Source organism: Oncorhynchus nerka, linkage group LG9b, assembly GCF_034236695.1.
Source record: "Oncorhynchus nerka isolate Pitt River linkage group LG9b, Oner_Uvic_2.0, whole genome shotgun sequence".
NCBI lineage: Eukaryota > Metazoa > Chordata > Actinopteri > Salmoniformes > Salmonidae > Oncorhynchus > Oncorhynchus nerka.
Genome location: NC_088424.1, coordinates 28158647 through 28302825, shown reverse-complemented (window position 1 = coordinate 28302825; position 144179 = coordinate 28158647). Strand labels below are relative to the sequence as shown.

At 42.2% G+C, this 144179-nt stretch overlaps 4 protein-coding genes across 4 annotated transcripts; 3 read left to right on the top strand and 1 right to left on the bottom strand.

The window, feature by feature from the left end:
• Positions 1 to 8860: 8860 nt before the first annotated feature.
• LOC115113972 (kelch-like protein 14) lies at positions 8861 to 21043 on the top strand. Its single transcript, XM_029641905.2, has 8 exons — positions 8861 to 9753; positions 11850 to 11971; positions 16959 to 17048; positions 17208 to 17286; positions 17767 to 17957; positions 18490 to 18648; positions 18917 to 19074; positions 19405 to 21043. The coding sequence occupies exons 1-8, from the start codon at positions 8873 to 8875 to the stop codon at positions 19543 to 19545; spliced, it is 1821 nt and encodes a 606-aa protein (XP_029497765.1). The 5' UTR covers positions 8861 to 8872; the 3' UTR covers positions 19546 to 21043.
• A 26585-nt stretch (positions 21044 to 47628) lies between these two features.
• Positions 47629 to 118603, top strand: LOC115114545 (voltage-dependent R-type calcium channel subunit alpha-1E-like). Its single transcript, XM_065013610.1, has 47 exons — positions 47629 to 47891; positions 49650 to 49755; positions 56702 to 56841; positions 74193 to 74296; positions 74439 to 74584; positions 80709 to 80891; positions 81190 to 81293; positions 81516 to 81631; positions 82438 to 82491; positions 83361 to 83432; positions 83665 to 83868; positions 84172 to 84284; positions 84570 to 84682; positions 85551 to 85682; positions 86094 to 86163; positions 86652 to 86769; positions 87626 to 87693; positions 90925 to 90992; positions 92783 to 93583; positions 93694 to 94037; positions 94210 to 94363; positions 94662 to 94791; positions 94882 to 94941; positions 95258 to 95364; positions 100450 to 100461; positions 100923 to 101019; positions 101429 to 101589; positions 101925 to 102062; positions 102296 to 102497; positions 105225 to 105389; positions 105635 to 105745; positions 105887 to 105967; positions 106571 to 106690; positions 106898 to 106963; positions 107063 to 107154; positions 107310 to 107484; positions 107708 to 107835; positions 108046 to 108142; positions 108344 to 108461; positions 108723 to 108830; positions 108926 to 109026; positions 111413 to 111522; positions 113245 to 113347; positions 114382 to 114492; positions 114985 to 115114; positions 116827 to 116996; positions 117198 to 118603. Exons 1-47 carry the CDS (start codon positions 47629 to 47631, stop codon positions 117741 to 117743), a joined length of 6912 nt encoding a protein of 2303 aa, XP_064869682.1. The 3' UTR covers positions 117744 to 118603.
• A 1336-nt stretch (positions 118604 to 119939) lies between these two features.
• On the top strand, positions 119940 to 127646 carry LOC115113971 (RING finger protein 11-like). The gene is made up of 3 exons (XM_029641904.2): positions 119940 to 120544; positions 123862 to 124031; positions 124279 to 127646. The coding sequence occupies exons 1-3, from the start codon at positions 120425 to 120427 to the stop codon at positions 124448 to 124450; spliced, it is 462 nt and encodes a 153-aa protein (XP_029497764.1). The 5' UTR covers positions 119940 to 120424; the 3' UTR covers positions 124451 to 127646.
• Positions 127647 to 130357: 2711 nt separating this feature from the next.
• On the bottom strand, positions 130358 to 139559 carry LOC115114543 (retinoid isomerohydrolase). Its single transcript, XM_029642869.2, has 13 exons — positions 139435 to 139559; positions 138920 to 139002; positions 137040 to 137190; positions 136829 to 136936; positions 135103 to 135244; positions 134721 to 134868; positions 134447 to 134528; positions 134154 to 134286; positions 133814 to 133965; positions 133448 to 133577; positions 131708 to 131917; positions 131414 to 131525; positions 130358 to 130984 (listed from the first exon to the last, which is right to left on the bottom strand). The coding sequence occupies exons 1-13, from the start codon at positions 139443 to 139445 to the stop codon at positions 130839 to 130841; spliced, it is 1608 nt and encodes a 535-aa protein (XP_029498729.2). The 5' UTR covers positions 139446 to 139559; the 3' UTR covers positions 130358 to 130838.
• Positions 139560 to 144179: the final 4620 nt, after the last annotated feature.

Sequence of the window (144179 nt, the reverse complement as noted above, 5' to 3'; positions counted from 1 at the left end):
GTGCTGAGGATTTCTGGTTTGTGAGCACATTTGGGCTGAATCTTTCACACATCACAAATTGCAGATGGGAAGCAGTGATCTTGAACAGCCGATCACATTTCCGTGACCATCTGACACCTTCCATTTAGGAAAATAATACTTTCTATCTTAGCATACCCTCTGCTGCTGTTGCAGCTAGCAAAAGGAATTATGCCTGGTAGACTTTGTTATGCTGTAACTTCCAGATAGATTCTCCATGTTTTGTTTCATTGATTAGATTAAATGCTCTAATCTTTTATCTGTTTATTCTAGGCTGTAATCATCTGAGCTGTGCATATTATTGACTTTTTCCCCTGTATTGTTGTTGATATGCCTGTCAATGCAATGCTATTTCAATTATTGACACTGTAAGAGCATCAATATACAGTATGTAGTGATGATTGTGTATTTTAACAAAAATGAATAGACTATTTAACATTTTGTAGATCTGCACAAAGCATATAGTATTCACGTTTCTTAACTATTCCTACATTCCCACACTATTTCACATTATTTAGCATTTTCTTTCTCTGCATATCCTCTTTGTAGTAGGGCAGTGGGCACCAACCCTGGTCTTTGATAGCTACAGGGTGTGTCAGCTTTTCTTTCAGTCTAGAACTAACAGAATTGATTCTGCAAATCAAGGTCCTGATAATTAGTTGATTATTTCAATCAGGTGAGCCTTGCTGGAATAAAAACCTGTAAACCCTGTGGTTCTCAATGACCAGGACTGGAAAACCCTACTGTGGTTAGTCCTAACCTTAACCCTAGTCATAGATCGAATACTAAACTCAAAACAAATTCATAGTCCATGCCTAGCGCATTCATAAGCAGTTCATACTGTAAGCAAGTCAACTCAGGTCAAAATAAGCACACCTGGTTTTTGTTTGATAAAAGAGTGGATGTAATGTTCAATCATATTTTTCAGAACATTCAATTGCGTTCCATAAAAGAAATACAGAATGGTGCATGTAATGTGAATGTGACAGATACATATGAGCTGGGTTAACTGGTATGGAGAGAGTTGTAAATCACTGTACAGTGATTCTCTGTCTCAAGGGGTTTAATTAGTCCAGAATCTCTTCTCTTATCTGATGACCAACCCCCCTCCCCCCCTCCCTGCAACAACCTACCACCATATAAATGCCCTGAAATTTGAAGACCAGTGGCCTCGGGAGACTGAGTTGCTACAAAGAGCTGAAAGAGTTGGAAATGGTCATTTCATAGCACTAGGGTGGCTCTCTGGAGACTTGGTTAATGTCATCCTAATTGACTGTGGTATTATCTTTGGCAAACATTACAGTCCCAGACAAACTCCAAAAGAGGTTATAGCTAGGTACTAGAATATGATTATACTGTATGTTGAGTCGTTTAAGGTTGGAGTACTGTATAATCAAAATTATTATGTTTAACTTGATAAACACAAATTCATTGAGCAGTATCCAGTGATGGACATTGCTTGAAACATGTATAGAGTACCACAATATGAGCCATAATACCCGTAAATCATAGCGGTCAATTGTTTTTCCATTTATTTTAACATAGGGGATTTTAGAATGATTTAAAATAATGTCTGTGTTTCGTGTAGGCTTACCCTACCAAGATGTTTTGATAATCGTGTAAATCTCTCTAGGACAAGGTGACTTTTATCAATATATTCACCCGTATTTACCCCCATCAAAATGAAATGCTAATTAGCTGCTAATGTGGCTATCATAAAGAACTACAAATACCATGATGACCTGGACGAGACTGCCGACTCGAGGCAAAGGTGAGATTCTCTGGATTAACTTTCTAATGTTAGCTACATTTGGTCAGGAATAAATTGCGTATATTTATTTAAATGAACAATTCCGTGAACTGTCTTGTGCAAGTTTTAAATTGACACAATAACTGTAAGCAAAGAGATGATGTGCAAGAGCTTGCAGGGATCTGTAGTCTTGCATGATGTCTACTTTGATGCGAATGATCTTTTTTGAATCTGAGAGTAAATAGTGCCAAATATATTGATAAAAGTCAACTTGTCCGAGAGAGGTTTATATGGCTATCAAAACGTCATGCCAGGGCAAGCCTTTCCCTATGGGAAAAATTGTATGGTGGAAAAGTGATTGGAACCATTTCCCTGTTTGACCGCTAGGTTTTATGGGAATTATGAAACCTCCACTGTGGGGCTCTATAGCCAAACCACTAAATGAGTACACAAGATGCTTAGATGGTCTGGTTATATTTTACAAGACTCCGGTAGTAGCTGTATGATCTATAAACCACACTGGGTTGAGAGGTGGTACTGTCCTGTTGTCAAACATTCAACCATCAAAAGGCATCAAGAAAGATTCTTTTATTAATGTTAAAACCCACTGTTTGTGTGGCCTACTATTATCGGATGGTGTTGCTCTATTTCATAGTACATGAACAAGCTCATTTATCCTTATCCGTCATTTTATAACTTGTGAGGAGGTATCTGTCAGTTTTGGTCCCGGGGGACCCTTGGATGTGCACGTTTTTGCTCCAATTGCGCTCTTTATTTAATTGACAGTTCAGTCCAACCTAATAAGTGCTATAACAGATTTAAAATTGATTTGCTTGAATGTTTTGTTTTCATGGTTTGCTTTGTGGGAAAGACATGTTTCATCAACTTGCTTTGTTATTTAGCCCCTCAATATGACAATTGTGATGATACGTCAACCTAAATGCAGCATATAGTCAATTAAGAATGACAATTTAATTGTATGTGATGAAATAGTATAGGTAATTGTATGTGATAAGATATAGTGACACTAAAACCACATAGTTGTAGCACCAAACAGTTGGATCAAACAGTTCTGAACATAAGATGTTACCTCCCACGATACTGTGTAAAGTGTTATAACAATGCTTTCATAACAGCATTATGTATGGGGTGGCAGGTAGCCTAGTGGTTAGAGCATTGGACTAGTAACCGAAAGGTAGCAAGATTGAATCCCCGAGCTGACAAGGTACAAATCTGGAACCCACTGTTCCTAGGCCATCATTGAAAATAAGAATTTGTTCTTATCTGACTTACATAGTTAAATAAAGGATTTTTAAAAATGGCTTTCTGACATATTTACAGTGTATTCTGAAAGTATTCAGACGCCTTGACTTTTTCCACATTTTGTTACGTTACGGCCTTATTCTAAAATTCATTGAATTGTTTTTTCTCCTCATCACACTACATACTATACACCATAATGACAAAGCAAAAAATGTTTTTTAGAAATGTTTGCAAACTTATAAAAGATAAAAACAGATTAAATATAATATTTACTTAAGTATTCAGACCCTTTAATCAGTACTTTGTTGATGCACCTTTGGCAACAATTACAGCCTTGAGTCTTCTTAGGGTATGATGCTACAAGCTTGGCACACCTGTATTTGCTGTGTTTCTCCCATTCTTCTCTGCAGATCCTCTCAAGCTCTGTCAGGTTGGATGGGGAGCGTCGCTACACAGCTATTTTCAGGTCCCTCCAGAGATGTTTGATTTTGTTCAAGTCCGGGCTCTGGCTGGGCCACTCAAGGACATTCAGAGACTTGTTCTGAAGCCACTCCTGCATTGTCTTGGCTGTGTACTTAGGGTCGTTGTCCTGTTGGAAGGTGAACCTTCGCCCCAGTCTGAGGTCCTAGGCGCTCTGGAACAGGTTTTCATAAAGAATCTCTCTGTACTTTCCTTTGTTCATCTTTCCCTCGATCCAGACTAGTTTCCCAGTCCCTGCAGATGAAAAACATCCCCACAGCATGATGCTGCAACCACCATACTCCACTGTATGGAGACGTGCCGCTTGGCATTCAGGCCAAAGAGTTCAACCTTGGTTTCAAGGTTGAACTCAGACCAGATAATCTTGTTTCTCATTGTTTGAGAGTCCTTTAGGTGCCTTTTGGCAAACTCCAAGTTGGCTGGCATGTGCCTTTAACTGAGGAGTGGCTTCCGTCTGGCCACTCTATCATAAAAGCATGATTGTTAGAGTGCTGCAGAGATGGTTGTCCTTCTGAAAGTTTCTCCCATCTCCACAGAGGAACTCTGGACTCTGTCAGAGTGACCATCGGGCCCTACTCCCCGATTGCTCAGTTTGGCTAGGCAGCCAGCTCTTGGTGGTTCCAAACTTCTTCAATTTAAGAATGATGGAAGCCACTGTGGTTTTGGGGACATTCAATGCTGCAGAAATGTTTTGATACTCTTCCCCAGATCTGTGCCTAGACACAATTCTTTCTCGGAGCTCTACAGACAATTCCTCTGATCTCATGGCTCGGTTTTTGCTCTGACATGCATTGTCAACTGTGGGACCTTATATAGACAGGTGTGGGCCTTTCCAAACAATGTCCAATCAATTGAATTTACCACAGGTGGACTCCAATCAAGTTGTAGAAACACCTCAAGGATGATCAATGGAAACAGGATGCACCTGAGCTCAATTTTAAGTCTCATAGCAAATGGTCTGAATACTTATGAAAATAAGGTATTTCTGTTGTTTATTTTTAATACATTTGCAAAATTGTCTAATTATGGGGTATTGTGTGTAGATTGATGATGAAAACAATTAATTTAATCAATAAGGCTTAGATTAATTTAGAATAAGGCTGAAACGTAACAAAATGTGGAAAAGAGTAGGTGTCTGAATGCACTGTATATACAGTGGGGCATAAAAGTATTTAGTCAGCCACCAATTGTGCAAGTTCTCCCACTTAAAAAGATGAGAGAGGCCTGTAATTTTCATCATAGGTACACTTCAACTATGACAGACATAATGAGATTTTTTTTTTTAAATCACATTGTAGGATTTTTAATGAATTTATTTGCAAATTATGGTGGAAAATAATTATTGGTCAATAACAGAAGTTTATCTCAATTTTGTTATATATCCTTTGTTGGCAATGACAGAGGTGAAATGTTTTCTGTAAGTCTTCACAAGGTTTTCACACACTGTTGCTGGTATTTTGGCCCATTCCTCCATGCAGATCTCCTCTCGAGCAGTGATGTTTTGGGGCTGTTGCTGGGCAACACAGACTTTCAACTCCCTCCAAAGATTTTTTATGGAGTTGAGATCTGGAGACTGGCTAGGCCACTCCAGGACCTTGAAATGCTTCTTACGAAGCCACTCCTTCGTTGCCCGGGCGGTGTGTTTGGGATCATTGTCATGCTGAAAGACCCAACCACGTTTCATCTTCAATGCCCTTGCTGATGGAAGGAGGTTATCACTCAAAGTCCCACACACATGGCCCCATTCATTCTTTCCTTTACATGGATCAGTCGTCCTCGTCCCTTTGCAGAAAAACAGCCCCAAAGCATGATGTTTCCACCCCCATGCTTCACAGTAGGTATGGTGTTCTTTGGATGCAACTCAGCATTCTTTGTCCTCCAAACACGACGAGTTGAGTTTTTACCAAAAAGTTATATTTTGGTTTCATCTGACCATATGACATTCTCCCAATCTTCTTCTGGATCATCCAAATGCTCTCTAGCAAACTTCAGACGGGCCTGGATATGTACTGGCTTAAGCAGGGGGACACGTCTGGCACGGCAGGATTTGAGTCCCTGGCGGCGTAGTGTGTTACTGATGGTAGGCTTTGTTACTTTGGTCCCAGCTCTCTGCAGGTCATTCACTAGGTCCCCCCATGTGGTTCTGGGATTTTTGCTCACCGTTCTTGTGATCATTTTGACCCCACGGGGTGAGATCTTGCGTGAAGCCCCAGATCGAGGGAGATTATCAGTGGTCTTGTATGTCTTCCATTTCCTAATAATTGCTCCCACAGTTGATTTCTTCAAACCAAGCTGCTTACCTATTTCAGATCCAGTCTTCCCAGCCTGGTGCAGGTCTACAATTTTGTTTCTGGTGTCCTTTGATAGCTCTTTGGTCTTGGACATAGTGGAGTTTGGAGTGTGACTGTTTGAGGTTGTGGACAGGTGTCTTTTATACTTATAACAAGTTCAAACAGGTGCCATTAATACAGGTAACGAGTGGAGGACAGAGGCGCTTCTTAAAGAAGAAGTTACAGGTCTGTGAGAGACAGAAATCTTGCTTGTTTGTAGGTGACCAAATACTTATTTTCCACCATAATTTGCAAATAAATTCATTAAAAATCCTACAATGTTTTTCTCATTTTGTCTGTCATAGTTGAAGTGTACCTATGATGAAAATTATAGGCCTCTTTCATCATTTTAAGTGGGAGAACTTGCACAATTGGTGGCTGACTAAATACTTTTTTGCCCCAATGTATATGTAACATGTTGATAACATGGGTAGAAATTGTTTGACTCATGAAACCATCATATGAGTTACGAGACAACAAATATCAGATATGTGGTGTGTCTTTATTGGAGTTGACAGTGCATCTGTACACCTACTATAAGGTGAAATTACTTAGAAATGACGTCACAATGGGTTGTGAGGCCTATCCTGTATGGGCTCATTTGTAGGGACAGGCCACCAGAGGTCTCTTCACAGTCCCCAAGTCCAGAACAGACTACTGGAGGCTTACAGTACTACATATATCCATGACTACATGGAACTCTATTCCACATCAAGTAACTCATGCAAGCAGTAACATCTGATTTAAAAAACAGATACAAATACACCTTATGGAACAGGACTGTGAAGAGACACATACAGGCACAGACACACGCATACACACACACGATAACATACGCACTATACACACACACGTACACATCGATTTTGTGATGCAGATATGTGGTAGTAGAGTAGTGGCCTGAGGGCACACACTTAATGTGTTGTGAAATCTGTTGTGAAATGTAATGCAATGTTTTTAATTGTATATAACTGCCTTAATGTTGCTGGACCCCAGGAAGAGTAGCTGCTGCCTTGGGGATCCATAATAAATATAAATACACTCATTCCTTTCTATTGTGTAGGCCTACAGTAGACCTATGTCCATGTCACAATAACTATTCTATCAAGCTACAAATATCTGATAACTTCTGCTTTTAGATACTAAAATAGCTATATAATGGATGTTTATATGCATGGCAATTTAACTTGCTACAATGTGGCTGGTTATTGGAATGAGGATGAATTTATGCTCCCAGAACACAATTTTGTCAAACATACACAAATATGTTTTAGAATTAAAATTATAAAACTATTATTGGTAATATCATACTCTATGTCCAAATGTGAGGCATATAATCCACTAAAATTGGACTAGCAGGAGCAGAATGAGATGAGAGGTTATTTTGGCGATGGAGATTAAGGCAGGGGCTTTTTGTCATTTGTGCGAGACAAGCCATTCATTCATCCATCCAGTTCACAGCCAAAAAAAGGCTGGTCCCAGAAATTAGCAGTTTCAGCTCAGCAGCAAAGTCGTCGGGCTGTGAAGGCAGAGAGAAATTGACTAATTAGCAATGCGCACTAAAACTTGACGGTTCTCTCTATAACAGCGAGGGAAGACTCGGGTTTTCTCCCCCTTTCTCTTTTCTTTCTTCCATAGATGTTTGAAATCGCAGTCATTTACGCTCGACAGTTTTTACAATAGCCTTGAGCCATAATTTTGCGAGTCTCTCCAGCATCCATACCCCTGCATGGTCTCTCTCCACTGGCCATGCACGACCGTTTCTCTCCCCAACCGTGGATTTCCTATTACTCTCGTTACGACTCACTGAGCCCCAGGCCCAAGGATAATGATGTGTTGTTTCTTGGTAGCATAATTTGTCACACGTATATTTCTTCTTCTTCTTCTCTTGCAGAAAGCACAGCTCCCTCTCACACACTCACACACTTCTTGTTAATTCAGAAGAACAAATGATCAACGCCAACAAATAACCTGAAATAGTGACTTTATGAGTGAGAATCAATAATTATTCTGTGGCTCCGACCATAGACTTTTAAAGGAAAGGAACACATCTAAAGAAAAAGGAGAACAAAGAAAAATCAAGTGAGATTATTGGGAACCTGAAGCTTTTTACAAGCTCGTAATCAGGTAAGTTTGGCTTGATCTGAAGCAAACTGCTCACATCATTTAGTTGTGACAGGCGCTTTACAGAATGTGGCGACTACGAAACAAGGTAGTACAGGACGCTTATATCAAGTTTACAAACATTTTTCATGTAGTAAATGCATTTTTAGCGTTGTTTAACTACATACACATGTGCATGTTTCATTTATATTGTTGAATTGCTGCACTGAATGAATCATTTCCGATACTCATGTCTGAATAGTCGTAACTCAGGTAAAAGGGGAAAAAGCTTCCGCACCGAGCACAGTGATGTCGGCTGTGTGAGGGGACAAACTAATTGCTTTTGTATCACTCCGTGCGTGCATTTGTGGATGTGTAAATTTGATCATTGTGAGAGTGCAGCAAGATAAGAGGAGAACGATAAGTGTTAGCTGAATGCTGCATATTATCTTTGCATAGGGGTTGCCTTTCCCTTATTCAACAACTTAAATTGCGTTATCAAAGAGAAGGCGCTGCAGCATCTCCTCTCATAGTTTGTTTTGGCAATGCGCGTCAAACCGCAGCGTCAATTGAAATGATCTTGTCTTGAAATAATGCAAATAGCAATTGAATGGCACATTCTTGGGACAATAGGTTTTTATTTTCTCTTGTCTTCCGACATGAGCCAAAGCAACGTTGAAATGATAGCCAACCGGACCGAACTATATTGTTCATTGTAGAATAGTATCGGTGGGAGCAGCATGGTGGTTTACCGGTTCGATCGGATGCATATTCATTTAACTAACCATTATGATCGGTATAACGTGAAGGTATTAGAGACAATTCCCTCCTGACTGTGATGATGATATCATGTTATTTTATTCATAGATAAATGGTCTAGATGTAGGCTAAATGGCTTGCATGGTGTATTTGTTGCCTAGGTGAAGTCATGTCCAGATCGGGTGATAGAACATCCACCTTTGACCCTACACACAGTGACACCCTGCTGCACGGGCTCAACCTGCTATGGAGGAAACAGCTTTTCTGTGATGTGACTCTCACTGCCCAAGGACAGCAGTTCCACTGCCACAAAGCAGTGCTGGCGTCCTGCTCTCAGTATTTCAGGTGTCTCTTTTCCAGCAGTCATATGCTCAACAACGAGGGGACCAACAACAACAAGGACCAGGGGAGCAGTGGTACCCCGTCTTCCTCCCCCGATGACAAGCTGATGGCAAGCACCCGGTCCATCAACAACCTGGTCCTCCAAGGCTGCTCCTCCATCGGACTACGGCTAGTGCTGGAGTACCTGTACACTGCCAACGTCACTCTCTCTCTGGACACTGTGGAAGAGGTGCTCTCGGTCAGCAAGATCCTTAATGTCCCCCAGATCACCAAGCTCAGCGTGCAGTTCCTCAATGACCAGATCTCTGTACAAAACTACAAGCAGATCTGCAAGATCGCAGCACTGCACGGCTTGGACGAGACCAAGAAGCTGGCCAACAAGTACCTGGTGGAGGATGTGCTGCTTCTGAACTTTGAGGAGATGTGCGCCATGCTGGACGCTCTGCCGCCCCCGGTGGAGTCAGAGCTGGCCCTCTTCCAGATGTCTGTGCTGTGGCTGGAGCATGACCGGGAGACTCGCATGCACTACGCCCCGGACCTGATGAAGAGGCTGCGCTTCGCCCTCATTCCGGCCCCGGAGCTGGTGGAGAGGGTGCAGTCGGTTGACTTCATGAGGAGTGACCCAGTGTGCCAGAAACTGCTGATGGATGCCATGAACTACCACCTGATGCCCTTCAGACAGCACTGCAGGCAGACCACAGCCAGCAAGTGAGGATGTACACACACACACACACACACACACACACACACACACACACACACACACACACACACACACACACACACACACACACATAATGTTGGTAAAGATACTACCTTGTACACTTGGATATGGTTAGGGTTAGTGAGGATGCTTTAGAATGGTCTAATCTACCTTATTTTCCGTACCATCTCACACTATAAATGTGTTAACTCTCAGTACATTTTTTTAAAGTGCTGAAAAGATGGAGAAACATAACTTCAGTCAATAGGAAGATAGTTGAACAGTACATTCAGGCATTTCTTCCAAAATACGAGTTATCACATTATTCCCAAAAATATATAGGTCACTTATAATTAAACATAGACACACTTGTCAAACATATTACAGAAGAGCACATGAAAACTGCTATTGACATAACCTGGGTAGATATAACCTATAAATACATAACCGATACATTTTTGAATAGCTTGACAAGAGCAAGGAAACAATTAATGGATTATAGAGTTGTAGATCTGGGTGATCCATACCGAGAATGGCTGCTTTGTCTGCCTTACCTACAGTACAACCATGGCTTGTCATGGTGTGTTCGTCATGATCAGCATTTTCGAGACAGTTAATGGACAGGAGTTGCCAGGAAGATGATTGATTGTTGGTGCTTGAAGCTGCTGTTGTTGACAGCAAACACCTTAGTTAAAAACCTCTTGAAACACCGGAGTTTGTATTATAACTCTGAAATATTATGGAGCAATTTTGACTGTTACATTTGTTGAACATTATCTTCTTAATTCAGAAACAGTAGGCTTTATGATTGGAAAACTAATCTCACAGTATTGGAGAAAATAGAAATAAACAATTATCTTGCACTTGTGGTGTATAATGTATTTACCAGAGTAATTTATAATTTATAGCATGGTTCATTTCCTTATTTATTTCTCTCTATCTTTATGGAGCACACTACTGTTTCCCTATCTAATGGAAATCAAAGAAAAAGTTATGAGCAATGGAGAGGACCTGCATGTCCTGTAGCATGTTGCCATGCCTAGTAGTCTCCTTAGTGAGATGTCCATACATGGGTCCAAATGCAGCACGGATCTAGGATCTAAACTTCTCATATTAATATCACATGTCACTGTTTCTCTCCCCTCAATTCATCAGCATTATCTATGTCCAGTGGTCATTTGCATATGAGAATAACCCCAAAAAACACACGAGTGGGCCATTATCCAAATGGATGCACTGAGACGGTGGTCATTTAGTCATCAAAAATAGCAATGCAAATGTCTGGAATTAATGGCCAATGTTGTTAAAACGACTGTTACTTTGTGGTTAGTTGTTTAATTGCATTGAACTTCAATCAAAACAAGATGACTGAACTCAATGCACAGTAAAGTTTGTGGCTCGGCTATTTCACGAACAAATCCCCAGAACTCCGGAATATGTTGAACAATTGGTTCAGAACTGCCACATGGAGAGTCTTCACCAATGGAATAGCCATATTGATCTACTCTACTGTATATTGCCCAGTCATATCTGCGTCCCTGTATGACACCCTTTAGAAAAGTCTGATGACTTCACACCTAATTGAACAGATATCTTTAGGGGTTAAACCCCCTTTGGACAGAAAGCATATGAAAAGCAGGCAGGTTCATTTTTTCACATCAATTCAGAGACAAACAGTTGTGATGTTACAAAGTCTAGTTACTCTGTTATTACCATGTTATTAAATAGATACAGTGTTCTGGTTAATACACAATGCTGTTAAGATGTTACTACTGTGATCTACATAGCTCATATAGTGTTGGCCAATAAGGAAGTGTCTACATGATGGGGAACATTATTTTGTTATCTAAATCTTTCATATAGGATATGCTACAGTTCAATGACTTCCAACACAATGAAGTTGTAGTGATCAGTTGCAGTTGGCTTGGTGCTATAATGGAAAATCTTGTATTTTTGTTTGATGTTGGTGGTTGTTTTATTTAATCTATATCAGTTATGTAATCTTTGTGTTTCCTACCTCTTATCCCCACACTTCAAACCCCCTCCACCCCAACCCCAACCCCATCCAAACCCCAACCCCTCCACACCCACTTTACTCCAGGATTCGTTCCAATAAGAGGATGCTGTTGCTGGTGGGTGGCTTGCCTCCTGGACCTGATCGACTCCCCAGTAATCTGGTCCAGTACTATGATGACGAGAAGAAGACATGGAAGATCCTCACTAGTGAGTAGTAGCGCCGTCTTTTACCTGAAGCTTCTTCTGTTATAAGCGTCAAATTAATCAACATTCTATCAACGTCATATTTTACATTTTGTTGAACATCAATCGTTTTTTTTGGGATGATTTCACAAAAGGTCATACACAGTTTATGTCTCATTTTAACCAGATTTCAACCCACGAATCAACAATTTCAAGGGTTGGTTTATTTCAAGTTTAATGTTACGAGGCTTTACCTTTAGCACAAGTACATTTTCTGGTCAAATGAGGGAAGAAGGAAGAAGTTCCTCAAATTCCTAGAGGTAATGGTGTATTACTAGCACTTTTAGTACGTTTTTAATCAGAGCGTGACTTTACAGGCACACCACCATGGCATGGAGTTTTCCTTGTTTTTGCTGAAAGACGCATGGCCAGATTTATAGTCATCTAACGACATAGTGGCGTGTAGATTAACATTATAGAATGACATGTTACTGTCCAATATATTAAGATACAATATATTATTATTGAATATTGAGTATGCCAGACAGATAGTAGAGAGATAAAGAGAAAAGAAACATCCCTCCAAGCTAATAAAACCATTTTGGTTTTTGGACATGCATCGACAACTTGAAAAACCTTGCAAAGCTAAAAGCACATTTTGTGGATATTCTTTGCCCAATAACTTACAGATGTAGGATCTTAATTTGAGCCAGTTTGCTACAGCTTGAAAATAATCCTGCAGAAACAGGAAATATGAATTATTATGTGGATTATAATTAATGGACATTTTTGTAGGGGTTGACACGTTTCGTTAGGGAAGTGGAAATGAGGAACTTTAGAAGTCTTTTTAAACCTTGAATACACTGCAAGTTTGCATTTCCTGATGTGCAACAAAATAGTCAACAAAGTAGCCCTTTACACTCATACCCGTATACAGATTGAAAATGGAAGATTTGGGCACTGATAAAACGGCTCAATTGGAACGCAGTGGCTGTACAGTAACATACTATACATGATGTCAGAGCTCTGTCCTTGTGCTTCACAGCACTGTTTTGACTGACAGCTATTCTGAACTTGAGCACCTAGAGCGACAAGAAGTTGCCCCCATTGGGCAACTTTTCCTCATTATTTGATATCTGAGTGAGGGAAATGCTGTAAATTAAGAGGATTCAATGTATTTTGGAAGATGACTCATTGAGGATTATAATAAATACTGCTTTGATGTCACACATGCAAGCCAAACACCTGTGAGTCCAAATGTGCACTTGTCATACACAGTGTCAACGTTTATGATCATTATGTTCGATGTACAGTTATAAGATGACATGATGTTATACCCTGGGTTGTTCTGAACAGAATTAGCCTATTTTTGTTTATTGTGAAGAACATGTGTCGGGCCACACACACCTGAATGCACACGACTCCTTTCTATGCGCACCAAAATTACAATATGTTTCTCTGAAATGCCTTGTGGAGGCCTAACACTGTAATATCGTATTTTATAACTTAACTAGTCATATTGGCATTAGAAGAGGCTTTCAAATGATGTCCACCTGAACCAGCTAGAGATTTATAATGGACCGTTTTTGGATTGCGTGAACAAGAACAGTAGTTGTGTGATGGTGGAGATGCAGGGTTGTGTTCCAAACAAAACAACTACAAGTGTGCTTGCTCTAGTTCCTCAATGGCACAGCTAGGAGAGCTCAAAAAGCACCTCATAGTTGAAGACTGTTCTTTGAGTCATAAAAATGCATTGAAATGTCTTAGGAACTGTGAAAACTTTGGAGGGGTGTGTGTCCACTTTGGAGGGGTGTGGTGTAATAATTTCCCCATAATCTGCAAACTGTTCCCTTTCAATTGCTACCATAGTTATACATTTTCATATTTCTTCTATAAGAAACATTTCAATGTAGCCCTGTCCATATAGGCCAATTCCCACGAGTGTAAAGGGTTACGATCCTACATCTGTAATGCTTCTGCAAATACAAAGAACAAGCTTTCTATTACACTACTTGCCTCAAGATATAGTGTCCTATGCTCTCTCTCCCACCTGTCTATGTTGACCTTTTGAGAAACACCACTATATTCTTGCCAATTTCCAAAGGTCAAACAAGTGCTAATGGAAAACCTTATCTGTCCTTTGCATCATCATCATCTGTGTCCATATTGAGTTGTTGTCCTCTGGCCTGGCAGGGAGCATCTCTCACTAATGTGGCTCCATTCATACATATTACCCACTGGTCTACCTCCCTACTGTCATCTCCTAGACCCTGTACACTCTATTCTCCCAATACAATACAACTTTATTGTCCATTTGTCAGAACTGCTTTCAATCACTCCCATTCAACACACGAACAACACTTGTCTCACACATGCCCATAGTTATTTCTGGTCCTGGTCTGATATTGCCAGTGTCATGTACCATGATACCATTTCAACACATACCATCTGTAGCTAGACAGAATTGTAGCAGTGGTTCCAAATACTATGCACCTGTCTGCTGTCTGTCAACACTCAACAAGCTACATTTCTGCTCTGTTATCATCAGTGTTACATTAATGGTATTTTAACATTTCCTCTTGATTTTGTCAGCCATGTTACCAGAACAGGCATGCATACACAACGACTTTCAGCCTCATTGATATTTCAGTATTGACATTTTTCTCATTAAAGCTCATTGGTATAAAGTGTAACAACCAAAAGGTCAATGGGGATTTCCATTATTCAAAACTAAAAGTTAACACTCAAATGGTCCGTGTCCGTGTGGAAGGACAAAACTGCAAAATCATCCCCTTAACGTAACACATCGATAACCACCTGATGTAGCTGCTACACAATGGATGTGGAATAGAGGATGATTAACATTCAATCATAACTTTTCAATGAGGCGAAGCCTGAGAGGGATAGCGTTTGATTAAGACATTTATCAACACAATTTAGGGAGAGTCTGATCCCTCTTGTCGCGTCAGATCACTGCAGCTCGTCTGTTCTAGAAACTAGAGGAACTCTTGCTTGCCATCTAGTGTAACTATCGCACCGTGAAGAAGCAGGGAAGGGAAGGAAGACAAAGACATTGGCTCAGTTAAAGTAGTGACTCTGTCCACCGCTGCCTGATCCTACAGTACCTGAGCCAACCTGGCATTAACACCTCATGGCTTCAAAAATCCATCTTGATCTAAGCACAGTACTGAACAAAAGGATGCAATGTGGTGGGATGCAACACTAGCGATGTTAGATGGCTGTAGTAACGCAACGGTTGATTGGTGCAGATGCCGTGGAGTCGTTCAGTCGACCCCAACCAAGTGTGTTTCTATGCTGAGGTGTCTGACTCCCTCTAGTGAACCTGAGAGCTTACTGTAAAGCCAAGGCAAGGCCAATTCTAAGGGATTGGGTTTCTGCCACGTAGGGGTTTTACAGTTTCGGCTCCAGTGGTAAATATGGAACAGTTTAAATTTATTTTGATATCAACATCTATGAACATCATGATCCCTGATTCAGATACATCTTATCTCTTTTCAGGCTGTAATGTACAAGACTATCAGAATAGGAGTAAAACAAATAAATGAGCAAACTTGAACATAAGTTATGGACAGTAAATCCATCGTTCTGAGTCTATTTATCCTCAATACCATCTCATTTACCCTCAGTGGAGTGCAATGTTTTTTTTTACAGTATCAGATGTTGTTTACTAAGAGCAGAAATCACAACACAACAAAAATAACCACTCGTTCAAATCTCTTAACATCGACTAAATGATAACATTAAGGCATGTGAACGAAATCTACCACCTATACACCCTTTTGCCAGTGTGGTGCACTGAAGTCAGGGAGTAGAATCCACTGTTAGTCCTCCTATCTACCGTATCTGAGGCTCTCCACCTTCAATGGAAGACCTCTGCATGTCACACACCCTTATTGAAGATTAAGCTGTGTAAGTCAGTATCTGTCTGAGATAGACTCCCCTCTATGAGAGGAAGACCCCTGCATGTCAGCCAGCCACAGCTTTTGAAATTGCAGAGCTGAGGAGAGGAGAGGCCAATCGGAAAGAAATGAGATTCAAGGCTGTCTAATTTTACAGCAACTGCAATCCATCAGACTAGCGTGGAGGTGACGGTGGAAATGACGGATGGAGACAGACAGGTGGGCTTTACCATGCCACTGATTTACGCTCATAAGCCCACGCACGGTGCGGGCCTCTAGATTTATTGAGTGAACATGATCATGTTCATTATGACTGTCGCCTAAGACCGTTTCTCTCCGTCTCAACGGGGGTCACTTTAGCAGGGGAAGATGGAGTGGAGAGAGGGAGAGGGATAAGGAGGTTCACCTAGACACACAGTAAACAGGCAGGCAGACTTCACCACCACCGGGTGGTTGGGAGTGTTTGGCCTTCATGCAGTGTGTTGTCGAATGTGAAACAACACCAATTGTCTGAATACTGGATTAAAATAAATAGTTTTGATTCTTTTGGTTGATTTTGTGCTAGAGTTTGGAGTGCAAGTATCTTTGTTTGGAGTGCAAGTATCTTTGTTTGGAGTGCAAGTATCTTTGTTTGGAGTGCAAGTATCTTTGTTTGGAGTGCAAGTATCTTTGTTTGGAGTGCAAGTATCTTTGTTTGGAGTGTCTGGATGTCAAGTTGTGACATGGTGAGATGGTGACATGGTGAGGTAGAACCCAGGAGCAGAGAAGAGAACCAGACAAGGAACCCGTGCTTTAGGAAAAAATGTCAATACTTTACTGGAAAACGTTCAACAGAAGGTACAAAGTAAAACTGGGAAAACAACCAACACTAAGAGTGGAACTCACTCAGGAGACAACACACACAGCAAACAAATCAAGCTTCTGCAAAGGGTGACAGAAAACATACCTCTCTTAAAGTAAATAATAATTAGTAACAAAAACACCTGTGTCATTATAGTCTCTAGGGCGGCCTCTGGTGACAGGTGGAACCATGACTGTGTCCTGCCTCAGCCAGTTTCTGACATCCTCCACTGTTGTGTTGTGTCTTCCAGTAATGCCTTACAACAGTGCCCATCACTGTGTGGTGGAGGTGGAGAACTTCATACTACTGCTGGGTGGAGAGGACCAGTGGAACCCCAATGGTAACATCACTACTGATACTACTACTAATGCCAATACTTATACTAATACAAAAAAAAGTATTCATGTATATATAGTATTTAAATTCATAATTCACATTTTAGAAAGGAAGTGGCCATATGAACTGTTTATGGATCTTGATTCTGACATGTATTTTGCAGGAAAGCACAGCACTAATCATGTCAGCCGGTATGATCCACGATTTAACAGTTGGATACAACTTCCGCCTATGCAGGAAAGGTAAGTCAATGCAAACAAAATTGACAAAATAATGCAATACAAATAGATGTGGGAATTATTGTACTGATTATTAACACTGAATTATTGCAGGTTCTGAATGTTCTAACCATTCCATACAAATAGCTTAGTGGTTAGAGCAGTTATGGTCAGTAACTAAAGGTTGCTGATTCTAATACCTGAGCCGACAAGGTAAAGAAATCTACCAATGTGCCCTTGTGCAAGGCACTTAACCATCATTTGCTCCAGGGGCGCCTTACTACTATGGCTGATACTGTAAAACATCACATTTCACAGCACCTATCCTGTGTATGTGACAATAAAACATCTTTGTTTATTTTTATTTTTTTACATACAGAGGTTATACCTGAGTTGTAACTTTGTCCAACAAGGCATCCACCACCCACCCACACACACACACACACACTCACACACTATCCTGGTTGTTTTAATGATGTTGTCTGGTTGACACATCCTCCTCAGGAGAGCCAGTTTCTTTGCCTGCTGCCTGGATAAGCACCTGTATGTGATTGGTGGAAGGAACGAGTCAGGCTACCTCTCCAGTGTGGAATCCTACAACCTGGAGACTAACGAGTGGAACTACGTGTCCTCCCTGCCCCAGCCCCTAGCCGCACACGCTGGAGCAGTGCACAATGGGAAAATATATATCTCAGGTCAGACCTCACTCATTTTATTTAACCTTCATTTTAATAGGTTGTCCCATTGAGGTCAAAATACCTATTTTACAAGGGAGATCTCACAGATCATCTCAATGGAAATAAGTTCATATTGAAAATGCAAAGCTGAAAAATGACTAACTCAGACACAGTAAAAATGAACTGAAAAAATCTATTGATCTGGAGTATCGTGATTAGTGCAGGACCGCTAAATATCACCTATCAATGCATACATAGACTTGTTGATTTCCCTGCACACTTAGTCAGGATGTGTAAGAACCGACGCTGGAGATGAGAAGCAGGTACAGAGAGAGAACATTTAATATAGCACAGACATGGAACAGGGCAGGAACAGCATCAGAACTGGGGAACACAACGACATACGACAATCTATGCTGAAGCGGGGAACAGAGCTGGGGAACAGACAGATATAGGGGAGGTAAGCAGAGTGATGGGTCAATTGATCCTGATGTGTCCATTCATAGCTAATAATAACATATTTATGTGTGTGTCTGCTATACCACTACAGGTGGAGTCCATAATGGAGAATATGTTTCCTGGCTGTATTGCTACGACTCCATCATGGATGTGTGGGCCAGGAAACAGGATATGAACACAAAGAGAGCCATTCATGCCCTGGCTGGGATGAATGACCGCCTCTACACTATTGGGGGCAACCATCTGAAAGGTAAAGACTGGCATGTCTCAGCTACTCCATTTTTTGCACTTAGCCACATGAATGAATGTGGAGTAGAAGATGGAACCTCTGAATACTAGTATATTCTCTATATTCTCAGGGATGCTGTCCACTAATGCTCAATTGGATTCAATAGCTTGACCCATAAAACCATATGACCCCTCTAGCTTGTCCTCAGTTGAGCATTATTCTAGGAATATTGCAGTGTGGGAAATCACAATGAGGGTTCCTCATTGTGTTTCCTTTCTGCTGTGCTCAGGTTTCTCTCACCTGGACGTAATGCTGGTGGAGTGTTACGACCCCAAAGCGGACCAGTGGAACATCCTCCAGACACCAATCCTGGAGGGACGCAGTGGCCCCGGCTGTTGCATCCTAGACAACAGCATCTTCCTAGTGGGAGGATACAGCTGGAGCATGGTAAAGGCTAATCTCACTATCTTTATCCTACGTTAACGCTTATCCTAGGTTTAGTTGAATTGCTATACAGTATGTATGATTGTGTGTGAGTATAAAGTTGTATTTTCTTGTTTTAAAAGCACAATAGCTTAGGGTATGTAGGCCTACAGTATGGGTTTAGAAATACCAACAACCTGGTGGCTAGATTAGTTTCAGTCCTGATAGAGACGGCCATAGGCTGGACACCGTGAAATACCTTTAAATTACCTTGAAACACCTTTGAAAAACCTCATAGACACATGCCCATGTATGAATTAATATAATAACGATGTCTCAACTGCTGTGTTGCAGGGAGCCTACAAGTCTTCCACCATCTGCTTTAACCCAGAGAAGGGGACCTGGACAGAGCTGGAGGGAGAGGTGGCAGAGCCCTTAGCAGGCCCATCCTGCTCCACTGTCACATTGCCTGCCTGTCTGCCCTTCAACAAATAACACATCACTAGGTACGACAGAGTAGCAGGAGAAGTAGGTGAGGAAGAGAATGGGGAGATGGAGTGATGGTGGAAAGGACCATCGATAAACGAACAGTTGTTAACACATTTTGTCTTGAAGTACTCCAATCAGCCGATGGGATGTGTAGAAATTATTTTTTTACTGGTTTGACAAAAGAGCACTTTCGTTATTATTGCCTACTGAAGGTTCGAAAAAATAAGTTATCATGTATTTCCTGTATTTAAAACCCCATCTGTGTTGAACTTCTTCCAGACAATGGACACATTTCATATCAGATTTTTCTTTAATCGATAGTAAGTGTTTTTGGCTTATCTTGATATAACTAGCACGCATAGTGTTGAACTGAATTGTTATAGCTTTCAAAAATCCATTTGTATCTTGTTATTAGTAGGAGACATCAATCAAAAACAGAATGCAGTGCTGTTAAAAATAATTGCCACTGGAAACTGTCTGTCAACCAAATCACACTGAAACGGAACTCTGGTTAATACCCACTGGGCACAGAGGTCAGTTCAACGTCTACTTTTGATTTACATTTGGTTGAGTTGTCAACTAACTTTAATTCAACGTGAAATCAACACAAAATTTCACAATGTCATTGGATTTAGGGTTAAAAAAGTACGAAATAACCTTACGTTGATGACTTTTTGCTAATCTAATTCGTTTTCCACGTTAATTCAAAGTCATCACATTGATTTTTGGGGTTGAAATTACATGGAAACAACTTTGATTCGACCAGTTTGCCCAGTGGGTATGCTCATCTTTTAACAACCAAAATCATGATTCTGTGTACAGTATATTGTAAAGCAGATATACTAACAGTTGATCTGCTTGTTAGATCGTTGCCATACTGTACACGTGGCAAAGGAATCCTTCTCCCTTCAAGCTGCAAACAAGAACAATTTTTACATTCAAAATCTACTCTGATCTTTGTAAAAACGGCACTAATAACGGATATGATTATTTAAGGGTGGTACAATCAAATGATTATTATTTATTGCTAGCAATTGGTATACATAGGTACCAATGTTAACTGAGTGATAAGGTGGGTTTTCTGTTGTTTTGCGTTCAATGTTACCTGTTAATGTTTAACAGAGCCTATTTCCAGAGATCACAATTCCCCTCAAAAAGAGTATATCCCATTTAAGATAAGGATAAAGAAAACAGTGGTCCTTAATGCACTAATAGTGAACTTTAAAAACACTGTGTACAAGAATGGTTCACAAAACTAAAAGTTTGCTGAATTGTTGTTACCTTCAGTTATACTAAGTTCAGAAACATGATGAAAAGTGAATTCAACTGTCATGTATACATCCTACTCTTTTGTCTAAGTAAGTGTGCAAGGTCCACACTGAATATTGGGAACCTGTTGAAATACATATAGATAGGGTATGTTGATTTTCATTTTTGTAAATAATCGCTTGCAGTGGAAACATTTTTGTGCACTCAACCTGGGATTTATTCTCAAATCCTGTTATGTCCTTTGCATTTTAGAATATGAAAATAAAAAGGAAACTTGATGATTACAACAGTCTCTGAAGCTTGTTGCAGGTACTGCAAATACATCCAGTCAACAAACCCTCACTTTACATAGAACTTCCAGTATACAGTGCCTTGCAAAAGTATTCATCCTTGTCATACGGTGGGTGTAGCTGGTGCATGGAAGTCAGGCGCAGGAGAGCAGAGATGAGTGAACAAAGAAGCACTTTACTGAGGCAATAGTAAGAACAGAACGCAACCGCGTCACAAAAAGAGATGCCCAAAGAACAAGTGAGGCAGCACAAAGTACAACAACCAAGTACAAAGTACCGGCTGCCACAAATCCCCGGCACAACCCAGCCGGAAGCGTGCCAACCTAGACAATAAACAATACTCCACACAGACATGGAGGGAACAGAGGACTAAATACACATAATAATCATGAGGAGATGTAAACCAGGTGTGTGGAAAACAAGACAAAACAAATGGAAAAATGAAAGGTGGAGTGGCGATGGCTAGAAGACAGGTGACGTCGACCGCCGAACGCCGCCTGAACAAGGAGAGCGACCAACTTCGGCGGAAGTCGTGAAATTCCCCTTTGGCATTTTTCCTATTTTGTTGCAGTACAACCTGTAATTTAAATAGATTTTTATTTGGATTTCATGTAATGGACATACACAAAATAGTCCAAATTGGTGGAGTGAAATGGAAAAAATTACTTAAAATTACTACTATACTTAAAAAATAAATTAAAAATTCACCCCCCTTTGCTATGAAGCCCCTAAATAAGATCTGGTGCAACCAATTACCTTCAAAAGTCACATAATTAGTCAAATAAAGTCTAATTGTCACATGATCTGTCACATGATCTCAGTATATATACACCTGTTCTTAAAGGCCCCAGTCTGCAACACCACTAAGCAAGGGGCACCACCAAGCAAGCGGCACCATAAAGACCAAGGAGTTTTCCAAACAGGTCAGGGACAAAGTTGTGGAGATGCACAGATCAGGGTTGGGTTGTAAAAAAATATCAGAAACTTTGAACATCCCACGGAGCACCATTAAATCAATTATAAAAAAATGGATGAATATGGCACCACAACACCATCCCGAAAAATATGATGCTGCCACCACCATGCTGTGGGCATATTTTTCGTCAGGGACTGGGAAACTTGTCAGAATTGAAGGAATGATGGGTGGCACTAAATACAGGGAAATTCTTGAGGGAAACATGTTTCAATCTTCCAGAGATTTGAGACTAGGACAGAGGTTCACCTTCCAGCAGGACAATGACTCTAAGCATTTTACTAAAGCAACACTCGAGTGGTTTACGGGGAAACATTTAAATGTCTTGGAATGGCCTAGTCAAAGCCCAGACCTCAATCCAATTGAGAATCTGTGGTATGACTTAAAGATTGCTGTACACCAGCGGAACCCGTCCAACTTGAAGGAGCTGGAGCAGTTTAGCCTTGAAGAATGGGCAAAAATCCCAGTGGCTAGATGTACTAAGAGACATACCTCAAGAGACTTGCAGTAAATACTGTAAATACAGTGGGATTGTTTCACAATAAGAAATATTTTTTAAAGTCTTCAAAGTGGTAGGCATGTTGTGTAAATCAAATGACACAACCCCCCCAATAATCCTTTTTAATTCCAGGTTGTAAGGCAACAAAATAGGAAAAGTACCAAGGGGGTGAATACTTTCTCAAGCCGCTGTACAAGGGTGTTACCAGATCCATTTAAATCTATAGACAAGAAAGCTATTGAGACATTTCAATGTAACAACTCTCAAGTAGATTCAGTACTTCTCTCTCAGATCTATATATCTACAGGGGTGAAATATGCTATGAAAGTGACGCAGCATTTTTCAGGAAGTAGCCTTGTATTTTTTTTGTTGCCTTTGTAGGCTTTTAGAATGGTCTTCAATGGGCAAAAACGTAGCACAATGGTCTTCAGTGCAAAAATGTAATAAAAGGCATCTGGCCAAAGTAAATTCATCCACAAAAACAAATATAATTATGTATATATATTTCACACAATTTTGATAATATATTCGTCAAGCCCATTCAAAATATTAGGGGACAGGACCTGGAAGTATGAAGTACGAAACAGTTCGGAAGATCCAGATTGAAAGTTTAAATAATAATAATTTGGTGGGTGCTTGTACATATTTGTCCTATTTCACACATGTGAAGTGGAAATGTGTTTTATGCATATCCCAACTCACCCCGAGACACCTCAGAGAGGGGTCACAGTCAGTGTTGGCCATTATTAATGGCGACCATGGAACAATTAGTGTAGATAGTTTTGTGTATGCTTAACTAGCTGGCTAGCAGATTTTTCATCTTGTCAGCTCAGGGATTACAACTAGCAACCTTCAGTTGCTGGCCCAACATTCTAACCGTTAAGCTACCTGCCGCCCCAGTATAATTGTAAACACTATAAAGGTGGAAAACTGCAGAAAGTCATGCTGAAAGACTACTTTGTGATAACCTTCAGACTCAAGGTATACACAAACAAACACAAGCAGCAAAAATATGTGCATCTGCTGGTTGTCATTCCTCTCTTTATCTGGTAAAGGACACCAACAGTTTCCATTTTCAAAGAAGCTGTTGGTCATCTACATTTTGACCGCAAACTCCTGCTGCTAGCTAGTCATTTTTATGTTTTTATGTTTTCAATATAGGTTTTCAACTTTTAATTATTTGGGGAGCTTGGCACACCTGTATCTGAGGAGTTTCTCCCATTCTTCTCTGCAGATCCTCTCAAGCTCTGACAGGTTGGATAGGGAGCGTCGATGTACAACTATGTTCAGGCCTCTCCAGAGATATTTGATCTGGTTCAAGTCCGGGTTCTGGCTGGGCCACTCAAGGACTTTCAGAGACTTGTTATGAAGCCACTCCTGCGTTGTCTTAGCTGTGTGCTTAGGGTCATTATCCTGTTGGAAGGTGAACCTTTTCCCCAGTCTGAGGTCCTAGGCGCTCTGGAGCAGGTTTTTCATCAAGGTTCTCTCTCTACTTTGCTCCGTTCATCTTTCCCTCGATCCTGACTAGTCTCTAAGTCCCTGCCACTGAAAAACATCCCCACCGCATGATGCAGCCACCACCATGCTTCACCGTAGGGTATGGTGCAAAGTTTCCTCCATACGTGACGCTTGGCTTTCAGGCCAAAGAGTTCAATCTTGGTTTCATCAGACCAGAGAATCTTGTTTCATTGTCTGAGAGTCCTTTAGGGGCCTTTTGGCAAACTCCAAGTGGGCTGTCATGTGCCTTTTACTGTCTGGCCACAAAGGGCTGATTGGTGAAGTGCTGCAGAGATGGTTGTCCTTCTGGAAGGTTCTCCCATCTCCACAGAGGAACTCTGGAGGTCTGACAGAGTGACCATCGGGTTCTTGGTCGCCTCCCTCACCAAGGCCCTCCTCCCCCGATTGCTCAATTTGGCTGGGCGGCCAGCTCTAAGAAGAGTCTTGATGGTTCCAAACTTCTTTCATTTAAGATTGATGGAGGCCACTGTGTTCTTGGGGACCTTCAATGCTGCAGAAATGTACCCTTTCCCAGATCTGTGCCTTGACACAATCCTGTCTCGGAGCTCTGCGGACAATTCATTCGACCTCATGGCTTGTGGCTTTCCAAATGATTCATTTTTTACCCCTTTTTCTCCCTAATTTCGTGTATCCAAATGTTAGTAACGGTCTTGTCTCATCAAGTTCGAGAGCCGCGTGTCCTACGAAACACAACCCAACCAAGCCGCACTGCTTCTTGACACAATACCCACTTAACACGGAAGCCAGCCGCACTAACGTGTCGGAGGAAACCGTGTCAGCCCGCCACAGGAGTCTCTAGTGCGCGATGGGACAAGGACATCCCTGCCCGCCAAACCCTCCCCTAACCAGGATGACGCTGGGCTAATTGTGCACCGCCCCATGGGTCTCCCAGTCGCGGCCGGCTGCGACAGAGCCTGGACTCGAGCCTTTCCAAATGATGTCCAATCAATTGAATGTACCACAGGTGGACTCCAATCAAGTTGCAGAAACATGGATGATCAATGGAAACACCTGAGCTCAATTTCGAGTCTCATAGCAAAAGGTCTGAATACTAACGTAAATAAGGTATTTCTGTTTTTTATTCTTAATGAATTAGCAAAAATAAAACATAAACTGTTTTTGCTTTGTCATTATTGGGTATTGTGTGTAGATTAATGAGGAAAAAAACAAATTTAATCAATTTTAGAATAAGGCTGAAACGTAACAAATTGTGGAAAAAGTCAAGTGGTCTGAATACTTTCCGAATGCACTGTATCATACCCCCCAAAAAATGCTAACCTCCCCTGTTATTGTAATGGTGAGAGGTTAGCATGTCTTGGGGGTATGATCTTCATTCATGATTATCCGTAATCATTGTAGCATCCACATTAATGTAGAAGATTAATGTAGAAGAAATATATTCTATTCTTATTTAAAATAAAAGTGTCTCCAAAATGACAATACATTATTTACCATTCATTTCTATTGGGCACAACATAATCTGAAACACAACCAAAACAAACTGCAAATGCTTCCAACATGTTTGTAGAGCCACAAGCTTGATGTAGTCATTGCGTGCTAGGAATATGGTACAAAATACTAAATGTTTGACTACATTAACACACATATAAGTGAATTTGTCAAAATACTTATGAAACCTTGGGGGTACTAGATAGATAAAGTGCTTTCATTTATAAAAAGAGAAACAGATAAGTATGAAAATACCCTCAAATAAAAGGTGACATTCTGATATGTCGCCCCATATGAAACATTTTTATCTCAAATCCAAAATGTTGGAGTATAGAGACAAATATAATTTGTTTTATTATTTCATTTTTTATTTTAAAAGATTTACCCACCTGCTAGTGACAGCCTTGTCTCATCTTGGCAACTCGTCAATGGGCCGGGAGAGGCGAAGTTTGAGACATGCGTCCTCCAAAACATGACCCGTATAGCCGCCTACCTAACACACCGCTCACTTAACCCAGAAGTCAGCCGCACTAGACCACTTCCACACTCCATCTCCCAGGGCAGCAACAGCCAGGTCCAGGGGCTGGCAAGGTCTGATTATGCATCGGTGCTGCCAATTAAGGTTATCATCAGTCAGTCTGCAAGCTTGCAAAGCCTTGAGGCTGCAAGTTTTCTTGGTGTCCATGAGGCCTTTCATTTTTGGTTTGAATCCTTAGTTTGGGCTTGACTGTTTCCAGTTTCCTTTCTGTATATATTTATGTTCATCACCCCGAACTGAACAACAATAATCTGTTTGTGCTGGCCAACCAAGAAGTATTTGGTATTTTATTAGGATCTCCATTAGCTGTGAAAGCAGCAGCTTCTCCTCCTGGGGTCCATAGAGAACATGAAACATAATACAGAACATCAATAGACAAGAACAGTTCAAGGACAGAACTACATACATTTAAAATGTCACACATAGCCTACATATCAGTACATACACACAATATATAGGTCAAATAGGGGAGAGGAATTGTGCCGTGAGGTGATGCTTTATCTGTTTTTTTAAACAAGGTTTGCTGTTCACTTGAGCAATCTGAGATGAAAGGGAGTTTTATGAAATCATGGCTCTATATAATATTGACATTTTCTTTAATTTGTTCTGTATTTGGCGATTGTGAAAAGACTGGTAGCAGTATTGTGACTGTGTCACATCTGTGTGTAAGCTGACTATGCAAACAATTAGGAATATTCAACACATGAATGTTTCTTAGAAAAAGAAGTGCTGTAGTCAGTCTCTCCTCTACCTTTAGCCAAGAGAGACAAGCATGCATAGTATTGATATTAGCCCTCTGATTACAGTGAAGAGCAAGATGTGCTGCTCTGTTCTGGGCCAGCTGCAGTTCTTCTAGTTCCTTATTTGCAGCACCTGACCACATGACTAGGCAATAATTAAGATACAACTGTGGTCTAGAACAGGGAATGATTTGTACCAAAGATAATGCTCTTAGTTTTAAAGATGTTCAGGACTTAATATATCACTAGCCACTTTAAACAATGCTACTTAATATAATGTTTACATACCCTACATTACTCATCTCATATGTATACAGTATGTACAGTGGGGAGAACAAGTATTTGATACACTGCCAATGTTGCATGTTTTCCTACTTACAAAGCATGTAGGAGGTCTGTAATTTTTATCATAGGTACACTTCAACTGTGAGAGACGGAATCTAAAACAAAAATCCAGAAAATCACATTGTATGATTTTCTACTGCATCTTTATGTAATACATGTATCACTAGCCACTTTAAACTATGCCACTTTGTTTACATACCCTACATTACTCATCTCATATGTACAGTGGGGCAAAAAAGTATTTAGTCAGCCACCAATTGTGCAAGTTCTCCCACTTAAAAAGATGAGAGAGGCCTGTAATTTTCATCATAGGTACACTTCAACTATGACAGACAAAATGAAAAAAAAATCCAGAAAATCACATTGTAGTATTTTTTATGAATTTATTTGCAAATTATGGTGGAAAATACTGCATCTTGCCTATGCCGTTCTGTACCATCACTCATTCATATATCTTTATGTACATATTCTTTATCCCTTTACACTTGTGTGTATAAGGTAGTCGTTTTTGGAATCGTTAGATTAGATTACTCGTTGGTTATTGCTGCATTGTCTTAACTAGAAGCACAAGCATTCCGCTACACTCGCATTAACATCTGCTAACCATGGTGTATGTGACAAATACATTTGATTTAATTTGATTTGACTAGTTATTCACCATTGTTGCCCTTTCAGAAACATGGTTGACTGAAGAACCATGCTTTATCACGTCTCCTTATAATGCTATTCACCACTGTAGGACATCAAGAGTGAGGAGGAGTGTCCATTTTTGTTCATAGACATTTTCAATTATTTGTAAAAGTGGACCTCACACTTACATCTGTGCGAGATCCACTGATGTTGAATCTCTTTTCATTTTCATTTTTTGGTAGTAAAAAAGTGGTAATTGGATGCATCTATTGGGCACCTGATTCTGACATTGGTAGAAAAATTGGTAAAAAAATTGATAAAATTTTCTCATAAATCCCGCTCCCCTGAATACTGCAAATTACAAAAAGTAATTCCAAGAATCTTTAAATAATATAAAGTAAACTTGGAAAATCATCAATCAGCTATTGAATAAAAAAAAGCATCTACAACTATCCCATCTCAACGTATTGTTGTATATTAGCCCTGTAGTGATCCTGATGTTATTTCATGTGAATTTAATAACTTTTTTGTGAATGTGGGTTCCTCTCTGTCAAATAAGATTTAGAAAATTGATGGAAATCCCTTGGATTACATTAAGGGACATTTCCTTTCTCTGCTTCAGTTTGATAACAAGCTAAGCGTCAGTACAGAGACAAAGTGGAATCTCAATTCAATGGCTCAGACACAAGAGGCATGTGGCAGGGTCTACAGTCAATCACGGACTACAAGAAGAAACCCAGCCCAGTCACGGACCAGGATGTCTTGCTCCCAGGCAGACTAAATAACTTTTTTGCCCGCTTTGAGGACAATACAGTGCCACTGACACGGCCTGCAACGAAAACATGTGGTCTCTCCTTCACTGCAGCCGAGGTGAGTAAGACATTTAAACGTGTTAACCCTCGCAAGGCTGCAGGCCCAGACGGCATCCCCAGCCGCGCCCTCAGAGCATGCGCAGACCAGCTGGCCGGTGTGTTTACGGACATATTCAATCAATCCCTATACCAGTCTGCTGTTCCCACATGCTTCAAGAGGGCCACCATTGTTCCTGTTCCCAAGAAAGCTAAGGTAACTGAGCTAAACGACTACCGCCCCGTAGCACTCACTTCCGTCATCATGAAGTGCTTTGAGAGACTAGTCAAGGACCATATCACCTCCACCCTACCTGACACCCTAGACCCACTCCAATTTGCTTACCGCCCAAATAGGTCCACAGACGATGCAATCTCAACCACACTGCACACTGCCCTAACCCACCTGGACAAGAGGAATACCTATGTGAGAATGCTGTTCATCGACTACAGCTCGGCATTCAACACCATAGTACCCTCCAAGCTCGTCATCAAGCTCGAGACCCTGGGTCTCGACCCCGCCCTGTGCAACTGGGTACTGGACTTCCTGACGGGCCACCCCAGGTGGTGAGGGTAGGCAACAACATCTCCTCCCCGCTGATCCTCAACACGGGGCCCCACAAGGGAGTGCGTTCTGAGCCCTCTCCTGTACTCCCTGTTCACCCACGACTGCGTGGCCACGCACGCCTCCAACTCAATCATCAAGTTTGCGGACGACACAACAGTGGTAGGCTTGATTACCAACAACGACGAGACGGCCTACAGGGAGGAGGTGAGGGCCCTCGGAGTGTGGTGTCAGGAAAATAACCTCACACTCAACGTCAACAAAACTAAGGAGATGATTGTGGACTTCAGGAAACAGCAGAGGGAACACCCCCCTATCCACATCGATGGAACAGTAGTGGAGAGGGTAGCAAGTTTTAAGTTCCTCGGCATACACATCACAGACAAACTGAATTGGTCCACTCACACTGACAGCGTCGTGAAGAACCTCAGGAGGCTGAAGAAATTCGGCTTGTCACCAAAAGCACTCACAAACTTCTACAGATGCACAATCGAGAGCATCCTGGCGGGCTGTATCACCGCCTGGTACGGCAACTGCTCCGCCCTCAACCGTAAGGCTCTCCAGAGGGTAGTGAGGTCTGCACAACGCATCACCGGGGGCAAACTACCTGCCCTCCAGGACACCTACACCACCCGATGTTACAGGAAGGCCATAAAGATCATCAAGGACATCAACCACCCGAACCACTGCCTGTTCACCCCGCTATCATCCAGAAGGCAAGGTCAGTACAGGTGCATCAAAGCTGGGACTGAGAGACTGAAAAACAGCTTCTATCTCAAGGCTATCAGACTGTTAAACAGCCACCATTGAGTGGCTGCTGCCAACACACTGTCATTGACACTGACCCAACTCCAGCCACTTTAATAATGGGAATTGATGGGAAATGATGTAAATATATCACTAGCCACTTTAAACAATGCTACCTTATATAATGTTACTTACCCTACATTATTCATCTCATATGCATACGTATATACTGTACTCTACATCATCGACTGCATCCTTATGTAATACATGTATCACTAGCCACTTTAACTATGCCACTTTGTTTACTTTGTCTACATACTCATCTCATATGTATATACTGTACTCGATACCATCTACTGTTTGCTGCTCTGTACCATCACTCACTCATATATCCTTATGTACATATTCTTTATCTTCTTACACTGTGTATAAGACAGTAGTTTTAGAATTGTTAGTTAGATTACTTGTTGGTTATCACTGCATTGTCGGAACTAGAAGTACAAGCATTTCGCTACACTCGCATTAACATCTGCTAACCATGTGTATGTGACAAATAAAATTGGATTTGATTATGATTTGATTTGATTTGATACCCCTGATGTAATGGAGGTGATGGAGGTAATTGGTCATTTAAAGAAATCAGCAGCAGGTCATGATGAGATTGGTGCCTCTTTGGTGAAATCAGTATCTTCCTCGATTACTGAGCCTCAGTCTCACACTACCATTCAAAAGTTTGGGGTCACCTAGAAATGTCCTTGTTTTAGAAAGAAAAGCATATTTTCTGTCCATTAAAATAACATAAAATTGATCAGAAATACAGTGTCGACATTGTTAATGTTGTAAATTACTATTGTAGCTGGAAACGGATGGTTTTGTTTTTGGAATATCTATAGTCGTGGCCAAATTTTTAGAGAATGACACAAATATTAATTTTCACAAAGTTTGCTGCTTCAGGCCATTTTGGATTGAGCTGTGAATGCATTGTTTTTAGCTGTCCCATAAGGTATATGTTTCATGGCAGTACTGTTGTTTTTGTTCTGGAATCACTTTGTAAATAAACACCTTTGCACAGAAGAACATTTGCGGCTCTGCCATCTTTTTATTTTGATAGAGGTTAGGGTTTCCAGTATAGCCTTCTGGCCTACTCTACGTGACAGTTCCAATGGCACGTTGTGTTAGCTAATCCAAGTTTAACATTTTAAAAGGCTAATTGATCATTCGAAAACCCTTTTGCAATTAGGTTATGTTAGGGTTCCGTCAATCGAATCTGGTATCAGGATAAATATGACATTGAGTCACCGATTGTATACTATGTTTTTTTAATTAGCTAAACAATAAGTGGTAAATAAAATATTTGTATATACGGGCTCTCTGTCCCACCTCGCAGGGCAAACAGAGAACTGACTTTTTCCTGACAAAGATATTATAATACACTCTGAACAGAGGTAGTTCCTGCTTCCAAGCCGGCCAGTCAGAGTAGAGACTGGGCGGGGTTTAGACTCACTCAGCCTATCGTTGATTGTTGGCACAGAGCTGGTCCCGGCCCCCGGGACCTCCAGCGGTCAGTAATTGTGTAGAATATACAGTTATCAGGCACCTGGCTCCTGCTATCTAACAAAATACCATTTGTTCTCGCAACACTACGTTCTGAATGTGCCACCCCAACTCATTAAACAGTTCCTGCCTTCATGTTCATCTGTATTTATCCATCACGAGAAAGGCCCATGGCCCTGAAACTGTTAACAATGTCTCAAGTCAGCTGTGTTGCATAACACATACATCCACACAAGCCAACAGCAGATAATATTCAATCACATATATGGTAACGGGCTATAGTGCATAACACAGAATCCTCATAGTTATCACAGCTAAAAACTGTTGTTCTGATTAAAGAAGCAATAAGTGGGAGGCCCCAGTGCACAACTGAGCAAGGGGAAAAGTACATTAAAGCGTCTAGTTTGAGAAACTTACACCTCAAAAGTTCACAACTGGCAGCTTCATTAAATAGTACCCGCAAAACACCAGTCTCAATATTAACAGTGAAGAGGCGACTCCGGGATGCTGACCTTCTAGGCAGAGTTGCAAAGAAAAAGCTAAATCTCAGACTCACCAATAAAAATAAAAGATTAAGATGGGCATAAGAACACAGACATTGGACAGAGGGACTCTGCCTAGAAGGCATTTTTGTCCCCACCATTTTTGTCCCCACCAGTTTTATTATTGCAGCTAAGGTGTGCTTTAGGACCGTATGGACGCCTCCGAGTGGTCGGGTAGGCTGTTTGAGGTGTTCAGCCGGCTGGTTTTAGGCCCATGCAGACACCACAGAGCAGGCTGATAGGCTGAGTGAAGGCAAAGCTTCGGGAAGGCTGGCTGGATCAGCACAGAAGAATTGAGCATAGTTCAGTGTCTCCTGACCCCTCCTGTCTCAGCCTCCAGTATTTATGCTGCAGTAGTTTATGTGTCGGGGGGCTAGGGTCAGTTTGTTATATCTGGAGTACTTCTCCTGTCCTATTCGGTGTCCTGTGTGAATCTAAGTGTGCGTTCTCTAATTCTCTCCTTCTCTCTTTCTTTCTCTCTCTCGGAGGACCTGAGCCCTAGGACCATGTCCCAGGACTACCTGACATGATGACTCCTTGCTGTCCCCAGTCCACCTGGCCATGCTGCTGCTCCAGTTTCAACTGTTCTGCCTTACTATTATTCAACCATGCTGGTCATTTATGAACATTTGAACATCTTGGCCACGTTCTGTTATAATCTCCACCCGGCACAGCCAGAAGAGGACTGGCCACCCCACATATGCTCTCTCTAATTCTCTCTTTCTTTCTCTCTCTCGGAGGACCTGAGCCCTAGGACCGTGCCCCAGGACTACCTGACATGATGACTCCTTGCTGTCCCCAGTCCACCTGACTGTGCTGCTGCTCCAGTTTCAACTGTTCTGCCTTATTATTATTCGACCATGCTGGTCATTTATGAACATTTGAACATCTTGGTCATGTTCTGTTATAATCTCTACCCGGCACAGCCAGAAGAGGACTGGCCACCCCACATAGCCTGGTTCCTCTCTAGGTTTCTTCCTAGGTTTTGGCCTTTCTAGGGAGTTTTTCCTAGCCACCGTGCTTTTACACCTGCATTGTTTGCTGTTTGGGGTTTTAGGCTGGGTTTCTGTACAGCACTTTGAGATATCAGCTGATGTACGAAGGGCTATATAAATAAATTTGATTTGATTTGATTTGATTCAGTGTGTATGTGTTGCGCTCTTTCACCAAGTTGTAAAAGCAAGCAGAGCAGAAACTGCAGAAAACCTAACTAGTGAAAGCTGAAAACCTAACTAGTGTTTATTAGTTTCTATTCATTTTTATTCTGTTTTTTTTGCTTCAATCAAACTAGACCTACAGTACCAGTCAAAAGTTTGGACACACCTACTTAATCAATTCTTTTTTTCTTAAAGAAAAAACTATTTTCTACATTGTAGAATAATAGTGAAGACATCAAAACTATGAAATACCACATATGGAAAGTCCTGCACTAATGTTCCAACATCTAGAGGAAAGCCTTCCCAGAAAAATGGAGGCTGTTATATCGGCACAGGAGGGACCAACTCCATATTAATACCCATGATTTTGCAATGAGGTGTTCGAGCAGGTGTCCAAATACTTTTGGTCATGTAGTGTATTTATAAAATGCTTGCTGGCATCAATCAATCAAGAGGCAACAGGTCATACTATTTTGTTCCAGACAACATCAGATACATGGGCTACACAGACTGAGACGAGGGGTGCTTTTTCACTCGCTCTGATGATTTCTCCAGTGAGATTCAGCCACTTGCAAATTGATGGAGAGACAAAACAGAATAGTTCTTTTTTGGCGGGGTTGGTTGGTTGGTTGGTCAAATAGCATGGCTTACCTTGGCATCCATGAATATACACCACTGCTAGTAAGGTTACAGAACAGTAGACAAGCCTAGGACCTCTAGACTTACAGAGTACAGTGAAACAGTAGGTTTGTCTAATCGGTTCTGTAACAATATATATTCATATATTTGAGGCTTTCCTCTCGTGGATCTTGTTGAGGACATCAACAGTGTCCTCCAGCAGGTATTCAAAGAGGCTGTCGACCATCCTCATCTTGATGGCCAACTCCTCGTGCTGCCAATTCTGCATCTGGAGCTGTTCTCCAGGCAGCTCTTGATGCTGAAAGAGACCAACAGGATACATTAGTGTGTGTGCGTGTGTCAATTATGGACAATGACAAGACACTTGTAAAAGGTTTACCAGAATGTGGTCCACCCTGTCCACCTTCTTCCGCTTGAGGCTTGTTGCGAAGGTATGGCCAAACTTCTTGGTCAGGTCCACCTCTACCTTCTTGAGGCCATATGCCTTTAAAACCTCATGTGTTATGAATGCCTGTGACAGACACAAACAGTATTAACACAATAACGCATAACACTCACACACACACAATCAATCACACACACACACAATCTCTCTCACACACACACAGCGCAAGACTTGACTCCACAAATCCTGCTTTTGTCTCACCTGAACCTCTGCCATATTATCGAAGCTGAGTTTACACTTGTAGGTGCAGTGTCTGACCTCAGGCTTCTCCCATGGCAGCCTCTTAACTTTTCCTTCTGGGAAGATGTCCTTCAGGATCTCCCAGCTGAGGTCAAAAACAGCCTTTAGGAAAATTAGAGACATACTGTAGGAGGGTCACTCAAAACTACACAAACAATGAGCCACCACTTCGATAAATCCTGTAAAAAAGGTCAGGACGGTTTTGTTCCCTACTATTCCACCATGTTAACTAATTCACACTAATGGGGTGAATTAGCTGATTGTGTGAATCAATATATGAATAGTGTGAATCTATGATTTTACACCAAGGCTTACCATCCTGTAGCTACGCTTGCTACGGGTCTCCAGATCATCTCCCTCTGCATATATCCCCAGGGGGATGCTTGGCTTGTCTTCGTCAGCCAGGATGTGTGGCCCCTGGGCCAGCTTGCTTTGGGTCCAAATGTGTCCAGTGGCCAGGTGCACCAGCCTGGTCACCGCAGGCACTGTGTGGGGCACCACCATGGGGATCTTAGCCTTTTGTGGCTTAAGCTTGGCTGGTTCTTTGGGAGGCTCTTTGTCACCTGCTTTAGCCTGGGGCTGCTGGTTTCCACCTGCCTTGGCATGGGACTGCTGGTTTCCACCTGCCTTGGCATGGGGCTGCTGGTTTCCACCTGCCTTGGCATGGGGCTGCTGAAGCTTACAGAGTTGCTTCCTCTTTGCCCCACTGTGGCCCAAATCATTGTTGAACCACTCATCCCCGAGCTCGTCCAGCAGCTCATCGAGCTCATCGCTAGATTTTGTATTTTTCCCCTCTTTGGCTGGACCAATGGCTTTGGCGACGGTGGTACGGCTGGCCTTTGTCTGGACCGAGTGTGGAACAGAGAATAGTTATACTAGAGAATGTACTGGAGACAACAAAAAGGAACTTCTCAAGACATGGACAGTACAAAAGCATCCAAAAACATCCACCTGGCTGTTGCTCTGCTCAGGAGGGTAGGGTGAGCACCTGCCGGTGCTGCTGCCTCGGCCACTGCTGGAGCTGTGGCTGGAACTGGAGCTCGAGTTGCTCTCCTCAATCTCACTCTCCCCAGAAGACTCAAAGTCCTCCTCATAGTCAGCCTCAGCCTAAGGGTGAAAGACTCATTCAGTGACCCACAGTAGAACATTACCTATGGCCAATGACTTTGAACTACATGTATATTAAAAATAAATAACAAAAGTTACTCCCTTACCTCTTCCTCTTTCTCCGCATCTGAGGACACCTTCTCCTCCTTCTCCTCAGTGTCAGGGCTGAACTGGAACAAATTGCCATCGGAGGCCTTGGAGGGTTCTTGTTCCCCCTGGGAGGCTTGGACGATCCACACGGCCAGAACCTCCTTCTCCAGGCAGAGCACGGCTGCCTCCACGGCATCCAGCTGGCGTTTCCATTCTAGCAGCTTCTCTGCCTGGCAGCAACGCTGCCAGAGCACATGCTCACGCTTGGTAAGGTACCTAGCAGATGAGACATATCAATTATTTCCCCCACAGATGAACCTGTGAGATTACATAAATCCATATCAGATGACAAAGTGTGTAGTAGGAGTACAGTATTAACTAGATATAAGGCCATTAAAACAGAGTTACTTTGAAACCTTGTTGGCCTCCTTACGACTCCTTCTTCCCAATAACTGAACCTCCTCCTATGGGGACCATACATTACAGTACATGTAGTTAGTTACTTATACACAACCATGGTTATGCTATTAAGTACAGTACATACAAAGTAAAAGTGGTGTTACTAAGTACATACAATAATGGTGTTACTAAGTACATAATACCATAATGGTGTTACAAAGTACACATAAAATCATAGCAGTGTTGCTAAAGTACCCCAAAACTTCAATTAAACGCTTAGTCTCAAATAGCTGCCTGTCCCTTTTAAAACATAGGTAGCATAAACGTAACCACATGTATATGGATTTGCATTAGTATACAGTACCAGTCAAAAGTTTGGACACACCAAATACTCATTAAATTGTCTTTCTTTATTTTTACTATTTTCTACATTGCATAATAATAGTGAAGACATCAAAACTATGAAATAACACGGAATCATGTAGTAAACAAAATAGTGTTAAACAAATCAAAAAATATGTAATATTGTCAAATGGTGGGTGTAGGTGGTGCAGTGAAGTCAGGCGCAGGAGAGCAGAGATGAGTGAACAAAGAAGCACTTTACTGAGGCAATATAATTAGAACAGAACGCAACAAGTGAGGCAGCACAAAGTACAACAACCCAATACAAAGTACCGGCTGCCACAAAGCACGGGTACAAAACAAAAGCCAGCACAAACCAGCCGGAAACATGCTAACCTAGACAATAAACAATACCCCACACAGACATGGAGGGAACAGAGGGCTAAATACACATAGTAATTATGAGGAGATGTAAACCAGGTGTGCAGGAAAACAAGACAAAACAAATGGAAAATGAAAGGTGGAGCGGTGATGGCTAGAAGACCGGTGACATCGACCGCGGAACGCCGCCCGAACAAGGAGAGGGACCAACTTCGGCGGAAGTCGTGACAAATATTTGAGGTTCTTCAAAGTAGCCACCCTTTGCCCTTTGGGAATTTGAGTGGTGCAGCGGTCTAAGGCACTGCATCTCAGTGCAAGAGGCATTACTACAGTCCATGTTTCAAATCCACGCTGAGTTATAGTCAGTGTCAGAATGGGTAATTGACAATAAATGGGTCTTACATACATCCAAAATCATTGTATTTGGTTCAAAGCAGCTGAAGTCCTAGGAGTAACATTGGATGGTCAGTTAACAGGGGGCAAAGCCCAAGTGGATCGGTTGTCTAAAGCACAGCATCTCAGTACAAGATGTGTCACTGCAGTCCCTGGTTCAAATCCAGACTGTATCACATCCGGCCATGATTGGGAGTCCCATAGGGTGGTGCACAATTGGCCCAACGTTGGCCAGGGTAGGCCATCATTGTAAATAAGAATTTGTTCTTAACTGACTTGCCTAGTTAAATAAATAAAAATAATTGATGACAGCTTGGCACACTCTTGGCATTCTCTCAACCAACTTCAAGAGGTAGTCACCTGGAATGCGTTTGAGCCAATCAGTTGTGTAGTGACAAGGGTGGTATACAGAAGATAGCCCAAGTTGGTAAAAGACCAAGTAAATATCATGGCAAGAACAGCTCAAATAAGTCCATGAAGGTCAAGAACTTTGAATGTTTCTTCAAGTGCAGTTGCAAAAACCATCAAGCGAAATGATGAAACTGGCTCTCAGGAGGATCGCAACAGGAAAGGAAGACCCAGAGTTACCTCTGCTGCAGAGGATAAGTTCATTAGAGTTACCAGCCTCAGAAATTGCAGCCCAAATAAATGCTTCACATAGTTAAAGTAACAGACACATCTCAACATCAACTGTTCAGAGGAGTCTGAGTGAATCAGGCCTTCATTGTTGAATTGCTACAAAGAAACCACTACTAAAGGACACCAATAATAAGAAGAGACTTGCTTGTGCTAAGAAACTGGTGAATTCGACTGGTGAAATCTGTCTTTTGGTCTGATTTTTGGTTCCAACTGCGGTGTCTTTATGAGACGCAGAGTAGGTGAGCGGATTATCTCCGCATGTGTGATTCCCAACCTTGAAGCATGTCAGATCATGTCTATTGCATATATAAGCCAGTGGGGACAATAGAGTGTAATGAATTAATCAGCACATTTACCATGCAAGGGGTCTCCATTCTGAAATAGATCCACTTGTTTCACCAGCCAGTCAAAGCGACCACTCTGTTCAGAGATTGAACAGAGACTGACAAACTGCTAGTGATACTCTAAAACAGAATGCTGCCTTCATGATGTAATAATACACTGCATGGTACATGTAATAAGGAACACTGAGGATGAAGTAATCCATATTAACATTCTTCAAGAGCAGTCAATGTGGTCAAATGAGTGATGTGTGTTAATTCACGTGTATTAAACTTTTTTTAAAAACTTTTTCATACAACTATAGCTTAAAATCAAATGTTCAGTGTCACTTTCCTTGCTACTCTTTTATTTCAAAATAAAAGTTGATAAAGCTGAAGATTAAACAAATTGAGCAGTCCATCTCTGTCTCTGACTGACATTGAGTGATATGTTCTATAAATGTAATACTAGGCCACCAACTAGTGTAAAATGTATGATATACTTCACCATAGCATTTGGCCCTTTCAACAATTGCATTGATATTTATAGTGTAATGTTCATATTCAGTTCCTTAGGCCTAGAGCAGTTTTGACTCAAGTTATTATTGATGGGTTAGTAACTTCCACTCCAGAAGGATGTCCAAGCCATTCATTTCATGATGCTTAAAAAAAAAAAAGTATTTACCAAATAAATTAAATCAGGTGTGACATCAGGCATTTTCAATGGTGCATGGTTCACAATAAAAAATGAATTAAGATTATCAATTAATACATATACTAGTTTGTATAGAACATGGGCATACGGTACTTGATCTAACACTGACTGATTCCCTGCACAGAGTAATGATTATTGGGATAATTTCCATGCATAACCAACCCCTTTCCCTCCCTTCCTTCTCCAGGCAGCCTGTGTAGCCTACATTCATCTCAGCTAGACTCCTTGGCTCCCAGCCTCTCTCCTGGATTTAGCTGCACAGCACTAATCATCATCACTCAAGGAATTCACGCGAATTCGTTTTTAATCATAATCTCAGACAATTTGAGGAATACAAGGAGAATAAGACGAATTTCTTGTCATTTTGATGGCAGGTGCCCTGGTAACTGATAGTATGAAGAAGGGGACGTCACTTCAAGGTAAATGTTGTTTTTACAGATGAATATTTTACAGATGAGTTAATTGGTGTTTTCCCCAACGATCCATTACAGTATTCCCTAGAGCCCATAGTAACATGTTTCTAGTCGTTTATTTGGTGCTGTGATTATACTGTAATGCGCTTAATTGTTTGTGTCTGTGTTCATGAAAACATCCTATTATTCCACATATACCTGTTGGAAGCTCGGTTTTTTATAATATTTTATTTCATCGATTCGCCGGCGACCAATGTTTGACACGCACAAATTAGTCGAAAGGTGGTATAACTTGGCAGATCTTGTTGCAAACAATTCCAGTACGCAATAAGTGTTGCGCAAGGTAACAACCATGGACATATTTGCAAATTAAAAAGGACACAGAATCTCAATGGAGTGGTTAACTTTATAATGAAGATTGAAAAGCATGTGAACGTTCTGATATTATATTATATATCACGAATTTGATTATGTGTTAGGCTGTGTTTTATTCATTCGCAGCTACAAATGTAATAACAGTACAAACAAAAAAAGAAACAAGGAAATAACAGTTAGCTAGCTGAAGGAAAACCTCTATTCTATTCTAGCTACCCCATGCCCTTACAGTTTTTGCAAAGGGAGATACTCATGGCCTATGCGGTCCTAATAAGTTGTTTTGTTATTGCTACTATGACATATTTCATATGGCATAATTAAAAGTAATACTAATGACGAGTTCATCTATATCTTCAACATAATAAAAGTCCAGACTGATATGATTTACATCATGTTGGTTCAAGTGTGTTGCTTATATGATGCTATGTACTATGAGGCCAAGGTCCAGTTTCAGTTATGGCAACACACAAAGCACAATAGAATACAATGCATTGGTCTTTCTCAGTGTACTGCCTGTCACTGGCTGTCCCTCTACAGTAACCTAGGTTAGGGCAGAGGCAGCTCTGCAGTCATGTCTCCTGTGGCTGTACAGGTCTGAAGAGCTGCCGATGAGTGACTCACTCTCTCTCCTCTCTCTGTGCCTCAGCTCTCCCACACTCCAGAATGCTCCTTTCAGCTTCTGCTCAGTGGAAACGGCCTTGTCTCTTCTCTGTCTCAGATAGTGTCGCAGCTAACCACTGTTCTGTTCTGCCATTGCTAATATACAGTAGTTGAATAGCCCCATAGAACAACAGCAGCCAGGGTTCTCATGTGGGGTCCATTGGAGCAATGGGTTTGATAATGGTGTGATGAACCCCTGGCATTTACGTTATCATCTAATTCTTTAGTCATATTCAGGGCATTTTAATATAGTGCGTTGGGTAGATTTGTTCATGTAATCAAATTGCAACCTGGGAAGGTGAGGTTAGAGAGGATCAGATCATTATTTACTCAATACAAATAAATGTTGTCCTACTGGTACTTTGTAACTAAGGCAGTCAGTTTTCAGCATCCCCATTTTGGAGATTGTATTGTGTTTCCAAGAAACAAAAGTCTAAAGAGAAAGCTTGGTTTTCCATCTATCATTCTCCTTATTTCCCACTGCAAGTGCTTGGTTCGTTTGGTACATATGAGTTATTAGTGGTTCACGTTCACGCAAACAGCTGTTAAAGCTAAAAGAAAATGGCACTGCTTCAGGGAAGGTCACTTTGCTTTTCTTTTCATCCATTTGTGTGAAATGGCAAGATACACCCAATTACTCAGCAGTAAAATATCAATAGAGCCGTACGCCTTCACAAGGACCAGATGTTTAACCCCTTTTATTTGGCAACATCATCATCACTAAAAGGAACAGACCTACGGTCAGATAGAGATGACTCTGGTATGTGCCTACATCGGACGAAAGGTTAAAGGTTAAAAGAGGGAGGCTTGAGGCAGGTGGACTTACTGCCTGAGAGAAGCAAATATTTTTTCAAAAACTGTAGTCTGCACAAGATAAGACTGAACAGTGGATTAATCAGATTGTTATTAGCTTCAGGTTATCAGATTGACTTACAGAAAACAAATATTTTTTCTAGGACTTGGCACAGAAAAATATTATCAGTATACATATTTGCAACTCATCGGTAGCTGCAGTCCAATTACTAAAATACCCTCATGGGTGGAATGTTATTAATATGTTTCATAATTTCATAATTAATATATATTAAAAAATAAAAAATCACGCAGAAAATCCAGTGTTTCTATGTTAAATGGTTATAAAGTCTAATATTGGGATGCAAACTCAAAAGGTAATACATTAAAACTCCATAACTGACATGGTACAGGTGTCTTCTTTGTTTTAAGACCATAACCATGTGTGTGAGGTGTACACTTGTGTTTCAAAGTATATTTGTTTAAGGCAACCAAGAAACACTCTGTGTGACCCTGACTTAGCCCACTGCAGTAAAAGGTTAGATGGAATCCACAGTAGGGAGAAACAGCGCCACTGGCTGCCCCACCACCATTGTTATTGTTTTTGTTGCTGAGCTGAGCAACAGTACATATTGCGCTCTTCTATGGTGCGTGCAATGATGTCAGAGGGAAAAAAATTGTGTTTGTTGTTTGCAATAACTTCTATGCTGTTGTAATCACATGGAAGTGGCTGTTTCACCATTAGCGATTTGAGATTGAATCTATTCTCTCTCTCTATTTATCTTTCCCTAGCGCTATGTTGATCCCAGCAGCCCTCCTATCCAGAGATGCTCACCAGCTCAGACAAATCTCTATCTCTGATGCCCGACCACTGTGCCCCAGCAGGTTTGGCTTCCGGGCCCAAAGGCAGCACATCCAGTAGGGGGATGCACGGCACTCGCTCCTCCCTCTCTCTCCCTGAGCCAGAGCCATGGCGCCGGACCCCCAGCCCAGGCACCACCCGTCAAGGGGGCCTTGTCCAGGAGTCCCGCTCCTGCTCCTTGCAGGTTCCCCACTCCGGCCTGGAGACCCTGGATCTACCCCCGCGTGCGGCCAGCTTCGATGTCCCTTACAGGGTGGAAGAGGCAGGGTCGGACACAGGCTCAGGGTCTGTGAGCCCCTGTAGTATGCAGAGGAGACGAGGTGGCATCGTGGATCAGAGAGATGTGATCAGGGCCCACGAGTCGCACAAGATGCAGAGCACACCACAGGCCCGCAGGAAAGACTGGGAGTAAGTACACAGGATGGAGGGGTTCTCTCTTCACATCTCTGTCCTGTGTCAAGATTAAAAGAAGCAGGGGGAAAGAAATGTACAGAATGTATCCAGGGATAGAATGTATACAATAACTTACAGGAATTCACAGAATAATCAGCCTACACTACGTTGGTTGAAGTGTGGCAGATTCTCATGTTATGCTGTGATAACAAGACAGAATTGCCAAAGTGGTCAATGTGCTCACCTCATCTGGCTGCAGGTTTATTGGGCGGCACAGTGTCCCTGTCTGACTGGCTGTACAAATCTCTAGGTTGAATCTGATGCTGTGTTACAATATTATTGGTGGTTGGGTTCTATCTACTGTATGTGTTGCTTGCTTGTGGAACTTTGAGCTCTGGAGCTCTGATTACCTCCTTAGCATCACTCAACTGTGGAGTGCCACTCCATCACGGTAACCCCACCCCCACTCTCCCCCCACATCCCCCAGCACATCTTCTTTATCATACAGTACATACAGCACATTCTGGTATATACTGTGTTCTCTGGTTGTAATTCTCTCTTTGTCTCTGTCTCTCTAATGCTTTCTCTCTCTCTCTCTCATGCTTCCTCTCTCTCAATTTCTCTCATTCTCTCTCATTCTCTCTTTTCCACACTCTCTCTCTCACTCTGTCATACACACTTACGTAATTACTCTTTTGTATCCCTACTACACTCGCACACTCTCTCTCGCTTCGCATCCCCCCCACCGCCCCCTCACTCATTCATCATATACAGCCAAACATAATTGGGAGACTTGTTTATTTCTGGTTGCAACCCAATGTTCCAATGTGCAACATTCAACGGAATGGGTCAACTCAGTCTTGCATTATGGTATCTATCAGGTTTGGAATCATTTTAAAAAATCAGTCTGGGAATCACTGTGAATTCACCTCAACAACAGTTTTTACATGTCAATATTATATTCACTTTTGAACTCATACAGTTATTCCCACGCATTCCACCTCTAGTGTCTGTGCAGTAGAATGTCTGTCAGGAAGGCCAGACATTAGGGTTTATCTTAGTGTAGTGTGCATATCTGACCATTAGAGGATGCCACAGAATCAAACAAAGCATACCGTGGAAAATCAACTAGATAGTGGCGATGATAATGGAAAGAGAAGTTCTTGTTCTTCCCAGATGTACATAAAAGAGTTTGGGTATTTGCTAAATATGAATGGTGGCTGTTGTAAATATTCACAATTAACATCCAAAGAGCAGTAGAGATGATTCATTCAAAGTATAAAATATACAAAAAAGTATCTTATAAAAGGCAACAAATAATTTTTAATGAAATAAGAGCGTGTGTCTGAAGATGACACATTTTTGAAGTGACATCTATTATCTATACTGTACAGGATAAGGATTACTGTAGGAGACATAAACAATATTTAACATGATCAGAATGCAACGTTGATTGAGAGGATGGGGTGTGGTGTACAGTTAGGTTATTAATAATATGTCTGTTTATATAAGCTTCAGTTATTGGAAGGACCAGATCGACATAACTCAGGAATAGAGAGTGTCTGTTGCTAGGTAACGGAGATAAAGAAAAATGCTAAAGCCACTCCAATCAGCGTTGGTCGGGGTGAAATCCTCTGTCGACAATTACATAAACGCTCTTCTGAGTTCTGCCGATAAGTACACCCATTAATGTTTTAACTCGTGGTGCATGTCAGCTGCATACATTTCTCCCCCTTCCAAAGGAATATGTTTCAAAAGGACTGTGCTTATTTATGAGAATAAATACATCATGAGTTTTTCCTCCATGTCTAGAGACACAAGAGATGGCACCGGAAATGCTCTTCTCCTCTTTGTATCTCCAACACAGAAAGTCCTTCTGAAACACATAATAGTGGAGATGTAGTGCAGATTTGGACCACACATACTATATCCCGTTACCCCACCAGTACATCCTGATGATGTCAACCATGCTAACCCTTCTGATGCTTTGTATTATGAAGTGACATCTGAAGGCATGAGGATGATGATGATGAGCTGAACTAATGATGAATGCATGATTAAGCTATCAATACTGGGTAGTAATCACTTCCAAGTGGACTCAATCTGGAAACAAACTGTGTGAATCAATGTGTTTCTTTGTGCAACTTTGATGGTTAGATATTGGAATAGTTGTTGAATTCAACCGTATGTATCCTATTAAATTACTAGATGGGCTATTTCATAAATCTTCAAAGTTCCAGAATGGGCTGAAAATGGCAGCTACGTATATTGGTCAGGGAGAAATCGAAACCAATCTAATTGGAATGAATGGCAGTAGAGGTATAATCCTTATTTTACTTATGCAGGAAAATAAAAGTAAGATGTGATATATATCAGACATTGTCTAATATAATTATTGCCAACCTAAAATATTGTTATATAATTATAAATACAGTTTATATGGCTTTTTTCAAATTTTCTGTAAAATTGCCTCTAAAATATATGTAAACAGACCATAATTGTCTTAATGTTTGTTTTCTTGAAAAAATGTGAGTGCTATTATATGATACAATATCAGTACTTGTTGCGTTTACAACTTGTCTAAGTTCTATCATCAGCTGATTTCAGCCAGTGTATGGCTGTGTATTGACTGCATTGTTTGAATGGGATGTTGGCATATTGGCAGTTACTTAAAACAATCATTCCTCTAAGACTGTCTGGCTAGCTAGCTAACAAACATACAGTGCAGATACATTCTTCAAATTCATTACTTTGCACAATAATCTTATCACAGCACTGGCAAACCATGGTTTACCAGCTCCCTGACCAAAATGGCTGACCTTTAGCCCATCATAAGAAGGTTAATAGCCATTCTAGTATTCTAATTCTATGCTATCAACATATGAGCAGCGCTCATAGTCATTCATTTAACCTATTTTACCAGAGTGAATTATTATTTGAAGGCGGTATTGACCCCTCGGTTTATCCAGAGGGACTGAAACCTTGACATGGTTGAGTTGAGCTGAGTTGCCCTGAGCTGAGTTGCCCTGGGGGAGAAACCGATTTCTGTAGGAAGTGGTTGCTCTATTGTGCAATATGGCTTTTGTTGGCTAAATGAAAAGAACATAGCAGAAATTCAAGAGAGCTGTGTCGCTATGGAAACAACTGCTAAGAGAGAGAAAAACGAATTTCATGTTCATAGAAATGGACAAATATTTTAGGCCCACCTCTTAGGGTCTTTTCTGGTGCTTTATGTAATGGATGTTTAAGCAAAAATGTCTACATATGACTTTATGTACTGTAGTACTATTGTCACTCTCTTTCTATTTTCTATTTCTCTGTTTCTCTCTCACTCCCCCACCTCCCCCTCCTTCTAGAGTATCTACACATATACCCATAGAGATAGAGGGAGGGATGGGGATTTGGGATGAAGTGGTGGTCATTTTTAAGACCCATTACCACATCTCCCTCCATCCCCATTGGGAAGGGAAGAACAGCGGCAGATGGAATGAGAGAGCCCCGTGTTGCCAAATTAGGTCTCCATCACACTCTGAATTAGTGTGAAAGCCCCTGCTTTCTTCTCCTCTCTCTCCCACATAAAGGGGGGCAGCTCCTCAAGATCTATTTCACGATCTATTTTTATTTCAGACATTATATTCCAATATTAGCACAATGACCTGGATTGGTTAAATGTTTTTAATATTAGCCTACAAGTCTGTCTTCATTAATAAACATACTGTATCTCAATGCTCTCACTGTGTAGCTTAAAGCTAATATATAACATTTAAGGTGGACACATGGAAATCTGTTCATAACACCAGAGGAAACTTAAATTGGCCAATAATGTATTATCAGACTTCTTTGTGTGATAAGGTTTACCTTTCAATTGGGTAGGTTTTCAGTAGTTTTCTTGGTTCCAATAAGTTCTCTTTGTCTCAAGTCTTTGTTTTAGTGTTATGATGGTGGCTCTACATAAACACAGTGCTGATAGTGTGTTCACTAATGCAAGGACTGTGACCTAGTGGTACCAAGGACACAGGTCATGCTTTGCAAGACATGTTTGTTTAAATGCATTGCAGAGAAATGGGCCTATTTGTGTGGGCAGATTGTTTGTCACCTTATTTTCTAGCTGTATTTTACTATAACATAATGCTAACATGTAGGATCACTAATGTGTTCCTTTACTTTCAAAGGTGATTTTACCCCCTCTAACCCCACCCCCTTAGGAATTCTGGTTCTTGTTTTAAATGTAGAACTTACAAGGGAATGTGAATGGTGTGGATAATGGAGATAGAATGCATAGATAGTGTCCATATGTATTTTTGGAAACGGGCAATTTTGACAAAATGTCAGTGTTCAACACTGAAATATATATTGCCATGGAAACGGAAATATGATTTTTCTATCTCATGACAATTCTCATTCAGATGTACAGTATGTTGAAAATTGCTATAGGCTACTGAAAGACGTGGGAGGGGTTGCGCAAGTGTGCGGGAGCTCGCGCTCACTCTGCTTCGTGGTCATTTGGAGGCAGGTAAACACATTGAAAGATAATCGTTCGTGGATCAAACCAGTATTCTAGCGCCAAATGTTTCTCTCTGCAGAAACAATTACATGTGTCATTGTTAAACGGATAAAAGATTTCGAAAATGTTTTAGACGATACAAATTGGTCGCTTCGGAAAGTTACCAAGATCTATTTTGACTGGATGAGAGGAGATGCTTAAAGTTTTTGGAGACGAGGATACATGTCCCGTGGACTCCATTGTCTAACGAAGATCAACTGGGTTTAGGCTAAATATGCATTCTATAGTGTACGTTACTGAATGTATATGTTTTTAGAAAGTTTTAAGTGAAAAGTCGGTGAATGTTGTTCATGTTCCAAGTTTATCCAGTGATGCGTTTTATGTTGAAACTTACCTGGAGCGTGACTGACCATCACCGTTCACTCGCACGGACAGATGGGTTGATCTAGATGGAAATATTTTACAATCCGTGTAATCGAATCGTTATACATTATTAGTATGAAAACTCAACAGGAAATGTACATTTTGTAGTTCACTTCAGCATGGAATGACATTGCATGTAACTTTTTTTTTTGGGGGGGGGGCTCTTTGCGCCTCATCAGGTCGGCTGTCAGTGGATATTTTATTACTCTACCAACAAATTTTATTTTTAATTTGTTTTGATATCCAAGGCAACAGCATATAGCAAGTTTTATCCTCGTTTTTCCCTCCATAGAATGGCTCGGTTTGGAGATGAGGTTCAGATGACGATGGATTCCCGAGACTCCGGGGACCCGGAGCGCGGGGAGGACGGCGGGGACACGGCTTCAGGTACAGGGTCAGGGACGCTAAAACAAACCAAAGCGGCGAGGGCGCGCACCATGGCTCTCTACAACCCTATACCCCACCGGCAGAACTGCCTCACTGTCAACAGGTCGCTCTTCATATTCGCCGAGGACAATTTAATTCGGAAAACCGCCAAGAGGATCATAGAATGGCCATATCCTTCCTTATACTATACATACTCACTCACACGTTATCACAGCACTCAAGATTTGTTTAGTGTTGTCCGTCCATTGTTAAAAAGTATTGCTAACTGCTACTTTGACTGTAGTGCATATCAGCACAATGGACAGCGCCCGTATCTATATTATAATGGCTGTCCTCAGTCGTCACTTTTAATTGAGTTCTTTAGATTTGATTGGACTGTTATAGTAGGCCTTCAGTTTGTTCTTCTTTTTTATTTTCTTCATTTTTTTGAGGTACATTTGTCTATTAGTCAGTCTATTAGTCAGAAATACACGTTTTTGTTGTTGCCCTTTTCTATGCTAAGTCTATCAATATCCACCAAAGACCACAGAGAGCTGAGTTTTGTCATGCTTATACTTACGGTATAATGCTTATACTAATACTTTATTGTGCTCTACAGATAATGCATTGATTCCATAATGCAATAGACTGCTCGTTAGAGATGTATCATCATACTCAAACATTGTGCCACTCTGCTGCTTCCTGTTATTTAACCACCATCCCAGTTGTTGTGTGGGTGTACAACCAGAGTGGTCAAGACAAGCTGAACACAGTTGGTTGGAGGTATTTTTTGTATATTTTATAAATATATATATATTTTTACCTTTATTTTTACAGGTTTACAGGGAGTCATGCCGAGTGTGAGTGTGAGACTGTCTTTAGTTTTCTGCACTTGTTTGAGCTTGTGTGTAACTAATAGAAAAGTCCCAAAAGTGCAAGTCCCGACCTGGCACTTCCAGGCAGGTTCAATCAAACTTATTTGAAAGAAAACAATACTTTTTGAACCCAGGTCTAGTTGTTGGTGGTGAATATTAATTCAAGTGGCTGTGAATGACTAATGGGAGTCAAGGCTCTGGAGGGTATTCTTTATTGAGGAGTATCATTTTGTTGAGGAGTATTATTTTGTTGTGGAGTATTATTTTGTTGAAGAATATTATTTTGTTGTGGAGTATTATTTTCTTATTTAGATGGGCTATTTTTAACTAGTTTGAGTCGTGCCGACATGATGTAGACTCATCAATGTGATTCACAGTAGCTCCCAGAGGCCCCCGTCACAGCCCTCCTCAGTGAGTTAATGACACCATTTTCACTCAAGGCTAGAAATTAATAATGAAGGAGAAAGTGTCTCATGTGGAGCCTCTTACGATAGCCAAGACAAACACAGTCTCTCACGCACACACACACACACACACACACACACACACACACACACACACACACACACACACACACACACACACACACACACACACTAACAGAGTGATGCAGCAGCAAAGCTGTGGGTATCACAGTTTACATAAAACAGGTCCCTCGAAGTGTTGCCCTGTGGGAAAGAGGCTCTCAGGCCAAAGTGACTTTTGAACACACTCAGATAAATGTTACTGTAAAAGGTTGTTGCCATGGATACTACATTAGCTCTGACTGCTTTGATGCCAGTCTCTATTTGAACCATTCCATTGTCCATCCATCCGTCATCTGATAATCCATCCATACAATTCTAATTTAACTGTAACTACCAACATCCACAGCCATTCTGTATAACATGAGTATAGCAAACATTAGGAACACCTTCCCAATATTGAGTTGCAATGTTTTGTATACTCAGTGTATATATAATAGTTTCCATTCCAATATAATCAGCATTGTCATTATCATTGGTTTGTCACGATTGTCTTGAACTGTATATAATAATGTAAAAAAGCTCTGTCCTTAACCTTGTGGCCCTTACACCGTTTGAGTGGGTGATCCTGGCGACCATCACGGCCAACTGCATCGTCCTGGCCCTGGAGCAACATCTTCCTGGGGAGGACAAGACCCCCATGGCCAAAAGACTGGTGAGACCACAGGCCTTGATCGTTTAATATTAGGCATTTAGGCTCCATCTCAAATAGTACCCTACTCACTATATAGTGTTGTAACTTAAATGGGTTACAGCATTTACAGTTTATTCATAGCCAGACAGAATAATTTATTATTACAGTTTACAAGTGAGGTCTATGTATTTTATTGCAATACATATGACAGAACTATTTACACCTTTCTGTTGTATTGGTTGAAAACTGCAAGTACCATAATGTCTTGAGGCAGAAAGTGAGAACAAGATGTTTTGTACAGTCTGAAGTGGTCAAATGTAACATGGACGATTCAATTCACTCAAAGAACCTTTCATCGCATAACTAAAAAGGTACAGTTGAAGTTGCAAGTTTACATACACTTTTGTTGGAGTCATTATTGTTTTTCAACCACTCCACAAATTTCTTATTAACTAACTATAGTTTTGACAAGTCGGTTAGGAAAATTACTTTGTGTATGTCACGCGTAATTTTTCCAACAATTGTTTACAGACGGATTATTTCACTTATAATTCACTGTATCACAATTCCAGTGGGTCAGTTTACATACACTAAGTTGTCTGTGCCTTTAAACAGCTTGGAACATTCCAGAAAATTATGTCATGGCTTTAGAAGCTTCTGATAGGCTAATTGACATAATTTGAGTCAATTGGAGGTGTACCTGTGGATGTATTTCAAGGCCTACCTTCAAACTCAGTGCCTCTGCTTAACATCATGGGAAAATCAAAAGAAATCAGCCAAGACCTGAAAAAAGACACATTTTTTGTAGACCTCCACAAGTCTGGTTCATCCTTGGGAGCAATTTCCAAATGCCTGAAGGTACCACGTTCATCTGTACAAACAATAGTACACAAGTATAAACACCAGGGGACCACGCAGCCGTCATACCGCTCAGGAAGTCTCCTAGAGCTGAATGTACTTTGGTGCGAAAAGTGCAAATCAATCCCAGAACAACAGCAAAGGACCTTGTGAAGATGCTGGAGGAAACGGGTATAAAAGTATCCATATCCACAGTAAAAACAAGTCCTATATCGACATAACCTGAAAGGCCGCTCAGCAAGGAAGAAGCCACTGCTCCAAAAACCCCATAAAAAATGCCAGACTACGGTTTGCATCTGCACATGGGGTCAAAGATCGTACTTTTTGGAGAAATATCCTCTGGTTTATGAAACAAAAATAGAACTGTTTGGCCAGAATGACCATCATTATGTTTGGAGGAAAAAGGGGAAGGCTTGCAAGCCGAAGAACACCATCCCAACCGTGAATCATGGGGGTGGCAGCATCATGTTGTGGGGGTGCTTTGCGGCATGAGGGACTGGTTCACTTCACAAAATAGATGGCATCAGGAAAATTATGTGGATATATTGAAGCCACATCTCAAGACATCAGTCAGGAAGTTAAAGCTTGGTCGCAAATGGGTCTTCCAAATGGACAATGACCCCAAGCATACAGTCGTGGCCAAAGATTTTGAGAATGACACAAATATTAATTTTCACAAAGTCTGCTGCCTCAGTTTGTATGGTGGCAGTTTGCATATATTCCAGAATGTTATGAAGAGTGATCAGATGAATTGCAATTAATTGCAAAGTCCCTCTTTGCCATGCAAATGAACTGAATCCCCAAAAAACAATCCCCCAAAAATTATCTCCAGCCCTGCCACAAAAGGACCAGCTGACATCATGTCAGTGATTCTCTCGTTAACACAAGTGTGAGTGTTGACGAGGACAAGGCTGGAGATCACTCTGTCATGCTGATTGAGTTCAAATAACAGACTGGAAGCTTCAAAAGGAGGGTGGTGCTTGGAATCATTGTTCTTCCTCTGTCAATCATGGTTACTTGCAAGGAAACACGTGCCGTCATCATTGCTTTGCACAAAATGGGCTTCATAGGCAAGGATATTGCTGCCAGTAAGATTGCACCTAAATCAACCATTTATCGGATCATCAAGAACATCAAGGAGAACGGTTCAATTGTTGTGAAGAAGGCTTCAGGGCGCCCAAGAAAGTCCAGCAAGCGCCAGGACCGTCTCCTGAAGTTGATTCAGCTGTAGGATCGGGGGGACACCACTACAGAGCTTGCTCGGAAATGGCAGCAAGCAGGTGTGAGTGCATCTGCACGCACAGTTAGGCGAAGACTTTTGGAGGATAGCCTGGTATCGAGAAGGGCAGCAAATAAACCACTTCTCTCCAGGAAAAACATTGGGGACAGACTGATATTCTGCAAAAGGTACAGGGATTGGACTGCTGAGGACTGGGGTTTCTCTAATTGTTTGGGGCATACGGAAAAATACTTGTCCGGAGAAGACAAGGTGAGCGCTACCATCAGTCCTTTGCAGAGTCCACAGTAAAGCATCCTGAGACCATTCATGTGTGGGGTTGCTTCTCAGCCAAGGGAGTGGGCTCACTCACAATTTTGCCTAAGAACACAGCCATGAATAAAGAATGGTACCAACACATCCTCCGAGAGCAACTTCTCCCAACCATCCAGGAACAGTTTGGTGATGAACAATGCCTTTTCCAGTATGATGGAGCACCTCGCCGTAAGGCAGAAGTGATAACTAAGTGGCTCGGGGAACTAAACATTGATATTTTGGGTCCATGGACAGGAAACTCCCCAGACCTTAATCCCATTGAGAACTTGTGGTCAATCCTCAAGAGGTGGGTGGACAAACAAAACCCCACAAATTCTGACAAAATCCAAGCATTGATTATGCAAGAATGGGCTGCCATCAGTCAGGATGTGGCCCAGAAGTTAATTGACAGCATGCCAGGGCGGATTGCAGAGGTCTTGAAAAAGAAGGGTCAACACTGCAAATATTGACTCTTTGCATCAACTTCATGTAATTGTCAATAAAAGCCTTTGACACTTCTGAAATGCTTGTAATTATACATCAGTATTCCATAGTAACTTCCATAGTAATCTGACAAAAATATCTAAAGACACTGAAGCAGCAAACTTTGTGAAAATTCATATTCGTGTCATTCTCAAAACTTTTGGCCACGACTGTACTTCCAAAGTTGTGGCAAATTGGCTTAAGGATATCAAAGTCAAGATATTAGAGTGGCCATCACAAAGCCCTGACCTCAATCCTATAGAAAATGTGTGGGAAGAACTGAAAAAGCGTGTGCGAGCAAGGAGGCTGTCACGCTCGCTAACCTCAAACTCCCTGTCATAAATCAACCAAGTTGCAGCGTGCATGTAGTTCCATATCTTTTAATGAAAGTGAAACCGAAACAATCAAAAAAACAAACAGGTAAACAGCAAAGACCGTGACCCAACCTGGGTGCCCACAAACACACACAGAGAAATAATTACCCACAAAACACAGGTGGGAAAAGGCTACCTAAGTATGGTTCTCAATCAGAGACAACGATTGACAGCTGCCTCTGATTGAGAACCACACCCGGCCAAACACATAGAAATAGAAAATCATAGAACATGGAACATAGACTGCCCACCCAAATCACACCCTGACCAAACCAAAATAGAGACATAAAACACTCTCTACGGTCAGGGCGTGACTGAGACCTAACAACCTGACTCAGTTACACCAGCTCTGTAAGGAGGAATGGGCCAAAATTTACCCAACTTATTGTGGGAAGCTTGTAGAAGGCTACCCGAAATGTTTGACCCAAGTTAAACAATTTAAAGGCAATGCTTCCAAATACTAATTGAGTGTAATGTAAACTTCTGACCCACTGGGAATGTGATGAAGGAAATTAAAGCTGAAATGAATAATTCTCTCTACTATTATTCTGACATTTCACCTTCTTAAAATAAAGTGGTGATCCTAACTGACCTAAGACAGGGAATTTTTACTAGGATTAAATGTCAGGAATTGTGAAAAACTGAGTTTAAATGTACTTGGCTAAGGTGTACATATATATATATATATATATATATATATATATATATATATATATATATTGGGAATAGGGTGCCATTTGGGATGCACATTACTTGCACATAGTAAACAATATCCATCCATTGCACTATTGGTTAGAGCCTGTAAGTAAGCATTTCACTGTTGCATTCGGCACACGTGACAAATACACTTTGATTTGATTTGAACAATATACCTAGCGGCCCATTTCCAGGTTAACAAGTCTAATTGCCATTCGGACCTATGGTTTCTGTTGGCTGTGATATGCCGCGTTCACTTGCTATCAGAAACTCGGAACCTAACTTACAGTTTTTTTTGATGGCTTTGGTATTTTCACAAGTATGTGGTACATTTTCACAACTCTTAGTACAAAAACTCCAAACTAGTCACACAGCCAGTCTTTCACTCAAAACCTGCCATTTTTGGTTAACCAGGCAAGTCAGTTAAAAACAAATTCTTATTTACAATGACAGCCTACACCGGCCAAACCCGGACGACACTGGGCCAATTGTGCACCGCCCTATGGGACTCCCAATCACGGCCAGATGTGATACAGTCTGGATTCAAAACCAGGGACTGTAGTGACGCCTCTTGCACTAAGATGCAGTGCCTTAGACCGCTGTGCCACTCTGGATCCTTTTAGATTGTAAAAATCTCTCACCACACAACCATTGATTGAAAATATCTTTAATGTGAAATGTAATGAGAACATTCGTTTAATCACCAAAACACAACATAATGATCTTTTACAGTTTTTAGTACTTTTAACTACAAGTTAATCCAATAGCAAACAATGCAAGATATATGTTTCAAATCACCCTTAGAAGTATAAATGACAGTAGATTACACAGATTTCACATTAGGCAATACACTTACATTAGCCAACAAAATTGACAGAAAATTGTCAGAAGAGGTTCCACCCACGGCACCGAGTTCTGGCCAGGTTGAAGCCCGCTTCATCAACAAAGATTTACCTGTGATGGTTCACAGCAGGATCAAGCACTAACACCCTCGAAAAATATATTTTGGCAAGTTATTTTTACAGAATAGTTCCAATATGATATTGTGAAGTAGCATGTGCATCAAATAGTAACAGTAATACAGTATATAGTGCTGTACCAGAACATACTCGGCCTGCAGTTTTTTCACCAGGTCGTTGTTTCTCTCGAAAGGCACCCGGTAAATATGTTTTATAGATACCTGGTGCCTCTTCTAAAGGAGGGAGATTGTTGGTAGGCTGATGAATGCCACATTGGCAAAGGTGTCATCGTTTCTCCTCAATGTTCTGCTTTTTTTCGGACAGCAGTGTGTCATTGTCATTCCTGGCCCTCACCATTTCCACCACTGTCCACTCCTGCTGGTCGGTCAGTACACTGCCACGGCCACCACCACGGGCTCTTCTGTCAATTCTGAGGGTAGAACAGAGTATACTGTCAATAGATCATACCTTAAGAATACCAATATGTTTTGGTAATTTACATGCATTACTATATTTAATTTACTGTACATGTAAAGGTAAAGCATAGTGAATATCCTGCAGACTTGCCAGTTTTCTTGGCGAAATGTTCTCTTGATCAAATTGACAGTTGATCTTTTCAGATTGAGGTGAACTAATCTGTCAGCCTCTGCCATGGTAAAGCCTCTGTTTACCACATCGTCGACGACGATGGCCATGACTTCATTAGACACAGCAGTTCCCTGCCGCCTGCCTCCCTCTCTCTGATGCCCACCTCTCTGACGGGCCCCTTGTCCACCTCTCTGACGGGCCCCTTGTCCACCTCTCTGATGTCCACCTCTTTGATGTGGCCCATGCCCACCTCTCTGACGGGCCCCTTGTCCACCTCTCTGACGGGCCCCTTGTCCACCTCTCTGACGGGCCCCATGTCCACCTCTCTGACGGGCCCCATGCCCACCTCTCTGACGGGCCCCATGCCCACCTCTCTGACGGGCCCCTTGTCCACCTCTCTGACGGGCCCCATGTCCACCTCTCTGACGGGCCCCTTGTCCACCTCTCTGATGTCCACCTCTTTGATGTGGCCCATGCCCACCTCTCTGACGGGCCCCTTGTCCACCTCTCTGACGGGCCCCTTGTCCACCTCTCTGACGGGCCCCTTGTCCACCTCTCTGACGGGCCCCTTGTCCACCTCTCTGACGGGCTCCTTGTCCACCTCTCTGACGGGCCCCTTGTCCACCTCTCTGACGGGCCCCTTGTCCACGAGCTCTTTGATTTCTTCCTCCCCCTTTCTGTCTATCCTGCTCCATGTTTACACACACCCTTTTGCATGGTGACCAAGGTGGTGACCACTATGTAAAGTCAATAAAAAATAACGAGTAGTCATTGTGTGTGGTTATCATGTATCATACATGTCATTTAGATGTTTCTACTTTACAAACAAACACATATTATTTCTGTAGTTCTCAAAATCCATATATAGTAGACAAACCAGTTTAAAATCTATAGGTTTACCAAACGGTTAAATGATTAACCACAGTTGGATTAAGTGATGGTCAAATGTATTTTAACAAATGAGAGGAGAATCATATGAAAAGTATTGTGACCATTGCATTGTGAAAGGCAATTACTTTATATGAAAGGTATTTCTAGATGAAACACTAATTTGTTTAGGTGAAAAAGTTACTGTGGGATGTTGTGTGTTGTACTTCGTTAATTGAAAATGTGCTTAAAGTTTTGAAAAAAACCCGCCTTTTTGATGATCTGTTTTGAGTTTTGTACTAAGAGTTGTGAAATTGTACCACATACTTGTGCAAATAGTACCAAAGCGATAAATAAACCTGTATTTGCGTAGAGCTTCCGATTGGTTTATTCGGATACTTCCCAAGTGGGTAACTCAGGATCATCTTTTTACAACGAGTTAGCCAGTCGGAAATGTCAGAGTTCCCTAGTTCAGACTAGCACTTGAACACTGCATTAAGCTACACATTCTCATGGGTGCAAACCCTCACAAACATACCTGTGTAAATGTACAATATGGTTTGTGTCCCTCTGATGTTCTAATGCATCCATACTGTATCTTCACCCTACAGGAGTGTACTGAGCCTTACTTCATTGGGATCTTCTGTTTTGAGTTTGGCATCAAGCTTGTGGCCCTGGGCTTTGTGTTCCATAAAGGCTCCTACCTGAGGAATGGATGGAATATCATGGACTTCATCGTGGTGGTCAGCGGGTGAGTTACAACTAGTGAAAGGTAGATTGCTATGCATTTATGTGGGACTTTTGGACTAGAAGCTCTGGCACACTTACGATGGACAAATATCACTTGTTTATTTTGTGCCAATGTGTTGGCCTCAAGGCCTTAGTCGGAACATTTTCTTGGAGCTCAGCTGGTGAGGGACAGCACGGGCCTCTTACGTCTCCTCTGCGTGACCTTCAAACCTGTGGCCATTTGTCCACAGTGGTTTTTCCTTGTGGACCCTTTTGCAAACACATCCATATGGATCTTATCTTCTGCAGTCAGGCAGTTACTATTAATGATTGGTTAGATAGCTGTTCATCATTACAAAAAGGTGCTTATACATAACAAGGTGAAGTGTGTGCTTCCCCTGCACAGTGTGGCTATGCAGCCAGCAGATAGGTGGGTGGATAAGTGGATTGGCTGTCGTGTCGAAAACCTGTTTAGTTTTGCCCCCCAGGGCCTCTGTGAATTACATGTAAATGTAGTGAGAAAGAGAGAGAGAGAGCATAGAGAGAGAGAGAGATTGGGTTCATTTCTGCTTTATGTTTATCTAACACTTTACTTCTTCCTAATGCTCTAAGTAAAAAATTTTGGCATCCATATTTGGTATTTTCTGTTGTATGTCGGGAAGCAGCATACAGCATACAGTATACAGGGAAGATGGCTGTTGGCATGTTGACGTCACAGCTCACCCTAACGCCCACGTCTCTCTCTCTTTCTCTCCACTTTCTCTCGCTGAATGCACTTACATAAAAGGACCTGCATCACGTTGACACACCGTTTAGGACCCAAACTCAACAGCTGTTCTATCACCATTTAGTAGATACCCATCGCAAACTGTCTACAAAACATGGAAGAATCTGAAACAGCCTCGGTGCAAAATATTACAGTTACTCAATCACGATAATCAGTGGGGGGTCTCGGCAGGTCAGAGAGGCCACTCTATGTCTGTACTGTCCCTGGATTCAAGTGTTACGAGGACAGACAAACTGTCTGGCATGGTCACATACTGTAGTTTATAGAGGGGTTCGTATAGTGCATCCTTTTGTCTGAGCCAGTAATGAGTCAAAGAGAAAACATCCACGCTGTACTCTTATTGTGTCATGAGTAGTCATCTGTGTGTGTCTGTGTGTGTATGAGAGAGAGAGAGTTTTTAATACGCTGTGCCTGTGGGGACCTCTAGCTCAGGTCAGGACCTGGGTGAATCAGAGCTGTTTCAGTTCCATGCGTCATCCCCTGACAAGTGTCACTATTTCAAATGAGAGATGTGTCATGCTTTTTCCTGCTACTCAGTGCTACTCATGTTCAGTATATTGCATGCTGCGCACTGCATATTATTGTGAGCGTGGTGGATAAAATACTGAATTGTTATACTTGAGAAAAAGTAAAGATACCTTAATAGAAAAGGACTCAGCTACACAAGCAGTTAAGAGCAATGAGCCAGTAACTGAAAGGTTGGTGGTTTCAGCTACTGAGCTGTGAATAATCTGACGATGTGCCCTTGAGCAAGGCACTTAACCCTAATTGCTCCTGTAAATCGCTCTGGATTTGATCATCTGCTACAGTGCATTCAGAAAGTATTCAGATCCCTTCTCCTTTTCCACATTTTGTTACATTACAGTCTTATTCTAAAATGCATTCAATAAAAAACATCCTCATCAATCTACACACAATACCCCCTAATAACAAAGCGAAAACAGTTTTTGGGACATTTTTGCACATTGATCTCAGCCTGTTTCCACTGATCATCCTTGAAATGTTTCTACAACTTGATTGGAGTCCACCTGTGTTAAATTCTGTTGATTGGACATGATTTGGAAAGGCACACACCTGTCTATATAAGGTCCCACAGTTGACAGTGCATGTCAGAGCAAAAACCAAGCCATGAGGTTGAAGGAATTATCCGTAGAGCTCCGAGACAGGATTGTGTCGAGGCACAGATCTGGGGAAGGGTAACAAAACATTTCTGCAGCATTGAAGGTCCTCAAGAACAGTGACCTCCATCATTCTTAAATGGAAGAAGTTTGGAACCACCAAGTCTGTTGCTAGAGCTAGCTGCCCAGAGAAACTCTGACAGAGCTCCAGAGTTCTTCTGTGGAGATGGGAGAACCTGCCAGAAGGACAACCATCTCTGTAGCACTCCACCAATCATGCCTTTATTCTAGAGTGTCCAGACGGAAGCCACTCCTCAGTAAAAGGCACATGACTGCCCACTTGGAGTTTGCCAAATAGCACCTAAAGGTCTCAGACCATGACAAACAAGATTCTCTGGTCTGATGAAACCAAGATTGAACTCTTTGGCCTGAATGCCAAGCATCACGTCTGGAGGAAACCTGGCACCATCCCTATGGTGAAGCAAGGTGGTGGCAGCATCATGCTGTGGGGATGTTTTTCAGCAGCAGGGACTGGAGACTAAGTCAGGATTAAGGGAAAGATGAACGGAGAAAAGTACAGAGAGATCCTTGATGAAAACCTGCTCCAGAGTGCTCAGGACCTCAGACTGGGGCTAAGGTTCACCTTCCAACAGGACAATGACCCTAAACACACAGCTAAGACAACGCAGGAGTGGCTTCGGGACACGTCTCTGAATGCCAGACCCCGGACTTGAACCTAATCGAACATCTCTGTAGAGACCTGAAAATAGGTGTGCAGCGACGCTCCCCATCCAACCTGACAGAACTTGAGAGGATCTGCAGAGAAGAATGAGAGAAACTTCCCAAATACAGCTGTGCCAAGCTTGTAGAGTCATACCCAAGAAGACTCGAGGCTGTAATCACTGCCAAAGGTGCTTCAACAAATTACTGAGTAAAGGGTCCGAATACTTATGTAAATGTGGTATTTCAGTTTGAGATTTTTTATAAATTTGCTTAAATTTCTAAAAAACAGTTTTTGCTCTGTCATTATGGGGTATTGTGTTTAGATTGATGAGAAACAATTAACAATTAATTTAATCAATGTTGGAATAAGGCTGTAACGTAACAAAATGTGGAAAAGGTCAAGCGGTCTGAATACTTTCCAAGTGCACGCTAAATGACTAAAATATGAAAGTCACCCAGTAAAATACTACTTGACTAAAATGATATGGTTTTAAATGTACTTAAGTACAGTGGTAGAAAAGTCACTCAATTGTCATACTTGACTAAAATTAAATACTATTCATAAAATTCCTTATAGGAAACCAGACAGTCAGTTGTTAGTTTGTTTACTGTGAAATATGTATATGGTCAAACACATATTTTTCCCAATAATCTTTCTCCAAAAGTTCCAAAAGAACTTATGTGACATACTTTCTGGTGGAAGGCATGTCCCCCCCCCCCTTTCTCCCCTCCCCTCCGCCATCTAGGAAGTAAGTCAGACATAAGAGGAACAGCACACATGTCACGGCGGTGGCCGATGGGAAATGAAACAAGGCCAGTGGGCCAGTAGCTGGCGGCTTTTCATTCCGTCTGAAATTAATGAAATTGTTGGAGCCTCATCTACAGGGACTCAAGAGCTCAATTAAGAATTCTTCATTTTTATGAGGAGAGTGTGTAGAAAAACCCAGATTTACTAGGATTCTGAACATGTTCAATTACAGTAACTCCCCCGGCAACAAGTTTGGTACCGGTGGATTGGATGTGGTTTATTAGGGTAGACTTGTATGCCAGGTCAATTGTATTGCATATGTCGGTACTCCAATTATGTATTAGTAGAACTGGATAGCTACAGTATATTATGCACTTATACAGTACTATGTATGTTTAGGCGTTTTCTGTTTCATGGATTTGAACATGCAACCCTTTAGTCACAAGTCCATTTCTCTCCATGTCTCTACCCTCTTTGCCACACTGCATCCTATTGTACTACTCACCAATCAATGTAGTACTCATCAATCAATCAATCAATCAATGGTGCATCATTGAGTTATGTTCTCACGCTCTTTTGCTTCTGACCCCTCTCTCTCTACAGTATGTGTCAGACCAGCTCATCGTCCCTGCTCCCCTCACCCCTCTCTCTCTCTCTCTCTACTGTATCTGTCAGACCAGCTCATCGTCCCTGCTCCCCTCACCCCTCTCTCTCTCTCTCTCTACTGTATGTGTCAGACCAGCTCATCATCCCTGCTCCCCTCACCCCTCTCTCTCTCCCTCTCTATGTGTCAGACCAGCTCATCGTCCCTGCTCCCCTCACCCCTCTCTCTCTCTCTACTCTACTGTATGTGTCAGACCAGCTCATCATCCCTGCTCCCCTCACCCCTCATCACCCTCTCTCTCTCTCTACTGTATGTGTCAGACCAGCTCATCATCCCTGCTCCCCTCAGCAGCTCCCTCTCTCTCTCTCTCTCTACTGTATGTGTCAGACCAGCTCATCGTTCCTGCTCCCCTCACCCCTCTCTCTCTACTGTATGTGTCAGAGCAGCTCATCGTCCCTGCTCCTCTCACCCCTCTCTCTCTCTCCTGTATGTGTCAGACCAGCTCATCATCCCTGCTCCCCTCAACCCTCTCTCTCTCTCTCTACTGTATGTGTCAGAGCAGCTCATCATCCCTGCTCCCCTCACCCCTCTCTCTCTACTCTGTGTCAGAGCAGCTCATCATCCCTGCTCCCCTCACCCCTCTCTCTCTACTCTATGTGTCAGAGCAGCTCATCATCCCTGCTCCCCTCACCCCTCTCTCTCTACTGTATGTGTCAGAGCAGCTCATCATACCTGCTCCCCTCACCCCTCTCTCTCTACTCTATGTGTCAGACCAGCTCATCATCCCTGCTCCCCTCAACCCTCTCTCTCTCTCTACTGTATGTCAGACCAGCTCATCATCCCTGCTCCCCTCACCCCTCTCTCTCTCTACTGTATGTGTCAGAGCAGCTCATTATCCCTGCTCCCCTCACCCCTCTCTCTCTACTGTATGTGTCAGAGCAGCTCATCATCCCTGCTCCCCTCACCCCTCTCTCTCTACTCTATGTGTCAGAGCAGCTCATCATCCCTGCTCCACTCACCCCTCTCTCTCTCTACTGTATGTGTCAGAGCAGCTCATCATCCCTGCTCCACTCACCCCTCTCTCTCTCTCTCTACTGTATGTGTCAGAGCAGCTCATCGTCCCTGCTCCTCTCACCCCTCTCTCTCTCTCTACTGTATGTGTCAGACCAGCTCATCATCCCTGCTCCCCTCAACCCTCTCTCTCTCTCTACTGTATGTGTCAGAGCAGCTCATCATCCTTGCTCCACTCACCCCTCTCTCTCTACTCTATGTGTCAGAGCAGCTCATCGTCCCTGCTCCCCTCACCCCTCTCTCTCTACTCTGTGTCAGAGCAGCTCATCATCCCTGCTCCCCTCACCTCTCTCTCTCTACTCTATGTGTCAGAGCAGCTCATCATCCCTGCTCCACTCACCCCTCTCTCTCTCTACTGTATGTGTCAGAGCAGCTCATCATCCCTGCTCCACTCACCCCTCTCTCTCTCTCTCTACTGTATGTGTCAGAGCAGCTCATCGTCCCTGCTCCTCTCACCCCTCTCTCTCTCTCTACTGTATGTGTCAGACCAGCTCATCATCCCTGCTCCCCTCACCCCTCTCTCTCTCTACTGTATGTGTCAGAGCAGCTCATCATCCTTGCTCCACTCACCCCTCTCTCTCTACTCTATGTGTCAGAGCAGCTCATCGTCCCTGCTCCCCTCACCCCTCTCTCTCTACTCTGTGTCAGAGCAGCTCATCATCCCTGCTCCCCTCACCTCTCTCTCTCTACTCTATGTGTCAGAGCAGCTCATCACCCCTGCTCCCCTCACCCCCTCTCTCTACTGTCTGTGTCAGAGCAGCTCATCATCCCTGCTCCCCTCACCCCTCTCTCTCTACTCTATGTGTCAGAGCAGCTCATCATCCCTGCTCCCCTCACCCCTCTCTCTCTACTCTATGTGTCAGAGCAGCTCATCGTCCCTGCTCCCCTCAACCCTCTCTCTCTCTCTACTCTGTGTCAGAGCAGCTCATCATCCCTGCTCCCCTCACCTCTCTCTCTCTACGCTATGTGTCAGAGCAGCTCATCGTCCCTGCTCCCCTCACCCCTCTCTCTCTACTCTGTGTCAGAGCAGCTCATCATCCCTGCTCCCCTCACCCCTCTCTCTCTCTCTACTCTATGTGTCAGAGCAGCTCATCGTCCCTGCTCCCCTCACCCCTCTCTCTCTACTCTATGTGTCAGAGCAGCTCATCATCCCTGCTCCCCTCACCCCTCTCTCTCTCTCTACTCTATGTGTCAGAGCAGCTCATCATCCCTGCTCCCCTCACCCCTCTCTCTCTACTGTATGTGTCAGAGCAGCTCATCATCCCTGCTCCCCTCACCCCCTCTCTCTCTCTACTGTATGTGTCAGAGCAGCTCATCATCCCTGCTCCCCTCACCCCTCTCTCTCTCTCTACTGTATGTGTCAGAGCAGCTCATCATCCCTGCTCCCCTCACCCCTCTCTCTCCTACTGTATGTGTCAGAGCAGCTCATCATCCCTGCTCCCCTCACCCCTCTCTCTCTCTCTACTGTATGTGTCAGAGCAGCTCATCATCCCTGCTCCCCTCACCCCTCTCTCTCTACTGTATGTGTCAGAGCAGCTCATCATCCCTGCTCCCCTCACCCCTCTCTCTCTACTGTATGTGTCAGAGCAGCTTATCATCCCTGCTCCCCTCACCCCTCTCTCTCTCTCTACTGTATGTGTCAGAGCAGCTAATCATCCCTGCTCCCCTCACCCCTCTCTCTCTACTGTATGTGTCAGAGCAGCTCATCATCCCTGCTCCCCTCACCCCTCTCTCTCTACTGTATGTGTCAGAGCAGCTCATCATCCCTGCTCCCCTCACCCCTCTCTCTCTACTCTATGTGTCAGAGCAGCTCATCATCCCTGCTCCCCTCACCCCTCTCTCTCTACTCTATGTGTCAGACCAGCTCATCATCCCTGCTCCCCTCAACCCTCTCTCTCTCTCTCTACTGTGTGTCAGAGCAGCTCATCGTCCCTGATCCCCTCACCCCTCTCTCTCTACTGTATGTGTCAGACCAGCTCATCATCCCTGCTCCCCTCAACCCTCTCTCTCTCTCTACTGTATGTGTCAGACCTGCTCATCATCCCTGCTCCCCTCACCCCTCTCTCTCTCTCTCTACTGTATGTGTCAGACCAGCTCATCATCCCTGCTCCCCTCACCCCTCTCTACTGTATGTGTCAGACCAGCTCATCACCCCTGCTCCCCTCACCCCTCTCTCTCTCTACTGTATGTGTCAGAGCAGCTCATCATCCCTGCTCCCCTCACCCCTCTCTCTCTCTCTCTACTGTATGTGTCAGAGCAGCTCATCATCCCTGCTCCCCTCACCCCTCTCTCTCTACTGTATGTGTCAGAGCAGCTCATCACCCCTGCTCCCCTCACCCCTCTCTCTCTCTACTCTATGTGTCAGACCAGCTCATCATCCCTGCTCCCCTCACCCCTCTCTCTCTCTACTGTATGTGTCAGAGCAGCTCATCGTCCCTGCTCCCCTCACCCGCCAGCCTGTCCTCCACCCTTCGCCCCCTGCCCCTTGTGCCCCTCTCTGCTGTCCCTGTTGGAGAGTGTGTGTGACACTTAGCTGTAATACATAATATATTTGGGTGGGTGTTCTGAATGATTCATTAGCCATCTGGCACAGAGACAGCTACTCCATACTTTGCGTGTGTTTGTGTGTGCGTGTGTGCGTGTGTGCGTGTGTGTGTGTGTGTGTGTGTGTGTGTGTGTGTGTGTGTGTGTGTGTGTGTGTGTGTGTGCTCCTCAGCATATATTCAGTCCAGCTCTTAGTTCCCCTTCATTTTCCTTCTCAGTCTGTATACAGAAATGCCTTTTTTTCTACAGCAGTTATCACCTAAATCAATCAATTAACAAGTTAATCACTCAACCAATTAATAAATTAACCAAATAATCACTCAACCAATCAATCGTGCATCATTCAGTCACATAATCCTATTGTGCCCTTGATAGTGAACTCAAGAAATGAATTGACATGTTATATTGCATTAGAAGTACTTGTACTCACCATGGGTGTTAACCTTGAGTTTTAAAAGAGAGAGTGTGTAGGGGTCTCATTTCCAATCATGCAATCATACAGCTAATTGAACTGTATAAACAATGGTTTATAGTCCCATGTGGGTAGTCGTTGTGAAAACACAGGCCCAGCTATTTATTCGGTAACTAATAATGGATAAATTCTATTCTAATCCCAATGGAAGCATTCGGAATGTTTTATAAAACGTTATGTTTATGACATTAAATGGAAGATAATGCACTTAAAACTAGTACTGGCATCTATAGGCGTACACACAGGACTCCTCTGTATGTTTTGTCATTCGCTGTAAGCAGTCTTCTTAAAATGGCAGCAACATGATGTTCAAATAGTTTCTCTTTTTTTTCTTCTTATATTTCCCTCCCTTTGTTCAGTGGTTGTTCTCTGTGTAGGTGGAGGTGTGTGGGAGAGGCCGGCAGGCCACATTCTGTTCATGTAATGAATTCAACCACTTAAAAGTCAGTTTCAGTACAATACAGTGTAACACTATGAGGAGACCGGGAAGGTAGAGCAGCCACTCAGTGTAACACTATGAGGAGACCGGGAAGGTAGAGCAGCCACTCAGTGTAACACTATGAGGAGACCGGGAAGGTAGAGCAGCCACTCAGTGTTACACTATGAGGAGACCGGGAAGGTAGAGCAGCCACTCAGTGTTACACTATGAGGAGACCGGGAAGGTAGAGTAGCCACTCAGTGTTACACTATGAGGAGACCGGGAAGGTAGAGTAGCCACTCAGTGTTACACTATGAGGAGACCGGGAAGGTAGAGTAGCCACTCAGTGTTACACTATGAGGAGACCGGGAAGGTAGAGTAGCCACTCAGTGTTACACTATGAGGAGACCGGGAAGTTAGAGCAGCCACTCAGTGTTACACTATGAGGAGACCGGGAAGGTAGAGCAGCCACCAGTGTAACACTATGAGGAGACCGGGAAGGTAGAGCAGCCACTCAGTGTTACACTATGAGGAGACCGGGAAGGTAGAGAGCAGCCACTATGAGGAGACCGGGAAGGTAGCTTGTTACACTATGAGGAGACCGGGAAGGTAGAGTAGCCACTCAGTGTTACACTATGAGGAGACCGGGAAGGTAGAGTAGCCACTCAGTGTTACACTATGAGGAGACCGGGAAGTTAGAGCAGCCACTCAGTGTTACACTATGAGGAGACCGGGAAGGTAGAGCAGCCACTCAGTGTAACACTATGAGGAGACCGGGAAGGTAGAGCAGCCACTCAGTGTAACACTATGAGGAGACCGGGAAGGTAGAGCAGCCACTCAGTGTAACACTATGAGGCGACCGGGAAGGTAGAGCAGCCACTCAGTGTAACACTATGAGGAGACCGGGAAGGTAGAGCAGCCACTCAGTGTAACACTATGAGGAGACCGGGAAGGTAGAGCAGCCACCAGTGAAGGAGACCGGGAAGGTAGAGCAGCCACTCAGTGTAACACTATGAGGAGACCGGGAAGGTAGAGCAGCCACTCAGTGTAACACTATGAGGCGACCGGGAAGGTAGAGCAGCCAATCAGTATTACACTATGAGGAGACCGGGAAGGTAGAGCAGCCACTCAGTGTAACACTATGAGGCGACCGGGAAGGTAGAGCAGCCACTCAGTATTACACTATGAGGCGACCGGGAAGGTAGAGCAGCCACTCAGTATTACACTATGAGGCGACCGGGAAGGTAGAGCAGCCACTCAGTGTTACACTATGAGGCGACCGGGAAGGTAGAGCAGCCACTCAGTATTACACTGTGAGGCGACCGGGAAGGTAGAGCAGCCACTCAGTGTTACACTATGAGGCGACCGGGAAGGTAGAGCAGCCACTCAGTATAACACTATGAGGCGACCGGGAAGGTAGAGCAGCCACTCAGTGTTACACTATGAGGCGCCCGGGAAGGTAGAGCAGCCACTCAGTGTTACACTATGAGGTGACCGGGAAGGTAGAGCAGCCACTCAGTATTACACGATGAGGCGACCGGGAAGGTAGAGCAGCCACTCAGTATTACACTATGAGGCGACCGGGAAGGTAGAGCAGCCACTCAGTGTTACACTATGAGGCGACCGGGAAGGTAGAGCAGCCACTCAGTGTAACACTATGAGGCGACCGGGAAGGTAGAGCAGCCACTCAGTGTTAACACAGGGAAGGTGAGGCCACTCAGTGTTACCGGGAAGGTAGAGCAGCCACTCAGTGTAACACTATGAGGTGACCGGGAAGGTAGAGCAGCCACTCAGTGTTACACTATGAGGCGCCCGGGAAGGTAGAGCAGCCACTCAGTGTTACACTATGAGGTGACCGGGAAGGTAGAGCAGCCACTCAGTATTACACGATGAGGCGACCGGGAAGGTAGAGCAGCCACTCAGTGAGGCGACCGGGAAGGTAGAGCAGCCACTCAGTGTTACACTATGAGGCGACCGGGAAGGTAGAGCAGCCACTCAGTGTAACACTATGAGCGACCAGTGGAAGGTAGAGCAGCCACTCAGTGTTACACTGAGGCGACAGGGAATGAGGCGACCGGGAAGGTAGAGCAGCCACTCAGTGTTACACTATGAGGCGACCGGGAAGGTAGAGCAGCCACTCAGTGTTACACTATGAGGCGACCGGGAAGGTAGAGCAGCCACTCAGTGTAACACTATGAGGCGACCGGGAAGGTAGAGCAGCCAATCAGTATTACACTATGAGGAGACCAGCCACTCAGTGTTACACTATGAGGAGAGAGACCGGGAAGGTAGAGCAGCCACTCAGTGTAACACTATGAGGAGACCGGGAAGGTAGAGCAGCCACATCAGCAGCCACTCAGTGTAACACTATGAGGAGACCGGGAAGGTAGAGCAGCCACTCAGTGTAACACTATGAGGCGACCGGGAAGGTAGAGCAGCCACTCAGTGTAACACTATGAGGCGACCGGGAAGGTAGAGCAGCCACTCAGTGTAACACTATGAGGAGACCGGGAAGGTAGAGCAGCCACTCAGTGTAACACTATGAGGAGACCGGGAAGGTAGAGCAGCCACTCAGTGTAACACTATGAGGAGACCGGGAAGGTAGAGCAGCCACTCAGTGTAACACTATGAGGAGACCGGGAAGGTAGAGCAGCCACTCAGTGTAACACTATGAGGAGACCGGGAAGGTAGAGCAGCCACTCAGTGTAACACTATGAGGCGACCGGGAAGGTAGAGCAGCCACTCAGTATTACACTATGAGGCGACCGGGAAGGTAGAGCAGCCACTCAGTATTACACTATGAGGCGACCGGGAAGGTAGAGCAGCCACTCAGTATTACACTATGAGGCGACCGGGAAGGTAGAGCAGCCACTCAGTATTACACTATGAGGCGACCGGGAAGGTAGAGCAGCCACTCAGTGTTACACTATGAGGCGACCGGGGGAAGGTAGAGGCAGCCACTCAGTATTACACTATGAGGCGACCGGGAAGGTAGAGCAGCCACTCAGTGTTACACTATGAGGCGACCGGGAAGGTAGAGCAGCCACTCAGTATTACACTATGAGGCGCCCGGGAAGGTAGAGCAGCCACTCAGTGTTACACTATGAGGTGACCGGGAAGGTAGAGCAGCCACTCAGTATTACACGATGAGGCGACCGGGAAGGTAGAGCAGCCACTCAGTATTACACTATGAGGCGACCGGGAAGGTAGAGCAGCCACTCAGTGTTACACTATGAGGCGACCGGGAAGGTAGAGCAGCCACTCAGTGTAACACTATGAGGCGACCGGGAAGGTAGAGCAGCCACTCAGTGTTACACTATGAGGCGACAGGGAAGGTAGAGCAGCCACTCAGTGTTACACTATGAGGCGACCGGGAAGGTAGAGCAGCCACTCAGTGTAACACTATGAGGTGACCGGGAAGGTAGAGCAGCCACTCAGTGTAACAAGAACAAACAACGACAAACCATCACAGAAACAGCATAAAAAAAATCCTGAAATCTGGCCCTGCTATTCATATCTATCCATTACATTAACAACTACACTCTTAGAAAAAAAGATGCTATCTAGAACCTTAAAGGGTTCTTCGGCTGTCCCCATAGAAGAACACTTTGAAGAACCTTTTTGGTTCCAAGTAGAACCCTTTTGGGTTTCTTGTAGAACCCTCTATGGAAAGGGTTCTACATAGTATCCAAAAGGGTTCTACCTGGAACCAAAAAAGGGTCCTTCCTGTAACCAAAAACGTTTCTCCAATGGGGCTAGCCGAATAACTTTTTTGGAACCCTTTGTTCTAAGAGTGTTCTGAACATTCTCTCTAATAGCTAGTGTATTTCTCCAGTTCAGGTCATGGTGGATTTGGACTGTGTAGATGCGACAGACGGGTCTGCCAGTCTGTTTGTGCTATCATGTCAACTGGCACTCATTATCGTGTTTTGCTTGACAATGACAGCAATGGATCTGGGACCAGGCTTTTGGTCTTGTGGCTCTAAACGAAACTTGGACAAAACATTTTATGTAGGTTTTCCCTTGCATTGATTGTATTTTTAATGTTGTTCTGGTGATTTGTTTGGACAGAAGGGATTCAGCTGCATAAAACTAGTGATCTGTGGTCAGAAGAAATTCTCTGCCCAATCAGCCATGAAGGAGCAGCAGTGCTACAGCTTTTGTTCAATGTGTTTGATGGCTGTAGACTCCCACACCTCTCCACACTCACTCTCTGCTCTCCCTCTTTCTCTTTCTCTCTCTCTTTCGGTCTCCCTCTCTCTAGCACCTTCTCTCTCTCTCCCTCTCTCTCCCCATCCCTCTCTCTATTGCGTGGGCCCACACTTGAGTTTCTGCCATGTGCTTTCTGCCCCCCCTCCACACAACCCCTCCCCCACAATCCGCAGCACTTACTATCAGAAGTTAATCGATTCATCTATACATAGAATAGAATGAATGCCTGTTCAAAGTCATACATGTATGGCGTTAGCAATGTAGTGTACAGTACAATGTACAGGAAGTACAGTTAATACAGAGACTGATTTGCCTTTCTTTACTTCCTGTTGGTTGCTGTAAATGTTTTCAATGTTTGTGTGCGTGGGTGGAGGGATGTCAATATGTACGTGGGTGGAGGGATGTGAATAGGGTTATTCCATGTCATTTCAGCAAGCCATGACACCCACCATCTCAGATTGTTCTGAACTCATTTCTGTAGTTAGAAACAGATAAGATTAGCATTCTTGAAACGTTATTTTGGTGAAATTGTATTTGATCAAATTGATTGCACCCAAATTGGCTATTTTTATTTATAGGGTTCATATAATCTTCAATAGATATAGTACCTAACATCCGATTTGGATCATATTTATTTTTATCAATGACTAAGACATGAGGAATCCAATAACATTTCAAAAGCCACCACGGCACCCCCCCACACAACCCACGCCAATCCCACCCCAACAGCCAGTGTACAGTATCAGTTCTCTATGTTTGAGAAGTAGTATAAAGATGTGGTTTGGAGTTTTTTCATCCTTTGTAATGTATTTCCTGTGACTCTGGTGATGGTCCCTCCCCCCCAATGAATTTGCTTACATTATTTACCATAAATGAGTATGAAAGTAGCAGGTTTTCCCAACTAGGTGCTGCTGTTCCTGCTACTGACACCACGCCCTTTTATCCATTTCGCTGGTCTCTTGTGTTTATTAAATAGATCACAGCATTTCTTTACATCTTCGAGCAGAAAACCAATCGTTTTTGCTGATGATGAAAATACATTGTGTGGTCAAGCCAGTCCTCCATGAAAGCAATTCAGTTTGGCCTTCTCTTAGCAACCTAATGCTTCAACACAACTATCCTTGAGTAGTCCAACAAATGGAGGCTCTCTGAGAGGGCTATCCATATGGTGCAATTCTCATAAGAAGACTTTTCCTACAAGCCCAGCATTTTGATAGACATATGGACTTGTGACTAAATGTGACAACCCTAATAAAATAATACAAATATTAACCATTGCATGGCAGTCGTATGTTTATAAAACATTTATTATTAGAAAACATCTTATTGTTAAACCCAGCCCAATACCTTCACCCTTGCAAAAAACACTATACAGTGTGTGTTTGAGACTAGTACCATTGAAAACCATTAGAGGACATAACGTTGAAACCATTAGAGGACATAACGTTGAAACCATTAGAGGACATAACGTTGAAACCATTAGAGGACATAACATTGAAAACCATTAGAGGACATAATGTTGAAACCATTAGAGGACATAACGTTGAAACCATTAGAGGACATAACGTTGAAACCATTAGAGGACATAACGTTGAAACCATTAGAGGACATAACGTTGAAACCATTAGAGGACATAACATTGAAACCATTAGAGGACATAATGAAACCATTAGTTGAACGTTGAAACCATTAACGTTGAAACATTAGGACATAACGTTGAAACCATTAGAGGACATAACGTTGAAACCATTAGAGGACATAACGTTGAAACCATTAGAGGACATAACGTTGAAACCATTAGAGGACATGAAACCATTAGAGGACATAACGTTGAAACCATTAGAGTTGAAACATTAACGTTGAAACCATTAGAGGACATAACGTTGAAACCATTAGAGGACATAACGTTGAAACCATTAGAGGACATAACGTTGAAACCATTAGAGGACATAACGTTGAAACCATTAGAGGACATAACGTTGAAACCATTAGAGGACATAACGTTGAAACCATTAGAGGACATAACGTTGAAACCATTAGAGGACATAACGTTGAAACCATTAGAGGACATAACGTTGAAACCATTAGAGGACATATGAAACCATTAGAGGACATAAATTGAAACCATTAGAGGACATAACGTTGAAACCATTAGAGGACATAACGTTGAAACCATTAGAGGACATAACGTTGAAACCATTAGAGGACATAACGTTGAAACCATTAGAGGACATAACGTTGAAACCATTAGAGGACATAACGTTGAAACCATTAGAGGACATAACGTTGAAACCATTAGAGGACATAACGTTGAAACCATTAGAGGACATAACATTGAAAACCATTAGAGGACATAACGTTGAAACCATTAGAGGACATAACGTTGAAACCATTAGAGGACATAACGTTGAAACCATTAGAGGACATAACGTTGAAACCATTAGAGGACATAACGTTGAAACCATTAGAGGACATAACGTTGAAACCGACATAACGTTGAAACCATTAGAGGACATAACGTTGAAACCATTAGAAACCATTAGAGACATAACGTTGAAACCATTAGAGGACATAACGTTGAAACCATTAGAGGACATAACGTTGAAACCATTTAACGTTGAAACCATTAGAGGACATAACGTTGAAACCATTAGAGGACATAACGTTGAAACCATTAGAGGACATAACGTTGAAACCATTAGAGGACATAACGTTGAAACCATTAGAGGACATAACGTTGAAACCATTAGGACATAACGTTGAAACCATTAGAGGACAGTAACCATTAGAGGACATTTGAAACCATTAGAGGACATAACGTTGAAACCATTAGAGGACATAACGTTGAAACCATTAGAGGACATAATAAAAACCATTAGAGGACATAACGTTGAAACCATTAGAGGACATAACGTTGAAACCATTAGAGGACATAACGTTGAAACCATTAGAGGACATAACGTTGAAACCATTAGAGGACATAACGTTGAAACCATTAGAGGACACGTTGAAACCATTAGAGGACATAACGTTGAAACCATTAGAGGACATAACGTTGAAACCATTAGAGGACATAACGTTGAAACCATTAGAGGACATAACGTTGAAACCATTAGAGGACATAACGTTGAAACCATTAGAGGACATTACGTTGAAACCATTAGAGGACATAACGTTGAAACCATTAGAGGACATAACGTTGAAACCATTAGAGGACATAACGTTGAAAACCATTAGAGGACATAACGTTGAAACCATTAGAGGACATAACGTTGAAACCATTAGGAGAAACCATTAGAGGACATAACGTTGAAACCATTAGAGGACATTACATTGAAACCATTAGAGGACATAACGTTGAAAACCATTAGAGGACATAACGTTGAAACCATTAGAGGACATGAAACCATTAGAGGACATAACCATTAGAGGACATAACGTTGAAACCATTAGAGGACATAACGTTGAAACCATTAGAGGACATAACGTTGAAACCATTAGAGGACATAACGTTGAAACCATTAGACATAACGTTGAAACCATTAGAAGTTGAAACCATTAGAGGACATAACGTTGAAACCATTAGAAGACATAACGTTGAAACCATTAGAGGACATAACGTTGAAACCATTAGAAGACATAATGTTGAAACCATTAGAGACATAATGTTGAAACCATTAGAGCCTCTGACATAACGTTGAAACCATTAGAAGACATAACGTTGAAACCATTAGAGGACATAATTAGAAGACATTGTTGAAACCATTAGAGGACATAACGTTGAAACCATTAGAGGACATAACGTTGAAACCATTAGAGGACATAACGTTGAAACCATTTAACGTTGAAACCATTAGAGGACATAACGTTGAAACCATTAGAGGACATAACGTTGAAACCATTAGAGGACATAACATTGAAAACCATTAGAGGACATAATGTTGAAACCATTAGAGGACATAACGTTGAAACCATTAGAGGACATAACGTTGAAACCATTAGAGGACATAACGTTGAAACCATTAGAAGACATAACGTTGAAACCATTAGAAGAGATAATGTTGAAACCATTAGAAGACATAACGTTGAAACCATTAGAAGACATAACGTTGAAACCATTAGAGGACATAACGTTGAAACCATTAGAAGACATAATGTTGAAACCATTAGAGGACATAACGTTGAAACCATTAGAAGACATAACGTTGAAACCATTAGAGGACATAACGTTGAAACCATTAGAAGACATAACGTTGAAACCATTAGAACTGCAGTAACCAAAAGGTTTGCTGTTCGTCAGGAAAGGTCTAACTAATCCATTTTTTAAATGGAATAAACCACACACAGAGGGACCGTTTCCTAGACACAAATTAAGAATAAGAATAAGACATACTGAATTGCTTTCATGGAAGATTGGCTTGAATTGTGAGCATGACAGCACAATTTATTTCAATCATCAACAAAAGCTATTGGCTTTCTACCCAAATCCATACTGAATGATGGAAATATTCTGTTAAGCTGATAGTGTCGCTCTGAATGTGATAAGTTATCAGATGATGATAATTGTGGGTTAATTTGATTTCCTCAACGTAGACCGCTTCTGTCACTCAAAGTTCCTTATCCATAAGCCACACTACCTATTAACCATTTATTACATTGAAAACATGTGTCGGCAGAATCCTGGCTACAGCAGGGGCCCACATGAACATCCCCGTGGACCTGCGGACTCTGAGGGCGGTGCGAGTCCTGAGGCCTCTCAAACTGGTCTCTGGGATCCCTAGTAAGTACTCTGCATATCAATCACCAGCTGAAATATTAATCAGTTACAGTATCATAATACCTCTGTCTGTACTCTACTACAATGTCTTATTCCCAGAGGCAATCGGGCATTAACTATTCATACACGTGTGTGGTGTCACCAGGCTTGCAGATCGTGCTGAAGTCCATCATGAAGGCCATGGTGCCTCTGCTCCAGATCGGCCTGCTCTTGTTCTTCGCCATTCTCATGTTCGCCATCATCGGCCTGGAGTTCTACAGCGGGAAGCTCCACCACACCTGTCTACCTACAGCTGACATCCTGGGTAGGAACATACTCCACTCTCCCTCACACTCCCTGCATTTCATACACTACCCCAGTGGTTCCCAACCTGCGGTATTAGGAACCATAGGGTTACTTGGCTTATCCATTGGGGTACTTGAAAAGACTCACTAGACCATAGGCCTACTGGTAAAATGCAATTTTATTTTTTTATTTTTTTATTTCACCTTTATTTAACCAGGTAGGCTAGTTGAGAACAAGTTCTCATTTGCAACTGCAACCTAGCCAAAATAAAGCATAGCAATTCAACACATACAACAACACAGAGTTACACATGGAATAAACAAAACATACAGTTAATAATACAGTAGAACAAAAGAAAACAAAAAGTATATATACAGTGAGTGCAAATGAGGTAAGTTAAGGAAATAAATAGGCCATGATGGCGAAGTAATTACAATATAGCAATTAAACACTGGAATGGTAGATCGGGCAGAAGATGAATGTGCAGGTAGACATACTGGGGTGAAAAGGAGCAAAATAAATAAATAAATACCAGTACGGGGATGAGGTAGGTGGATAGATGGGCTGTTTACAGATAGGCTAAGTACAGGTGCAATGATCTGTAAACTGCTCTTAAAGCTAGTGAGGGAGATGTGAGTCTCCAGCTTCAGAGATTTTTGCAATTCGTTCCAGTCATGGGCAGCAGAGAACTGGAAGGAAAGACGACCAAAGGAGGAATTGGCTTTGGGGGTGACCAGTGAGATATACCTGCTGGAGCGCGTGCTACGAGTGGGTGCTGCTATGGTGACCAGAGACTTGTAGATAACCTGTAGCCAGTGGGTTTGGCGACGAGTATGAAGCGAGGGCCAACCAACGAGAGCGTACAGGTCGTAATGGTGGGTAGTGTATGGGGCTTTGGTGACAAAACGGATCGCACTGTGATAGACTGCATCCAGTTTGTTGAGTAGAGTGTTGGAGGCTATTTTATAGATGACATCACCGAAGTCGAGGATCAGTAGGATGGTCAGTTTTACGAGGATATGTTTGGCAGCATGAGTGAAGGATGCTTTGTTGCGATATAGGAAACCGATTCTAGATAACATTTTGGATTGGAGATGCTTAATGTGAGTCTGGAAGGAGAGTTTACAGTCTAACCAGACACCCAGGTATTTGTAGTTGTCCACGTATTCTAAGTCAGAGCCAATGGGGTACTGTCGTGAAATATTCTAATCAAGTGAGAGAAACTTTGTCATTTCTTCAAACAATCATCTTTATTTAATATCGATTAATTATTGCAATAATGAAACCAGTCAACCCAACACTCTTGACTGTTCGGCCGAGTAATCTAACCTATACGCAAATGCAGTGTTCTTTATATAGCTGACACTAACAATGCTTAGTCATGGCTGGTTCCACCCGTCCCATGCAGACCAAGGGCACCATAAGCCACTCTGGGTTCATCCGGTCGTTATCTGCGCGGAGTTGTTGTCTTAACCCCTACCCTAGTTTAGTTTCTCAAATGCAGGGATGATTTTGAGACATTGAGGGATTGTTCTTCTCCTAAGCTATCTCTAGTAAAACACATTCTTGTCCTTGTAATGCAGTCTTTAACTCATTTGTCAGCTCAAGCCATCTCATGTGACCATACGCCCAGATTGACTGCAGGGAACTAGAGTGGAAACCATAAAAACACAGTATTAGTAGGACAGAAATGTCTTACTATTAGTGAAATATGAATTGTTAACCATTAATAAGAAATTAAAAGGTAAATACGTAATTTTTCTCTCACAGTACTTCAGGGGTACCTCGGACAGAGCAAATTCAACATACTCTATTATACTGTATTTAACTTTAGCATACTCTATTATACTGTATTTAACTTTAACATACTCTATTATACTGTATTTAACTTTAACATACTCTATTATACTGTATTTAACTTTAACATACTCTATTATACTGTATTTAACTTTAACATCCTCTATTATACTGTATTTAACTTTATACATTATATATGTATTTAAATGTATTTAACTTTAACATATTCTATTATACTGTATTTAACTTTAACATACTCTATTATACTGTATTTAAATGTAACATACTCTATTATACTGTATTTAACTTTAACATACTCTATTATACTGTATTTAAATGTAACATACTCTATTATACTGTATTTAACTTTAACATACTCTATTATACTGTATTTAACTTTAACATACTCTATTATACTGTATTTAAATTAACATACTCTATTATACTATTATTTATTTAACTTTAACATATTCTATTATACTGTATTTAACTTTAACATACTCTATTATACTGTATTTAACTTTAACATACTCTATTATACTGTATTTAATGTAACATACTCTATTATACTGTATTTAAATTTAACATACTCTATTATACTGTATTTAACTTTAACATCCTCTATTATACTGTATTTAACTTTAACATATTCTATTATACTGTATTTAACTTTAACATACTGTATTTAACTCTCTCTCCCCCTGCACTGTTTATAAGAACATCTTTATAATGCAACTCTTTGACCTGGCAGCTTCACGAGGACCATTCTGTCCCATCTAACACTTAGAATAAAGGGTTCCTTTTTTTCTTAGAGTGTATTATTGTTTTATTTTTATTTACACAGTCAAGTTTCAAATGGCTTTGTCTGACTGGTTTACTGTACTTACAGGCTTCTAATTTGCCCAAAGGATGGAACATTCCTTTGTTAGATGATGACATGGGGCAAACATATTATTAATGTTAGTGTGCCCAACTGAGCTGCCTAGCTACATTTCAATTAGCCAACAATGATTACTCTGTAATTACACAAGCCACAAATAGTATTTTATTTACTCTAACATGGAAAAAATATGGTTTGACCCAGTGATATACTGTATGATCAATCTCCAGAAATGTGTATTTCTCAACTGTCAATTCATGCAGCAACACTGACCCCTGGGATGTTGTTGAGTGGTCCCTGAGATGGTTAGCTGACACAGATTCAGTCAGTTCTCAAGTGACAGTTTTTAATATAAGTGGTCCTCCAAGGACAAGGGATCATAGCTCCCCTGTTGTAATTACGGTTGAGAGGGACGCCGCTCTAGACATCCCCTACTCCTAAATCCTATTTCAGTCTATGGTGACATTGGAAAAGGTCAGAAGCAGAGCTAATGTAATCAAACTGAAAAGATTTGGCATGGATCCTCAGATTCTCAAAAGGTTCTACAGCTGCACCATTGAGAGCATCTTAACTGGCTGCATCACCGCTCGGTATGGCAACTGCTCGGCATCCGACTGCAAGGCACTACAGAGGGTAGTGAGTACGACTCAGTACATCAGTGGGGCCAAACTCCCTGCCAACCAGGACCTCTATACCAGGGCGTTGTCAGAAGAAGGCCCTTAAAAGTGCCAAAGACTCCAACAACCCAAGTCATAGTTTTCTCTGTCTCAGTACTGAATGGCAAGCAGTACTGGAGCGCCAAGTCTGACCCCAAAAGGGTCCTGAATATCTTCTACCCCCAAACCATAAGACTGTTGAACAGTTCATCAAATGGCCACCCTCCTTTATTATTATATATATTTTTTTGCACTGACATTATGTACACTCACTAGACTCTACCCACACACCCACACATACTACACTGACACTCCAACACGCACGCACACACACACACACACACACACACACACACACACACACATTCACACACACACACACACGCATGCACACACACACATATATTATCTATCCTGATTTCCTAGTTACTTTTTACCCCTAGCCACAGTACCAGTCAAAAGTTTGGGCACACCTACTCATTCAAAGGTTTTACTTTATTTTTGCTATTTTATATATTGTAGAATAATAGTGAAGACATCAAAACTATGAAATTACACATGGAATCATGTAGTATCCAAAAAACTGTTAAACAAATCAAAATAGATTTTAGATTTTAGATTCTTCAAAGTAGCCACTCTTTGCCTTGATGACAGCTTTGCACACAGCATTCTGTAATGCTTTTGAAGGAGTTCAAAAGGAGTTCCCACATATGCTGAGCACTTGAAGGAATTCCCACATATGCTGAGCACTTGTTGGCTGCTTTTCCTTCACTCTGTGGTTCAACTCATCCCAAACTATCTCAATTCGGTTGAGTTGGGGTGATTGTGGAGGCCAGGTCATCTGATGCAGCACTCCATCACTCTCCTTCTTGTTCAAATAGTCCTTATACAACCTGGAGGTGTGTTTGGGGTCATTGTCCTGTTAAAAAACAAATGATATCCAACCTAAGCGCAAACCAGATGGAATGGCGTATCGCTGCAGAATGCTGTTGTAGTCATGCTGGTTAAGTGTGCCTTGAATTCTAAATGTATCACTGACAGTGTCACCAGCAAATCACCATCGCACCTCCTCCTCCATGCTTCACGGTGGGAACCACTCATGTGGAGATCATCCGCTCACCTAATCTGCGTTTCACGAAGACACCAAAAATCTCAAATTTGGACTCATCAGACCAAATGACAGATTTCCACCGGTTCTCATGTCCATTGCTCTTGTTTCTTGGCACAAGCAAGTCTCTTCTTATTATTGGTGTCCTTTAGTAGTGGTTTCTTTGCAGAAATCTGACCATGAACGCCAGATTCACACAGTCTCCTCTAACAGTTGATGTTGATATGTGTCTGTTACTTGAACTCTGTGAAGCATGTATTTTGGCTGCAATTTCTGAGGTAACTCTAATGAACTTGTCCTCTGCAGCAGAGGTAACTCTGGGTCTTCCTTTCCTGTTGCGATCCTCCTGAGAGCCAGTTTCATCACAGCGCTTGATAGTTTTTGCGACTGCACTTGAAGAAACGTTCATATTTCTTGAAATGTTCCACATTGAGTGACCTTCATCTCTTAAAGTAATGATGGACTGTCTTTTCTCTTTGCTTATTTGAGCTGTTCTTACCATAATATGGACTTGGTCTTTAACCAAAAAGGGCTATCTTCTGTATACCACCCCCTACCTTGTCACAACACAACTGATTGGCTCAAACATATTAAGAAGGAAATAAATTCCACAACTTTTAAAAAGGCATACCTGTTAATTGAAATGCATTCCAGGTGACTACCTAATGAAGCTGGCTGAGAAAATGCCAAGAGTTTGCAAAGCTGTCATCAAGGCAAAGGGTGGCTACTTTGAAGAATTTCACAATTAAAATATATTCTGATTTGTTTAACACTTTTTTGGTTACTACATGATTCCATATGTGTTATTTCATAGTTTTGATGTCTTCATAATTTTTCTACAGTGTAGAAAATAGTAAAAATAGAAAAACCCTTGAATGAGTAGGTGTGTCCAAACTTTTGACTGGTACTGTATATCTAGATTCTATATTACCTCAATTACCTCAACTACCTCGTATCCATGCATACTGGTATTCCTTATATATAGCCTCGCTATTGTTATTTTATTGTGTTATTATTTCCTTATTTTGTTCAAATATTTGTCTTACTTTTTAACTCTGCGTTGTTGGGAAAGGGCTCGTAGGTAAGCATTTCACTGTAAAGTCTACACCTGTTGTATTCAGCATTTCACTGTAAAGTCTTCATCTGTTGTATTCAGCATTTCACTGTAAAGTCTACACCTGTTGTATTCAGCATTTCACTGTAAAGTCTACACCTGTTGTATTCAGCATTTCACTGTAAAGTCTACACCTGTTGTATTCAGCTGTAAAGTCTGCATTTCACTATTCAGCATTTCACTAAAGTTGTATTCAGCATTTCACTGTAAAGTCTACACCTGTTGTATTCAGCATTTCACTGTAAAGTCTACACCTGTTGTATTCAGCATTTCACTGTAAAGTCTACACCTGTTGTATTCAGCATTTCACTGTAAAGTCTACACCTGTTGTATTCAGCATTTCACTGTAAAGTCTACACCTGTTGTATTCAGCATTTCACTGTAAAGTCTACACCTGTTGTATTCGGCCCATGTGAACAATACAATTGGATTTGAAACAACACACCGTGGACAGTGGTTGTCAGGCTCCCCATCCTGTTAGGTGGAATACTGCAACACTGTGTTAGTTTGGTGAAGAAAGGAGCGTGCTACTTACATTTTAACCACCTCTGCCTTGTCCTGTGTTAGAAAATGAGACGATGGATACGACTGAGGTGGAGTTTGCGTGCGGAGTGAGGAAGTGTCCAGAGAAGTACGACTGTGTCGGGTCGTGGATCGGCCCCAATGACGGCATCACCCAGTTTGACAACATCCTGTTCGCTGTGCTCACTGTCTTCCAGTGCATCACCATGGAGGGATGGACAGCTGTGCTCTACAATGTGAGTACCGTACACTCCAACTACTTTAAGGCTACTCAACAACAACAAGAATATGTTTCTTTTGGGCAGACACATTGAGGGTCAAACCCTAACTTCATGTGTAATTCAATGTTTCACGTACAGTGAATGATTTATCAATGTCAATGGGAGCTTTGTCTGAATGTTGGCGTGTTGCATGGGTATCTCTAAGGTTTGTGGATTCGTGGAGGATTCCTGAATGCACATGTTTGATAGGTTCCTCTATCTTGTATCTGTTCTTGTACTTCTTGTATTTACATACACGTCTCGTGTGTGCTAGACCAACGATGCCTTGGGCTTTATGTGGAATTGGATCTACTTTATTCCTCTCATCATCATCGGCTCTTTCTTCGTACTCAACCTGGTGTTGGGAGTCCTCTCCGGGTGAGTAAATAAAAGTGTGTGTGTGTGTGTGTGTGTGTGTGTGTGTGTGTGTGTGTGTGTGTGTGTGTGTGTGTGTGTGTGTGTGTGTGTGTGCACGTCCATGTGTGTGTTTAAAATGTATGCGTTAGTCATAGAAATCAAGTTTGTGTGTGCAAGTTTGTGTGATTGTATGTGGGTTTTGGAAGGGGTTTCAATGGATTGCCCCATGTCCTGCATGTGTAGGGAGTTTGCCAAAGAGAGGGAGCGGGTGGAGAACCGTAGAGCCTTCATGAAGCTGAGACGCCAACAGCAGGTAGAGAGAGAACTCAACGGATACAGAGCCTGGATAGACCGAGCAGGTACGGTACTGTCACCTTAGAACCGCCACCAGAACTACGTAAGATGGAACAATGTATATATTATAAGATCCAAGTGGTGATTTGGGTGTTGTGGTTTGGTCGAAGTAGATCATATTCATTTTGCAAGCTGCTGTGTTGCTTTTGAAATGGCTCTGCCCTGATGGAGATACCTGGTGAATATGTGGCTGGAGGGTGACTTTGTGAAGCTGCAGTGCTATAATGGCAATCTACAGTATCTTTCTCCCACGCAAGTTGAGGTTGAGAGGAAGGTGAGACTGACTCACTGACTCAAGTGTGTATGTGTGAATGCGAGTCTGTGCACATCCATGTGTGTGTGTGCGCGTCCATTTTTGTGTACATGTGCTCGTCCGTGTGTGTGTGTGTGTGGGTGTGTGTGTGTGCACGTCTGTGTTTGTGTGTGCCCGTCCGTGTGTGTGTTTAAAATGTATGTGTTAGTCATAGAAATCAATGTGTTCCATCTCTGGAGGGGTTTATCAGGGCCCTGAAAGAGAAACGTTGGCTGCCAGGCGAGCACTAGATGAGCTCTTACCTGATGATGAGTTTCTCCTCCTCTTAGAGCATCGACACTATGCAACACTATACATTCAGCCCCAATACCCCAATAATTCCACCTTTGCAATACTAAAACATCATTTCAATATTACATTTCAACAGGTTAGCCCCATGATTTGCTCACAATCTTCAGAGAGTGCTGAGAGAGGGAGAGAGACATATTTATGTTTCAGTAACACTTTATGATCACTTAGTGTGGATGACCTTGAAATGTGTTCATCCCAATGTCACAGAGGAGGTTATGCTGGCTGAGGAGAACAAGAAGTCGGGGAGATCTGCTTTAGATGGTAAGAACCAGAAGACATTGAGAGGAGTCACCAAAATGTCCTATTAATGTCCTTCCCTTCCCTTCCACATTCACTACCCTTACAGTCCAGACGCATTGTCCAGACACTGTAATCCTTACAGTCCAGACACATTGTCCAGACACTGTAATCCTTACAGTCCAGACACATTGTCCAGACACTGTAATCCTTACAGTCCAGACACATTGTCCAGACACTGTAATCCTTACAGTCCAATACAGTACAGTACACTGTTTTTGATGATATATTGAACACTTCACCTTTTCACAACCTGCCTTTCTCCATCCACTACACAACAACTCCAGCTTTTGACAAAGGCAACATTTTGTTCCTCTTTGACCTTCGTCGATGCTGCAGACAATTGCAAATGTCAGTGAAAAGTGAAAATATACTGTAAAACACCTCAAGAAGTTCATTTGCTTTGTTTACTGTGTGGACATTGTGGTTGTCTTGGTAACAGTAAAGTGAAAAAGGCTTGGCGTGCGCCTGTAGTGATATACCATCTGTCAACAAGGTCTTGTTTTTAGAATGTTTTTGTTTGTCTCACTCCTTTTCAGAAGACGTGAATGATTCATATGACACTTTCATTTACACCGTATCTAATATCTACCCTTCCTCTCATGTTCAGAGGACTTCAGTCAGTTTGACCTGAGAGTTAGTATGTCAGCGTGAATATGTGCCATTCCCCACTGTTAACATATCATTATTTCTATTTGGAGCTAGTTTGCCATTCACTATGCTGGCTCGTGAAATGTGTTGTGTCATAAAGCATCTGTGGTTTCATGTCAGACTATCTGGGCTATTAGAGACGTTCTCTGTTTGTTCTCATTTTCTGTCGTGTGTGTATTCAGTGCTGAAGCGGGCCACCAGTAAAAATGCAAAGCGTAGAGGAGGTCCTGGGGATGCGGAGATCTCCACTATAGGTGAGTGAGGAACACACAACCTAGACCCTCATATTAAGACTTCTTGTTGTCTTTCTCTCTACCTCCATTTCTGATCTCTTTCCCCCGTACCTATTTGACCTCTAATATTTTCTACACCTTTTCTCTCTTCTCTCCAACCCTGACCTTTTTCTCTCTCCATATCCTTTCTCTCCCTCTCTTTCTTTCTATTTTCTTAAACTATCCTCCTCTCCTCTCATTCCTCCTCCCCCAGGAGCGCCTCGTATGCGGATCCGTACAGTGCGGCGTGGCCCGGTGGCGTACATGCGTCGTAAGGAGCGTATGCTGCGTATCTCCCTGCGGCGCATGGTGAAGACAGACACCTTCTACTGGACTGTCCTCAGCCTGGTGTTTCTCAACACCATTTGTGTGGCCATTGTCCACCATAACCAGCCAGACTGGCTCTCCACCTTCCTGTGTACGGTTGAGCGATCAATTGATTGAATCAATAACATTTGATTTATATAGACAATTCCACCACAACAATTCCACATTCCGAAAAAAAAAACTCCTGGCCCTAAGCATAGGCTATGTATTGTATTTACAGTAGCAAACTTTAAATGCATTCTGAATAACTTTCAATATCTCTCCAGACTATGAAGATGGTGCTCTTCCATCGTACAGTGTTTATAACATAGCCTGAAAAAAAGCTGGGTTTGAACAGAGAAAAACTCAACATCTGCCCAGCCTTTCATTTTTAATCGTTTATTCTTTTTTTCAGACTATGCAGAGTTTGTTTTCCTGGGGCTCTTCTTGGCAGAGATGTTCTTAAAGATGTACGGCCTGGGATTCCGCCTCTATTTCCACTCCTCATTCAACTGCTTCGACTGCGGAGTGAGTTCATTGGTCCTTTACGTTTACTCCCTGGTAGCTTATGGTGAACCTTGATTACCACAGCTAAGTGGAATCAAGATTTACAAATGTGGCAACAAAATATTTGCTTATTATTATACAGGTGGATCAAGAGGCATTACATTTCTAACAATATGGACAATTAAGTGCTATTGTTATGTGATACTGTCCTATATTGCAGACTAATGTGTGTTCTTAATGATAGAGGTTTGTCTAAACTGAACTTCTCTTACAGTGTTTGAGTGTTGCTTGGTGTCTCTTGTGCAGGTGATAGTTGGCAGCATCTTTGAGGTGGTGTGGGGCTTCTTCCGGCCTGGCATGTCCTTTGGCATCAGCGTCCTGAGGGCACTGAGACTCCTGAGGATCTTTAAGATCACCAAGTGAGTGGGACATCAACCAGAATGAGGGTTAGGGTCAACATTAGTGTTACTGCTGTAAGTACAATGTATTATCACACTAGGGTTAAGGTTACTGCTGTAAGTACAATGTATTATCACACTAGGGTTAAGGTTACTGCTGTAAGTACAATGTATTATCACACTAGGGTTAAGGTTACTGCTGTAAGTACAATGAATTATCACACTAGGGTTAAGGTTACTGCTGTAAGTACAATGTATTATCACACTAGGGTTAAGGTTACTGCTGTAAGTACAATGTATTATCACACTAGGGTTAAGGTTACTGCTGTAAGTACAATGTATTATCACACTAGGGTTAAGGTTACTGCTGTAAGTACAATGTATTATCACACTAGGGTTAAGGTTACTGCTGTAAGTACAATGTATTATCACACTAGGGTTAAGGTTACTGCTGTAAGTACAATGTATTATCACACTAGGGTTAAGGTTACTGCTGTAAGTACAATGTATTATCACACTAGGGTTAAGGTTACTGCTGTAAGTACAATGTATTATCACACTAGGGTTAAGGTTACTGCTGTAAGTACAATGTATTATCACACTAGGGTTAAGGTTACTGCTGTAAGTACAATGTATTATCACACTAGGGTTAAGGTTACTGCTGTAAGTACAATGTATTTTCACACTAGGGTTAAGGTTACTGCTGTAAGTACAATGAATTATCACACTAGGGTTAAGGTTGGGATTAATGTTAGGTTTAGGGTCAGCATTGGTGTTACTGCTGTAAGTACAATGATTTACCACTCTAAAAGGCAGTCAAAATGGCAGAAGGAAGATATTGAGGTCCATCTATTTAGTGTGCCAACCTACTCTCCTTTTTCTTGACCAGGTACTGGGCATCACTGAGGAACCTGGTTGTTTCTCTCATGAGTTCCATGAAGTCCATCATTAGTCTGCTCTTTCTCCTCTTCCTCTTCATTGTTGTCTTCGCCCTGCTGGGCATGCAGCTCTTTGGGGGCAGGTGAGCAGAACCATAGGGTTTGGGTTAATTTATTAGATACAGTGTCACTGATATCAGGATAATTATTCAGTAGTTCTCCAATATCAGGATATTAACAATGTCTTCTATAGACAGGTCTCAGGTCCCATAAATGTATTTTCAGTTGTTCTGTTCATTGACTATTGATGTGGATTCGCCATGATCATATCACCAGATATTATTCCAAATATAAATTCAGGAGCAGCCTGAAGCTGTTCCATGTTTTGTTGTGCTGCATCGGAAATGGAATGATAAATCTGAAATGAAACGTCTGGCTGAAAATATCAACTTCCACCTCCTCCTCTTCCTACCTCTTCCTCCTCCTCTTCCTACCTCTTCCTCCTCCTCTTCTTCCCCGGTCCATCTGCCTATCCTTTCTCTTTCTCCCTCTAGGTTCATCTTTGAAGATTACACTCCTACCAACTTTGACACGTTTCCAGCTGCCATCATGACAGTGTTCCAGGTTTGGCTTCTTCACTCCAGACTCTCCCTCTCACTCTGGCTTCCCCATGATGACACACAGAACCCAGGGATATCTCCCACATCCCCCCAGGGCCAAGATTAAACAACTCTGTTCACCGCTTGCCTCCCCTTCATTTACTGGCATCCCACACATACACACACGTATACGCATGAATGTCAGAGCAGTGAAGTATGGAAGAATGTTTGATCAAAACCATAAACTAGGTTTTTACGAGATAAATCAATGAATAGTTGGCCTGACATTTTTAACTCTGCAGAGAGAAAGAACCCTGTTACCAATATGATTCAATTATGTCCCAACAATGACTAAACAATTCCGACAAGGTTCCTGCCATTTTGAGTCTTCTTATGTATTGGTGTGTGGTATTTGTGTGTCTGCATTTTCAATGATATACTTTGCGTTTTTGTATTATTTTCATTCAAATTTAATTGGGCTGCTCATTATTGATCCTGTAAATGTGACTCTAGATCCTGACTGGTGAGGACTGGAATGAGGTGATGTACAATGGGATCCGCTCACAAGGAGGAGTGCAGTACGGAATGTGGTCCTCCATATACTTCATAGTGCTCACCCTGTTTGGGAACTGTATCCTTCTTCAACTTCCTACGAACCACCGTCTACTGATTCTGCTCACATTGTAGATAGGTTTCTATATACACTACCATTCAAAAGTTTGGGGTCACTTAAGAAACGTCCTTGTTTTTGAAAGAAACACACAATTTCTGTCCATTAAAATAACAAATATCAATATCAAATTGATCAGAAATACGATGCAGACATTGTTAATGTTGTAAATGACTATTGTAGCTGGAAACGGAAGATTTTCTAATGGAATATCTACATAGGCGTACAGAGGCCCATTATCAGCAACCATCACTCCTGTGTTCCAATGGCATGTTGTGTTAGCTAATCAAAGTTTATCATTTTAAAAGGCTAATTGATCATTAGAAAACCCTTTTGCAATTATGTTAGCACAGCTGAAAACTGTTGTTCTAATTAAAGAAGCAATAAAACTGGCCTTCTTTAGACTGGTTGAGTATCTGGAGCATCAGCATTTGTGGGTTCGATTACAGGCTCAAAATGGCCAGAAACAAAGACCTTTCTTCTGAAACTCGTCAGTCTGTTCTTGTTCTGAGAAATGAAGGCTTTTCCATGCGAGAAATTGCCAAGAAACTGAAGATCTCGTACAACGCTGTGTACTACTCCCTTCACAGAACAGAGCAAACTGTTCAAAAAATGTGCTTTTCTTTAAAAAACAAGGACACTTCTAAGTGGCCCCAAACTTTTGAACGGTAGTGTATTTCTTTCTCCTTATGTGAAAGTTGTAGCAGGCCTAAAGTAGGGGTCATGGGTTTTGATGTTGTGTGGAACTGTTGGACAGAAGTTCATGTATTTCAGTTTCTTCCACCCCTGTAAGCATTCTTGACCATACTGTGACCAGATACACTGCTCAACGTCTTCTTGGCCATCGCTGTGGATAACCTTGCCAACGCACAGGAACTCACCAAGGTGTGTAGTACTATTTTAAGAGTTTCTACAGAATTGGTTATCTTGAAATTAAAATAAGTGCTTTCAAATAAATGTTTAAGGGTCATGATCTATGGTCATAGCCAATGTTCCCTCTAAACTGCGTACGTGTGCAGGACACGCAGCTCCCCCGGGACTGCAGAGCAGAAGAAATATCAGCCCGCGCAGAGAAGCATGAGATTTTCCTATTCGTTTTCCCTGTTAATTAACACTATCAACATTTCCCTTTACTGTGGGAATTGTGATCAAATCAACGCAATATTAGCCACGTTCAATGCAACATACCGAGAACAAAAATGAACTATGCAAGAGATTTTGTTCTAGGCAGAATGCATTAGAGTAGGATTCTGTTGCATTGACACGCATGACTCAGCCCATACTCTACACAGACCAGTGTGCCAAAACCAATCAGAGCTGCAGTAGGCTATATGCAAATAGACAATTGCCATATATGGATCTGTGCCATTCACTTTGAACTGGACTGTGTTTACAGCATGAGCTGTCATGAGTAGATGCGCTCAGTGGTGTAATGTACTGAAGTAAAAATACTTGAAAGTACTACTTAAGTAATTTTATTGGGGTATCTGTACTTTACTTTACTATTTATATTTTTGACAACTTTTACTTCACTGCATTCCTTAAGAAAATGATGTACTTTTTACTCCATACATTTTCCCAGTTCTTGTTACATTTTGAATGCTTAGCAGGACAGGAAAATTATCCAATTCACACACTCAAGAGAACATCCCTGGTCATCCCTACTGCCTATTATCTGGCGGACTCACTAAACACAAATGTTTCATTTGTAAATTATGTCTGAGTGTTGGAGTGTGCCCCCAAAAATGTGCTGCCTGGTTCGCTAAATGTAACTAATTTTAAATGATTCATGCTTGTACTTTTACTTTTGATAGTTAATTATATTTTAGCAGTTATAAACTGAGAAAGAACTCAGAAAGAAACGTCCTCTCAATATCAACTGTGTTTATTTTCAGCAAACTTAACATGTGTAAATATTTGTATAAACATAACAAGTTTCAACAACTGAGACATAAACTGAACAAGTTCCACGACATATGACTAACAGAAATGGAATAATGTGTCCCTGAACAAAGGGGGGTCAAAATCAAAAGTAAGAGTCAGTATCTGGTGTGGCCACCAGATGCATTAAGTACTGCAGTTCTTGCTGTGAGATGTTACCCCACTCTCCCACCAAGGCACCTGCAAGTTCCCGGACATTTCTGGGGGGAATGGCCCTAGCCCTCACCCTCTGATCCAACAGGTCCCAGACATGCTCAATGGGATTGAGAACCGGCTCTTCGCTGGCCATGGCAGAACACTGACATTCCTGTTTTGCAGGAAATCATGCACAGAACGAGTAGTATGGCTGTTGGCATTGTCATGCTGGAGGGTCATGTCAGGATGAGCCTGCAGGAAGGGTACCACATGAGGGAGGAGGATGTCTTCCCTGTAACGCACAGCGATGAGATTGCCTTCAATGACAACAAGCTCAGTCCAATGATGCTGTGACACACCTCCCCAGACCATAACGGACCCTCCACCTCCAAATCGATCCCGCTCCAGAGTATAGGCCTCGGTGTACCTCTCATTCCTTTGACGATAAACACAAATCCGACCATCACCCCTGGTGAGACAAAACCGTGACTCGTCAGTGAAGAGCACTTTTTGCCAGTCCTGTCTAGTCCAGCGACGGTGGGTTTGTGCCCACAGGCAACGTTGCCTTACAACAGGCCTACAAGCCCTCAGTCCAGCCTCAGTCTGAGCACTGATGGAGGGATTGTGCGTTCCTGGTGTAACTCGGGCAGTTGTTGTTGCCATCCTGTCTCACAGGTGTGATGTTCGGATATACCGATCCTGTGCAGGTCTTGTTACACAGTACTTTCATTGCAATTTATTGCCCTGGTTACATCTGCAGTCCTCATGCCTCCTTTCAGCATGCCTAAGGAATGTTCACGCAGATGAGCAGGGACCCTGGGCATCTTTTCTTCTGTGTTTTTCAGAGTCAGTAGAAAGGCCTCTTTAGTGTCTTAAGTTTTCATAACTGTGACCTAAATTGCCTAAATTGTCTGTAAGCTGTTAGTGTCTTAACGACCATTTCACAGGTGCATGTTCATTAATTGTTTATGGTTCATTGAACAAGCATGGGAAACCCTTTACAATGAAGATCTGTGAAGTTATTAGGATTTTTACAAATTATCTTTGAAAGACAGGGTCCTGAAAAAGGGACGTTTCTTTTTTTGCTGAGTTCATTTACTTTTGATACTTAAGTATATTTAAAACCAAATACTTTTAGACTTTCACTCAAGTAGTATTTTATTGGGTGACTTTTACTTGAATGATTTTCTATTAAGGTACTTTTACTCAAGTATGACAATTGGGTACTTTTCCGACCACTGGATGCGCTTGTTTTGAGATCAAAGTTAGAACTGCATGTAGCCACATGTGCACATTTAGTTCATATCCTTCGGTAGTTTGTGAGTTATTAGCCCAGTTATAGATCATTTGTAGTCAGCAAGGGAGAAGTGATTGCTTCCTACAAGAGCACAGAAAGTGAGCATTTCTAGACATCTTTGAAAAGCGAGTCAGATAAAATCTTTTTTTTGTCTTAAAGGGGCAATGTTGTATTTTGAGACAGGCTTGAATAAGCTAAGTAGCCAATAGGCAGAGGGTAGCATCATTTGTCTGATTCTCTGTGATAATGGTATGGGAATAATAATGCATTTTATTTTAGAAAGTGGTTTCTTGCAACAAACAGCACAACAACATATTCAGTCACCTCCTTGTCTTAATGACAAGTGGATAAATTCCAAAAGTCTCATGGAATTTAAGCCTACATTGAACACCACACATCGGCTGCTACTGTAGGCTGAATGATAGAACAACAATTTCCATGCTAAAATGTTATGAGATCCATTTTATACATTGTTTTTGATGGTAGGCTACTGGTAGGCCTACATTATGATCAAATAGCCACAGTAGCCTACTTGACCACTGTCTGAAATTAACTTAAAGCTGTTAGAGCCTCAGTGTTCACAGTCAACGCACGCTGGAAGTTGCACAGAATTTACACAACGTTCAAGTTTGAGCTCAGCAGACCTGAAATTTACTCAGTGCCCCAAAAAATGTTAGCTGCCCTATATCCTAAACTATTTGTGGGACTTAAATTACTTTTTGTGTTTATTTTACCTTTGTTAGGACGAAGAGGAGGAAGAGGAGTTTTTCAATGCAAGATACGCCAGAGGCACAGATGGCCCGATGTCTGAGTAAGTGCTCTGTTTATGCTTTTATTACAATGGCAGTTGGTCAGGCACCTACTTTGGCCTAGTCTTGGTGAAGATTAGGAGGAGATTTGAAACTGAGGGGTGATCATCATGCGAACTCAATATCTATCGAGTACACAGCCATAACACTCACAGGAAAACGCTGGTCTACTATTCTCTTTGAGAATCTGGTGTAGGCGTAGGCAGAATGTTGATTTTCTTTGCATACAGCTGCATGATCAATCTTCAGGGTTAGAGAGGCATGTTCTGTGGGCTGTGTGTGGAAAATGAATGTGTACTTGCTTGTTACATAGCATGTGTAATGGAAATTGCATTAGGGAAATTAGGGATGAGGCACACGTCCAGGTTAAGACAAGCATCTTCGCTTTGAGTCGGATGTTGCTCCGGGGACTTGCTAATGAAAATGCTAAAATGCTATTGTAAGATAATGCATGATTATAATTAGGATATACTTTTTTGTTTATTTGAGCATGTCAGTCAAATGGTAAATGAAGAAAGATAACAGGCCAGTCATACAAGCATGTTTTTATTTATTTAGGATTTGTTTATTTGGGAATATCAGTAAACAGATAAATTAAACCAAATGACAGGGCAATTATAGAGTATAAGCATAGTATAATGCTTAGTGTATAAGCACCACCAACCATTCTGCTCCCTCTGTAACAGGTACAGGTAGGGGGGAAAAGGATGCATGGATTGTACTGTCCTCTGATCTTCTCCAGGCACGTTACACTGACTGTGTCATTTGTCTGTTACAACATCTTTGAGTGTCAGTCCTCTGTGTTACAGAGCTATCAAGATGCCACTGCTTTTGATACGTATACTGTACTATGGTGTAATGTTCTGTCATGCTGCTTCCATCATGTTGTCTTGTTATTCTATGCCTGTAATGTGGCACTAACCAAAATAAGTAGAACAAAATATAAGTAACAATTCTAGTACTGCCCTTGTAGGGTCAAGTTGAAACAATTTGTAATAACACTTGAATATCCACTGTTATTTGATAGGATTTATCAACGTCCACTGTCACTACTGGATCCATTTATAGATCCATTTATTAAGCTGTCAAAGCCAAATCCCCATGCCAAATATACTAAATATTATAATAATACAAATAAAATAAGATAGAACCAAATATACTAGACCGGCATTACTGGCATGACCCTTGACCTGGTTTTGGACTGTGTCACAAGGATTGTTCTATTCTGTCTCTGTTCCAAAAACACTAATGTCTTGTTTTCAACCAATCACTCATTGAATACATGGATTACAAAAGAGTCTGAATACCGTAAGTAAAGTTGTATGTCTGTCTGTACCCCTGTCACACCTAATTCAATTTCCTTTATCTTAGTAGAAGAAGTTGATTTCTATATATCACAGTATTTCCCTATTTTAATCCTGCACTATTCCTTTTTGTTTTTGTGGCTTTTTGATTTTGTGTGCTTTCTTCCCAGGTATTTTCATCATTTGAATTTCAATCGAATTTCTGGATGTTTGCTTTATTTAGATGATAATTCAAAAATTGTATTGAATTCATCTTAAGCCATAAAACATACAATATCTTTGATTCAAAATGTTCATAGCAAATTGCTCTGTCGTGCAATTTTCATACTTCATTATTGACATATTTACATACATAGATACTATGTTATATAATATGTAATATGTCTATACTCTATTTAGTGTGAGGTGTAACTTATCATTGATAAGTGTACATGTGACGTGGGCAAGATGCTGCCCTCTAGTGACGAGCTTTGTATTGTGTTCTGTAGGAGGAGGAGGCGGCCCTACCTCCGCAGGAAGAAGGCCATCCACAGGGGCCGTATGGCCGTCCCTGAGGAGGAGGAGGAGAGCACTGCTGGGGGCGGAGCCGACCAACCCCCCAATGGCACCAATGCCTTCTCCAACCGCCGTGACCGACGGAGGAGGGGGGGAGGAGGAGGAAGAGGAGGAAGGTCCGTGTGGGAGCAGAGGGCCAACCAGCTACGCAAGCGGCGCCAGATGGAGAGCCAGGAGGTCCTATTCGGAGGCAGCCCCACCGAGGACACCACTGACACCCCTACCACCGCCTACCGCGCTCCCACCCTCTCCCCAGACGCCAGCCCCGGTCACCTGCCCGAGTCGCCCATGTCCGGGATCATACCCATGCCTGAACCCCCGATGTCCATCGCCATCCCGCTACCGGAACCCCCAGACTCGGAACCTGTGCCTCTGTTTACGTTAGCTGAGGAGAGAGCGGTGAACCATCGCCCCACCGGTGGGGAAAGGAGGCACAGGGTGGCCCGGAAATCCAGACCTGGCCCTGGGGGGGCGGAGGAGGGAGGGACGGCGCGGCATAGGAGGCACCGTCACCGTGAAGCCCGGGCTGAGGCCAAGAGCAGAGAGTCCCCACATGAGGAGGTCAGTGAATCAGGCAGCCGCGAGAGGAAGATATTGGAAGAGAGGGAGGAGAAGGAGGAGAAAGACGAGAAGGAGGTCAAAGGAGAGTTCGCTGAGGTGGAGGGAGGAGTGTCAGGCAAGGATGAAGGAGGAGCCCTTATTATCAACTTAGAGAGTGAAGAAGAGCATCTGAGGTAAGACAGTGGTTCTAGGTTGCATTATTTTATGATAAGGGTGATTCTTGAGATTAGACTTAAGTGTCTAAACACATGTACACATTTTCTTCCATACACCTCCTCTGCAGGGTGTGTATTGCAGACATCCCTGAGCCTCCCCTATGTGATAACTTCCCTGAGTACCTACCCCCACCCCTGCTGGAACCTCCACCCCAGATGGAGGAGGGTGAGGTGGGGGAGACTGGGCAGTGTGAGCCCTTGTCCCAGGACCCTCCAGTGGAGCCAGCCCCAGAGCAGTTCGCAGACCCCTCAGAGCTCCAGGCAGCAGCAGGGGTCAGTGACTCAGAGAACAACCAAGCCTCCCTGAACCTTGAGGAGGGTAAGGAGTCTGAGCAAGGCCCAGACAGCCAGACCAGTGTGATCATAGAGATGTCTGGAGCACAGCCACTGCTGGAGGTCACCCCCATAACAGGTATGGTGCTCAACATTTTACAGTAGTTATTTGAAAGCAATGCAAGGGCCGTTGACTGTTCTGTATGGTTTCCTGCTGGAACAAGGATGGTTACGATAACGATGGAACTTATTTTGTCATCCTCGGGAGGAGCCAGCTCAAATAACATGTTTTATCTTCAATTTACTTTTAGCTTTACACAGCAGCAAGGAGGTGGAGATGTACCATCATGAGAGGAAGGAGAAGGAGGAGGAGGAGTCGCAGGTGGAGAAGGAGGAGGAGGAGGAGGCTAGCCCGCCCAAACCTGTACCTCCTGGCAGTATGTTCCTCTTCAAGGCCTCCAACCCGTAAGATTCTCCTTCCTGCCCATGTCTTGGCATGCATTCACGTGCAGTTCAGAGTCAGAACCCAGTTAGAAAAGGCTACTATATTTATGCATCAGTCAGTGTGCTTTTACTGCACAAATACACATTCATATACTCTCTCACACATTGTAGCTTTACAGCTCTCAATCAGTAATCTTTTTTTTGTGACCACATTTGCAGATACAATATAGTAGTCATTATATTTATCATCATTGTCATCATGAGCGATCACTTGTGTTTCTTATACTGTTGACCATCTCTCCGCTTTATTGATCTGTAGGATCAGGAGGATCTGTCACTATGTGGTGACCATGCGCTACTTTGAGATGACCATCTTGCTGGTGATCGTGGCTAGCAGCATCGCTCTGGCTGCTGAAGACCCTGTGTGCACCAACTCTGACAGAAACAGGGTGAGTTCAATTTGAATCTGGAATGTTGCTATCAGTGATGTGGATGTGTGTATCTTCTCACATAATTGTTGGATGTGTTGACTTTTCTAGGTTCTCCGTTACTTTGATTACGTCTTCACTGGAGTCTTCACGTTTGAAATGATTATAAAGGTGGGATACTCAAAGAGAAGTGATCAGTTCTGATCAACTAAAATTATCAAATTAAACTATGCACAGAAATAAAAATGTAACAATGTTTTCAGTGTAGTAACTTATGGTGTTATATGTACGTGTGTGTGTGTATCTATATTGTTGTGTGTGTGTGTGTGTGTGTGTGTCTATGTTGTTGTTGTGTGTGGGCTTGTGTGTGTGTGTCTATGTTGTTGTTGTGTGTGGGCTTGTGTGTGTGTGTGTGTGTGTGTGTGTGTGTGTGTGTGTATGTTGTTGTTGTGTGTGGGCTTGTGTGTATGTGTGGGGTGTCCTCCAGATGACTGACCTGGGACTGCTTCTTCATGATGGCTCCTACTTCCGTGACCTGTGGAACATTCTGGACTTCATCGTGGTGGTGGGAGCTCTAATCGCCTTCGCTCTGACGTGAGTAGGGTTGCAAAGTTACCGGTAATTTACCAAAGTTAGCGGAGTCTTCTGTAATTTTGGTAATTAACAGGTAATCTATGGTAATTTTGGTCTTTTATACTTTAACTTTTGAAGTTTTTTAAAATTATATCTGTGTCCATATTGTCCTAGTGGATAGACCATACGGTTCAAGATAGCCTAATTAATGAAAAAAGCATCTCTGCAACTCTTCCAATTTACTTTTTTCTGCCACTAGTTTTCCGCCAAAACATTTACAACAAATACATATAGACATAGTAAAATAAATAATGAAAGTGTGTAATATGTGAAGTATATTTATTTCTGAAAACCTCATATTAAACACCAATGGAATTCACTAAGTTTATGGTTTATATTTAGGATAATGTTTTACAGTTTTGTAATTCATTTGTTTTGCTATCTTAACTGTATTTAATTATTTTATATACAGTACCAGTCAAAGTTTGGACACCTACTCTTTCAAGGGTTTTTCTTTATTGTTACTATTTTCTACATTATAGAATAATAGTGAAGACATCAAAACTATGAAATAACACATATAAATGCATGATGAATTAACCAAAAAAGTGTTAAAAATATTTTAGATTTTAGAATCTTCAAAGTAGCCACCCTTTGCCTTGATGACAGCTTTGCACACTCTTGGCATTCTCTCAACCAGCTTCATGAGGAATTATTTTCCAAAAGTCTTGAAGGATTTCCCACATATGCTGAGCACTTGTTGGCTGCTTTTCCTTCACTCTGCGGTCCAACTCATCCCAAAGTATCTCAATTGGGTTGGGGTGGGGTGATTGTGGAGGCCAGATCGACTGATGCAGCACTCCATCACTCTCCTTCTTGTTCAAATAGCCCTTGCCCAACCTGGAGGTCTGTTGGGTCATTGTCCTGGTGAAAAACAAATGATAGTCCCACTAAGCGCAAACCAGATGGTGTGGCCTATCGCTGCAGAATGCTGTTGTAGCCATGCTGGTTAAGAGTGCCTTGAATTCTAAATAAATCACTGACAGTGTCACCAGCAAAGCACCCCCACACCATCACACCTCCTCCTCAATGCTTCACGGTGGGAACCACACATGCGGTGATCATCCGTTCACGTACTCTGTGTCTCACACAGATACAGTGGATGGAACCAAAAATCTCAAATTTGGACTCATCAGACCAAAGGATATATTTCCACCGGTCTAATGTCCATTTCTCGTGTTTCTTGGCCCAAGCAAGTCTCTTCTTCTGATTGGTATACTTTAGTAGTGGTTTCTTGCCAGCAATTCGACCATGAAGGCCCGATTCACAAAGTCTCCTCTGAACAGTTGATGTTAAGATGTGTCTGTTACTTGAATCATCAAATTAAATCACATTTATTTATATAGCCCTTCTTACATCAGCTGATATATCAAAGTGCTGTACAGAAACCCAGCCTAAAACCCCAAACAGCAAGCAATGCAGGTGTAGAAGCACGGTGGCTAGGAAAAACTCCCTAGAAAGGCCAAAACCTAGGAAGAAACCTAGAGAGGAACCGGGCTATGAGGGGTGGCCAGTCCTCTTCTGGCTGTGCAGGGCGGAGATTATAACAGAACATGGCCAAGATGTTCAAATGTTCATAAATGACTAGCATGGTCAAATAATAATAATCACAGTAGTTGTCGAGGGTGCAACAAGTCAGCACCTCAGGAGTAAATGTCAGTTGGCTTTTCGTAGCCGATCATTGAGAGTATCTCTACCGCTCCTGCTATCTCTAGAGCGTTGAAAACAGCAGGTCTGGGACAGGTAGCAGGTCTGGTGAACAGGTCAGGGTTCCATAGCCGCAGGCAGAACAGTTGAAACTGGAGCAGCAGCATGGCCAGGGGGACTGGGGACAGCAAGCAGTCATCATGCCAGGTAGTCCTGAGGCATGGTCCTAGGGCTCAGGTCCTCCTCCGAGAGAAAGAAAGAAAGAGAGAAAGAGAGTAGTTGGAGAGAAGATACTTAAATTCACACAGTACACCGGATAAGACAGGAGAAATACTCCAGATATAACAGACTGACCCTAGCCCCCCGACACATAAACTACTGCAGCATAAATACTGGAGGCTGAGACAGGATGGATCAGGAGACACTGTGGCCCCATCCGATGATACCCCCGGACAGGGCCAAACAGGCAGGATATAACCCCACCCACTTTGCCAAAGCACAGCCCCCACACCACTAGAGGGATATCTTCAACCACCAACTTACCATTCTGAGACAAGGCCGAGTATAGCCCACAAAGATCTCCGCCACGGCACAACCCATGGGGTGAGCTAACCCAGACAGGAAGACCACGTCAGTGACTCAACCCACTCATAGGGACAGCATGGAAGAGCACCAGTAAGCCAGTGACTCAGCCCCTGTAATAGGGTTAGAGGCAGAGAATCCCAGTGGAGAGAGGAGAACCGGCCAGGCAGAGACAGCAAGGGCGGTTCGTTGCTCCAGAGCCTTTCCGTTCACATTCACACTCCTGGGCCAGACTACACTCAATCATATGACCTACTGAAGAGATGAGTCTTCAGTAAAGACTTAAAGATTGAGACCGAGTCTGCGTCTCTCACATGGGTAGGCAGACCATTCCATAAAAATGGAGCTCAATTGGAGAAAGCCCTGCCTCCAGCTGTTTGCTTACAAATTCTAGGGACAATTAGGAGGCCTGAGTCTTGTGACCGTAGCATACGTGTAGGTATGTACGGCAGGACTAAATCGGAAAGATAGGTAGGAGCAAGCCCATGTAATGCTTTGTAGGTTAGCAGTAAAACCTTGAAATCAGCCCTTGCCTTAACAGGAAGCCAGTGTAGGGAGGCTAGCACTGGAGTAATATGATCAATTGTTTTGGTTCTAGTCAGGATTCTAGCAGCTGTATTTAGCACTAACTAAAGTTTATATAGTGCTTTATCTGGGTAGCCGGAAAGTAGAGCATTGCAGTAGTCTAACCTAGAAGTAACAAAAGCATGGATAAATTTTTCTGCATCATTTTTTGGAAAGAAAGTTTCTGATTTTTGGATAAAAGCTGTCCTTAAAACAGTCTTGAAATGTTCTTCAAAAGAGAAATCAGGGTCCAGAGTAACGCCGAGGTCCTTCACAGTTTTATTTGAGACGACTGTACAATTGAGATTTATTGTCAGATTCAACAAAAGATCTCTTTGTTTCTTGGGACCTAGAACTAGCATCTGTGTTTTGTCCGAGTTTAAAAGTAGAAAGTTTGCAGCCATCCACTTCCTGATGTCTGAAACACAGGCTTCTAGCAAGGGAAATTTTGGGGCTTCACCATGTTTCATTGTAATGTACAGCTGTGTGTCATCCGCATAGCAGTGAAAGTTAACATTATGTTTTCGAATGACATCCCCAAGAGGTAAAATATATAGAGAAAATAATAGTGGTCCTAAAACGGAACCTTGAGGAACACCGAAATTTACAGTTGATTTGTCAGAGGACAGACCATTCACAGAGACAAACTAGTATCTTTCCGACAGATAAGATCTAAACCAGGCCAGAACTTTTCCGTGTAGACCAATTTGGGTTTCCAATCTCTCCAAAAGAATGTGGTGATCGATGGTATTAAAGCAGCACTAAGGTCTAGGAGCACGAGGACAGATGCAGAGCCTCGGTCTGACGCCATTAAAAGGTCATTTACCACCTTCACAAATGCAGTCTCAGTGCTATGATGGGGTCTAAAACCAGACTGAATAATTTCGTATACATTGTTTGTCTTCAGGAAGGCAGTGAGTGGAACTCTGTGAAGCATTTATTTGGACTGCAATCTGAGGTGCAGTTAACTCTAATGAATTTATAATCTGCAGCAGAGGTAACTCTGGGTCTTCCTTTCCTGTGGCGGTCCTCAGGAGAGCCAGCTCTTGAAGTTTTCCGGATTGACTGACCTTCATGTCTTAAAGTAATGATGGACTGTCTTTTCTCTTTGCTTATTTTAGCTGTTATTTTACCAAATGGGACTATCTTCTGTATACCACCACTACCTTGTCACAACACAACTGATTGGCAGTTAATTGAAATATATTCCAAGTGACTACCTCATGAAGGTGGTTGAAAGAATGCCAAGAACCAAGCTTTCATCAAGGCAAATATAACACATTTTGATTTGTTTAACACTTTTTTTGGTTACTACATGATTCCATATGTGTTATTTCATAGTTTTGATGTCTTCACTATTATTATACAATGTAGAAAATAGTAAAAATAAAGAAAAACCCTTGAATGAGTACGTGTGTCCAAATTTCTGACTGGTACTGTATATTACTGTAGGCCACACAGAGATAAATACAGATACCTGTGATAATTTGAAGTACCCAAAAGGCCACTGGATCTCATCTGATAAAATTCCACCCAAAATGAAAGTTAGCAAAATGTTGGTACTTTACTGGTAAACTTTTCCAGTATTATACCCTTCCTCTGCAACCCTAAACATGAGTCACACTCACAACGCTTCTGCTGCTGGATGAGTAATCACACTGACTCACTGTAGCAGAGTAGCAGAAATTATATTATATACTGACTGCACTGTAGCATATCTCAACATATATTATGCGTCTTCTAGTTGATGCCTCATGCAGTGATCGAAATATTGCATTTCCTATGTCTTTGTAATAACTATTTCCCTCTGACAAGGGGCGACAGGTAGCCTAGCGGTTAAATAGTGTTTAGCCTGTAACCGAAAGGTCACTGGTTTGAATCCCTGAGCCGACAATGTTAAAAATCTGTGGATGTACCCTTGAGCAAGGCACTTAACCCTAATTGCTCTGCATAAGAGCGTCTGCTAAATGACTCAAATGTAAGTGGACATGTTAATGAACTTTCAGTCTTTTGTAGGCTAACAGACTAATAACATCATCAAGTACAGTAGCTAGCGCACACAGGATTTAGTTCTGGGTTGCGAGGTTAATGAATGTGTTTTTCTCCCCTGCCTTGTATGTAGATATGACTGCGTGTTGATTTCTCTGTTGTGGATATAGCTGTGATCCTCTGAGCGGTGCTCGTTGTGGATCTCTCTTTATGTTTCTATTTCTCTGTTGTTCCTGTGGAATTTATCACTGTTGGGGCTTCCAGGAATGTGATTGGGTAAAGCACACACTTCTCATTCTCAGAAAATTCTCATTGAATTCTCATGCACTTCTCATCGAATTCTCATGCGCTTCCCATAGAATTCTCATGTACTTCTCATACAATTCCCTGTTGAACTTCTTATAGAATTCTCATACATATACTTCTTGTACACGATTCACCATGTCTTTTTTCGGATACTTCTCACTCAGCTACAAATATTTTAAACATTTTACTGAATTCAAATGAATTCAAAATTACAAAAAATAAATGAAGACCTTTGTTAATTTGTGTGAACACTTGTGTGTTTGTGAGATGTGTGTGTGTGTGTGTGTGCTCTCGCTCGTGCATGTGTGTGTGTGCTCTCGCTCGTGCATGTGTGTGTGTGTGTGTGTGTGTGTGTGTGCGTGCATCTATGTGTGTTTGTGTTTCTTCCCTGTGAGTCCACAGTACAGTAAAACACATGTCTGCATCAACAGGAACAACAAAGGCAGAGACATCAAAACCATCAAGTCCCTCAGGGTTCTGAGAGTCCTACGACCTCTGAAGACCATCAAGAGACTCCCCAAACTCAAGGTACCATACTGTACTGTGTTTATGTTCATATACCAACATGGTTGGGGAATTTCAGTTTACTTCCTGAATTGACTGAATTGAAATGGAATTGACCCCAACCTTGTCTACCAATGCCAATGCTTTGTTGACCTTGACTCCCCTTACAGGAAAAACACATGATTTCACATGTGGAAAATCACATGATTTCACATGTGTAGTTTCATGTTATCACATGTTGCTTTACATGTTGTCACATGTTATCACATTAACTTTGTGTTAAGATCACGTGATATCCAAGGGGTTTTTCCATAAAGGTCCTTCATTAAAATGAATGAAATCTTTCAAATCTTTCAGGGAATTTCCAGTGAATGTGGGTTTTTACCTTCTATCCGTGGAACCATGTATCCTCTCCTCCTCTCCTCCTATACAGGCGGTGTTTGACTGTGTGGTGACATCTTTGAAGAACGTCTTCAACATCCTCATCGTCTACCAGCTCTTCATGTTTATCTTCGCTGTCATCGCCGTTCAGCTCTTCAAGGGAAAGTTCTTTTACTGCACTGACAGCTCCATGGACACAGAGAAGGAGTGCCAGTGAGTCCAACACACAGATGTACAGTACGCCAGTGGAGGCTGCTGAGGGGAGTACGGCTCATTATAATGGATGGAATGGACTGAATGGAATGGTATCAAACACATAAATAACATGTTTTTGATACCATTCCATTTACTCCATTCCAGCCATTATTATGAGCCGTTCTCCTCTCAGCAGTCTCCACTTACAGTACAAACACTGGAACAAACAAAGACAACAAATCCTTTACTTATTCACAATCGTCCACACAACACCCATTTCAAATTGGTGAGTGATCAGAGGAATCCTTACCTCCTCTGTCTCTGTCCTTTAACCTCTGTTCTGTTCTTCACAGAGGTTACTACATTGACTACGCTCGAGACAAGAAGGAAGTGAAGAAGAGGGAGTGGAAGAGGCATGAGTTCCACTATGACAACGTGTGCTGGGCTCTGCTCACTCTCTTCACTGTTTCAACTGGAGAGGGCTGGCCGCAGTAAGTCCCTGATGTTCCCAGCACTATGCTCTAACACAACATGAATGCAACTGATATGGGATTCAGAGAGAATGTTGACATTTGCCTGTTACTATTCTCTCTCTCTCTCTCTTCTCTCTCTCTCTCTCTCTGTCTCCTCTCTCTCTCTCTGTCTCCTCTCTCTCTGTCTCTCCTTCTCTCTCTCTCCCTCCCTATCTCTCTCTACTTTTTTTTCTCTCCCTCCTTACCTCCAGGGTTCTGCAGCATTCTGTGGACGTGACAGAGGAGGACATGGGTCCTAGTCGGGGCAACAGGATGGAGATGTCCATCTTTTACGTTGTCTACTTTGTGGTCTTCCCTTTCTTCTTTGTCAACATCTTCGTCGCTCTCATCATCATTACCTTCCAGGAACAGGGTGATAAGATGATGGAGGAGTGTAGCTTGGAGAAGAACGAGGTACAGGACAGAAAAGCAGCACACAAATGCACTCCCATTCTACTATAGCTTAAACATACTGCTGGACCCCATCACCCCAGAATTTGACTTAGTGAATAGGTGCTGCCAGAAATAGACCACAGGAGGTTGGTGGCACCTTACTGCTGGACCCCAGGAAGAGTAGCTACTGCCTTGGCAACAGCTAATGGGGATCCATAATAAATACAAATACTCAACTTGTACATACATTCTTACAAACACAAAAATAAACACAGGATTTCATGAAATTGATTCACTAAACAGTGGTTCCCAAACATTTTATAGTCCTGTTCCCTTTCAAACATTAGCTAGCACCAGGGTAAGCGCACTCTCAAATGTTATTTTTTTGCCATCATTGTAAGCCTCCCCCCCACACACACTATACGATACATTTATTAAACATAAGAATGAGTGTGAGTTGTCACAATCCGGCTCATGGGAAGTGACAAAGAGCTTTTATAGGACCAGGGCACTTATAATAATATAATAATCAATCATTTTGCTCTTTATTTAGCCATCTTACATGTAAAACCTTATTTGTTCATCAAAAATTGTGAATAACTCACCACAGGTTAATGAGAAGGGTGTGCTTGAAAGGATACACATAACTCTGCAATGTTGTATTGTATTGGAGAGAGTCTCAGTCTTCAATCATTTTCCAAACACAGTCTGTGCCTGTATTTAGTTTTCATGCTGGTCAGGGCCGAGAATCCACTCTCACATAGGTACGTGGTTGCAATGGTCATCAGTGTCTTAACAGCGTGATTGTCAAGGCAAGAAAATCTGAGCGCATCCCTATCCAGAACTCTGGCGGTGGCTTCTGATTAAATTCCATTTTCACAGAACCGCTTGTTGCAATTTCGACGAGGCTCTGTTGTTCAGATATCGGTAAGTGGACTGGAGGCAGGTCATGAAAGGGATAACGAATCCAGTTGTTTGTGTCGTCCGTTTCAGGAAAGTACCTGCGTAATTGCGCACCCAGCTCACTCAGGTGCTTCGCTATATCACATTTGACATTGTCCGTAAGTGTAACGATGTACGCTGAGAGTCGGGAAGCAAGTTCAGGGAGTGAATACATTTAATGAATAAATGAAACAAACATGTAACACAAACAGCACACCAACTTGGAACAGGAACAGAAACAGTGATGACTGGGGAAGAAACCAAAGGGAGTGATATATAAAAGGGCATGTAATCAAGGAGGTGATGGAGTCCAGGTGAGTGTCATTATGCGCGTAGCGCTGGTCACAGGTGTGCTCCATAACGAGCAGCCTGATGACCTAGAGGCCGGAGAGGGAGCACACGTGACAGTAAGCTTGAGTTCATTTTTACACAACACATTATACAATGATGGAAAGACCTGTGTGTTGCCCTTGTTAATGCAGACAGAAAAGAGCTCCAACTTCTTAATCATAGCCTCAATTTTGTCCCGAACATTGAATATAGTTGCTGAGCGTCCCTGCAGATTCAGATCATTCAGGCAAGAAAAAACATCACCCAGTTGTGTGAGAAACTCGTCATCATGCAAGCAGTCAGACAAGTGAAAATTATGGTCAGTAAAGAAAACTTTAAGCTCGTCTCTCAATTTTAAAAAACGCGTCAATATTTTGCCATTTGATAACCAGCTCACTTTTGTAAAAGCATTACATGGTCGCTGCCCATATCATTGCATAATGCAGAAAATACACGACAGTTCAAGGGTCTTGCTTTAACAAAGTTCACCATTTTCACTGTAGTCTCCAAAATGTCTTTCAAGCTGTCAGTCATTCCCTTGGCAGCAAGAGCCTCTCAGTGGACCCAAGTGGCGTCGGGAGCAACTGCTTGCACACGTGTTACCACTCCACTATGTCTCCCTGTCATGGCTTTTGCGCCATCAGTACAGATACCAACACAAAGTCCATTTGATATCACAAAGATGTCCTGTACTTTAAAAATATCCTCTCATGTTGTCCTGGTTTCCAGTGGTTTCCAGAAGAGGTTGCTTCCTTAATAGACCCCCTCCATAAACGTAACAGAGATATACCAGGAGCTGTGCCAGGCCCGCCACGTCTGTTGACTCATCCAGCTGTAACGCATAGAATTCACTGGCTTGTATGGGAAGCAGTAATTGTTTCAAAACATCTCCTGCCATGTCACTGATGTGTCGTGAAACAGTGTTGTTGTCTTACTACTCGAAAGTTGTCTTTATTCTCGCTCAAAAAACTCCTGTGGCTTATTTTTCAAATTGCCATGTTTCGTTTCTAATTGTCTGCTTAAGAGTGAAGGTTTCCCACAAGAGAGTAACGGTTAATGTGATTGGATGTTAATTATTTGACAAGGCTACCTGTATTTGACATTGTGTTGTTATTTCGCTGAACACTAGATGGTTTAATTTTATTCTTGGCAGTGAAACGAGGCTACTCATGCGAGAGATAAAAACTCATCCAAATGTATAGCCCTGTTGGAAAATATAAATATACTGTTTGAAAATGTGAAGAAAAAAATGTAAGTTATTATTATTATAAAAAAAAAAATGTGAATCACATTTTTATTTGGCTTACCCCTGACGGCATTGCGTACCCCTGGGGGTAGGCATACCCCAGTTTGGGAATACCTGACCTACAATAACCATCTTGTTACCTTGATCAGATATACACATTTGATTGATCACAATAATCTCACAGTTTCATTCCTGATTTCTTCCTCTTCTTTTTATTCTCTCTCCGTCAGAGGGCATGCATTGACTTTACCATCAGTGCCAAGCCCCTGACGCGCTACATGCCCCAGAACAGACAGACCTTCCAGTACCGACTGTGGCACTTTGTGGCGTCACCATCGTTTGAGTACACAGTGATGGTCATGATCGCTCTCAACACTGTGGTGCTCATGATGAAGGTATGGAGCCTATGTCTTTGTAACACAGTTTATAACCATGACATATGTGCAGGCCTTTGTTAGAATTTAGTTACACTCTCAAAGTCTCAAATCCATAGGAGCAAGCCCAGTGGAACCCTCTTTGTCTGATAACAGTTGAATATGACACATCTCTGTCTCTTTGTATTAAACATGTAACCCACTTCTTTGCCATCACTGTTGGATACATTCCGGTCTCACTCTGAATGTGTCCTGTCTGTCCGCAGTACTACTCAGCTCCAGCAGCGTATGACACGGTACTGAAGCACCTGAACACAGCCTTCACCGTTCTCTTCTCCCTGGAGTGTATCCTCAAGATCATGGCCTTTGGTTTTGTGGTGAGCAAGACAACAGGACTAAACTGTCCAACTGGGAAAATGAATGTTATGGTGGACATGGTAGCATGTTATGGTAGAATCATTTCCATTCAAGAAAGGAGGCTTGCTTTTGTATAATGTTGCTCATTTGCCCCCTGGCAGAACTATTTTCGAGACACTTGGAACATTTTTGACTTCATCACTGTGCTCGGCAGCATCACTGAGATCATTGTGGATTTACAGGTAATGTTTCACTTTAGCTCTTAAACCTTTACTTCATAACCACTGTGATTCATGAGCTGGTAATGCTGTAAAACTTTTTCTCTCAGTAAAAATAGGCTATGAATGTTGTAAACTTACTTGTTCAATTACTCGCCATCAATCAAATCGATCTCTATATATCCCTATCTGCCTATGGGTATGTTCTGTCTTCTCTGTCCCCGAACACTTCTCTGTTCCGTATATGCCTTGCCGTCATACATCAGTTTTATGTTTACTGTATTTATATAGAATATTCTGTATGTTGACTTTGTGTAAATTTCTCTGTCTGTATAGTATCTGTACGTTTGTCTATAGCAGTGGAGGCTGCTGAGGGGAGGACGGCTCATAATAATGGTTGGAACGGCGCAAATGGAAACCATATGTTTTATGTATTTGATACCATTTCACCTATTCCGTTCCAGCCATTACCAAGAGCCCGTCCTCCCCAGTTAAGGTGCCTCCAACCTCCCGTGGTCTATTGCTGACAGTACCTATTCACTAAGACAAATTTTGGGTATGTATAAATATACTTGGTGAATAAAAGTGATTCTGACTTCTATATTTCCTGTGGTCTGTCTACCTCAGTCAATAAACACATTCAATATGAGTTTCCTGAAGCTGTTCCGGGCTGCCAGACTGATCAAACTGTTGAGGCAGGGCTACACCATACGAATCCTGCTCTGGACCTTTGTACAATCCTTCAAGGTCAGCCATGTTCTCCCCTGCTTTTACCATCTGTCATGTCCACTTAAGAAATATCTGACTTTGTTAATAGAACCAGTAGTCTGTCTTTATTTTGTATGTCCTTAGTTCCAGCTGGCCATTGCACACACAGATGGGACTCGGCTGCTGGTGTGTGTTCTTGGGAAAACCAAATCATTCTTCTCTATTTGTATCTCTTTTTTGCTCTAGGCTCTTCCTTATGTTTGTCTGCTCATCGCCATGCTGTTCTTCATCTATGCCATCATTGGGATGCAGGTAAGACCTCCGAAGCTTATATGCTTTACAATGGTAACTTCAGCCACAAAAAGGATGCTGTACTGCGGCTTCATGTGTTTCTCACTTGATCCACACAAGGTGTTTGGAAACATCAAACTGAACGATGAAAACCATATCAACCAGCACAACAACTTCAAGACCTTCTCTGGTGCACTGATGCTTCTCTTCAGGTGGGTGCATTGAGAAGGAATCAGAAGCAGAGATATATTCAAAACTATAAGTAGATTATTTTGCTGACTGATGAATTCATATATTGGTTAGTGTTTAATAGACTAATTGGTTGATAAATTGCTTGCTTGATTAATTGACTCATTAATTGACACAGGAGTGCGACGGGGGAGTCATGGCAGGAGATCATGCTATCGTGTCTGGGGGGGCAGGAGTGTGAGCCAGACTCCTCCATGGCACCCATGACCATGTCCCCTGACCACGAGGGAGGCTGTGGTACTGACTTTGCCTACTGCTACTTTGTCTCCTTCATCTTCTTCAGCTCTTTCCTGGTGAGGACGCTGCAGGAATAAACTGTTTCTCCTTTCCTCCACTCTTTCTCAGCACTCTTTCTCTCCCTCACTGCCCATTTTTATGATAGACAAGAGCAATTTTTGATAGTGCTACACAGATACAATCCAAATAATTGCTTTTGTGTATGCACGGACATGTGGACATCAGTATTGTTCATGATGCTATCTCTCACACGTCTTCTCCTCTTGTGTGACTCTGTAGATGCTGAATCTGTTTGTGGCTGTGATCATGGATAACTTTGAGTATCTGACCAGAGACTCTTCCATCCTGGGTCCTCATCACCTGGATGAGTTTGTCCGTGTCTGGGGAGAGTACGACCGTGCAGCATGGTGAGAGAGAAGACACCACCATGTCTCAACTCTTCCCAGCAGAGGACAGTGTATTGACTCTCTAAAAGCTAAATAGGCCTGAACTGCCTTAATTCCTGTGTTAGACTGGCCAACGTCTTCTGTTTCAAACTCCAAATGAATGCCTTAACCCTTACATTTTCTCCTCAACTCTCTCTTTCTCCTTTCTAATTTTCCCTGTTTCTTCTGTAGTGGGCGTATACATTACACCGCCATGTATGAGATGTTGACCCACATGTCTCCACCCCTGGGCCTGGGGAAGAAATGCCCCAGAGGTATGGCCTACAAGGTATGGAATAAACACTTTATTTGATTCATTTAAATTTAGGATAGACATGTTTTTTTTTACAGTTGTTTCACTGTAAAGCATGTGGAATTCTCTCTATCTCTCTTCCTCCCTTTCTACTGCCCTCCATCTCTCTCTCTCTATCTCTCCCTCCCTCCCTCACTCTCTCTCCGCACATCCCTCCATTCCCCTCTCCCTCCACAGAGGCTGGTGTTGATGAACATGCCAGTGGATGAGGACATGTCAGTCCACTTCACCTCCACCTTGATGTCTCTCATCCGCACTGCTCTGGAGATCAAGATCGCACGAGGTCAGGGAATGAGTTGAGTTTAAAACCACCACGCCTCACTGCATTTGCATAATTTTTTCAATTTAGACTTGGTCTTCCATCTTGAGCCTGGAGATCCACACTGCCTAGGGCATGCAGGCTTTTGGTCCAGCCAAGTACCGGTAACACACTTGATTCAACATATAAATGGCTTGGTGATTGGTTGAGTAGTTGAAACAGGAAATTTAGCAACATTATCCATTTCCCCTGTCTGTGTATAATGGCTGAATAAAGATCTATTGTAATGTGGTCCAGGTGGGGAGGACCGAGTAGCTCTGGACACTGAGCTACAGAAGGAGATCAGTGTGATATGGCCGTACCTCCCCCAGAAGACCCTGGATGTACTGGTGCCCATCAACAAAGGTCAGACCCACACTGGAGAGAGACATGGAGAGGTAGACCTGGGAGTCAGTCAGTCAGTCAGTGACTAGCAATCTAATCTAATCTGTGTTTTACAGATTCTGACATGACAGTAGGTAAGATATATGCCTCCATGATGATCATGGACTACTTCAAACAGAACAAAGCCAAGAAGCTGAGAGCACAGCTGGAAGCACAGGTCAGCTATACACACCATATACACATTATATACACTGAGTGTACAAAACATTATGAACACCTGCTCTTTCCAAGACATAGACTGACCAGGTGAATCCAGGTGAAAGCTATGATCCCAAGACCTCCCGGGTGGCGCAGTGGTTAGGGCCCTGTACTGCAGCGCCAGCTGTACTGCAGCGCCAGCTGTGCCATCAGAGACTCTGGGTTCGCGCCCAGGCTCTGTCGTAACCGGCCGCGACCGGGAGGTCCATGGAGCGACGCACAATTGGCCTAGCGTCGTCCGGGTTAGGGAGGGCTTGGTCGGTAGGGATGTCCTTGTCTCATCGCGCACCAGCAACTCCTGTGGCGGGCCGGGCGCAGTGCGCGCTAACCAAGGTTGCCAGGTGCACGGTTGTTTCCTCCGACACATTGGTGCTGCTGGCTTCCGGGTTGGATGCGCGCTGTGTTAAGAAGCAGTGCTGCTTGGTTGGGTTGTGTATCGGAGGACGCATGACTTTCAACCTTCGTCTCTCCCGAGCCCGAACGGGAGTTGTAGCGATGAGACAAGATAGTAGCTACTACAACAACCTTCGTCTCTCCCGAGCCGTACGGGAGTTGTAGCGATGAGACAAGATAGTAGCTACTACAACAATTGGACACCACGAAATTGGGGAGAAAAAGGGGTAAAAAAAAATAAAGAAAAAATAAAGCTATGATCCCTTATTGATGTCACTTGTTAAATCCAATTCAATCAGTGTAAATAAAGGGGAGGAGACAGGTTAAAGAAGGATTTTTTTAAGCCTTGAGACATTTGTGATATGGATTGTGTATGTGTGCCATTCATAGGGTGAATGGGCAAGAGTTTATGATCGTAAACTCAGCAAAAAAAGAAACGTCCTCTCACTGTCAACTGCGTTTATTTTCAGCAAACTTAACATGTGTAAATATTTGTATGAACAAACAATATTCAACAACTTAGACATAAATTGAACAAGTTCCACAGACATGTGACTAACATAAATGGAATAATGTGTCCCTGAACAAAGGGGGGGTCAAAATCAAATGTAACAGTCAGTATCTTGTGTGGCCACCAGCTGCATTAAGTACTGCAGTGCATCTCCTGCTCATGGACTGTACCAGATTTGCCAGTTCTGTGGGATGTTACCCCACTCTTCCACCAAGGCACCTGCAAGTTCCTGGACATTTCTGGGGGGGAATGGTCCTAGCCCTCACCCTCCGATCCAACAGGTCCCAGACATGCTCAATGGGATTGAGATCTGGGCTCTTTGCTGGCCATGGCAGATCACTGACATTCCTGTCTTGCTGGAAATCATGCACAGAACGAGCAGTATGGCTGGAGGCATTATCATGCTGGAGGGTCATGTCGGGATGAGCCTGCAGGAAGGGTACCACATGAGAGAGGAGGATGTCTTCCCTGTAATGTACAGCATTGAGATTGCCTTCAATGACAACAAGCTCAGTCCGATGATGCTGTGACACACCGCCCCAGACCACACCCTCAGGTGTGATGTTCGGATGTACCGATCCTGTGCACGTCTTGTTACACGTGCTCTGCCACTGCGAGGACGATCAGCTGTCCGTCCTGTCTCCCTGTAGCACTGTCTTAGGCGTTGCAAGCTAAAGCATACATTGCAATTTATTGCCCTGGCCACATCTGCAGTCATCATGCCTCCTTGCAGCATGCCTACGGCACATTCACGCAGATGAGCAGGGACCCCGGGCATCTTTCTTTTGGTGTTTTTCAGAGTCAGTAGAAAGGCCTCTTTAGTGTCCTAAGTTTTCATAACTGTGACCTTAATTGCCTACCGTCTGTAAGCTGTTAGTGTCTTAACGACCGTTTCACAGGTGTATGTTCATTAATTGTTTATTGTTCATTGAACAAGCATGGGAAACCGTGTTTAAATCCTTTACAATGAAGATCTGTGAAGTTATTTGGATGTTTACGAATTATCTTTGAAAGACAGGGTCTTGAAAAAGGGACATTTCTTTTTTTGCTGAGTTTAGGTGCCAGTTGCACCGGTTTGTTTGACTGCAACACTGCTGGGGTTTTCACGCTCAACAGTTTCCTGTGTGTATCAAGAATGGTTCACCACCCAAAGGACATCCAGCCAGCTTGACACAACTGTGGGAAGCATTGGAGTCAACATGGGCCAGCATTCATGTGGAAGGCTTTCAACACCTTGTAGAGTTCCTTCCCTGACAAATTGAGGCTATTCTGAGGGCAAATGGGGGTACAACGCAATATTATGAAGGTGTTCTTAATGTTTTGTACACTCAGTGTTTATACCTCCAGTCCTCTTCTGTATAACATTACCATGGCATCTGGCATCTGTTGCCACAACATAGTGCCTTTAGTGATGTATTGCTTGGTGTGGTCTCCTCTACAGAAGGCCAGTCTGATGCCGTTCCAGCGGCTGGATGCCTCGACCCTCTCTGAAGACATTCTGTCCAATGCTCAGCCCCTGCCCTGCATGCCCCACAGTGCTGGCTCCGCCCTGTGAGTCAGTCCGTGCGTGCAGGCTTGCTTGCATTCGTGTGTGTGTGTGTGTGTGTGTGTGTGTGTGCCTTGAGCCTTGAGCCTTGTGCCTTTAGTAAGTATTTGTGACCGACCCCCTTGATTCGGCCTTATGTAGCAACATTTTAAATGTTTTTTTAGGTTGGATTAAAGTAGAGGCGCAGAGCTAAAAAAAAAATTATATCATACACTGCAGTTGAGAAACAATGGGAAAGTAATTCTGCTTTGAAAGTTGATACTTGAAACTTGTAACCCCACTTTTGTGAAAATGGCCCTTGAATGTTTTGGTACACCTACGAGAGAGCTTTTCTTTGTCTACACCCATTCAGCATCGTTCACACCCTCTTAAGCCTTAGCCCCACCCATCTCTTTAAAGATTCACATGTGAGGCCATGTGGTAAACACACGCTATATCAAATTAGATCTATGTTTATTTGTCACAAGCACAGGATACAGAAGTGGTTACTTGCATAGTAGTAATATCTAAAACAGAAAGTGTCCAGATAAAAATATTGTATAAATATTTTATCAATATTAGATGACACTTACCTGACACACTTGTCTAAATTGATGGGTCATGTGAAGGAAATGCTATAACCACCTCCCAGACACATCTAGCTAAGTGGATGGGTCACTATTGTCTAGACATGTACACATGTTCATGAAATACAATAGATGGCCGTAATCACCCCCAGACACACCTGGCTAATTTGATGGATCATGTAATAATCCGGCCGAAGTGGAGTCTTTTGTTTAGACATGTAGCTAGCTAGGTAGCTAGCTAGCTAAACAATTAACCGGCATAATCCCAACTCATACTACTGCGAAAACAAACATTGTAATAGCTGTAGTGTGAATCTGCAGGTAGCTAAAGCTATCAAACTAGGTTCAATATTAGCAAGCTAACATTAGGCTATAACTAGCAATGCAAATTGATTTCTGATTTGAATAGTATTACTACACTGGTCATACACATAATGTTAGCTAGCGAGCCAGCAAGCTAGCATTTGCTTACCTAACTAACAGTATGCTTTAGCTTGCAATAAAAACAACTTTCTCACAAAATTAGAAACTTATATCTGAAAATGTAGCTAGACTCTTAACATATACATGGACAAACACTTCACAGTAGACTGGAACCATTTAACTCCGTTTTGTTTGTAGCTACATCTTGTTTGGCCAGCGTTGTGTCAAGTCACTCCGATTCACACGGACTGTGGCGTGTGCAATGTTGTTGAGAAAAGTTGCAACACTTTTGTTGTTCTCGTTGGCTAACGTTATATCTTTCAAAAATGGTGTGGTAGAAAGGGCTGTCAAAACATACTGAACAGCTCACGTTATAGACTGAAGCATGCTACATGGCAGACCAATCCAAACTCATCTCCCGGCATGTCCAGCCCATCCATTATCACAGCCAATCATGGCTAGCGGGAAGGTTTCTGTCTTTTTCCGTGGCTAAACCATCTAGGCTCGTACTTTGACAATTTGATTCGTATTTATGGATGGAATACAAATTTGTTATTAAGGCACATGAAAGTAAACATGTTCCAGAAGGCATTTCTGCCAAAAAAAACACATTTTGATAAAAAAAGAGTAATAATAATATTTTTTTAAAGTAGTGACGTGCGACATATGCCTAGTTTCCTGAAATGAGTCACATTTGTGTTTGACAGAATTTCCTCTGTGACTTGCCTCCCTCTGTAGGACCAGAGGAGGCCTGGTGGCGTTGAGTCCTCTCTCCCCCCAGGACCTGCTCAACATGCAGCCCCAGACCTCTGACACGGACACCAGAAGCCAACACTCCAGGGTAACGAGAAGGACCAAGTCCTATGTACTGTAGAAACACATCACGGGAGTACTGTACACCACACTAAACTAGCACCATCACCAACTACACAAAGTACACACACAAAGAAGCCTTTATATAATTTAGTAAGTGTACAATGATAGCTCTATAAAGCCCTTTGCTAGGAGCCAAAAAAGAAAGTCAGCTGTGGGCAAAATATAAAATACTGCCCTTTGAAAACCTAACCTCTTGCGGTAAAGCGCAAAATATCAACCCACTCATAGACAACAATGAATCAATTACACTTATCTAATAGTAATGGTTGAATGAAGATACTAATAGTGCATCGCAGAGCACAGCATTCATGTTTCTATGTGTTTCTGTCCTTGCCTAAGTTGTAGTCTGATTAGTGGAGGTTTAAAGGAGATGCAGGCATTCTCGCTGTTCATTGTGCTGTTTATAGGCTGTTTGGTTGAACTAGTCTTCAGTGTACTGTTTTCCCTATAAGAATGTTACGACTTTGACCCTGGATATCTGTTACTGTTTGCCTTATTCTATGTGTATTTTCACTAGGGAGTTACATAAGTCATAACGGGCTTTAAGGAAAGGTGAACTTGTCTGGCTCAGGATGTTTAGTGTATCCAGATCTGAACTTGCATGAGTATGTATAACAGTAGGCCCAATTGTTGTTCTGGTCTCTCTCTTCTCATTTATTGTTGTAGTGATGTGCTTGTGCTGCCATCTCCTCTTGCTCTCTGACTTTCTCCTACAGCTTTGCCCAATCTTTCTGGGGTCAGTCTCCTTGTTGTCATTGGTTGTTAATCTGTGGCTCTTTGGCTGGAATGGCTTCTGATTGGTTGGTGACAATGGAATGGCCTAGGTTTGATTCACTCAATTGCAGAAAGGCCTTGCTAATTTTTACCATGTAACATTGTCTGAAGTCCTCCTTGGCTGGAACCCCAAAAGGCAGTTAGTCTCAGTACTGAATTGACCAGCCTGATCTCTACTCTACTGTACTCTATCTCTCCCCTCTCTCTGTCTCTAGTCCGATATAGGTGAGTGCAGGGGAGTGCAGTGGGTTGATTCCTGACCCACTGGAGCTCCCGTTTGGCAGGGGGCTGTGTGTACGGGCCTCCTCCATGCCTCGTCTGGCTGTAGAGCCACAGGTACTGCCCTCTGACCACACTGACTCCTCCAGGGGCCGGAAGGGCCCGGGCAGCAAGGGGGCACCAGAGTGTGACATGCATGTCTGTGTGACAGAAGACAATGACCAGGCTACACTGGTTGTGCCGTTTAGAGAGAGAACTTGATTTGATCTGTCTACCGTATGCTGCTGGTGTGTCTGGAGAGATATAATCAACATGGATGTTTTCTACGGAATGCTAGCGGTTCAGAATTGTGTTTTATTGATCCTGGGTTACTGGTATGTTTGGCCTGACCCCTCTCTCTGTCTTTCTCTCCACAATGAGTTGAGGGGGGAATTAGGCAGTTCAAGCGTTCTAGTTGACCTGTTAATTGCCTGGAATAGTGAGCATGGATAGAAATTATGGATGGATTTCTTCCAAAGTAATAAAACGTATTTTATGGTATTTGTGGGTATTTGGTTGTCTTCTCCTCTGTGTGTATGTCCGTGTGCGTGTGCGTGTGTGCGTGTGCAGACCGAGATGGCCAGTGGCTCTATGAAGCGGTCCGCTGTGGCTGACCAGAGGGTGAATGGCCTGAGGCAGGAGGAGAAGAAGAGTCCTGATAGACTGTACAGACCACGCCACAAGAGCTACAAGGCTGCTGGTCAGTCTCCACTCTCTACTCACGTGACCTCTCCTCTTATCAGTCCCACTGGCATGATGAGGGGTGGTATTCGTGTGTGGTTATTGTATGTTTAAAGAGTTATTCTTTTTCCATGTCTTTTTTATGTCTTTATCCTAAGTGCATCCACTTGTCATCAACATTCTCTTTACTGATCTACAGTGTAGTGGTAATGTTACTATTTACTGATCTACAGTGTAGTGGTAACATTACTATTTACTGATCTACAGTGTAGTGGTAACATTACTATTTACTGATCTACAGTGTAGTGGTAACATTACTATTTACTGATCTACAGTGTAGTGGTAACATTACTATTTACTGATCTACAGTGTAGTGGTAACATTACTATTTACTGATCTACAGTGTAGTGGTAACATTACTATTTACTGATCTACAGTGTAGTGGTAACATTACTATTTACTGATCTACAGTGTAGTGGTAACGTTACTATTTACTGATCTACAGTGTAGTGGTAACATTACTATTTACCGATCTACAGTGTAGTGATACTGTTACTATTTACTGATCTACAGTGTAGTGATAATGTTACTATTTACTGATCTACAGTGTAGTGATAATGTTACTATTTACTGATCTACAGTGTAGTGGTAACATTACTATTTACTGATCTACAGTGTAGTGGTAATGTTACTATTTACTGATCTACAGTGTAGTGGTAACATGACTATTTACTGATCTACAGTGTAGTGGTAACATTACTATTTACTGATCTACAGTGTAGTGGTAACATTACTATTTACTGATCTACAGTGTAGTGGTAATGTTACTATTTACTGATCTACAGTGTACTGATAACGTTGCTATCTATTGATCTAGAGTGTACTGATAACGTTGCTGTCTCTCTCTGTCCCCTCTCTCTTTATCTGTTGTTGTCTCTCCCTGTCCCCCTCTCTGTTTATCTGTTGTTGTCTCTCTCTGTCCCCCTCTCTGTTTATCTGTTGCTGTCTCTCTCTGTTCCCTCTCTCTTTATCTGTTGCTGTCTCTCTCTGTCCCCCTCTCGGTTAATCTGTTGTTGTCACTCTCTGTCCCCTCTCTGTTTATCTGTTGCTGTCTCTCTCTGTCCCCCTCTCGGTTAATCTGTTGTTGTCTCTCTCTGTTCCCTCTCTGTTTATCTGTTGCTGTCTCTCTCTGTCCCCCTCTCTGTTTATCTGTTGTTGTCTCTCTCTGTCCCCCTCTCTCTTTATCTGTTGCTGTCTCTCTCTGTCCCCCTCTCGGTTAATCTGTTGTTGTCTCTCTCTGTTCCCTCTCTGTTTATCTGTTGCTGTCTCTCTCTGTCCCCCTCTCGGTTAATCTGTTGCTGTCTCTCTCTGTCCCCCTCTCGGTTAATCTGTTGTTGTCTCTCTCTGTTCCCTCTCTGTTTATCTGTTGCTGTCCCTCTCTGTCCCCCTCTCTGTTTATCTGTTGTTGTCTCTCTCTGTTCCCTCTCTGTTTATCTGTTGCTGTCCCTCTCTGTCCCCCTCTCTGTTTATCTGTTGCTGTCCCTCTCTGTCCCCCTCTCTGTTTATCTGTTGCTGTCCCTCTCTGTTCCCTCTCTGTTTATCTGTTGCTGTCCCTCTCTGTCCCCCTCTCTGTTTATCTGTTGCTGTCCCTCTCTGTCCCCCTCTCTGTTTATCTGTTGCTGCTCCCCTCTCTCTGTGCTCCTTGCCATGGTCTTCCTCTTTCTCATCCAGTGTCGCGGTCAGAAAGGAAGAGGCAGTTGGATACGGAGAAGGAGCGCGGGAGGTCTAAAGAGCGCCGCCACCTCCTCTCCCCAGACACGTCCCGCTGTACCTCCGAGGAGAGGAGCCTGCAACCCTCACGCTCCCCTAGCCGTGAGCGCACACACCCCCTGGACAAACAGGTAGGCCACACACATGCAGGATGCTTTACCAAGGACACATATTAAAGACCCATACACCAGTAGTACCACCTGAAGCCACAAACACTAGTTTAGACCAACTAGACACAAACACCCACATTTGAAGAACTGGTAGGCCACATACACACTTATAAAAAAACAGTCAGACATTTGTATTAAATGTGTTTCCACTCTTGTGTCCAGGGCAACAGCTCCGACAGCCCCCTCCCCACCTCTGAATCTAGTACCCCTAGCCGCCGCCCTCTGTCTCAGACCTCAACACGCTCCCATCCCCACATCTCCTACTCTCCTCTGGTGTGTCGCACGCACCCTCCCTCAGGGGACGATGATGACGACAGGGGCAGCCCAGAGACTCAGAGGAGAGGGGAAGCCTCCAGAGACCGGGCAGGAGGAGAGGGACAGAGTGGGGCGAGGGGCCGTCGCCACCAGCAGGGCTCTCCCCTGCGTCGCTACCCGTCGGAGCCCTACCTGGCCCTGCAGGAGGACGAGCACAGTCTGGACCCCACCGGGTTCATGGAGACGCTGACTTTCGAGGCGGCGGTAGCCACCAGCCTGGGACGTGCTAACACGGTCAGCTCCACATCCAGCTCCAGCTTCAGCTCCGCTCGACGGGGTTCCAGGAGCAGCTGGCAGGTCCCCAATGGACACTTCCGGAAACGCCTGGCTCAGACGGTCTCTGTTGCGGGCTGTGAGCCACTCAGCGACACAGAAGAGGACGATCGCTGCTAGGAAGAGGAAGAAGTGGAGGCGGAGGAGCGGTGAAGAAGGAGCGTAGGGAGTAAAGAGTTAAAGTTGTATTACATTATATTGGAAAAGGGACATTTGTCACTCTCTTGCTTTACTACTGCACACCTGTGTGATTGTAGTATGTTTGCTCAATTGTGAGAGAACAAAAAATAAGAACATTGTTTTTGACTTTTGCAAGTGGAATCCCTTTCAAATCCACACAAAAAATGTACAATAAATATCTACCCACAAATATTTGACTGTGGTTCATTTATATTCTGACTATCAAAATAAAGAGCGTAATAATAAACCTCAAATAGCCTTGGATGGACAGAAAAGAGATTAAATGAATAGAATTGTAATTTGTGTCAATAGGTATTGTCATATCTGAAGGTGTTTCTCTGGCATTGATTCAGTGTTGCTCTTAACGGTGTGTGTGGGGTGTGAATATGTAACTATGTGCAAAATAAGGAGTAACAATGTCTTTGAAAGCCATGGTTTTTGTAAATACATGTGGGGTTTTTTCCTATAAATTTACCACCAGTACCACTTGATTGTCTTGAGTAGGATACATGGCCATAAAGAAGGGTAACTGTAAAAGTACTTTATAAATGAATGAAATGTAGTCATGTCTATGTAAAAAAATACACCCAAACAATAATTAATCAAGCAATGTTTTTTCAAATTTGAGTAGAACTGAGTTAGTTTTTGACATTTTGCACCCTCCACCATTAGATTTCCTATCCCTTTACTGTCTACAAAGGGAACACACTTCTTTAATAAGAATCTATTCATACGTAAACCATGTAACTCCTGTTGTAATTTTTTAAAGGAATAAAACAATCATTAATACAAGCAGAAAAGTGAATGGCACATTGTCTTCTGTTGGAAATCTGTATGATTTCTTCTTTTTTTTAACCAACTTGCAGGACAATGGACAGCAACCAACAAGGTCAATGAATGTAATTGCTTTCAATAAAATGATACATTATTTCTCAGAAAAGGAATGCCTAAATATCTCGTGTGATTTGAAAGATAGGGCTTTGTTATGAACAGGACTCTAGAGAACCATTTGACTAGGACTATTACCCAGAACATGGCTTCTATCCAAACCTTTATTAAGCCAATAGGAAAACCAGCAGAACCTGTGGCTGTCTTGAACCTACCTTCATCTTGTCGATGTACTGTACTGTACCTGTTTTTCTTCAGATGTTACAATATTTTTTAAAACATTTGACTGATTCATTCCTTCTCATCTTCCGGAGTCAATAACTGGCCAGAAACAATAATGAACTTGAGTATTTTCTTCATCAATGTAGCCATCCATGTTCTCCTCTTCTTCATTAGCCTAACATGTAATCAGTATGTGTCAGATACCTCACTGCAACTGTATATTTTCTACCTAGATTGGTTTATTAAAATACTGTATGAGCCATTACAGACGACACATGTAGGAAGATGTTTTCAACACACCTGATTTGACCTGTTATTTAGAATGGTTTACTAATAATGTACAGTACATTTATACCATGCTTTCTGCAATATTGTAAGAGAACATATCCCTTTCAGCTCACAACACACTTGAAGGACAGAATAGGATATTTCTGGAATGTTCATTTAAGGTACATGTATATGTATTTGTTTTATTTGCCTGAAAAGGGGTCATGATTCTGTGAAACTCACTTAACCAAAAAAACAGAAATGTATAATAAGTTCCTTGAATGCAAATAGTTGTTTGGTTTATATGTGTAAAATAGCTGTATATACAGTATGAATAAAAGTTTCCTAAATTCCAAGAAAAGTATCCTTAATTGCAGTTATGTGGCTGCTTGTCTAGGTATCTGATGTAGACCAATGGTCAACTCCAGTCCTTATTATAACTCTCTATAAGGCTCTAACGACTGGGTAAGGTCAGGAATAAACATTTTGCTGAATGTTAATTTACACTTTACAGTAGACCACTTCAGGGAATAACTATACATGAATTATGAGATTAAACCAACAATTGCGATCTTTGTTTAAGAACAAAATTGTATATCATTCCAAAAAAACTCAAATAACAGACTATTTGGGGTCTTGTGCCAGCCACCACTTTTCTTTTCCTCGTGTGACGTTGCATTGCAACCATCCAATGAAAGTGCAAAATGCAAACTCTTCTCATTCACTTTATGACAAAGACAACAACACTAAAGCCGTTACGTCATATCCAATGGACGCAGAGTTCAGGTTGAAAAAATGTAATAATATTGCAAGCTAGCCAGACACTTACTTTATTCTCGAAGTCAGTGGTCTATATTTGTGAAAAATATAGATGTTCTATCGCTAATGTCGTTATGATAGTTTCTATTTGAGCGAACATTTTTAATTTCAAATCTTAGGCCGAGGAATGAATTATATTAATCAAGGAAGTCACTAGCTGGTTAGCCAAAAGCGTTAGCTAGCAGCAGTATCTAGCTAGCTCTTTGTTTTGACTGTGATGGTCTGATGATGTTGAATAGCTTGGACAGCTGATGGGTCTCGAGCTAATGTTTATATGAACATGTATATTATGTTTTAATGGGTTGTTAAATAGTATTTAATGTGTAATAACATTACTTCTTCAACGAGGGGAATATACATTTGGTTGTAAACGAACAATAGCAAGTTTACAAGCTAGCTAAACAACGAGGGACTGAGAAGTGGACATGGGCAATTGTCTCAAATCGCCGACGTCCGACGATATATCTTTGCTTCACGAATCCCAGTCTGACAGAGCAAGTTATGGGGAGGCAGACCCAGATTTGGAGCCACCTCCGCCTTACCAGGTCAGACTTTATAGCTACTAATGTTAAAGCTAGAATCCTTAGTTGCTACATTAATTGTTGAACTTATACATTCATCATATAGTTATAACCCTTGATCTTTGAAGAGTATAACTGATAAATGCCTCATGAGCTTAGTTCAACAGTCGTACCCTATCAGAACCCAAAATATAAGCTTGTTTTGTTTGTAAACATTTTAGTAAATTGTAAACAAACACTGTATAGCCTTCTAATCATGGTTATAATTATCATTTTGATATCGTGGATGGTCAGTCCTTATTGCATCCATAGCTCTGAATTAATTTAAGAGGGGTTCCATTTCTCCAGGCCCATCCCTCAGCATTTTACCAAAACAGAGGAGGGGTAACCACTTTGTTATTGCATCAATTAAGGACCTTAGCTTTAAGTATTGCTATGCGAATTGACAGAATCATGCAAGACCCAGGGGTCAAGAGCATCTTTAGAGAATCTGGTCAAATATTTCCTAATTATTTAGCTAGATTAATTATTTTATTTGATATGATTCCATACCATTACTGACCCTTTAATCTAGGTATAGTTTAAAGTTAAATGTTGCTGTCAAATGTATGGTTTTAAAAGCTAGGCTACATCAGATGAGCCACAATAAAATATTTAAAGGGCTGAGCAATAGTGTTGCATTGAAATGATTGTTTTCATAGGTAGGCCTATTTGCAACTGATTGTTGTTGGTCTCAGTTTTCACATATCAATAGTTGAACATGCTCAGTCACACAAAGAGAAAAACACACACAACACTTTTAATGCCCAAATGCTTTTCAATCTCACAAAAGTGTTCTAAACAGGCTTGCCAAGAATGTCCAGACTGGGCAGTTTTTTCCGGCTGCTTTATCCATGGCAGGGTGTGTGTTTTGGCTCGCCACAGCGCAGAACACACAGCGTGATAAACCATTATGATAGACTCCTTCTTTCTCCTTGTTGTATCACACTTTCATGTAGGCCTCACACATGATTCCACCTCAAATCACCCAATACTAGATGGCTGCCTAGTCATACGCTGGCTGCCCAAAAGTAGTGTAATTGTTTATGAATTGGATTTGCCGTGGCAGTGTTTCTGCTTGTTTAATTTCCAGGTTCCCTCTGGCAACAACATTGTCAATTGAAACAAATGCAAGACAAACTCTTATAGGCGGGGTGGAACCGATGATGTATGTGTATAAACCCTGGATGACTGACAGGGGGCGCTGTATTGAAGCCACCGCACATCCATCTTGGTATTCCTCAATTATACAAATTATTTTGGAAGATTTAGAAATGCATTTCTTAATGTCTGTATTTGTTTTTGACACGTTTATTCTATTACAGACACTTTAGTGCATACTTTTAAATTATATTATGTGAGCTAAACATTAAAAAGAAAATCAACAAAAATCAACAACAAAAAATCTTTAAAGTATTTATTTTAGATTACTAATGTTACTGTCCCCACTACAACAACAGAATGAATACATGTAATTTTGTCCTTGAACCATTTAATTGAAACACTATCGCCAATATGGCCGATCAGTGGCTTCAAAGCCTTTCAATGGCCAATATTATAGCATCAGCAATCCAGGGTTTACAGTTGAAGTGGGAAGTTTATATACACTTAGGTTGGAGTCATTAAAACCTGTTTTTCAACCACTCCACACATTTCTTGTTAACAAACCATAGTTTTGGCAAATCAGTTAGGACATCTACTTTGTGCATGACACAAGTAATTTTTCCAACAATTGTTCACAGACAGATTATTTCACTGATAATTCACTGTCACAATTCCAGTGGGTCAGAAGTTTACATACACTAAGTTGACAGCTTGGAAAATTCCAGAAAATGAGGTCACGGCTTTAGAAGCTTCTGATAGGCTAATTTACATAATTTGAGTCAATTGGAGGTGTTCATGTGGATGTATTTCAAGGCCTACCTTCAAACTCAGTGCCTCTTTGCTTGACATAATGGGAAAATCAAAAGAAATCAATCCAAGCCCTAAAAAAAATTGTAGACCTCCACAAGTCTGATTCATCCTTGGGAGCAATTTCCAAACTCCTAAAGGTACCACGTTTATCTGTACAAACAATAGTACACAAGTACAAACACCATGGGACCATGCAGCCGTCATACCGCTCAGGAAGGAGACGCGTTCTGCCTCCTAGAGATGAACATACTTTGGTGCGAAAAGTCCAATCAATCCCAGAACAACAGCAAATGACCTTGTGAAGATGCTGGAGGAAACAGGTACAAAAGTATCCACAGTAAAATGTGTCCTATATCGACATAACCTGAAAGGCCGCTCAGCAAGGAACGTTCACTGCTCCAAAACGGCCATAAAAAAGCCAGACTACGGTTTGCAACTGCACATGGGGACAAAGATTGTACTTTTTGGAGAAATGAACTGTTTAGCCATAATGACCATCGTTATGTTTGGAGGAAAAAGGGGGAGGCTTGCAAGCCGAAGGACACCATCCCAACCATGAAGCACGCAGGTGGCAGCATCATGTTGCAGGGGTGCTTTGCTGCAGGACGGACTGGTGCACTACACAAAATAGATGGCATCATGAGGGATGAAAATAATGTGTATATATTGAAGCAACATCTCAAGACATCAGTCAAGAAGTTAAAGTTTGGTCGCAAATGGGTCTTCCAAATGGACAATGACCCCAAGCATACTTCCAAAGTTGTGGCAAAATGGCTTAAGGACAACAAAGTCAAGCTATTGGCGTGGCCATCACAAAGCCCTGACGTCAATCCTATGGAAAATGTGTGGGCATAACTGAAAAAGCGCGTGCGAGCAGGGAGGCCTACAAACCTGACTCTTTTAGGAGGAATGGGCATAAATTCACCCAACTTATTGTGGGAAGCTTGTGGAAGGCTACCCGAAACGTTTGACCCAAGTTAAACAATTGAAAGGCAATGCTACCAAATACTAATTGAGTGCATGTAACCTTCTGACCCACTGGGAATGTGATTAAAGAAATTAAAGCTGAAATAAATAATTCTTTCTTCTATTATTCTGACATTTCACATTCTTCAAATAAAGTGGTGATCCTAACTGACCTAAAACAGGGAATTTCTACTCAGATTAAATGTCAGGAATTGTGAAAAACTGAGTTTAATTATATTTGGCTAAGGTGTATGTAAACTTCCGACTTCAACTGTATATACGCCATTAGGTAGAACAGCCTTAGGTGGAACAGACCACCCAACCCCGCGTATACAATGGTTGTTGAAACACGGGGTCATGGGAACAGTTCAGTTGAGTTGGCCCATGGATTGACTTTCTGTATGGGTATGTCTTTTTCCCAGGAGGAGGCCCACATGCCGGTGTACCACCCCACCCCCAGCCAGGCCCGCCTGGCCAGCCAGCTGACTGAGGAGGAGCAGGTCCGTATCGCCCAGCGTATCGGCCTCATCCAGCACCTCCCCCGGGGTGTCTACGACGGAGGACGGGACGGCTCCGAGAAGAAAATCAGAGAGTAAGCATCTGTTTACCACTGTTTTTATTAATATCTTAATATTATTAGTTTACCACTGTTTTTATTCTCTGATGTAATATATAAAGGTCACTGTTCATGTGACCTGAGCAGGTAAAACTCTGGCCCTAGTTGTAGCATGTAACTGTGTATAACATAACTAGTGCCCAGAGTTTTTCCTGGTCAGTTAAAGTGCTGAGGAAAAAATTATCAAAACCACTATTCATACATGTTTTGACCCATTTTCTAGGTGTGTGATATGTATGATGGACTTTGTGTACGGGGACCCCATTCGGTTTCTGCCCTGTATGCACATCTACCACATGGACTGTATAGACGACTGGCTGATGAGGTCCTTCACCTGTCCCTCCTGCATGGAGCCTGTGGACGCCGCCCTGCTCTCCACTTACGAGACCAACTGACCACTGACCCTAAATACAACACTACCCCCTTCTGCCGAGCTCTGCCTTGCCACCCCCCCTACAAACACACGCACACATACACACACACTTCCACCAGCCCCAACAAACACACAATGCTGCCCCCTTCCCCTCTGCTTTTTACCTTGGGATAAGGAGTGTCTTGGTCGGTGATGACATACGAGAGAGAGACTATGGAAACACTAGTGATTAACAATGAAAAGACTTGGACACATCCACCCATCACCTGGAACTGGCTCTGAACTGGGACTGGCTCTGAACTGGGACTGGCTCTGAACTGGAACTGGCTCTGAACTGGGACTGGCTCTGAACTGGAACGGGCTCTGAACTGGAACTGGCTCTGAACTTGAACTGGAACTGGCTCAGAATTGGAACTGGTTCAGAACTGGAACTGGTTCAGAACTGGAACTGGCTTTGAACTGGAACTGGTTCAGAAATGGAACTGGCTCTGAACTGGAACTGGCTCTGAACTGGAACTCGTTCAGAACTGGAACTGGCTCTGAACTGGAACTGGCTCTGAACTTGAACTGGAACTGGTTCAGAACTGGAACTGGCTTTGAACTGGAACTGGAACTGCCTCTGAACTGAACTGGCTCTGAACTGAACTGGAACTGCCTCTGAACTGGAACTGCCTCTGAACTGGAGCTGGCACTGGAACTGGCTCTGAACTGGCTGAGTCATGGTTTGACTGAAAGAAGGCAACATTAGGCAACTGTCTACATAGGAGGACAAGCAGGCATAATATGTGCGTCTGTGGTGGACTGGATTCCTGAGTCAGCTGTTGAATACAGTGCTAGGATTGGGTTGATGATGTTATGGTCAGAAGGGGGAGGGGCTGTTACTGTAGTGATGGCTCACTGCATTTCCACTTGAGCAGGTCTCGGTGGCATCCCATCCCAGCCAATCATTATTCACCATGATTAGTAGCTGGGAATGGGATTAGATCATTTTCTGTCATCTGAATTTGGTCACCAGGAGGTATCCTATAAGATTCCTTTGGAACCCACAGCTGGCAACAACAAGACAATAACATGACTCATCAGTCTTCTAAAGTCTCAAAATCCTGCACTCTGAATATGACTTAGTAATGGCAAAACAGCCCCAGGAAAGCCGGCAATAATGGTTATCTCTCTACGGACTGAAGCGTACCCTGTTTTAGTGTTTCAAAATAAAATAAGTTACAGAGCATAGTCTCCTTTTAGGATTACAACAAAAACAATTATAGTATGCACATACACAGTGCAGAAATCACCCAAAGCCCATCCTCTATTAGACTATGAAATGTTTAATGGAGAAACACATACACTACCGTTCAAAGGTTTGGGGTCACTTAGAAATGTCCTTGTTTTTGAAAGAAAAGCACATTTTTTGTCCATTAAAAGAACATCAAATTGATCAGAAATACAGTGTAGACATGGTTAATGTTGTAAATTACTATTGTAGCTGGAAAAGGCCGATTTTTAGGCGTACAGAGGCCCATTATCAGCAACCATCACTCCTGTGTTCCAATGGCACGTTGTGTTAGCTAATTCAAGTTTATCATTTTAAAAGGCTAATTGATCATTAGAAAACCTTTTTGCAATTATGTTAGCACAGCTGAAAACTGTTGTTCTGATTAAAGAAGCAATAAAACTGGCCTTCTTTAGACTAGTTCAGTATCTGGAGCATCAGCATTTGTGGGTTCGATTACAGGCTCAAAATGGCCAGAAACAAAGACCTTTCTTCTAAAACTTGTCAGTCTATTCTTGTTCTGAGAAATGAAGGCTTTTCCATGCGAGAAATTGCCAAGAAACTGAAGATCTCGTACAATGCTGTGTACTACTCCCTTCACAGAACAGCGCAAACTGGCTCTAACCAGAATAGAAAGAGGAGTGGGAGGCCCCGGGGTACAACTGAGCAAGAGGACAAGTACATTAGGGTGTCTAGTTTGAGAAACAGACGCCTCACCAGTCCTCAACTAGCAAATGTCTCATCATCAACAGTGAAGAGGCTACTCTGGGATTCTGATCAATTTGATGTTATTTTAATGGACACATTTCTAAGTGACCCCAAACGTTTTAACATTAGTGTACATCCGTTACCTTTTGTTTTGTCTTTCAGATTGACCATTCTAAATGGCTCCACTGCCATTCCAAATGGCCTGAAGAAGTGGATGAGCTGTATGTCAATCACTCTGTGTAAGGTTTATAGGTTTTACAATAAGAGGAGTAGCATAGCTGTCAGACAATGTAAAGGGCTCATTTGTGCGTGTGCAGGAGGATCCGTCTAAAAGTTAGGAATGCTTGCACACACGTTAATCTGATCCTAAGATTTGCACTTTACTTATAGGACAATAACGGAAGCATTATATTAATATATATATACCTATAACCTTGCACTTTTCAATATTGTTTCATCTTTTCGCAGCACAGAAGTTAAGATTGATATTGATAATGCTGTCAATGCTACCATTGGTCACGTATCAAGTTGAAGTAAAGCTCAATAGCTGAATATGTATTCATGAGTTGTGTGATTCAGTAGTGTGCACCTGCTTTGTTTTGCTTGTCTTGATTCTAGTGTGTGTTTTTGTGTGGAAGTGACTGCGTGAAGGGGACAGAGGTTTGCTTTGTCTCGAATGAGACAATATGGAATAGAAGAATATTTCTTCCCTTAAGTACTTAGCTTACTTACCTATATTTTCAATCCCACAGTCATCATTGCGCAATTTTCTTTCTTGCTGTAAATAAAAAAAAATTAAAAAAAACTAGGCTAGCATTTTCTTTGCTTTTTTAGTTTTGTTTGTAGCGAAGTAGCATTGCAGTGAATTATTTCCATTACATTTTTTGTTTTATATAATAGTGATACCCTTTTCTGTATTGATGTTTGTGTATCTCCTACCTTTTAGATGTATTGTTTGTCATTGTGTTTGTGGGAGATAAGTATTTCCCATTAGAGTTTACACTGGCTTTGAGTATGCATTTGCAAACCTCTGTCCCAAAGATATTTGTAAGAGGGGGAAGATTTCTCTCATGGTTTCACGGTGACATTAAAAGACAACACACGTGTTTCAATTATTAGCTTTGTTTTGCAGTGTTTTTCAGGATTCTGAAAATAAATGTCATCTCCTGTAATCTTGGTGTTTGAAAGGCCATCCCTCATATTGAAGCTGTAAAAAAAATTAAATAAACAAGAAAGCACACATTTGTGTCATGCCTGACTTATTATTGTGCTGAGACTCTTGTTACACCAGGTGTTAGTCAAATGTTACATTTCCCCTTTTATCCTATCAGCACAGTACATACTGTAATTATTTCTGCTTAGATTTGTTGCTGCTATAATCATGGCAATGGTGTTTCAAAGACTTTTGCCACATACAGTATTGCACAAGCCAGGCTTTTATGGTCATCATGATCTGTGCTTTTACAGAAGTCACTAGTTGCGACATTCCTGTTTGTTTCTCAGATTAGACGTTTGACCCAATTAATCAGTATGATCAGCTTAGTTTATCAATGCTGCAAAGCAATCGCCTGACCAGCTTAGACTAGTGGGGCTAATGCCATGGTACGGAGGCAAGATTACGTTAGGCAACATTGTACAAAACATGGGCTCGGTCAAATAAATTACTAGTTGCAACATCCTAACTTGTTTGTTCTTTTTCTTGAAGCTAAATACACCTAATCTGATTTTCTTTGGCAACATAACTAATCTTTGTGGCCCTTTCACTAGTAGTGACACTCAGTATGCTCAGCGCTTTTGGTGCAAAGCCTCATAAAGATCCTTTTTTCACGATGAAGCAATGGTCAGTGAAGGTTACTCAGAGGAGGAAGGGGAGGACCATCCTCAGTGAATTTGATGAATATAAAAATAGTGAAACATTTAAAATGTTATCATTTTTAGATACAAATATACTAAATATATTCATGTCACCAAATAATTGATTAAAACACTGTTTTGCAATAAAGGTCTACAGTAGCCTCAACAGCACTCTGTAGGGTAGCATAGCACCATGATGTAGTCAGAGGTCAGCTAGTTTCCCTCCTCCTCTGGGTACATTGACTTCAATACAAAACCTAGGAGGCTCATGGTTCTCACCTCCTTCCATAGACTTACACAGTAATTATGACAACTTCCGGAGGACGTCCACCAACCCATCAGAGCTCTTGCAGCATGAACATGTTGTCCACCCAAAGGATCAGAGAATGAATCTAGTACTGAAACCATAAGCTACAGCTAGCTAGCACTGCAGTGCATAAAATGTGCTGAGTAGATGACTCAAAGAAAGACAAAGACAACAGTTGAACAGTTATGAAACAAATTAATTTCTTCAAAAATGAAGGAGAAGCAAGAAAGAGCCGGCTGTTTCTTGTTGTATTTCTTTTTTTCACTTTAACTTTCACTTACTTAGCTACCGAATGCATCTAGCTAGTTTAGCCTATTCAAACACCCAGCTCAAACAGAAAGGGATGCTAATGTTAGCAAGCTGGCGATGGCTATCCAACACTGGAACTCTTCAAAGTCAAGGTAAGATTTTGGTTTTATTAATTTATTGCCACCTGGGCCCGCTTGCTGGCTGACTACAATGTACTGCATGATTGTAGCGGGTTTACTAACCCGTTAGTTCTAGTAGCTATGTTGACTATGTTGTCAGCTAATATGGTGACAATTATGTAGGCCTTGTATAGCAGTTGGTGGTTATATATGAAGGTTTGGCTTGAAAAGTTATTTTGCCTGGTCACAAGACAGCTGATGTGCTGTGCACTAAAGTCCACAAGTGAAGGTGAAAGGAGGAGAGTGTAGATGCGAGAATGAATTATACTGTACATCAAGAAAAGTGATAATACTGTTTGTATGTGGCCACTATGAACATGAACTGTGTGAGTGTGATCAGGGGTGTATTCATTCAGCCATTTCTTAAACGGAAGCAAACGGAACGGGGATAAACATACCTGAAAATGTCCAATAGATACTCTTGTTTGCAACTGTTAGACTAATGATTACACCCTAGATCAGATAGAGATGCAGGCAAGAGCGTGCAAGGCGGTATTAAATGTGTCATCTTGATTTCTTACATTTTTCTCTCGACCTGTGCACCTACATTGTAAACTAGGTTGTAGCAACCTCATGATGGATATAGGGAAAATGTGAGTATCATGTAGTAACCTAACCCTATGTTACATTGAGCTGGGTGAATGGAATAAGAATGATAGTCATTCAATATGCTGTAATAGAAATAAGGCCATGCTCATAAAAATCCTCCCTCATCTTAAATGGCACCGACCGCCACTGATTAACATGGAGCGGAGGGACTTTCTCCTGGATTCAATCAGATCAAGAGTTAACCAGCATTAGCGGACACCGACATAGCGGGTATTTTGGCTGTGTCAGAGGTGGAGCTGTTGGACCCTTCAAATCGGTGAGCAGCTGCTCTTGAGAACATTGCCACAAAGCCACACTGTCCCACTCCTGTTAGAAGTTCAGAAGGAGAAAGTGTAGGCTGTATAGAAATAAATGTAAAAATCATTACACTAATTAGAGTTTCTATCATCCTAATGGAGGTGTAGATCACATCTCACATTCCAGTGTTCAAACTTGCAAACAATGCTGCATGGGATTTATGTTAATGTGCCTCTGTGCAGCCAATGGCAATGTCCGCTTTGTGAGCCATTTGTGGATTTGACAGCTCTAATGCAGTTCCACCTTCGACTCCGCCAAAACAACCGCTATACAGATGACATGGAGCAGATGGACTTTATTGTTGTCCTTTGGGACTAGTTATTTCATGTATATACCTGTACTACGTGTACATCTAGGATTTATTTTTTATTTTTTATACACTATAGAATAGTCAAATTATTAGTTACACACAACATTCAACTTTCTTTCCCAAAATAACAAACATACAATAAAAAGGCCAGTATTTTGATTATATTTTAATGATTCCAACCCTGAAGTACTCAAGAGACATGGTACTGTGAACAAACTCATTGATTTCCAGCACTGACACGACAATTGTAATAACCAATCAGGGTGTCGTGACTGAGAGGCCGCTGATGATGTTATGCTGTGGGCTCACTGAGAAATAATTGTAGGAAACCTACTTATGCCCTGATACCAGCAGGTTCCATTCATACCACGAAATGGTACATTTTCATCAAAATGGACGCCCAACCCTACTGAATCGTAGGTGGCAGAAAATTAAATGACTTAAATCATGATGGAAGATGATCAGATACTTGCCTCGTTTTTGCTGACACAACAAGCCAAGTTATTTGTAGCCTATACTTTGTCATTGTTTATTTATTTGTTCTATTGCTGAGGGAAATGTGATGCTTAGTATGAATACCCTGGAATGGTGACTACTAGTCTTTGTGCCTGCAGGATTATTGAAATGTTATTTCTTGTACATTCCGTGGAAGGTGACGGGTATAGGGCAGTCCACCTCTGCCCTGGCGATCTCCGACATGTCCTTGGCGTTGAGGATCAGCATGTAGCCTGACTTCTGGGCCCCGGGGGATACTACAACGGTCAACAGAACTCCTGTGGGTCATTGGAAAAACACACGATTTGTTAGAAAAACACAGTGCCCAACACATTGTAACTGTAACCCATCTTTTTATGAATTATGCTGAGTACAATTTTCTACTAAATGTAATTACCTTGTCCCTGGATAAATAGCTAAAGGGCTCTAATTAATCCGCATTGCGGAAGTTCAGTTTTACAGCGTGATTGAAATTTAAAGGCAATGTTCCTGCTTTAGAGGAGACTGCATTCACGATAAACACTGCATATGTCAGCTCAATTGCAAATGACCTCAATTTATATTGCATATATTGAATAGAGCCCAATGTCTCTTAAACTCTCTTCTAAACACTAACACAAACACAATACCATCAGTGTTTGCCCTGCACCATGCCTGTAACAGTGACAGTATAGTACACTAAGAGGACAGTACAATACTGTACATACCATCATCCTCATCCACGCCATCGGGGGTCTGAACAAAGAGAGGCTCTGAGGGGTAGGAGTCCGGCTCCTGCCACACCCAGGTCTCCTTGGTCTTCACGTTCAGCTTGATGATCTACAGCCGCATAGAGATTCCTCAAGGTCTAACATACACATCTTGGTCTTCACATTCAACTTGATGATATACAACCACATATAGAAAGAAACTCATGGCCACTCACGTAACATGCTATGACCTCTGCCATTCACTTCTCAGAGTTTGAAGATAGATTTGTGTCAAACAACAAGACTACTCACCCTGTCAGGAATGAAGTGGTTGAGGCCCAGGGCATAGGCATATGAGTAGTTCTTCCCACCGTGCTTCTCATAGTTGATCTGAGGAAACTCAAAGGCTTGGCGGGGACCAGAGAACAGCACCTCAGGCTCCAGCCAGATGGTCCCGTCAGTACGCATCACTGCTGTGGCCGTGGTGTACGGCAGGCATATCAGGTTCTTTCCCTGCTCCTCCTGAAACACACAATCAGTATGAAAGAAAGTTTGAATAAGTTAGGGCAGATATACAGTGCATTCGAAAAGTATTCAGACCTGTTGACTTTTTCCACATTTCGTTACATTACAACCTTATTCTAAAATGAATTAAATGTATTTTTTTCCTCATCAATCTTCACACAAAACCCCATAATGACAAAGTGAAAACAGGTATTTAGAAATGTTTGCAAATGAAGATTTTTTTTTAAGAGAAATACCATATTTACATAAGAATTCAGACCCTTTGTTATGAGACTCAAAATTGAGCTTAGGTACCAAAAAGGGTACCTAAAAATATTTGCAGCATTGAAGGTCTCCAAGAACACAGTGTCCACCATCATTCTTAAATGGAAGAAGTTTGAAACCACTAAGACTCTTCCTAGAGCTGGCTGCCCGGCCAAACTGAGCAATCGGAGGCTGTGGGCAGGGAGGTGACCAAGAACCCGATGGTCACTCTGACAGAGCTCCAGAGTTCCCCTGTGGAGATGGGATAAACTTCCAGAAGGACAACCATCGCTGCAGCACTCCACCAATCAGGCCTTTATGGGAGTGGCCGGACGGAAGCCACATGACAGCCCGTTTGGAGTTTGCCAAAAGGCACCTAAAGACTCGTAGACAAGATTCTCTGGTCTGATGAAACCAAGGTTGAACTCTTTGGCCTGAATGCCAAGCGTCACGTCTGAAGGAAACCTGGGACCATCCCTATGAAGAAGCATGGTGGTGGCAGCATCATGCTGTGGGGATGTTTTTCAACGGCAGGGACTGGGAGACTAGTCAGTATCGAGGGAAAGATGAACAGAGCAATGTACAGAGAGATCATTCATGAAAAGCACTCTGGAGCAGGTTAGGAACTCAGACTGGGGTGAAGGTTCACCTTCCACCAGGACAATGACCCTAAGCACACAGCCAAGACAACGCAGGAGTGGCTTCGGGACAAGTCTCTGAATGTCCTTGAGTGGCCCAGCCAGAGCCCGGACTTGAACCTGATCAAACATTTCTGGAGAGACCTGAAAATAGCTGTGCAGAGACACTCCCCATCCAACCTGACAGATCTTGAGAGGATCTGCAGAGAAGAATGGAAGAAACTCCCCAAATACAGGTGTGCCAAGCTTGTAGCGCCATACCCCAAAAGACTCGAGGCTGTAATCACTGTCAAAGGTGCTTTATCAAAGGGTCTGAATAGTTATTTAATGTGATATTTCAGTTTTGTATTTTTAATACATTTCTAAAAACCAGTTTTAGCTTTGTCATTATGGGTTATTGTGTGTAGATTGATGAGGGGGAAAAAATGATATTATCAATTTTAGAATAAGTATGTAACGTAACAGAATGTGGAAAAAGTCAACGGGTCTGAATACTTTCTGAGTGCACTGAACACGTATCGATCCAAAATAAAATAAATACAAGGTAACACATAATGCACTTTATTGTCCAAAAATTAAGAAATAATTTGTAGATGAAATGTAAACAACAACAAAAAAGATTTTTAAAGAGAAGGAAATGACTTACCCTGTGGATGTCCAGTGGAATGACGTATCTCCTGACCTCTGGCTGAGGTGCCATCATGGCTGCCTTCTTCACCTCCTCCCAGTTGGAGCGCAGGTTGGCCAGCCAAAGGTAGTTATACACAAACTCAAACCTACCAGGAAACGAATGAGAATGAGTTTCCTAATCCTTTAAACAGACCGTGTTTAAAGACCAAGGGCTAGGATTCATTAATCAATTATTCTGAAAAAGGACATTGCTAAGGCAATTCACTTCAAATGAATGCCACCCCTGAGATCCCTCAGTCCACAATTGATCCAGTCACTTACATCTGCCACTGTATTGACATTGCCATCTTATGAGAGAGACCATTTTTAGCTGTTCCATTACCCTTTCCATGTACACACATCAGCCACGATGAAACCATTGTCCTCATAAGTGTTGATGTGATGGAACAGGTTGATGGGAGCGGCCCTGAACTTATGGTCAATGTATTCTCCTTGTCCTCCTCCAATGTCCTTTCTGGCGATGTGGAACAATGTCTGTGAAATGTATGTTAAAAAGTTTATTAGGTTTGACAATAATGTCTGTTATGCTTATGTCTGTTGTGACTGCACACGTATGATTTGGTTCTGGGTGTCGAGACTAGGTATGATGTTACTGTACATAATTGTCCTGTATAGAAATGTGTCACTTTAAACTAAAATCTACTGAGTGTTTGCCTCCTTACCCCGAGAACCTCGTTGGACTCGAAGCAGTCCATGTAGTTGGAGCCTCGGATGCTCCAGGCACTGAGGAACTTCAACAGGTTGATTTTCACAGGGGTCTCCACAAAGACAAAGTAGTTCTCCGACATGCCAAAGCTAAGGGTGATATGTAGACCATTTAAGTTGGCATGCATTGTAAGTTGTTATATGGTCTAGTCAAATAACACAGAAGGAGGCATGTCCATGATTGACTCCTTGCTGTTTTGGGGACCTCAAGTTCAACTATGAACATGATGGATTTGTTATTATGACCCACCTGTGCACATAGGAAGGCTTGAACCTCTCGGCACTGGGGAACTGCACCACAACCTTGGACTTTTCAATGGGGTCTGACTTGTCTGAGGAGAGAACACAAGATGCAAACAGGGCAGAAGCCTTCAGATTGCCTTACTATTACATGTTATCCTATCCAGAACAAGTTAATACATGTTACCTACATTTTCTAGTTTAATAGTTGGAACACGTGCATTAATTCTGAATGAATATCTTTCATTTTATTTTCCTTGAATCAATTTGGACACAAGCCCAACCTTTCTGAGTGGGTGGGATTCTGACAACGTTGTAGGCCAGCGATGCTCCTTTCCCCATGCAGTTTCCGATGTTGAACACGGTTCCGTCTCTCTCAATGTGTGGGTGGGCAGTCACTCCATTGATGTTGACGTAGTTGCACAAGTCCACCTGAGGAGAAGTGAAGTCATGGTGTTATTCATGTGTTATTCATTATTATGTTATACATTATGCATGTGTTCTAACTATTAATGAGAAGTGAGACTTCCATTTTGTTCTGTTTTGAGTCTGTTGAATCAGGCCAAAGGATATAGGCATACACTGTGGTTTCTGGTACAGTATATTGTGAATACTGTAATGAAGGGGGGTGGAATTTCAGCCTGGGGGAAAAGAGGAGAGTAATACCTTCTTCAGTGTATCCAGCGTGTCAGTGTTGACTTTAGTGATGTAATTGGTTTCTGTGACGGCATAGTAATCTTCACCAATGGGGTAAACGTTCACCAGACAATTGTCTGTCACCTCAACACCCTTGAAGTAAGTGAAAAACCTGCACAGAGAAACACACACCCACACATCAGTTTTGAAATTGATCCAACAGTCATCATTAAAACGACGATCAAGGCAACGGCAGTCAAAATATACACAATGATTGATATGAAGGATCAGATATACATTGCCTTCAAAAAGTATTCACCCCCTTGACTTATCCACATTTTGTTGTGTTACAGCCTGAATTCAAAATGTCTGACATTTAGATTTTGTGTCACTGACACACAATACCCCATAATGTCAAGGTGGAATTATGTTTTTAGAAATTAATCAAAAATGTAAAGCTGAAATGTCTTGAGTCAATAAGTATTTAACCCATTTGTATGTCAAGCCTAAATAAGTTCAGGAGTAAAAATGTGCTGAACAAGTCATATAATGTATTGCGTGGACTCACTCTGTGTGTAATAATACTGTTTAACATTCTTTTTTAATGACTACATCATATCTGTACCCCTCAAATACAATTATCTGTAAGGTCCTTCAGTCAAGAATTGAATTTCATACACTGATTCAACCACAAAGACCAGGGAGGTTTTCCAATGCCTCGCAAAGAAGGGCACCTATTGGTAGAATAAAAATATAAATAAAAAGCAGACATTGCTTATATGTTGGATGGTGCATCAATAAATCAGTTACAGAGTTTAATGGCTGAAATATTTTTGGCAAGACTTGAAAATGTCTGTCTAGCAACTATAAACAACAAACTTGACAGAGCTTGAAGAATTAAAAAATAATCATGTGCAAATATTGTACAATCCAGGTGTGCAAAGCTCTTCGAAACTTACCCAGATAGACTCACAGTTGTAATTGCTGCTACAGGTGATTCTAACATGTATTGACTCAGGGGTGTGAATACTTATGTAAATTAGATATTTCTGTATTTCATTTTCAATAAACTTGGCAAAATTTCTAAAAACATGTTTTCACTTTGTCATTATGGGGGTATTGTGTGTATATGAGTGGAAAAAATATACATGTAATATTAATACATTTTGAATTCGGGCTGTAACAACAAAATGTGGAATAAGTCAAGGGGTATGAATACTTCTGAAGGCATTATATGGCAAGCAAATATAACCATTTACAGGATATGGGGCGGCAGGTAGCCTAGCGGTTAGAGCGTTGAGCCAGTAACCGAAAAGTTGCTAGATTGAATCCCCAAGTTGACAAGGTAAAAATCTGTATTTCTGCCCCTGAACAAGGCAGTTAACCCACTATTCTTAGGCCGTCATTGTGAATAAGAATTTGTTCTTAACTGACTTGTCAAGTTAAATAAACTAAAAAAACATGTTGCAGTTTGATGTTTATTGGGATGAATATTGTCCTGGAGGAAGGGCTGAGAAAATTCCACTAGATAGGACAGCTGCATTGTCAAATTGCCTATATATTGTTAAAAAAACGTTGGTCTTAATTTAAGGTTAGGGTTAGGCATACAATTAGCAGTGTGGTTAGGCTTAGGTTTAAAATCACATTGTATGACTTTGTGGCTGTGCCAGCGATTGACTACCCTACAGATCTGCCTCCGGTACATGTGTCATCCCAATAAATGCCAACCTGCGGCTATGTTATTATAGCTACCAACCTGGAGAAGATGTTTTTGCAGGGATCTGGGTAGGCGAAGGTGCCAAATTCAGTGATCACCACACGCTTTTCTGTAATGGCACGCACATAGGCATCTGTTTTAACATACCTAAAGGATAAAGATAGAGATGGGTATCAAATCCATTAGGTTAATTAGACTCAAATGCAATGTAACCACTGATCTCTAACATATATTTTTCATCCATTCATACTTGTTTAAGTAGGTGACTTGGCCATTTTTGAAGTCAAATTTGTGCATGAGGGCCTGGCCATCGAAGAGGTGGTAGAAAGGCTCATCTCCAACCTCAAACAGGCCAGGGCCCAGACGAAGAAGACTTCCCTTCAGAAATGAAGGAATCCTACCTGTAGATGTGAGAGAAAAGAGCGTTTGTCAAACAATTGATCAAGGAACTGTTCAATGTGATTGTATCTAGAGCAGGTAACAGGTATATTAGGGGATGTTTCTCATAGATACAGTACTGTTTTCACGTGAATTTCCAAGATGGCAGTGATTTATTTGTGTTCTCATTTTAGGATGGTGGATTTTTAGGATTGAATGTACCAGAAATCTACACTATATATACAAAAGTATGTGGACATCCCTTTAAGTAAGTGGATTTGGCTATTTTAGCTGCACCTGTTGCTGACAGGTGTATAAAATCAGGCACACAGCCATGCAATCTCCATAGACAAACATTGGCAGTAGAATGGCCTTACTGAAGAGCTCAGTGACTTTCAACGTGGCACTGTCATAGGATGCCACTTTTCCAACATGTCAGTTAGCAACATTTTTGCCCTGCTAGAGCTGCCCTGGTCAACTGTAAGTGCTGTTATTGTGAAGTGGAAACGTCTAGGAGCAACAACAGCTCAGCTGCGAAGTGGTAGAACACACAAGCTCAACAAACGGGACCGCCGAGTGAAGCGTGTCTGTCCTCGGTTACAACATTCACTACCGAGTTCCAAACTGACTCTGAAAGCAACGTCAGCAGAATAACTGTTCGTCGGGAGATTCTCGAAATGGGTTTCCAGGGCCAATCAGCCACACACAAGCCTAAGAACAACATACGCAATGCCAAACGTCGGCTGGAGTGGTGTAAACCTTGCCGCCATTGGACAATGGAGCAGTGGAAATGCATTCTTTGGAGTGATGAATTACACTTCAACATCTGGCAGTCCGGCGGACTAATCTGGGTTTGGCAGATGCCAGAAGAACACTACCTGCCCAAATGCATAGTGGCAACTGTAAAGTTTGGTGGATGATTAATGGTCTGGGGCTGTTTTTCATGGATTGGGCTAGGCCCTTTAGTTCCAGTGATGGGAAATCTTAATGCTACAGCCAGTGGTGGAAAAAGTATCAAGCTGTCATACTTGAGTAAAAGTAAAGATACCTTAATAGAAAATTGAATAGAAAATGACTCAAGTAAAAGTGAAATTCACCCAGTAAAATACTACTTGAGTAAAAGTCTAAAGGTATTTGGCTTTAAATATTCTTAATAATCAAAAGTAAAAGTAATTGCTAAAATGTCCTTAAGTATCAAGTAAATTACTGGGAGTTTATACTTAAGTACTTTACACCACTGGCTACAGCATACAATGACATTCTAGACAATTCTGTGCTCCCAACTTTGTGGCAACAGTTTGCGGAAGGCCCTTTCCTGTTTCAGCATGACAATGCCCCTGTGCACAAAGCGAGGTCCATACAGAAATGGTTTGTCGAGATTGGTGTGGAAGAACTTGACTGGCCTGCACAGAGCACTGACCTCAACCCAATAGAACACCTTTGGGATGAATTAGAACGCAGACTGTGAGCCAAGCCTAATCGCCCCCAAAATCAGTGCCCAACCACACTAATGCTCTTGTGGCTGAATGGAAGCAAGACCCCAGAGCAATGTTCCAACATCTTGTGGAAAGCCTTCCCAGAAGATTGGAGGCTGTTATAGCAGCAAAGGGCTGACCAAATCCATATGAATGCCCATGATTTTGGAATGAGATGTTCGATGAGCAGGTGTCCACATACTTTGGTCATGTAGTGTAGTAAAATTAATTAACATAACCTGCTTCATATGACCAAATAAATATGTAGTTAACAAACCTGTAACTGTTGCAGGGACAGGCTCTGATAACTCCTCAACTGTCTCAAAGATCTTCTTGTAGCCACCAGCAGGGTGCTCAAATCTGGTTTTGTGAAGAAGAAAAATGTAAGCAACTGAAGCCCAGATGCTCTCCAACCCTGTTCCTGAAGAGCTACCCTTCTGTAGGTTTTCAATCCAACCCCAGTTGTAACTAACCTGTTCAGGTAATCAACCAGCTAGTTATTAGAATCAGGTACACTAGATTAGGGTTCAAGTGAAAACCTACAGGAGTGTAGCTCTTCGGGAATTGGTAAGGAGGAATTTCTCAAACATAATTGAAAATGCATACATTCATACATATTTTCTCTTTATTGAGTAAAGCAACACACATTATTCCAAATAAAATTGGTCTACTTGCATGAAATATGTTAGATTTTTCAAAGTTTACATTTCCCACTTTATCCCTATGGTTGACCCTTGACAGCGTGAGAGTTCAGACATGAATTCAGACTTAAATAAATAAACCATCACTCACCGGCTGACCATGGTTCCTCCTTGTTGTGTGAGCACAGAGACACACACTCACTCACATACAGGTGTCTTCAGATCACTTCTGAACTGGAAGTCTTGGCGCTCCCAGTGGGTTTAGCGTCTTTATACATCGAGCCCCTCTCTCTTTCTCGACCCTGAGTGGCTTTAACCTTTCTCTTGACCAATCAGGTTGCATCGTGAGAAAGAATGCCATTGTGCCAATATCTTTAGCTTGGTTGCACAATGGTGGCCCTCTAAAACCGGATTTATTTTGCCAGAATATTTCACAAAATCAATAGGCCTGTGTTTGCCTGGCAAATGTGTTGCAATAACATAAGATCTGATTGTTCAATCATTTATATATTTACCAAACCACAGTAGCAAGGAGAGCCTATAGATAGATACATTTCATGGCATTTCACTAAATTAATGTAATTATTTTCTACTTTCCTGTAGACTACATTTTGTAACTGGGATAGATTTACCTTACCCTACTGCTCAATTGACTATTTGGCAGAACATTAACAATAGTCAAAAGGCACCAATTTCAAATGGGCCTTATGCTCTTGACTTGTATATATGCATAAGTGATTCAGAGTTACTGTGTAAATGCTTATCTCGGCTGAGTATTGAATCAAATGTATTTATATAGCCCTTCGTACATCAGCTGATATCTCAAAGTGCTGTACAGAAACCCAGCCTAAAACCCCAAACAGCAAGCAATGCAGGTGTAGAAGCACGGTGGCTAGGAAAAACTCCCTAGAAAGGCCAAAACCTAGGAAGAAACCTAGAGAGGAACCAGGCTATGTGGGGTGGCCAGTCCTCTTCTGGCTGTGCCGGGTGGAGATTATAACAGAACATGGCCAAGATGTTCAAATGTTCATAAATGACCAGCATGGTCGTATAATAATAAGGCAGAACAGTTGAAACTGGAGCAGCAGCACGGCCAGGTGGACTGGGGACAGGAAGGAGTCATCATGTCAGGTAGTCCTGAGGCATGGTCCTAGGGCTCAGGTCCTCCGAGAGAGAGAAAAAAAGAGAGAAAGAGAGAATTAGAGAGAGCATACTTAAATTCACACAGGACACCGGATAGGACAGGAGAAGTACTTCAGATATAACAAACTGACCCTAGCCCCCGACACATAACTACTGCAGCATAAATACTGGAGGCTGAGACAGGAGGGGTCAAGAGACACTGTGGCCCCATCCGATGACACCCCCGGACAGGGCCAAACAGGAAGGATATAACCCCACCCACTTTGCCAAAGCACAGCCCCCACACCACTAGAGGGATATCTTCAACCACCAACTTACCATCCTGAGACAAGGCCCAGTATAGCCCACAAAGATCTCCGCCACGGCACAACCCAAGGGGTTGCGCCAACCCAGACAGGAAGATCACATCAGTGACTCAACCCACTCAAGTGACGCACCCCTCCTAGGGACGGTATGAAAGAGCCCTAGTAAGCTAGTGACTCAGCCCCTGTAATAGGGTTAGAGGCAGAGAATCCCAGTGGAAAGAGGGGAACCGGCCAGGCAGAGACAGCAAGGGCGGTTCGTTGCTCCAGAGCCTTTCCGTTCACCTTCACACTCCTGGGCTAGACTACACTCAATCATATGACCCACTGAAGAGATGAGTCTTCAGTATAGACTTAAAGGTTGAGACCGAGTTTGCGTCTCTCACATGGGTAGGCAGACCATTCCATAAAAATGGAGCTCTATAGGAGAAAGCCCTGCCTCCAGCTGTTTGCTTAGAAATTCTATGGACAATTAGGAGGCCTGCGTCTTGTGACCATAGCGTACGTGTAGGTATGTACGGCAGGACCAAATCAGAGAGATAGGTAGGAGTAAGCCCATGTAATGCTTTGTTGGTTAGCAGTAAAATCTTGAAATCAGCCCTTGCCTTGACAGGAAGCCAGTGTAGGGAGGCTAGCACTGGAGTAATATGATACAAATTTTGGGTTCTAGTCAGGATTCTAGCAGCCGTATTTAGAACTAACTGAAGTATTTAGTGCTTTATCCGGGTAGCCGGAAAGTAGAGCATTGCAGTAGTCTAACCTAGAAGTGACAAAAGCATGGATACATTTTTCTGCATCATTTTTGGACAGAAAGTTTCTGATTTTTGCAATGTTACGTAGATGGATAAAAGCTGTCCTTGAAACAGTCTTGATATGTCTTCAAAAGAGAGATCAGGGTCCAGAGTAACGCCGAGGTCCTTCACAGTTTTATTTGAGACGACTGTACAACCATTAAGATTAATTGTCAGATTCAACAGGACCTAGAACAAGCATCTGTGTTTTGTCCGAGTTTAAAAGTAGAAAGTTTGCAGCCATCCACTTCCTTATGTCTGAAACACATGCTTCTAGCGGGGGAAATTTTGGGGCTTCACCATGTTTCATTGAAATGTACAGCTGTGTGTCATCCGCATAGCAGTGAAAGTTAACATTATGTTTTCGAATGACACCCCCAAGAGGTAAAATATATAGTGAAAACAATAGTGGTCCTAAAACGGAACCTTGAGGAACACCGAAATTAACAGTTGATTTGTCAGAGGACAAACCATTCACAGAGACAAACTGATATCTTTCCGACATAAGCATTACTTGGTATAAACATTACTTGGTACTGTTTATGGCCCTCTCATGATAAATAAATACTTTAGGGTATGTCTACAAGTAACATTAGTCATGATTTTAAAGTAGGGAAATGTGTCTAAAAAATACAACACAAGGTTGTGTATTGTTTTGCACCACATCAGTAACTAAACACTGTAGAGGTCAAATTGTTTTTACCAACATTAATCATGTTCATATTAAAATACTGGGTACTATTTTGTGTAGTGTGAAAAATGTAATTGATAGCATCATGGCAAACAAACTTGTTTTGACAGTTCTTTTGTAAGGAACAGAGGTAGCCATCAGAACTTTGCCAGGGGCACACAATTTGCTGTCCTCATATGAGCGGGTTGCTTTTTCCCAGGAGACTAAAGAACAATGTGGTGATTGTCCTCTGCACATGTCCAGAGTACTAAACCCTTAGCTACCTGGATTATAGCTGGTTGCTTTTTTAGACAGACACAGGCAACTTCAAACTCGGACCAAAGCACAATAAGCAAGTAGCCTCAATGATAAATAAACAATCATTAGTATCCAATTACATCACTAACAAATTATAAATCACGAATAGTATACTTCACAGATCAAAGGGGCAGGTTTCAAGGGATAAATATACCTAACATATTTTCACGTGGACTAGAAGTAAGCATGCATCTATGTATCTATGTATAAAGATCCAGGACAACAACCTCTCCCTCAATGTGATCAAGACAAAGGAGATGATTGTGGACTACAGGAAAAGGAGGACCGAGCATGCCCCCATTCTCATCGACGGGGCTGTAGTGGAGCAGGTTGAGAGCTTCAAGTTCCTTGGTGTCCACATCAACAACAAACTATCATGGCCAAGCACACTGAGACAGTCGTGTAGAGGGCACAACAAAGCCTTTTCCCCCTTAGGATACTGAAAATACCGACCACTAAAACAGGTCCTCAGATCATCAAAAAGTTTTACAGCTGCACCATCGAGAGCATGGTTGCATCACTGCCTGGTATGGCAACTGCTTGGCCTCTGACCGCAAGGCACTACAAAGGGTAGTGTGTATGGCCCAGTACACTTTGGCCAAGCCTCCTGCCATCCAGGACCTCTATACCAGGCTGTGTCAGAGGAAGGCCCTAAAAATGGTCAAAGACTCCAGCCACCCTAGTCATAGACTGGTCTCTCTGCTACTCTCTGCATGGCAAGCGGTACCGGAGTCTAGGTCCAAAAGACTTCTAAACAGCTTCTACCCCCAAGCCATAAGACTCCTGAACAGCTAATCAAATGGCTACCCAGACTATAAGCATTGCACCCCCTCTCTCTTTTACGCTGCTGCTACTCTCTGTTTACTATCTAAGCATAGTCACTTGAACTCTAACTACATGTACATATTACCTCAATTACCTCCACTAACCGGTGCCCCCGCACATTGACTCTGTACCGGTAGCCCCTGTATATAGCTTTGCTATTGTTATTTTACTGATGCTCTTTAATGATTTTTTACTTTAAATGTTATTTATATATTTTTTACTTAACACTTATTTTTCATAAAACTGCATTGTTGGTTAAGGGCTTGTAAGTAAGCATTTCACTGTAACACCTGTTGTATTCGGCACAAAAGTATACATTTTTCATCAAACTAAATGGCTGCCACAGCTGATCATGAAAAACTCTGTGAACAGAGGGACACTCACTCTCTGAAAACGTTTAGATGAATACCAAATCCATTGTTACATTGCTGTGGCAGATTTGTACCAAACACAAACACTGAGCGTCAGAGTAAAGCTTTGGGTGGGAATATAAGGCCTATTGTTGTTGACGCGGATAAAAGGAGAGCTTTGATTTTCTACACTGCATTCCTGCAAAGATTTGCATAAACCATCTAAGTCTCAGTTGACACATGTTACTGTACCCATTCTGGTTGAAAACATAGTCAATATCCACATAACACTTGTCAGCCTAATAACTTTCAAATCAATGACCTCAACAAAGCCATTGGTTACCAACAAATCTAACATGAACAGTGATTAGCCCTACTGAGATATTGTAATAAAATCACGAATACATCCATGTCCTATTATTTCCTACTGATGTAAAGTGATATAAACAGACCACTAAAACAGTTGAAAATATTTGTATACAATTATTGCTCTTGCT

What these genes read in the sequence shown, in the direction of transcription:
- LOC115113972 (XM_029641905.2), top strand. Translation starts at nt 8,873, where the DNA reads ATGTCCAGATCGGGTGATAGAACATCCACCTTTGACCCTACACACAGT. An exon ending in AGGCAGACCACAGCCAGCAA is followed by an intron (nt 9,754 to 11,849) that starts GTGAGGATGTAC and finishes ACTTTACTCCAG; the next exon opens with GATTCGTTCCAATAAGAGGA. An exon ending in CTTCCGCCTATGCAGGAAAG is followed by an intron (nt 17,287 to 17,766) that starts GTAAGTCAATGC and finishes CATCCTCCTCAG; the next exon opens with GAGAGCCAGTTTCTTTGCCT.
- LOC115113971 (XM_029641904.2), top strand. Translation starts at nt 120,425, where the DNA reads ATGGGCAATTGTCTCAAATCGCCGACGTCCGACGATATATCTTTGCTT. An exon ending in AGCCACCTCCGCCTTACCAG is followed by an intron (nt 120,545 to 123,861) that starts GTCAGACTTTAT and finishes TCTTTTTCCCAG; the next exon opens with GAGGAGGCCCACATGCCGGT. An exon ending in TCCGAGAAGAAAATCAGAGA is followed by an intron (nt 124,032 to 124,278) that starts GTAAGCATCTGT and finishes CCCATTTTCTAG; the next exon opens with GTGTGTGATATGTATGATGG.
- LOC115114545 (XM_065013610.1), top strand. Translation starts at nt 47,629, where the DNA reads ATGGCTCGGTTTGGAGATGAGGTTCAGATGACGATGGATTCCCGAGAC. An exon ending in ACCACACCTGTCTACCTACA is followed by an intron (nt 74,585 to 80,708) that starts GCTGACATCCTG and finishes TTAGAAAATGAG; the next exon opens with ACGATGGATACGACTGAGGT. An exon ending in CTGGCTCTCCACCTTCCTGT is followed by an intron (nt 83,869 to 84,171) that starts GTACGGTTGAGC and finishes TCTTTTTTTCAG; the next exon opens with ACTATGCAGAGTTTGTTTTC.
- LOC115114543 (XM_029642869.2), bottom strand. An exon ending in CGCTGGATACACTGAAGAAG is followed by an intron (nt 134,869 to 135,102) that starts GTATTACTCTCC and finishes ACTTCTCCTCAG; the next exon opens with GTGGACTTGTGCAACTACGT. An exon ending in AGTCCAACGAGGTTCTCGGG is followed by an intron (nt 133,966 to 134,153) that starts GTAAGGAGGCAA and finishes TACATTTCACAG; the next exon opens with ACATTGTTCCACATCGCCAG.